Raw genomic sequence first — 144,179 nt, 5'->3', positions numbered from 1 at the left:
AGAGCTGAGAAACAGAGGAGAGGAGATTATCAAATAAATCACAGAAGCTGATTTCCCAGAAATGCACAGGCATGTTAATTTTAAATTTCAAGTGTGAATAAAATCCTAAGCGGTTTAAATAAAAGATGAAGATCCATATTTAAAGACTTTTTTTTTTTTCAGATTTCGGAATACTAAGGCTAAAGAGAAATTAAACCTTCCCAAAGGATTGGGGAGGGAGAAAATAAAGTAGGTCATTGATAAAACAACAAGAATCACACTGTCAATCATCCTTCTCATCAGCCACACTGATGCTAGAAGGCAGCTGCTGCTGCTGCTGCTGCTAAGTCGCTTCAGTCGTGTCCGACTCTGCGCAATCCCATAGATGGAAGCCAACCAGGATCCCCCATCCCTGGGATTCTCCAGGCAAGAGACTGGAGTGGGTTGCCATTTCCTTCTCCAACTAGCAATACTTAAATTACATGTTTAGCTTTGCTTTCACACCAAACCTGGGAGGCAACTACTGGGAGACCCTTCCTCCCACTTTCATTTGACGTTTTCTTCATGTGGAGACAACTCCATGTGGATCACACTCCCACATTCTCTCTACCCCATCTCAGGAAGAGAGTGACCTAATCTGACTTGCGGATTTGGAAAAGAAATCGGACAGGATAATCCAGCATGTTGTTCTGTACCCTCTTTCTTGGGATCAAGCTTCCCACAGGAAGCATCATTTTGTCCTGCCTCTGCAGACTGTAAAGCAGCCAGTCTTGTCCTCACAGGAAGGCCGCGTGGTTCTCTGGTTCAACATTTGGAAGCATTTGGGAAGCTCACTTGCTTTCAGACACACAGTATTTCATCTCATGGATGACACCGTCTGCTGGAAAGCCATATTTTATGTACCACAAAGAGAGAAAAACACTGACAATTAAGCAATGCAATCTTTTCTACCACTATCAATTTTTAATATTTATTAAATAAGATTGTTTCTTTTAGACACATGTATTTATGACATGTTGCTCTTTTGTATGCAAGGAAAAGAAACTGGTTATCCTATCTCTAAAAATTTACATTCAGAGTCTGACTGTTTTGACTCAGAGCTATCTACATGCTTGATTTACAATACAACATTTTCCTCTTTGCCAATGAGATCTAGCATTGGCCTCATACTGCTCCAGGATTTTCTTCCAAGCTACAGACATCTATTCTACAGATTTAATGCCCGCATTTTACCTCTTAGAAGGTGTCAGTGGAAGATTGTTAGACAACAACCAGGACTTAGTCCTTTCTTAAATGGCCCTTAATAGTTTATTGACAGAAACATCAAGAGGGGCAGTGGCTCATTCTTGCCACCAAGAATAAGCCAAGATCACATGTGCGTGGGCACTGACAGCTAGGTCATGATTACACCTTGCCAGCCCACAGTGGTAAGATGCTCTTGATGATGAGATGCCACCTCAGATCAAAGATGTTAAATGTAAACAGAAAGTACATCTTAGGATCAATAAAATTCAGCAGCCATGTTCTTTAGTACCAGCGTAATTGCTAAGAAAAGGCACGTTCCATTTTTCACGTGCTTTATCATTGTATCATGTTTTCCATGTTTTGGTCAAAACTTGGGTTAGAAAGAGGGCCACCATTTATGAGCCTTCTTTGAATTCTAATGTTTACTGTTTTTATCCTCATCTTGCAAGCTAAAAAATGAGGTTCAGCAAAGTTAAATAACTCCCTGCACAGCTCAGGGACAGAACCGGGCTGAATTTTAGTCTGCTAGGCAATAGCCCTAATCACCAAGCATACTACTCTTTGTAAGGTACCCGATGAAGAGAGTGTAAAAGCTGGAGAGGGTCTGACATGTGAGGAGGACGCTCCGGAATGAAGAGGCTTGAAGATGTGAGAGAGTGTGGTCCTTTCAGGAACCTCTAAGGAGTCCTCAGGGCTGGAGGGCAGGAGGGGAGGGGTGGGGAGGGGAGGGGACAGAGAGGCCGATTGAAATAGAAGAGGAAGCATTACCCTGTGCAAGGATGATGGGCAATTTTGTGAAACAGTTCCTTTTTTTTAATTTTCCAGGTGAAACAGTGCTTCCTTGGGCAGACTTCCCCGCTCTCGTAGTCTAGATGAAGGATCCTGCCATCTGCTCCCACGGTTACTTCTACCTTAAAACTTCTCACCCTTTGCTATAATTACTGATTTAACTATTTTTACCACCTACTATAAATAAGCTTTGTGAGCAGAAGATTGAGTCTCTCTAGGCCACTGTTTTATTGCCGAAGCTCAGCCTTGGGCCTGCCACAAAGAAGGTGCCCCAGACTGGCTGGTGTATGAAAATACAACTCACTTAGCGGTAGGCAGGGGCTGGCCAGCAAGCATGGATGTTATGCAAATATAAAAAGGGAAGCCTTGGAGAAACTGAAGGACTGTGCCGTATTTTAAAGAGCTATCTCTGGCCGCTGGGTCAAGAATGGACTGAGCGGAACAGACTAAAGGCAGGGAGACAGTTAGGGGGCTGCCTCGGTGGCCCAGACTTGCAGTCCTACAGCAAGGAGGTGGAAATGATGAGATAACCATTAGCAGTTAAGTAACACGTCGCTGAATTCATGAGAGATTTGCATAAGAAGACCAAGGCAGAGCCTGGGAACACATCAGCATTTACGAGATGCTGGGAAAGAAGAGTCCACAAAGGGGACCAAAAGGAGAAGATTTCAGAGAAAAAGGAAGGACAGGTGAGCGGGGTGTCAGAACCGCTAAAGGAGAAAAGAATTGCAGGAGAAGGATGTGGTCAACAAGATCCCACTCAGGCAAGAACTGAAGTTAAGATTCCCTTGAGAGTGGGAGTAAGGGGTCACATGTGACACCGAGAGACAGTCTGCCCGCAGAGGAAGCAGAGGCCGATGGCAGCGGGCTGAGCCAGAGCTGGGGACTAGGAGTGCAGGAGACAATGTCTGAAGAAATCCGTTTTCTAGGAGCTTCAGTGCAAAGAAAGGGAGAGGCTCGGTGACAAGGAAGTGAAGTGAAAGTTGCTCAGCCGTGTCCGACTCTTTCGACCCCATGGACTATATAGGCCAGGGAATTCTGCAGGCCAGAATACTGGAGTCAGCAGCCTTTCCTTTCTCCAGGGGATCTTCCCAACCCAGGGATCGAACCCAGGTCTCCCACATTGCAGGCCGATTCTTTACCAGCTGAGCCCCCAGGGAAGCCCAGGTGACAAAGAAGGGAATGCGCAATCCAGGGGGCTTGTTGACTCTGCTGTTTTGTGACTAAATACAATTGAGCCTGTAAATAACGTGGGGATGAGGTGCCAACATCAAGGGAGAGAGCAAATATCTTGGGAAGGAAGACATATTAATATTTGATGCAGTGAGGTCTCCGAGGAACTGGAAGTCTAAGCAGGGCAGTTGGAGACTGTAAGTATCAATGAAAAGGGACGGTGGAGGCTTTGGGTGCTGACCTTGTGGGAATGAAGACGAAGGGAATGTCTCTTCTAGGGGGAAGCCAGGATATATGGAAAGAGAGAAAGGGAATGAGAGGAGGGGAGGGGGGAGAGGAAGACAGAGGAAAGGGAAGACAAGTGAATTTCTCTCTTGTCAATCACAGAAATCCTTCTTCCAAAAGGAGGTGCAAATGAAGGGCTGATGGAAGCATCAGAAATCTTCCGCCATATGGCTTTCCCTGGGATATGCAGAAGAAATCCCCTCCCCACTCCTGAAATAGGAAGCAAATACCCTCAGGGCAGTTCTCCAGCCCTCAACCTAGTTAAGGCCACCGGAGGAGGCTAACGGAGAAGTCTGGTACAGGTCACTTTCCAAGATTGAGTCAGAGCTTCACAGAAGAGGGTGGTGGCTCCTGGAGGGAGGTTCTGCTCCATTCACTTGAACAGACATGGAGAGACTATGCCCATTGCTGAATGTGTGGCCCTTAGAGCAAGCCCACTGAACCCTATCAAGACCCAAAGATCCATACTCATAATCTACCCGCAAGCTATGCATGAGACCTGATCGCCGAATAACTTCCCATCCCAAACACATAAAACGGTTATGATTCTCAGCACATTTTTGCAAACCATTCGATTTCACTTGGAACAGACTGCTGTCAGGAGGAACATTTTCCAGGTGGAGAGCTCCCCTTTTGTCTCACCCTTGGCAGCCCTTCATGATGCTCTCCGCACAGCTGCCTCCTTATGCTGTGAACCTTTTGTCCCTCTAACCTCTTTCCTGGGCTAATGGAGCCCCTTGCTGCAGCAAATCATTCCGTGAGCCCATGTTATGTCTCCTCTTCTCAGGATTTGCTCCACGGGTATAATTGGCTGCCTTGAGCTCCCTTCTGTCCATAACGCCATAGATCTTGCAGGCAGAGATGGATCCCCGGTGAACCAGAAGAGGCGGATGCTTTCAGGAAGGCATTAAGATATGCGTATTTTATTTTAACACCCTGTGGGTATATAGGGCCGCCAAAGTTCCTGTCTTCCTAAACAGTCTTCTTAGCCAAATAGTCAAAACTTAAATAATGCCTTGCATAGGTTACATCTAAAAAAAAAAAAAAAAAAAATCAAAGGCCACTTAGAAGCAAACAGGTCAAAATCTCCCCTCCCTCTTACCCCCTTCTTTGAGTGATGGATGAAGTCCATGCTTCTGTTGCAGAACACAAACTCAATTAAAATACTTCCTATACATTGCTGCTGGAATCACTCTTGAATGTTCCCATCCTATAAACATATCATATTATAATATTAATGTGGAACCTGCTCAGTTTATTGCCTCACTCCCTTCACAGCTCATTGACTAACCAGATGCCAAGCATCCATCCCCTTGACTGTGTGTGTGTGTGTGTGTGTGTGTGTGTGTGTGTGTGTATTTCATCATGAAGGATGCATAATCCATCCCATCCAACATTCCTCGTTGCGGTTTTTCCTATCAATTGTTTCCTTATGGTTCACAGCATATGGACAGTTGATTCTGTCATCAATCCTCAGTGGGCCATTTGTGTCCTTGATAATAATAACAGCATTAATGGATGTGTTCCCATTTCAGGATACATCATTATCTTGAGCTAATTTAATTAAACTGCGCTACAGCCTTGTATCCTGGCTTCCTCTTTTCCATCATGCTGTTCTCCCACACCCCCAAAGAATGTGCTCCTGAGCCAAGGAGGCTCATTTTTTTTACCCCTGAGAAGCCTGGAGGGTCCTTGGGTGAGAGTTCAAGGAGAGCAGGATTGGTTAATGGGAGGGGGTTCCTAGGGGAAGACAGGAAAAGACTGTGGACTAAAGATGGCTTTTGTCAAGAGTTCCATGGTCTCGTAAAATGAGCACAGAGATTGAAACCACGGCACTGCCACCTACAAGCTTTCTGAACTTGGAAAATTTTGCTTCTTTTGCTTTTAATGTCCTCATCTATAAAAGGGGCACACGGAGTAGGCTTCTTTTACGACTCTTCCGGAGAATTAATAAAACAATAGACATGTCCCTAGCACATGGGTTGGTACTCCATTAATATTAGTTCCTTCAATTTCTTCTTGTTTTTCAACTCGAGTTTCTGCAGTGGCTGCTGTTAATATATATCGCAGGTGTGTGCTGCTCTAACAAAAGGCGTGCTTCTAAATAAAGGGTGTAAATTAGGTTGGAGACACGAGTCATAGTTTAAATGTGGTGCAGAGTACACTTTTTAAAGTTCTCTTGTACTGCATTCTTTTGTAAAGCAAAATCTACCCCCACCCCCGCCCTTAATGAGTGTGCATTAAGAAATAGATTGCCATTCAAGGGCTTCTCTATACCTAAGCTACAGGCTTCCTCTGCTATGTGGTCACTGAAATAATAAAAATGTCACTGAGTAACATTGTCTACTGAGAGTTTACCATTTATCTTGTGCTAGTGATCCTCACATCCTCTGTAAAACAGAGGCCATATTATCACCTGTTACAGAGGTGGAAATTGAGACGTAAAAAGGTTATACAACATGCTCAAGTTCACATAGTGAGCGGCAAGCACAGATTTAGATACAGATGGTCTGAATTTCCTGAGTCAGAGGAAGGGGTTCACTCTAATGGGAACCGAACTGAAAGCCTTGAAAAATCTACCCTCCCCTAACCAAGACTGCTTAAGAACCCACGCGGTACTCTCCGTACTTCCTTTGATTGTCGGTACAGTTAAGACGGGACTGTGGCTGAAGTCCGCCATCTGACTCCTCACCCTGTCAGAGGTACGAGATGGATGGAATTCTAGATCTCATTCGAAAACAGCTTAATTCCTTGAGGTCTTCCTCAAGACCCACAGAGAACAGCACCTGGCAGCAGCTGACCCTGGAGTGTGGAGCTTCTTCAAAGGGAAAGAGGTGCCAGCCACACGGGAAGCATGACCCCAGCTGCTATGGTCTTCAGAACAAGCAGATGACTCCTCCTTACCCTAAGCCTTTTGGATAAAATAAAAGACCCCAGATTCTTGGCAAGGAATCAAACAATTTTTTTAAAAGAATCATCAAAAGGAGGAGAGCAGAAGGGGTAGGAAGGATCTTCAAGGTTTGAAGAATGGCTCAAGCTTGAGTTACGCTTTGCCAACTATGTCTTCAAATCCTGCTTCTGCCACTGGTCTTTTCCCAGGAAAACAGACAGATAAAGGTGGGACTATGAGGGGAAGTCTTCCCTCCGGGGCCCAAATAGAGGGAAAGCTCTATGATACCCACACCCCCTAGGAATTTCAGCTTTCCCATTAGTCGTTTATTTACTCAGGTAGGTGGTTTAACTTCACTGATGACCAAGAATTTGAAAGTTGATTGAGGACTAGACTCTGTATCCTCTCCTGGGGTCCCTTAAGTCACTAAAGTGGGTTCTCCAGACATTTATAATGCTGTGCAACCTAGTAACTCTTTGCAACTCCCTTGGTTCCATAATGCCCTGGGGTCTGCTCTTCTTTAAAAATGATGGTCATGTCGTTTGAAGCAGAGAGTAGGGATGTGTCACTTTGAGTGACAAGAAAAATAAAGAGACCTCTGCTCTTTGGATGGATCCTAGTGTAAATGACTTTATAAAGACAAAACCCATCTACTCTTTTTTTTTGGTGGGGGGTTAAATTTGTGGTAACAGGGATATACTTAAAAAGATGAATTTCTAAGAACCATGCTGACTAGCTAGGTGAATTTGGATGTGTTCTAGTTTCTGTTTCCAGATGGGATGCAAGTATGTTGATCTGACCTATCAAGGTGTCCATGGTAGTTAAGAGAAATGAAAACCAAGACTGGCGCTTGTACAACACTGGAGGTGAGAGCGTTTTAAAATTCTGCACCCAGACATTCTCTCCTGTCCAGTCCTACTGAAAGTATCCAGCGTGACATTCGGTGCAGAATAAGCAAAAATCAGACTCCTGACTTCTGCCCCAGAGCCCAGCTGCTCTTACTGCCGTCACGGCCGCAGGGCATTGAGAAGCCCTTTAGGCAGCAGTGATTGCCTGCAGTCTCCAGGCAGGGCCCTACTGGCAACACCATCAGGAAGTGCGAGAAACTACCCACCTCATGGAGCGAGTTTTGACCACTACGAAGCACGTGAGAGAGACACGTGAATTTCCAAGGCCTTTCAGAAAGGCTGCCAGAGACCCAGCCATGATGGCACTTGTTACAAAGCTGAGACCAGTTCAGCAGCGCCTCCCTGCACGCTTGCCCTTCCTCCTTCACTGTCTCAGTTCCTTTGTCTCCACTACCCTTCAAATGCACCCCTTAACAAAGAGCTCTTAAGTGCCTTAGCAGCCCCCAGTATTCAGGGGACCCAGGCTAAAACAGATGACAAAAATTATATACAGTGTTCATCACCAACCCCGTTCCGGTCTATTCTAGTGCTGGGATGGAATCGATATTCCATGAAACAAACATAGGCTGTGTTCATGGAGTTTCTTCTTCCAAGTACATAACTACAAACTGAGATGAGTGCAGATGACACCACCCTTATGGCAGAAAGTGAAGAGGAGCTAAAAAGCCTCTTGATGAAAGGGAAAGAGGAGAGTGAAAAAGTTGGCTTAAAGCTCAACATTCGGAAAACGAAGATCATGGCATCTGGTCCCATCACTTTATGGCAAATAGATGGGGAAACAGTGGAAACAGTGTCAGACTTTATTTTTGGGGGGCTCCAAAATCGCTGCAGATGGTGATTGCAGCCATGAAATTAAAAGATGCTTACTCCTTGGAAGAAAAGTTATGACCAACCTAGATAGCATATTCAAAAGCAGAGACGTTACTTTGCCGACTAAGGTTCGTCTAGTCAAGGCTATGGTTTTTCCAGTAGTCATGTATGGATGTGAGAGTTGGCCTATAAAGAAAGCTGAGTGCCAGAGAATTGATGCTTTTGAAATGTGGTGTTGGAGAAGACTCTTGAGAGTCCCTTGGACTGCAAGGAGGTCCAACCAGTCTATTCTGAAGGAGATCAGCCCTGGGATTTCTTTGGAGAGAATGATGCTAAAGCTGAAACTCCAGTACTCTGGCCACCTCATGCGAAGAGTTGACTCATTGGAAAAGACTCTGACGCCGGGAGGGATTAGGGGCAGGAGGAGAAGGGGACGACCGAGGATGAGATGGCTGGATGGCATCATTGATTCCATGGATGTGAGTCTGAGTGAACTCCGGGAGTTGGTGATGGACAGGGAGGCCTGGCGTGCTGTGATTCATGGGGTTGCAGAGTCAGACACGACTGAGCGACTGAACTGAACTGAGATGAGTGCTCTGAAAAGCAACCCAGCTCTGGAGATTGCACAATAAAAGAGCTTGGTGTAGAATAAGGTCAGGGAAGGTGAGAGCTATCGATGAGCAAGAGTTAAGCAGGTGCAGTTTGATAGGGAGGAAAGGAAGGGAAAGTGTGTGCACATGTGTGTATGCACATGTGTCTGTGTGTGTCTGTGTGTGGAATGGAACAGTGATGTGACTGGCGTGTTTACAAAGGCTCTGTGGATGAACGCTCAGTGGCTGCCACCCAGAAAGCCATTTTAAAAGGATAAATGACCAGACCCCACCGTTGACCTGCTAAATCAGTGTCTTGACTAGCGCAGAGAGAGGCTTCTTCCTCTTGAACCTTGGCTGGGTTTGGAAAGCGCTCAATGAGACATGTGGGGCCTGCCCTGAATAAGGGAAGTTTTGCTCTCAGTGTGTCCTCTTCCTGCTTCCTGAGGCCACCACCTTTCTTGTGCTCATGCTCTATTGCCCTTCCCTTCAACAGCCCCTGTGCAGCCTGCATGCACGTGCACACACACACGCGCGTGCACACACACCCTCTGCTCATTTCTTTGCTTGTCGAGTTAGCCCCCCAGCCATGTTTCCTTCTGGCCCACTCTCTATAGCTGTGTCCCATGCGGAGGGCCTTTCTTGATCTCTTTCCCAGCAAAACTGACCTGACCCATTTGTAATCTTGCAGGCTCCTGCTAGCTGCTAATTAAGAAAGTTTTCTATAGCTACATACTGATTGCTGAACACACTTCCAAAGAATGGTAGTAACTTGCATGTTAGAATAGGGCCCTGTCTGGTGCCATAGTTTAGAAAGATATTTTCAATGTTATGTTTCATTTAGTATCTCCAGCAGAACTAACCATGCAGTATTACAAACACCAAAGAGATCACACATCATCCCTGACCAATGTTAGGTAGCAAACTTGCCACTCTCTCCCCAGGGAATATGTTTCTATCTCAATGGAAAGTTGAGCTTTGAGTTACATCTCATAAAGTGGGTGTGAAGATTAAATGAGCTAATGCCTTGAAAGCACTTGACATAGGGCCTACCACACAAGCCCACTCCAATATAACTACTACTGCTGCTGCTGCTGCTGCTGCTGCTGCTAAGTCGCTTCAGTCGTGTCTGACTCTGTGCGGCCCCATAGGCGGCAGCCTACCAGGCTCCGCCGTCCCTGGGATTCTCCAGGCAAGAACACTGGAGTGTGTTGCCATTTCCTTCTCCAATGCATGAAAGTGAAAAGTCAAAGTGAAGTTGCTCAGTCATGTCTGGCTCTTAGCAACCCCATGGACTGTAGCCTACCAGGCTCCTCTGTCCATGGGATTTTCCAGGCAAGAGTACTGGAGTGTTATTATTGGGCTTTTCTGTTGACTCAGATGGTAAAGAATCTGCCTGCAATGCAGGACTCCTAGCTTCCATCCCTGGGCCAGGAAGATCCCCTGGAGAAGGGAATGGCAACCCACTCCAGTGTTCTTGCCTGAGAAGCAAGTAAAATTTCACTTTCATTATTATTAGTATACCACATGGGCAACAAGCCTTAGAGACGGCCACTGGCAAATGCAGATTGAAATGTTTCTGTTGGAGGGAGTGGAGGGATGAGGAGGAAGAAATGGGAGCAAAGGGGCGCAGACTGAAAAGGTCTGGGCTCGCCCACGTGGCCTTCTTCAGAGTCCACAGGCCCAGCCAGGCCATTTTCCAGCCCCGCCAGAAGGAGTGAAAATTGAACTGTGATCTGGAGAGCTATCCGTTCTGACCATTAGTCAAACACCGGGAGCCAGTTAGATCTAATTGTCTTTGAAACATCCAAAGACCAGACACATTTTTGGAGGTCAGGCTGCGCTGCTGAAAAGAATACAGAAATACCTGGGATGAAAATAAAGGCATAATAGGTTCATACAGTTGGTCTGAAATTAGCTTTCGGGGTCTCCTTATGGTAGTTTCTTACTAATGTGAAATGTGATAAAGGCTTTGGCCACAATAAAGATGAATTACTTCTTTTTCCTAGAAAAATAAGGAAATTTTAGTAAACATCCCAGGTTTATCACTTAACTTTTCCCCAGCTTGTGGTAGGGGGAGGGGAGTGAAAGGGAGAGACAAGGAAGGAAAAGAGAGGCATACCCCCAGCCCAGCCCCCATTTTTAATATTCTAAGCTATTAGATTTCAATAGCCCACACTCGCCAGCAACGTGTGTCTCATTTCCCTGGATAGACCAAATAGGCAATAACAGCCTCTCGGTTAGAACACTAATGTTGTAATTTAGAACTTCCGTCAAGATGAAAGATCTTTGCTGGGATCCTCAGAGGACCCACAGCAACACTTCAACCCAGGCTCGGATAATGAAGTTTTCATTATTAAATAAAGATATTTTAGGAATGTCATAAACCATAAATCCACTCTCCTCTAGTGCCCAGCCACCTTGTTGTGTTTATTTCTAATGAAAGCCTATCATCTTTCCAAGGGCCCTAATGCCTCCAAACTTGGCATTTCTTGCCTCTCAACCCCCTAATCCCACTGGGATGCTCTGAAGTTGCCATGGTGACAGAAGAGCGTCCTCTCCCACTGTAGACCCATAGTGGCCGGGATGGAGGAGGTGAGTCCCTGTTCCCTCTCCTTGTTTGCTCCTTCCTCCCCACCTGGTCCTGCTGACCAGCTTGAGAGACTGACTCCAGGCAGTTTTATCTCACCTCAAGGAAATGCTAACATGCGCCATCAAGTCTGGCTGTTCTTGAAAATGATGGAGCAATCAATTTTTAATGTGAATTTAGTGTGGATGGAAGCATTAGATTGCCAGTCCCAGGGAAATGACTCATCTCTTTAGCCATTTGCCAAACATTGGGGTGCATTTCCTCCAACCTACCTGCCTTAACCTGTCTCTCGTGCCCACCTCAAGAGTCTCATGCCCATATTAGGAACCTGCCACCCCTGTTGATCATCTTCACAAAAGAGAAGCCTCTGTTTCCCAAACCCAAATGGCACTGAGAAGGCTCAGAAGGCAAAGGGATCTCGGACACATCATATCTCAGTGGATTGTACAAGTAAACGGAATCCAATTTCTGAAATTAGGAACTCATGTAGTTGACCCCTGGCCGCTATTGAACCACACCTGATGAGCCAGCTGTCTTAAAAATTTAGGAGAAATTTTCTAGTCTGTCACAGTAAAGAAGCTCTCCTTTACACATAACCAAATGTCTCTTAGCTGTAACTTAAGCCCGTATTCATAGGACATAAATGTCTTCTTATAATATGTCAGATTTTGCCCATAGAAGGGGAGTATTAATACCTAGACAGGGTATTAATTTCTATCCATATTGTTGTTTATACCCACAGTCCAAACTGAAGCAATAAGTACTATCAGATTAATCAAAGAAGAATCTGTAGATGTATTCAAAGACAAAGATCATGACCCCATGGCTCCCAAACATATCTCTGGAGCTTCTTCCATCACAGTGTGATTTGAACTTGGACAGAGTTAGCTCTAAGATATTCAAAAACAAGCAAGCAAAAATCTTGTTTTCATCTCCATCACTGAATGGGCTCTAGGAATAAAAACCAGTCCTTCTTGAAAACATCTGAGAATCCAATTAATGGATTCTGTATTTTCTTTTTAGGTCCATGTAGGAGTACACATCAGTTTGAGATATTTCCTGGGGAAGAGGGCACAACAGACCATCGCACCCCATCGGCACTTGAATTAATTGAAAATAAATTTCCCCTCCCTGCACTAAACAAATGAGGAGCTTTTTGTGTGATAACACTTACACCCATCTGTAATAGGTTGCTAAGATTCCACTAATTAAAAAAAAAATCTCATTTGAAGATAGTTAATGGTGTCTGCATTTCTACAAAGCGCTAGTCAGACTACATTTCCTTGAACTTCAGGGTCTGTGCTGATTACTACTCAATTAGTTTTGATTCAATTCACTGAAGAAAAATGTCCATTTCATTAGTGTGGAGAAATAACCATGGGATGCAAAATATAGTTCCCCGCGTTGCTATGGCAACCAGGATGACACAGCTGAGCTCGGAATGTTAATGCCTTCTCTGAGACTGTGTTTTTAAGTCAGCATGCAGCCATTAAGACTTGCTGGGTGGGGGTGGCCGCCTGGTGCCACATGGCTCCTAGCATTGGCAGCGGAAGTGTCCAAGGGACTCCCAAGAAGGCTGCTTTCTGCCACTCATCTCCCCGGCCCCTCCCCTGCGGGCAGGGCATGTGGGCAGCAGGATCCATCGATTGCTGCGTGGCATGTCTCCAGGGCCCTTTTGATGTGACATGCAAGCATCCAGCCGGAAAGCGAAAAATGCAGCCCGTCATCCGGACTTGTTTGTCTGTGTGTTGCCTGTTCTGTGAGTGCCTGTGACTCCTGAGGTGAGGGACTGACATCTGAGCTCTTCATTAACACGTTCCAGCCCGCCCAGGTTGGCCCATGCTGAGAGTAAGGTGAGGAGCTGGGAGGTTATCCACACGCAATGCAATAAATCTGGCCGCCGACCAAGGGGAGCTTGATTCCTACTCACACTCCCCAGGCCTGCATAAGCAAAGAACAGAGAAAAAGATTCTAGATTGCCGAAGCAAAAGAAATGGGTCTGTTTGTATGGGATAGGAGGCAAAAACCCCAGTGTCAGTTTTCAAGAATGATAGATGTGACCTTCAGTTCAGTTCAGTCGCTCAGCTGTATCTGACTCTTCATGACCCCGTGGACTGCAGCACGTCAGGCCTCCCTGTCCATCACCAACTCCCAGAGCTTGCTCAGACTCAGGTCCATCGAGCCGGTGATGCCATCCAAGCATCTCATCCCCTGTCATCCCCTTCTCCTCCTGCCTTCAATCACTGTGACCATTAGTAAGTGTGAATTAGGGCAAATGGGCTTCCTGGGTGGCTCAGACAGTAAAGAATCTGCCCACAATGCCAGAGACCTGGGTTTAATCCCTGGGTTGGGAAGATCCCCTGGAGGAGGGCACGGCTACTCACTCCAGTATTCTTGCCTGGAGAATCCCCATGGAGAGAAGAGCCTTGTGGGCTACAGTCCATGGGGTTGCAAAGAGACAGCCACGACTGAGCAGCTAAGTACAGTACAGGGCAGATAACCCAAATTACACGAGCACAAAAATTTTATTTGGGAGGCTGAATTTTCCAGGTTAAATGGATAATTACTTATATCTTCCGTTAGGCTCTGTCAACATAATCTTAGACTATCAATTAATAATGAATATCTGTGTCCTATGTTCAGGGTTGCTTATCTTAGGATACCCAGATTAAAGACAAGGGGCCAGACTCTCAAGGAACAGTTTAGTTGGTAGACAACACACAGACTCCTCATGCAAGCTACCATCTCCTGAGTGCCTGGCAGTGTACTGCATGCTGTATACGCTTTATTTTATTCAGTCCTCACAAAGGTGCTATGAGGAGGGTGTCAGCCCCCTTTCAGAACCAAGGGCACCAAGGTTCAGAAAAGTACCTGACTGGTCAGCTAGTAATTAAAGGAACTGGTTTCAAACACAAGTCCGTCTGGCTCCGCAATCAGTTTCAGCCCCCGTGCACACTGCCCCTGGTGTACACATGAATAGCCAAGTGGGAAGCCTTAGTGCCCAATGAGTGCCTGATTTGTCAAGAAAGCAGCAAAGTCTTGTGCATTTAATGAATTTAGCTTCGCTTTTTAAAAATTCAGCTTCAAATGAATGGGCAAAATCAGAGGGTCCCATCTCCTCCATTAACCAGATGTTCTAAACCCACTTCTGTAGACCACAGGGTGTGGCAGGAAGGCTACTGGGAGAGCTGCAAAGGCAAGGACCAGGCTCTTGTAACACAAAAGCAAGCACACCATTATCTCATCGTCAGAGTCCCAGTCTCCCCGCCCCCACACTAGCCCCTTGGGATCCTGTGTATCTGAGCTTCTTTATTTTGAGTCATCATCATGTCACCACTGGAAGCATTTATTAAGCTTCCACATGCCTAGAGTTCTGGTCACCCCATTTATTCTTGCTCCCTTGGCATGTTTGCCATTTTCACTGTCTGTTTGCAGCTGCTTGACATGATTTTATGTCATCTTTATACATCTTCAGATGTGGCATTCAAGACACTCAGAACTCAGAGTGGATCCCCAGCCTTCTCTCTGCTTGCTTGTAGCAACACCTCTGGGTCTCGGTGACAGCAGAGCTTGGTTCAGGAACGGACAGAACGGTTGCCTCTTCTGGACTGTACGACAGTCCAGAGCAGAATGCAGTGGCGCATGGGGTGGTTTCTAGTCTAAAATCATACTACAGATAAAACACGCAGTCTATAGGTTGGCTTTGTTGCTGGAGCAGCCTTCGCCAATTTCAAGGAAATCTGGTTCCCTCAGGATGTTAAACTCTGTTACTAGACAAAAGGAGAGAGGCAGTTTCTATGGTCAGTTCTGTTTTGGAGATGCTGGGTTAAACAAAGTTAATCAGGTTTCTTCACTGCAAGGATTCAGAGTTGTTAATAGGCTAATGTGCTGTAGAACCCTCCGTCCGAAAAGAGAGAGTAGGAGGAAGCATTATCTACAGAGTTTGGAGGGACTAGAGTTGTGACCACTCTGGAAACCCCCTGGAGGGGTCAATCTGCATACCTGCCTGAGGAAGTCTGGAGAACCGAACAGTCCACTGGGATTTTTTGCCTGAAGACTCCTAAGCTTCACGGGAGAAATGTTTAAGACTTTGGGACTGACATTTGAACCCAGGAAAAGGAAACTAAGGATACCAAAAAAGTAGTGGAAAAGATCGGCTTTCAAATTCCAGGAGGAGGGGCCCAGATGGGCTGGAAACTAGTCATCCTGAAGTAGGAGAGAGCTAAGTGGCTCCGACCCAGCCTAGTGCAATGCCTTTTGTTTCTAGAGAAACCTCTGTATAGAATTCGTACAGATATTTTGGAATACAAATGATAGAAAATTCTAATTAAACAGTTTTGAACAATATGCACATTAATCATCTCATAGAATAGGAAGCCCTGGCTCAAATCTTTAGAATCTTCGTGATTCTCTTAGCTCACACATCCAGTTTCCTGCACCCCACATTATCTGCACTGATTTTTCCCTCTCCATGGGAGTAGATCACTTAAGAAGGATAGGTGAGAGGTAGATTTGCTAAGTTCTTGAATGTCCCAATATACCATGTTTTACCCTCACAGTTGACTAATAGTTGGCTGCATCTAAGTTGGAAATCTAGATTGAAAAATGTTTTTCCTTAAAATATTGAAGTTATTTCTTTCTTGCCTGTTGATATACTGTGATGCTGTATAACCCAAAGCCAGTCTAATTTTTCCTTTCTGTATAATCTTTTTTTTCTTGCATTGGTTAATCTTTTCAAAAAAATTTATATATATAAATATATTATACAATAGTTATTATATATAATATATAATAGTTATATTATATTTATATATATCTAATATAAATATATATAAATCTGATATAATATCTTATATTTATATATAATATATGATATAATATAAAATTTATAATATAACATATCAGTTTCAGGTATACAGCATCATTATTCAATATTTGTGTATATTGTAAGATTATCACCTCAGTGAAATTAGTTAACACCCATCAGGACACAAAGGAATTTTTGTTCCTCGTGATGAGAACTTTTAAGATCTCCTTTCTCAGTGTCTTTCCGATATCTGAAATTTCAAATATTTAAAATATGAACTATAGTCACCATGCTGATGTGGTGCATCGCATTCCCCAGGACTTATTCCGTAACTACACGTCTGTACCTTCTGACCCCTTCACTCATCTGCCCTCCCTTTTCTCCCCACCTCTGGCATCAACCAGTCTGTGCTCTGTATATACGCATTTGGTTCTTCGTTTTCAATATCAGTGAGACCATATGGTATTTCTATTTCTCTGTCTGACTTACCTCACTTGGCATAATGCCCTCAAGTTCCATCCACATTATCCGCGTTGTCACAAAGTGTAGCTTTTCTATCTTTTCATGGCTGAAAAATATCCATTATATACACACATATAACATCCCATTGGGTATATATGTATTCCAGTATAACTGTGGTCAGTTGCTTCAGTCCAGCTCTTTGCAGTTGTATGGACTGTGGCCCACCAGGCTCCTCTGTCCATGGGATTCTCCAGGCAGAAATCTCAGAGTGGGTCGCCGTGCCCTCCTCACTCCAGTATTGTTCAGTCGCTCAGTCGTGTCTGACTCTTTGCGACCCCATGGACTGCAGCAGGCCAGGCTGCCCTATCCTTCACCATCTCCCAGAGATTCCTCAAACTCATGCCCATTGAGTCGACGATGCCATTCCAGTTATACACCCCAGTATAACTACATGTATATAATATTCCATGTATATATAACATTTTCTTTATTCATTCACCTATTTATAGGCACTTAGGTTGCTTCCATGTCTTGGCTACTGTGAATGAACATAGGGGTGCAATGAACATAGGGGTGCCTGTATTTCTTTGAAAGTTATTTCCTTCAGATAATTACCCAGAAGTGGAATTGATGGATCATATGGAAATTCTATTTCTAATTGTTTGAGGAATCTCCATAGTGTTTTCCACAGTGGCTGCCCCAATTCACATTCCTACCAGGAGTGTATCAGTGTTATTCTTGCCAGCAGTGGTTATTTTTGTCCTTTTGATAATAGTCATTCTAATAGATGTGAGGGAATCTTTAAGCTTAATCTTCTAAAATTTTGCGAATATGTATCTAAATTTGGGCTTCTTCAGGCCTCACTGATCCCTTTCAATCTGAAAAAAAATTCAATCTCTAGCTCTGTAAACTTTATTTTCTAGTGCATCTTTGATAATTTTCTCTCCTTGGTTTTCTATATTATCTCCTCCTGAAATTCTTTTTAATGCCTAGAACTCCTGGATCAATTCCTTATGTCACCTGTATTTTCTTACATTTTTCTCTTTCCCGCCCTAATTGCTCTGAATTCTGGGAGATGTCTTCAGCGTACCTTCCCACTGTCCTACTGATATTTTTCCTTTTACTCAATCTTGTCAGTTGCATTTCTGAGGGCAGCACTGTCCGCTGCTCTAATAAATAAACCCCAGTGTCTTGTAAAGCATGGGAAATACAGTCACTGAAGCTGTATTAACCTTGTGTGGTGACAGATGATAATTGGATCTATGTTGGTGATCATTTCATAGGCATGTAAATGTCAAATCACTATTCAGTGCTCCTTAAACTAATATAACATTGTACATCAATTGTACTTCTACTGAAATAAGTAAACAGCCACCAAACGTCAGGGGCTTACCACAATAAACATTTTCTTCATTCATGTCCCTTTTTAAACACAGGCGCTCCCTGTTCATCAGGCAGTTCCTCCACATAGGAAGATTTGAGGATCTTGATCCCTTCCTTAGTCAGGCTCACGCATTGTATACAGCAAAGAAGAAGGGGCAAAAGCAAGGGCAGCTGATTCTCTACAGGTTTGACGTGCAAGCGTCACACTGCACTTCTTATATTCCATTGGTGAAATAGTCAGCTGCTGTCACCTAGGTGCAATTTGAAGAAAACCACAAAATGTAGTTCCTAGTTCAACAGCGGCTTCCCTCAATAAGTGCCTGTTTTGGAAGGAGCAGTTTTGCACTTAGCTGATGACCATTAGGAATCTTTTTTGCAACAATCATATTTTTTTATTTCCATGAGATCAATCGTACCTCCTAATTGTTCCTTTCATAGAACACAGCTTTGCCTTCTGTTCACTGTTTTTCCTGTGGGATCTGCTATTCTTTATTATTTTGGCTGTTCTCACTTATTTTCTTGTTTCCTTCTTGCTCTGGCAATCACTGTTGAGTTTTTACATTAAAGGATTGAGTAGAAGGCTGATTACCATCTAAATAGATGGATTTCACTTACTGCAAGTCTGCAGGCATTGTTCTTTCAGCATGCCTCTTTCTTGACAGGCTGACCTTTGTTCATGGGTCAACTTTTCCACCAGCGGGCCCACTTTGGGCTCTGTGGAGTTAGGATGGAAGAGTCAGCAGACACAGAGGACAGACTTGTGGTTGCCAAGGGGGCGGGTGGAGAGGGGTAGACTGGGAGTTTGGAACTGTCAGATGCAAACTATTAAATAGAGGATGGATAAACAACAAAGTCCTACTGAATAGCACAGGAAACGATATACAGTATCCTGAGATAAACCATCCTGGAAAAGACAGTCTCTACACTGGGCCACCCCTCCCAATTTTCTTGGCTGCCCCAGAAAGTTCATCTTTAGAGAAGAAAATCTAGATATTTCCCTAGGGAGTAATATCAGTTTGCCTGTCACTCTGTGAATAGGAAAGAGGATCAACAAGGACCTACTGCAAAGCACAAGGAACTCTGTTCAGTACTCTGTAATAACCAGTGTGGGGAAAGAATCTGAGAAAGAACAGATACATGTATGAAAGTGAAAGTCACTCAGTCGTGTCCGACTCTTTGCTACCCCATGGACTATAGAGTCCATGGTATTCTCTAGGCCAGAATACTGGAGTGGGTAGCCTTTCCCTTCTCCAGGAGAGCTTCCCAACCCAGGGATCAGACCCAGGTCTCCCACATTGCAGGTGGATTCTTTACCAGCTGAGCCACAAGGGAACCCCAAGAACACTTGAGTGGGTAACCTATTGCTTCTCCAGTGGATCTTCCTGACCCAGGAATTGAACCGGGGTCTCCTACATTACAGGCAGATTCCTTACCAACTGAGCTATCAGGGAAGCCTAGATATACGTATGTGAAGTGAAAGTCACTCAGTTATGTCTGACTCTTCGTGACCCGATGGACTGTAGCCCGCCAGGCTCCTCTGTCCATGGAATTCTCCAGGCAAGAAGACTAGAGTGGGTTGCCATTCCCTTCTCCAAGATACATGTGTGAAGTTAAAGTGAAAGTGAAGTCGCTCAGTCATGTCCGACTCTTAGCGATCCCATGGACTGCCGCCTACCAGGCTCCTCGTCCATGGAGGTTTCCAGGCAGGAGTAGCGGAGTGGATCACCAGTGCCTTCTCCGTGTAAAGCAACTAGACCCCAATAAATTAAAACAAACAACAAAAAAAGAGCTGACCTTTATTTTAGTAGGGTTGTTGGATCCTTCAGAATTTATAAATGGGAAAAATTAAAATAGTCTTCCATACAATACACCTCAATTAGTGGGAACAATATCTCTTTTTGCATCTACTCCAATTTTCCAGGTTCCCTTTTAATTATGATCTCCTCTGTTTAAGTTGTCAGCCTACACTTGCGCACGCGAGTTCAGTCACTCAGTCGTGCTCAACTCTGTGACACATGGGCTGTAGCCCATCAGGCTTCTCTCTCCATGGCATTTTCAAGGCAAGAATTCTAGAGTGGGTTGCCATTTCCTCCTCCAGGAGAGCTTCCTGATCCAGGGATCGAACCTGCATTTCCTGAGCTCCTGCATTGGCAGGCAGATTCTTTATCAATGAGCCATCTGGGAAGTCCATCAGTCACCACTACATATTATATACATGCAGACTTTTTGAGTCGTGACTTGGAAGGATTCAGAAAGCCACAAGACAAATGAGGAAGTATTATAAAAGGGAAGTCGTGAATGGAGGTAATTTAGTAACTGTAATTATTTCCTTGGTAGCTCAGACAATAAAGAATTTGCCTGCAATGGAGGAGACCCACGTCCAATCCCTGGGTCAGTAAGATCCCCTAGAGAAGGGAATGGTTACCCACTCTAGTATTCTTGTCTGGAGAATTCCATGTACAGAGGAGCCTGGCAGGCTACAGTCCATGGAGTCTCAAAAGAGTCAGACACAACTGAGCAATGAATGTTTTCCAGTAACTGTAATTAAGCACATATTAGGTTCAGCATTAGGATAATCTGTTCACTATTTCTTCAGACACTGAACCAAGATCTTGGCTTCCACTGGAAAAAGAGAAATTCAAATTAGTGTGGAAAGCAATATCAAATTTTAAATTTTCATTATTATTTTTATTATTATAAATGTGACCTTCTCCTAAACAAGGTGGTAGAAGAGAAGGGATTATTGCCACCAGTAATCTTGGATTGTAATCCATACTCCTGGGTCTTGTGTTTGAAGCTTTCCCAGTTTTCTGAAGACTTCAGAAATTTGAGCAAAATCCCTTGCCTACAGTGTTTGCATAACAAACTGATTTACAATACTTCATTTAAAAAGATCACTTGGAGACCTCCAAGTGTCTCAGAGTAAAAAGTATTTATAAGTCTGTTTAGAAGGATATTGTTTTTCCCCCCTCCATCAAATTATGATTTGAATGGTTTTCTACTTCAGCTCTTATAAATAAATACCAGGTTTTCATTTCAGATTATTGCTCTGTTGCAAGCATCGTATAAATGAAACAAATTATTTAAATAATTTTTTTAATTTTCACAGTCTTTGTTTCAAGTGGTTAGTACCCCCACTTCCTACTCAGTCCTATATATTCTGTGACGCTGATTTATTACTTCTATTGAAGTTCATTTTTTTTTACAGTAATCTAACTTCTAAATGTTTGCACTGGTATTAAGAAGTCCTCACATTCGTTTCTCATCACTGATGCAAATCCTAGGATCACTAATGCTCTGAAAGCCAAAAATCAACTCAGTAAGCAACACTCAACATAGAACTTGAAAACCATAATCACAAGAGAGATAAACTCTTCGATATGGGATTCAAGTTTTAGCTATGAAGAATTTGAAACTTTATGAAATGATGAACGTCAAGATTTGAAATGTTGAGACTTCGGTGGTGGTCCAGTACTTGGGTATTCACCTGCCAATGCAGGGTACACGGGTTCTGTCCCTATCTGGGAGGATCCCAGATGCCACAGAGCAGCTAAGCTAAGCCCATGTGCCGCAGCTACTGAGCCTGCAGGCTGCAGCTACTGAAGTCCGCACACGTATAGCCCGTGCTCCACAGCAAGAGAAGCCACTGCAATGAGAAGACCAAGCACCACACCTGGAGAGGAGACCCTGCTCCCCACTAGAGAAAGCCCTTGTGCAGCAATGAATGCCCAGGGCAGTCAAAAACAAATAATCTTAAAAAAACAAAAGATTGGAAATGTTTTTCTAGTCTTAAACATAACAGTTGTTGTTCAGTTGCTCGGTTGGGTCCGACCCTTCGCGACCTCATGGACTGCAGCACACCAGGCTTCCCTGTCCTTCACCATCTCCCAGTTTTCTCAAATTCATGTCCCTTGAGTTGGTGATGCCATCCAACCATCTCATCCTCTGTTGTCCCCTTCTCCTCCCGCCTTCAATCTTTCCCAGCATCGCAGTCTTTTCCAATGAGCTGACTCTTCATGTCAGGTGGCCAAAGTATTGGAACTTCAGCTTCAGCATCATCCTTCCAGTGAAAATTCAGGCTTGATTTCCTTTAGGATTGACTCGTTTGATCTCCTTGCTGTTCAATAACTAAATCACTTTGCTATCCACCTGAAACTAACACAACATTGTTACTCAACTCTACTTTGATGTAAGATAAATATGTATTTGAAAGTACAAAAAAAAGTAGGTAAGAAATACAGAAATTTTTAAAAGCTCTTGCCTATATTTAGCCAAGACAAATATAGGTAGATATGAAATTATAAAATCTTCAAAATAGCAAGAAGAAAAAAGGAAAAGAGAGGATGAAGGAGCCTGGCATAGAATCCTGCAAATAAATCTTGGATTAACCTTTGTTTCAGCAATTACTCTCCGCATGGCCCTCCTTGCTTACCAACACAGAGCTGCAAACATGTCCAGGTTCTGACTGGCAGGCCAAGCTCACCTGCGCTGCAGCCTCGTCCAACAGATGATCAAGTGTGAACAGCTTCCCCCACTGGCTCAGCAGTTAACGTGCTTCCACCCATTCCGTGTGCTGGGCTGAAGTCTCTCAGCTGGTGAAGCAAGCAGCTAGCACCACCTTACTTTTGCTATTCACTGTTTTTATACTTCCAAGCTGTAATTTTGATGAGATCTTATGAGGGGAAAGGTCTCAGTTTGCCATCATAAGCAAGATGAGAAAAAAACTCATAAATGTCCCTTGGACCAAGTTTATGGGAAAGGAGGGCTATAAAAAAAAAAAAATTTTAAAGCAGCGGCTGACAGGACTTTAAAAGAACTTTGGTCAGCTTTTGGCAAAAATTGTCTCTCCATTTTCATGGCCTGGTCGATATGTTTATGTATTCTTTCACTATTTTCATACGTTGAGAGTTTATTCTCTACCACAGGCTGTGCCAGGTAGCAGGACAAGACCATAAACAACATGGCCTTCCCGCACGTCTCTTTAAAAACCTTAGAACTTGTGGGCGGAACTAGTATTTGAAACTTAAAATTTGGATTTATTTTTCACTATTAGAAGAAGTCCAGGGCATTATGGAAGCACTTGAACAAGGCACTGCTGAGAGATGAGGCTGAATTGGCCAGGTCAGTGCACGAGGTAGGTGGCAGGATGTCCCAAATGAGAGCAACAGTGTGTCAGAAGTGGCCCCCGCCTGCACTTATGAATAGCGTCACGTGTGACTGTTGTCTGTGCATGGGATGTCCTCCCGCCCACCACCCCCAGTTCACCAAGTGTGACAAAACCTCCAGTTTAAGCATTCCTCCGCTCTTGAAAGGGCTCATGGAAAGTTCCCCACAGACCCAGGCATCTTCCTCCATTGTCCGTTACAGCTTGTATGGTCCACGCTTGCAACAATGGACGCGCTCTGGAACATGTCTGGCTCTCTCCCTGTGTCCGCCAGTCTAACCACTCTGCCAGTCGAAACTCCTTGAAGCCGGGAGCTGTGTCTTATTCACTTTACCTGCCCGTGTGACCCGCAAGTGCTAGGTCCTCAGTTGAGACATGCTGAATGAAGCGGCAGTATTGTGCCCTCAGCTGTACACAACCTTGATGTGACTTTTTCAGAGGTTGACGCTTGAATGACAAATGTACATATTCGCTTCTATCAGAACTTGGTCGAGGCACTTATGAAAGACAGGTCTATGGACAACTTTCCCTAAACGGCTGCTACCTATAGTAACACAGGTATAAGAAATTCTGAGACCATGAATTAGCAGGCATCAGACAACTGTTTATTAGGATAACTATGATCCTATCAGATTTACCTCACCTGTTTACCTTACCCCTGCAGGTTTACTGGACATCTGAGAAAGAATAAACTCTCTCCAGATGTATATAAGTCCTGTGCCAATGATGTAAATTTCCTTTAGATGGGACCAAGGAAGCCGGAGAATGAGAACTGAGATTGCTTCAATCACAGAAGACAAAATTACAGGTTCTTCTCCCTCTATGTCAGTGAGTTCATAAAATATCATTTTGTTCATAAAAATTGCTTTTGCTACAATGAGTATACGTGATGTTATGATGATCCATGTCAGATGGAGGCTTGGAATAAGTGAAGCAAGATGTAAGATCCGCTGCAGGGAATAATGGGTAAGAGCCCTCTCACACATCACTCAAGCACTAAAGAAAGATTGCATATTTACAGGGAAGTGTGAGAACATCGCCTCCTGAGTATTAAAGAGAGCACAAGTACAGCCAAGGCAGAAAACAGCCGAGCGCAAAAAGCAACACAGAACCAAAGGGCAACCAAGCAAATGGGGCTGTAACTTGAAATGACTTCATAGACACCGGGAGACCCTGCTCTCCTGTGGCAATGCTTGCTTCATAATCACTGCTCACTTGTTTGATATTCAGACCTGTATCTTAAACACACAGAGAAAACGGAGAGCCACCAGAAATTCCACTATACTTAGTTTAATATTTGCTCTTTTCTGCTAATTTTTAATTTGGGTAGATTATGCACACATGCATGCTAAGTCGCTTCAGTCGTGTCCGACTCTGTGTGACCCACCAGGCTCCTCTGTCCACAGGACTCTTAGGCAAGAATACTGGAGTGCGTTGCCATTTCCTTCTCTGTAGGTAGATTATGTGCATCTGTAAAATTCTGAACCCTTCATTTAATCACCAAGACTGAATAATCATTAAAATTCCGCAGCTGAAAATAATCCCTATTATTAAGGTGACTTTGCACCCTGGTTTGCTTGGGACACTCCCAAATTTTATCTAATGTCCCAGATCCTGCACAATTTAACATGCATCCTAGATTTCTCTTTTTTTTAATTAACAAAGCAGTAAGATAAACTAAGACAAGTTTGGCAATTTCCGCTTTGTACCTCTAGCTTCTGCCAGGGTCTTATCAAACACAGAGTTGGTTCATAGTAGTTAGTATAGTATGTATGCAGTTCTGTAGGTAGTGAGTATATAGCATGTAGGGCTTCGATTGACATATGGTTAAATCCGAAAGATGACAGGTGATAACCAAACCGACTTTTCCTTTCAAAACATATAACGGACACCTTTCTTTCGAGAACAGCATGTACTCCCTGATAAAACAAAACACTGGAGTGGGTTGCCATTTCCTTCTCCAGTGCATGAAAGTGAAAAGTGAAAGTGAAGTCGCTCAGTCGTGTCCGACTCTTAGCAACCCCATGGACTGCAGCCCACCAAGCTCCTCCATCCATGGGATTTTCCAGGCAAGAGTACTGGAGTGGGGTGCCATTGCCTTCTCTGATTAAGTGGCTGCTGCTGCTGCTGCTGCTGCTGCTGAATCACTTCAGTCGTGTCCGACTCTGTGAGACCCCATAGACGGCAGCCCACCAGACTCCCCGTCCCTGGGATTCTCCAGGCAAGAACACTGGAGTGGGTTGCCATTGCCTTCTCCAATGCAGGGACAGCTAACCCTCTGGTCTGCCTGTGCTGGGAAAGTGTTCGGTGTTGCTGTCCTGCTGGCCGGAGTGCATATCCGCAGCCAGCTGCGCTGCGATCAGGACCATGGCCAGTACCGCAGCCTCCACAATGCAGGATGCTACCAGGCCACCGGTCAGTAGGAATCGTCAGGGATGATCGGTTTGGAACAGATGAAATATGTGCAGGGAATACAGACTTGACTGCCCTACCAGAGATCACAGAAAGAATAGCCTGAATATGTTTGCAGTGGAACTCATTATTTATTGTATGGTATAAACCTACAATTATGTATTTACTTTATTGTTTAGTAAGGTTTGGTTTTATTTTGTCTCTTCCAAGGCAATGATCTCAAACAAGTAAATGTCTAATGAAATATTTAATGCTGAATTTCCATTTCTTAAGAAACTTGGTGATGAAATGTCAGTTGCACAAAATTTTGGTTTACATTTATCATCTACCTGACATTGCCAGACGGCACACATACTTTGAAGCTGGAAAAGTTAGGAATTATTTTAAAGAGACTATTTCCAAAAGGGTCAATATAACAAGTACAGCTGCAGAAGGTTCATTTACAACACTGGGAAGTATGACTTATCATTGGGATCAAATGAGTATTTTTCTAAATTAATTTCACTCTTTATTCCAAGTTTCTCCTGTATATGTGAGAAAGTGAAATTATAGCTATTAAAACTATTGGCTCCATTAGCTAGAGAACTTCACTAAGAGTTAGACGGCATCAGTTCTGCATTAGTTTCATGAGATTCTTCAAATAGAAATTCATTTAAATCCAGTAATGTCTTTTAAATTCAACACATGAAATCAAGCTAAAACATTTAGAAGTTCATTTTGTCTTGATAAAACATTTTAACGTTCTCATAAATGCTATTAAGATATGGATAAAAAGCTCAACCTTGAAGATAAAGTTACTTGTATTTGCAGTGATAGTATGATACAAATCTTGGTAGAGCCCAATATTGTGGTAAAAACCATGTTCCAACTAAATCAAGAAACTTGTGTTGCAGGTTTGGAATAGGAATTCTGATTGGAATAGGTTGTAGTGCACGTATTATTCATGAATGTGCCCAAACAAGCTTTGATAATCTACTTGTCAAAATAGAGGCTGCATTTAAAGTCAGCCAAATTCTTAACTTTTGTGACAAAATTCATGCTGCATTTATTTAAAACTGTTTCAGTTGTGGCAGTGCATGCTTTTTCTCTTCACTGTCTGTCACCACCAGATTTTAGAAATGTTTTAATTTTAAAGAACTACTTTGTAGCTCCATCTAAGTATCTGACAATGATACCGAACCTTATTGTAAAGCAGTCCTCTAAATTTAGGTTGCCTTTTGTTTGAAAGAAGTTGTAAATCTTTAATCAGATATCCAACTGATGGAACACCAAACAACTTCAGCTTTTGAAATGTGCAGCAAATGATAATTATTGAAAGAAAATCTTGAAACCAGAAAGATGAGTTGTAACTTCATAAAAGCCAAGGAAGAAATGGATAAGCTAAATGATAAGAGACGAAAAGCATAAAATATTAAACTTTGAAGCTCTGTAATTGTACTTTGGAATATCTCCACCTCTAGGGAAAACCTTCTAATGGAGATCCCTTGGATTCTTTTTTAATGAAATATTCTATACTGAGTGGGACTATATTGAGATAGCCTTCAAACGCTGCAGATAATGTCTTGATAAGTTATACCTTGCAAACCTATCTTTTGAAGCAATGGAGGAAAAAGACAGAGCATGCAAAAATATTTGGCATAAAATATTTATACATTTACATATTTAAAAAGAGAATTAAGAATATCTTTCATCCAGCAGAATTCACTCCAAGCTTACCAGATAGATACATGAATATCTAAGGTACTTTTGTGACTAAAAATTGCATGATCTACAAAAGGAAGTCAATGGAAGTTATGAACAATTTTAAATTTGTCAGTCGTAAAATGTAGCTTTGAAGGATACTGCAATCAGTTTTATCTAAAAAATTATTAATAAGCCATATCCAAAATTATATTCTTCAGAAAAATACCTATGTCATAATATTAGAGACTGATACAACCAAAAAGTTAAATATGTAGAGATATACCAAGAATAATTATTTATTTATGCTGTTTCTAATATTTATATAGTCAATATAAAGAAGTTGCATTTTACTTTAATGTACATGATACACATAAATCTTATTTTTTAGAAATACTTCTATTTTTGAAAGTAATGATTGAGTAGAATTCATATCCATCCATATAATAAACCCATTTATATTGCAATAAATAGACATTTCAAAATGTTATATAATCTTAACTATTTTGGTACTTCCTTTTATCCTTTTGATTATATACTTACCTGAGGGAAAAGTCAAAGCTATGGTTCTTCCACTAGTCATGTATGGATGTGAGAGTTGGACTATAAAAAAAGCTGAACACCGAAGAATTGATGCTTTTGAACTGTGGTGTTGGAAAAGACTCTTAAGAGTCCCTTGGACTGCAAGGAAATCCAACCAGTCTATGCTAAAGGAAATCAGTCCTGAGTACTCATTGGAAGTACTGATGCTGAAGCTGAAACTCCAGTACTTTGGTCACCTGATGCGAAGAATCGACACATTGGAAAAGACCCTGATGCTGGGAAAGATTGAAGGCAGGAGGAGAAGGGGACGACAGAGGATGAGACAGTTGGATGGCATCACCGACGTGATGGACATGAGTTTGAGGAAGCTCCAGGAGTTGGTGATGGACAGGGAACCTGGCGTGCTGCAGTCCATGGGGTCGCAAAGAGTCGGACACCACTGAGTGACTGAACTGAACTGAGGGAAAAGTCTTATTTTCTAGGGACCAATTAGTAGAAAGCTCAGAAAATAAAACAGAGACACTAGCTGCAGCCTCTTCCTAGATTTTAGACCATAAATTCACAGAAGCATATACATTTCAAGTTAGAAAGGCACTAAAAAGATAATGCAACTCAGACTCAATAAGCATCTCCCATTATTGGATCTACATTGTATTCTTGGATCTACATTTTATCTATAATAATTCTCAACTCCCTCTAAACAGGAGATGTTAGAAACTAGAGGAAAGCCGCTTTCTCAGTCAAGAAGCCACGGTAACACATGTAAACTCACAGAGACTCTAGGTCTTTGCTCCAGGAGTAAGTACCTACTTCATAAAATGGACATTCGGTAGTCACACAGATTTTCCATAAAAACAAATTTTTTAAAATACAGTCATTTATAGACTACACAAATATTTTAATGTATTTCTAAATATGGTCTTTGAATGAAATATGTTGATTATAAAATTTGGAGTCTATGGGCATGCTAAACTTTCATGAAAACCTTCCTCTGTAGATGGACAAGGAAAGAGGTAAGATGGCAGGTAAGGGCTTGGCTCAAGTGAGAAGAAAATCTTGATTGGAAACTTAAAAATGATACCAATAGGACACATTTAAATTTTTATTAAATTCAGAAATAATAGCTTTTAAAACATGTTTATAAAATTTAGCAGTGAATATAAAAATAAGGGAGTTAATATTTTCAGTTCCCTTTATGTGGTATCTTAAAAAAAGTGAGATTATTTTGTTAAACAGAACTCTTTTCTCCCTTTTTTAAAATACTCTTTTCCATTATGGTTTATCATAAGATATTGCATATAATTCCCTAGGCTAGCAGGACCTTGTTGTTGATCCATTCTATACATAAAAGTTTATGTCTGCTAAACCCAAGCACTCCGCTTATCCTTCCTCCAACCAACCTCCTCCCCCTTCACAACCGCCAGTCTGTTCTCTGCCTATGATTCTGTAAACAGAACTTTTTTTTTAAACATACTGTTTTGAGGTTTTCCTTTTCATTAGAGCATATTTTTACCTGTTCATTTTTCAGACGACTACTTTATCTGCAAACATGTAGGTCTGGCTGTGTGCTAATAAACCACCAGAGAAGATACACACTTCCAAGAGCTATCAGAAGGTCTGAAAGGAGATTCTCCTCATTTTGAACAAAGTTGAGCTAGTTGACTATCTTCTCCAACATATTATGGAATCAGGGGAAGCAGCATGTCGATAGCAAAGCTCTGAGCCCTTTGGAAAACAACTGTCTTCTCCAAGCTATAACTCTCATCTACAAGGAAATCTCTTGGTAAGGAAAAAAAAAAAAAAATACTGAGTCATTTGCAGCAACTGAATGGACCTAGAGATGGTCATACTGAGTAAAGGAAGTCAGACAGGGAAGGAGAAATGTAGTATGACATCCCTTGTATGTGGAATCTGAAAAGAACTGATACAAATTAACTTACAAAACAGAAAAAGATTCGCAGACTTCCAGAATGAACTTACTGTTGCTGGCAGGGCAGGGGTGGGGGTGGGGGCGGAATAGGGGAAGGTGTAGCTATGGTTTTTCCAGTTGTCATGTATGGATGCGAGAGTTGGACTGTGAAGAAGGCTGAGCGCGGAAGAATTGATGCTTTTGAACTGCGGTGTTGGAGAAGACTCTTGGGAGTCCCTTGGACTGCAAGGAGGTCCAACCAGTCCATTCTGAAGGAGATCAGCCCTGGGATTTTTTTGGAAGGAATGATGCTAAAGCTGAAACTCCAGTACTTTGACCACCTCATGCGAAGAGTTGACTCATTGGAAAAGACTCTGACGCTGGGAGGGATTGGGGGCAGGAGGAGAAGGGGACAACAGAGGATGAGATGGCTGGATGGCATCACTGACTCGATGGACGTGAGTCTGAGTGAACTCTGGGAGTTGGTGATGGACAGGGAGGCCTGGCGTGCTGCGATTCATGGGGTCGCAAAGAGTCGGACACGACTGAGCGACTGAACTGAACTGAACTGAACTGAACTGATAGTTAAGGGAGTTTGAGATGGACACATACACACTGCTATATTTAAAATGCATGACCAACAAGGATCTACTGTAGGAACATGGAACTCTGCTCAATGTTATGTGGCAGCTTGGATGGGGGAGGAGTCTGGGGGGGAATGGTTACATGTATATGTAAGGCTGAGTCCCTTTCCTGTTCACTTGACACTATCACAACATTGTTAATAGGCTATACTCCAACAAAAAGTAAAAAATTTTAAAAAAAGAGTCTACTATGCACCAAATAATTTGCATGCCTGATTTCACTAATGTCTATTCCCCGTCATTCAAATCTCAGGTGGAATGAGAGCGGGGTGCGGTGGAAGAGGAGGAAGGGGCCCACACACTTCACAGCCTTTGTGAGATGCAACTGCCCACATTCACTAGGTGGCAAGTTCAGGGTGAGACCGTGTCTGCATTAGCCACCTCTCTATACCAAGCATCTCATTCTATACACACGGCGTATAGAGGCCAAGGATATTTAGAAGGAATCAATAACGGGTCAAATTTTAGTGAACAGAATGGAAAGACTGAAGCTGGGTATTTTGACCCTATTAGCTAGAAAATAAACTAATGTTTCTGCTGCTTTTCACACCTATTCATATTGAATTCATCCGTTCAGTCAATATACAGTTTGCTGAGTTCTGGGCATTATGGTTGTAACATTGAGCAAAGTTCCTGTCCTCATGAAGACATTCTGGTAATCAAAGAATTTCACCACTAGTTTTGAATCCTCAGAGCTGCCTTGTGAAATGGATGAGGTGGGTGTTTATTTGTAACCTGCTGGCTCGCTAAAATATTGCAAAAATTTCTAATCCATGAAATTTCATTCAACGAAGTACATCAATGACAAAAATAATATAACCATCTGAACATGTTTTTTAATTCCAGATTCCCTTCTGTTCTCAACATAATGTGATAATTTAGTATTCTTTTATTCATCAATTTTCCTACCAAACACACACACACCCCCTACCATTCTAATCCAACCCCTTCCACGCCCCCACAGCAGTGCTCAATGAAGAATTATCCCTACAACGTCTGTTACGAGCTTGTCATGCGCTGGACACCTGGGCCTTATTTTATATTATTTCTGATCTTTCCTATAACCTCAAAAAGTAATTATTTCTACCCTAGATTTACAGATGAGAAAACTGTGATTCAGGAGACAATTTCACCCAGAATCCCAGGACTAGTTAGTAGCTTCGTTCAAGTCCAGCTATATACCTGTCTTGGGTCTGTCAGTGTTTCTGACTCAGAGTAGAGTTTCCCTAACTCCCTCTTCTTTCTTTAACCCATTCTCTACAATTCACCAAAGTTACAGTTTGAAACACAGGTTTGATCATATAGCTACTCTTACAAAGAATGATTGCCTCGACTTTTAAGGTAAAAATGTGCAAACCTCAACACAGAATACAGGGTCCTTCTTGGCTGTGCCCAGTCTTTGCTTGACTCTCCCGGGCTGTCATTTTCCATGAAGCACTTATTTCCAGCACACAGCAGGCTTTCTTTGTGACTGTTCATTCACGCATTTCATCTCCACCCTATTCTTTTTCTCTCTCTAGTAAAACCCTACTCTTCCTTTCATACCTACTTCAAAGAGTTCCTTGTTTGGGAACCTTCCCTAGCTTCTCCAGAGTTATCTCCTCCTCCAGGGATCCCCAGCATGCATGCATGATAAGTCGCTTCAGTTTTGTCTGATTCGTTGCGATCCCATGGACTGCAGCCTGCCAGACTCCTCTGTCCGTTGGATTCTCCAGGCAAGAATACTGGAGTGGGTTGCCATGCCCTTCTCCAGGGGATCTTTCCAACCTGGGGATCAAACTTGCATCTCTTAAGTCTCTTGCGTTGGTAGGCGGGTTCTTTACCACTAGTGCCACGTGGGAAACCTGGATCCCAGGGCCATCATGTTAACCGGTGTTAATCACAGAGTCACTTGTGATGGCTCAGACAGTAAAGAAACCGTCTGCAATGTGAGATACCCATGTTCAATCCGTGGGTGGGGAAGATTTCCCAGAGAAGGGAATGGCTACCCACTCAAGTATTCTTGCCTGGAGAATTCCATGGACAGAGGAGGGTGGTGGGCTAGAGTTCATGGGGTCGCAAAGAGTCTGCCAAGAACACACTCGTCACATGGGTTCCTTTACTTGGTATCGCCTTTGTTTAATTGTCTTCCTTCCCTTCCCTGCCCCCCTCCCCCCATGCTATGGGCTCCTTGAAAGCAGAGTCAAATTCTTATTCACCTGTCTCCCTGGAGCATAGCACTGGGCTTGTCACGTAGTAGGGCTGGAAAAGTTCTAAATGAATAATAAATGACTGCCCTCTCCTGCCTTGCCCTTCTTTCATGACCTCAAATCCAACAGAGCTAGAGGAGAAACGCAGCTGAAGCATGACGAGGAGGGCTCCCTGCAAGGAAGCACTCCAGGGCAGCAGAGTGGCTCCGGCGACGTCCCCAGCAAGATGTAATTTACAGGTTGTCTTGATGTGACTCGATAATGCAATAATTGACGAACTGATCACATAATGTAAAACCGTCTGGCTCTGAATAGACCGCTCTCAGAGATGAAACAAAAATGAGAGCGTGTCTGCATAATCGGTGTGTAAACGCAGGCAGGGTATTAAGCATTCCTCTTTATTCTTAAAGAGCTGAAATGAGACAAGCTCCCCCCGCCCCAAAGCAATCTCTGTCTTTCTCTCTCTCTCTTTTCTCTGCTAATAAGCTCTAAGCAATTTGGAGGCAAGGTGTGATATTGCTCTCACAGATAAATAATAACAAACAAAAAAAAATCATAATGTTGATGTGATTATACCTCACTGACTAAAGGGAATTAAAGGTAGATTCTTTATTTGTTTGCTGATCCTGGGCATCCGACTCCTCATAACTGCTCAATATATCACACTAGTTAATCATTCTTGCCATTATCTTTAATGTCTTATTAGAGGGCTTCATTCATCTGGTTTTTATCTGTTTCATTGGAAGCAGTTTTAATCTCATTTCCGCAGCGCTGATAAGCCTGTTAGTTTGCACAAATTGGTTTTGGTGACAACGTGTAGATAGCAATAACGTGATTTCCAAACGGAGAGGAGAAATCTATTCAGGTCCAAAAAGCCAGGTGGCTTGAGCAAAGGAGTTGTGGAGAGGTGGAGACAGTGGTCTTGGCTTCCTACAGGAAAAAAATGAAGAAGGTAGAAAACAGGATGAGAAGAAGGGGGAACAGGAAGCTCAGATAAATTGTTACAAGACCCCCGCACCGGCACCCACAACCCGCACGGGTCCAGCCGCGCGTCAGAGAGCCAGCAGTGATGGCCGCGTCTGACCACTAGATGGCCGCATTGAGTCAACAGTCCCATCGCAGCGGTGGAAGAGGACGCACGTTTAGTGGTAGCGCTTTGCCCCCCAGACTGGAGCACCCAACTCTCAGACCCCAACTCTCAGACCCCACCCTGAGGGTGCTCCCAGCGCAGCCAGAGGTCTTTCCTGAGAGACCTTTTCAGAGTTTCCTTCCTTCTCTGGGGTGCTTAATATCAGGCTGTCTTGTGCCATCTATCCAGCTAATGAAGCCACGTTCCTCACTTCCACCTCGCTTTAGAATGGCCTGGCTCTAGGTTTCTTAGAATAAAGGAGGCAATAAGCCTATCAGGTTCAGTAGCTCAAAAATGCATTTATTGTAGATGCTAAATACAGTTGCCGCAGGTTTCCAGGTTGGGAGTCATCTTTTGCAGGCGAGGGGTGGGGGGAGAAGGGAGGGAATCAATAGCCTGTCAATATGCTTGGCAAATTTCTGAATGTCTGTCAGGTTTAAGAAGGCAGCCTCTTGAATCTCCTGACTCCTGCTGCTCGGGTCCTGGTACTGAAGCCAGAAAATGAGGCTTGTCTATTACAGTGCTGGCCCCTTTCTTGGGAGTGTTGATCTGGATGCGGGTGTCTGGAAAGATTTAAATCCAAAATCACTCTCCAAATGCACTAAACTCTATCAGATTTATACTTCACACACACATGAAACACCAAAATAATAATAATAGGGAAAGGAAGCATTTCAGACAAAAAAAAAAAAAAAATAGGGTCTCATAATAGGCTTCCAAATCACTTGTTGCCGAGGCAAACAGATACCAGCCAGATGCAGACAGTCAATTGTCTGGTGGTGTCTGGGGTGGGAGGGCACTAATAATATTCCAAAATTCTCAACTGCCAAAACTTTGCAGATCCATTTCCAGACCCTCTGCTTTCCAAGGAACATTCGGTTCATGTTGGTCTGATTCATTCTCACAACTCAAATGTTGATATAAAGTCTGCTTATGAAATTCTGAGACCTCTTGTTTTTAGAAACTCAGGAGGCCACACTTCCCTCAGACCTAGGGGAAGTGTGAACGCCTCTCTATTTTAGAATCTGAAACTCGGTTGACATTTCAGACCGTCTCAGCTAAGTTCTCGCAATCCCTCTTTATCCCATGTTCTGATTTGCCTGATTTAAAAGCATATCCATCTTGCAACTACTCTGTGGAGCAAAGAATTGAGGATGATGTTTAATGCGTCGCTTCTGATCTGAGCCTCCAAGGTGGAAATAGAATCCCAAGACTACAGGGTAAAGAGACTGGTTTCCTGTAGCTGCCTTTAGCTGAGCTTTCGCTCTCGAATTAGGTGCCGTGGGGCAATCATGGCAAGTAATAATGTCTAGAACCCATGAAACCAGCTAGGTTTACATTTCTTTCCAATGTGGTGCTGTTCCTTCATATGGAAATGATAGTACAGAGCAACGGGGTGCCTGCCTGGGGGCCATGTGAGTGCAGTCGCCATCAATATCCCAGTGGGGACATACTGGCCGTGCACGTGGTCTGATGAGAACATGGCCTTTTGAAACCCGGTTTGTCCGGGTAGCCACGGCGCCTACTATCGGGGCTGTCTGTTCCGGAATTCCCGTCAAGATTTGACTTATACATGTGTGTCTTTATTCTTCCTCTAAAACATGCCATTAATTCTTTGGAACAAAATGCACTGAGGTCTACCTACCAGCCAGTATGCACCAACTGTAGGTGGATTTGCTGCCTGGCAGCTTTGGAGATGAGCTCAAGGCCTTTCAGGGACCACCCTCTCTCCCCCTGACCAGTTCCCACCAGGACATCCAGCTCCTAAAGGTCAGGGTATGGATCTCTGATGGGTGCCTGACTCCTTAAACTCCCACAGAATGCACTGCTCCGTGGCCACATAGCATTAAGAGCCTCAGACGAATCGTGCCAGCCGCTCTGACGCAGAGCAAGGCCTACTTGAGAGGGGCAGAAGGACCCCACATGGGGCTACAGACGAAGCAACTCATCCCTCTACTTTTTCACATCCTTACGCTGAGAACCAGAAAACCACATGTGTGAGGACACACTTTATCTACGTATAAAGTGCCGAGTGCATACGAGTCAGATCTGTTAACAGCCTCATCCAAGTGAGCAAGGGCTGTCGGAAAACAGAAGCCAGGAAAAGCAGACATGTGGCAAATGGTCCATCTGCCCGGGCCCAGAATCTGAATATTACAGACCTGATGTCGGGAATGCAGATGTAACTGCCAACGGGGGTTCCTGCCAAACTTCTTCAAAACTTTCCGTGGTGCAGCTGACACCTATTTGAAAGTTTCTCCCTCCTTCTGCCCGCTGAGATAATGTCAGGTTTCTCTGACCTGAATGCAGAGGGAGAATAAAAATCAAAGTAAGCTGTGCTTCTCGGACTCCATAGTCTGTCTTAGAACAGCATCTCTGCGTCCCTGTCCCCACGTGATCGCCCACATCCCTTGGATTCCAGGTAGTATCCGCTGACTCTCTCCGCACCTCTGCTGATACCTACTGCTGAGACCACAGACGCCTAGACCGAGGTGCAGATCCTAGGGTGTCTCTTGGATCTGGGGCATCCAGGGAAGCCGATGCTTCTGTTATGCTCCTCTATTTCTTTTTTTTAAACAATATTTATTTATTTGGCTGCATCGGGTGTCAGCTGTGGCACACAGGGTCTTTCTTCATTGCATCATGGGGGATCTTTTGCTGAGGCCCACGGGCTCTTCAGTTGTGGCGGGTGGGGTCCAGAGCTCGGGGGCTCAGTAGTTTGGCTGCGCGGGCTTAGCTGCTCCACAGCATGTGAGATCTTAGTTCCCCAACCAGGGATCGAACCTGCGTGCCCTGCGTTGCAAGGCAGATTCTTCACCGCTGGACCAGCAGGGAAGTTCTGTTGTGCTCCCGTTTTACAAGAATTTGGGTTTACCGTGGGGTCTGGGTTAAAGATAGATGTCAGAGTTTCCTCTTTTCCTCCCTCTGGTGCATGGTCGTGGACCACGCGCACACCCTTTGGCCTTCTTTGTTGAGGACATACTCTTTCTCAGCATGTCTTTGGCGCCTCCTACAAGTAGGTGCCAGGGGCCAGTGAAGAGGGCTTCCCAGATGGAGCCCATCTTCGGTATCAAACAGCTTTGGCTCAATCTGGGACCTCCCGCAGCCCCTGAATACACACACACAGAGTCCACGCCTGCACATCCCAGGGCTTAGGACACTGAGAAGCATTGCTTCTGTTTCCATTTGAGAGCGTCTGTTGAGTCCTATTCAATATTTGGGAAGATGTACGTAACCCAGATAAAATGGGTCCCAAGTTACAGCCCCATCTATGAATTAAGTCATATTCAAAGAAACCCCATCTTTCTAGCTTTTTTAGAGAATTTTAATATTGAACAGGATCTCTTGAGAAAAAAAAAAAATGTCAAAGGAGCCCAGTTCATAGCTCCTAGTAAAAACTTCTTAAAAATTACCTTTCCTCCTTCCTCTGATTCTCAGGATAATTCGCCTGCCCCAGGGGATCTGAATCCTTTCCCCAAGGAGTCCTGTGGGTACCCGTGTGACTTCTTAGCTTTCCCCTGTCTCTCTGTTTCTTCCGTTTCTACTCTTTCATTTTCCCCATGAGTAAAGCGCAATCCTTTCATATGCAGCCCCTCCTCCCAAACATCTTACCTCTTTTCTGCCTCCCACCACAAGTCACCGGAATTCTGCATCATCAAAGTCCAAGCATTGAACCTCAGAGAGATTCAGCCATCTGTCTCTCAAGATAAAATTATTTATAGAGAGTGGGAGATATAGACACTGAGGATGCCAGACTGCATCCCCTAAGTGCTCAGGGTGATGGCGGGTGGTGGCGGAGTGGACAGTGACTCTCGCATTTACATCTCCAAAACACAAAGACAGAGGCTGAGTTGTAAACACACACCTCTCCCTATGGTCTGAACCAGTTGAGAGACAGGCACTACAGCCACAGGGGGACCCAGATAGAAATTTATCTGCTGGCGAACCTGGACTGCAGAACCTTAGACATGCGATCAAAATCAGGCTCCTCCCTGCTTTCCATCACACTTAGTTCCTAGGTCTCTGACAAGGGAGACGGAGACAGAGCCGACCTCATCCTGCCCATCAGCCACCACCTGGAGGAGCCTTGTCTGTTACTCGCCTTCTGGTACTCAGAGGGCCCAAGAGCCAAGAGGCAGATGAACATCTAGACTGTCCTGCCGAGGTGCGGGGTCAGAAGGAAGGGTGCTCACCTGAAGGGAGAAGACCTCGGAGGGTCTGAGCCATGCCTGCCCCTGCTCTTCCTCTAATCAAATGAGTCACCCTACTCTCATCACCCAATGCAAACTGCTCTCCTGGAAGTAGTGTCTTACTTACAACCCCATGGACTACAGCCCGCCAGGCTCCTCTGTCCAAGGGATTCTCCAGGCAAGAATACTGGAGTGGGTTGCCATGCCCTTCTCCAGGGGATCTTCCCAACCCAGGAATCCAAGCTGGGTCTCCTGCACTGCAGGCAGATCCTTTACAAACTGAGCTGTAAGGTGAGGTTACAGATCCTCTCCTAGGACTTTTAAAAGGTCAGCAAAAGCCCACTCCATGCTAATCCAAGGCATAAAGATATAAATGGGAGCAAATAATCTGCTACAATTAATAAGCCTGAGTTTCTGCATACAAAAAATTTCTTCTAGATGTTGATCATTTAACAGATTTTGTTGTCTTTCCTTATTGAAAAGATTTTGGGTGTCTTTTCACATGAAGTAGCAGGAAGAAAAATAGAATAAGAAGAGTCAGAAAACAGGCTTCTACTTCAGATTCTTACTCAGGCTCTTAAGTTGGAATTTGTCCCCAGCATTCTGTCTCTCGGTTCCTGGCAGACCACTGGCTAGGCAGCCTCTTTATTCATGCGCCCGAGGGTCCTCCTTGGTTCAGCAGTCCAAGCTCTAACCTGTGTGGAAGAGAGGACACCTCCTTCACAGCAGTTTTTTTTTTCAAAGAGCTATAATCTGAGATCCTAGAGGCTGGATAGTCCAGAGAAGCTAGGAATAGTCCCCAGAACACTAACTGCCTCTGTTGAAATAGTGGCTCTACCACGATTTAGCTGAGTGACCTCTGGCAAGTTATTTAACCTTTCAATTTCCTCACCTATAAAATAAGAGATATTAACAGTGCAAGCCTATTAGGGAATTAAGTGTCTTAGGGTATGTAAACAATTGGAGCAGTCGCTGGCACAGAGGAAGAGGCATGCGATGGCCGGCGTCGTTGCTGGTCGGTCACTAAGTCACGTCTGACTCTGCACCCCTGTGGGCTGCAGCATGCCAGGCTTCCCTGTCCTTCACCATCTCCCAGAGTTTGCTCAAACTCATGATTATTGAGTCGATGATACCATCCAACCATCTTATCCTCTGTCGTCCCCTTCTCCTCCTGCCCCCACTCCCTCCCAGCATCAGGGTCTTTTCCAATGAACTGGCTCTTCACATCAGGTGGCCAAAGTATTGGAATTTCAGCCTCAGCATCAGCCTTTCCAGTGAATATTCGGGACTGATTTTCTTTAGGATGGACTGGTCGGATCTCCTTGCTGTCCAAGCGACTCTCAAGAGTCTTCTCCAGCACTGTAGTTCGAAAGCATCAGTTCTTTGGTGCTCAACATTTTTACGGTCCAATTCTCACATCCGTACGTGACTACTGGAAAAACCATGGCTTCGACTAGACGGACTTTTGTCAGCAGCATTATGGTTTAGTAAATTTCAGTGCAGAAACCAACAGAATACTATAACCTCATCACAATCACTTTATGAACCTTCTAATAACATGGAAATGCTCAGGCTTAATTGCTAAATTTGAAAGCCAGAATTAAAATGTTTATATACCGTTTTGAACCATGTTTAAAAACAACAGCAACTAGAATGAATTCTAACAAAATGTTAATTGGTTATCTTTGGTCATCAGATTACAAAAAAAAAAAATATTTTATTTTTTCTTTCTGCTTTCCCACATGAATGTTCTACAACAGAATGTAGTCATTTAAAAAATGTTAATTTTGATTATTTAAATAATTCTGGCATCAGGGCAGATATAGCAGGCAAGCCATGTCTAACAAAATGTTGCTCTTCTGTCTGGATAAACCACACATTAGAGTGACAATAAATTCTATTTTCGATGGAAACAAGACATTCCTTTGTCAGTAGTAAGTCAGTCTGTTGCTACCCCACCCCACCAGCGTTATAAATGCCTCTCTCCTTGGTAGGTGTTTCTCCTGGGGGCTGCATTCCACAACCCCAAGGCAGGTATCAAGTTCTGCCATTCCGTTGAGGATCCATCCATCCTGAAGACAGTTGTTGCTTGAAGCAAGAAGCCTTGACAGCCCCACCTGTCCCATCACCCCACCCCTCACTCATATTTACCAACGTATTAAGTATTTGATGACGGAATGTGCTCAAGGCCAAAAATGACAGCCAGGCCCACTCTTCTATTGCTGCTCCATTACCCTCCCGCCTAGACGGTAGAAAAATGCTATTGAATAATACAACTCGAATTATTCCAGCCCCAAGTTGAAGCCTCAGCCTCCAGGTCTCTGACTTTCTAGACCATTCCTTGGATGGAAACTTCTACCTGGACTCTCATCCTTGAGGTACATTGCCAGTTTCAGGGGGCTGCAAATTTTTTTCTCCAGTATTTATGAGTTTAGATTGCTGCAAACCAGGAGAGGTTATCTGCTAAGAGCATCACAGGACAATCTGTCAGCTTCAGCATTTAACCTGGGGGAAAAGGAGCTATCTGGCCAAGCCCTCGGTGATGGCACCATCGTGAACTCACACATACCGTGACGCAAAGCTCAGTGTCAGCAAAGAGGGACTCAGCTCCAGGCCACCCACATGCCTTGTCTTGCCTTTCTTTTCCCCTATTTTTTGCTTTTTAATACTCCCCTGGACTCATCAAAGTTACAAAATATTGTAGCTACAAAGGAACTGAGCTCTGCTCAACGCCACAGAGCTAGTCAGAAATAATAATAATAATAGCAGTGATAGTGGCAGAGGCAAATTCAGACAAGCCTTCGCTACAGGCCAGGTACTCTGCTGAGATTTTCAGTAAAGTAACTTATGTGATCGGCACCACAACCTCGTAAAGTAAAAACAAACTTTTTGGCCAACCCAGTATTAGTATCCATGTGTCATGGAGGAGGATACTAAGGCCCAGGGTATTAAGTGACTTTTCCAAGCCAGGACCCTTGGTCTCTTGATTTATCACTTGTTCTTTCCAAGATACCAGGCTGTTGCATGGAACTCAGAAGCCAGTACCCTCAGAATCTTCCTCCTGACTGCTGGACCAGACACAAACAAAACAAAATAATCACAGAGTTGCAAAAAAGAGTCCCTTCAACTTTCTCTCAGAAAACATTCTCTGACCACCCGCCCTGGTGCTGGGTGCTGTGGGAAGTCAGAGATGAAATAAACAAGTGAGGATGCTGCTTTTATGCAACTTAAGATGTAATAGGGACAGAGGTCAACACAATATTGCAAAACAATTATCCTCCAATTAAAAAAAATGTAATAGAGGAAGACAGAAGAATGAAATAAGTGTTGAACATTGATAGCATTTACGGAAAATCCTTTTTCCAAGGACTGAACACAACGCAAACAAACCATAGTGAGAAAGAATCTTGACTCTCCCACCTAGCTCTCCTTCACCAGCTCCAACCTTCACGGTCAAGACCCTCCAGTGAGGCTATAATTAGCCAAAGGAAGGGGAAGGGGATGCATCTTGGTTGATAATCTCACTGCTTACAAGGAGGCTGGGGGAAGCTCATCCCATTTTAGAGATCAAATAGCCAAGGCTAAGGGTGATTCAGTCATTTGCCTCTGACATCATAAAACTACTCTGCTGCACACACAGGACTTGAAACCCTCTGTGGCCCCAAAGCAAACACGCTCCCACTGCAGAGCACTCCCTCCCCACTCCCTCCATTCCCTAGACTCATCTCCCAGCAAAGCCTTTACCTGTGGGTCCCATTTGGTGAGTGATGGATGAAAATTTCTGAGCAGTGCCAGCCCCTCCTCCAAGCCTGGCCTGGCGGCTGCGCCATTCCAGAACAAACACACGTTTGATCTATGAGGCTACTTTCTTGCCATGAAAGGATGTGTCTCCCAAGTGACCTCTTCCTTGGTAGTTGGAGAGAAAATGTGATAAAAAGCAAGAGCCGTGTCCTTTGAAGATAATTCATACATTGGCCAATAGATGCGATAAAATAGCTAGAAATCCAGCATGGGCTACAAACAACTCCACATTAAAGGCATCTGTGTTTAATAAAACTAATAAATCAAATGCTCTTAGGCGGCGCCTCCTGGCTATGTTTTAGGGCTATAATTGGTGCACATGGATAATACAAGAATAAAAAGGCATTGAGTCAGCAGAGAGACCACTAACCCCTGACGTGCCCCTCAAGTATTTCTGGGATTCTTTTGGTGTTTTGTTTGGGGAAGTTTATCAAAAGCAAAGTCCCTTTCTTAGAAAAGTGCCAGGCTACCAACCTCTGCTCTTAAACAGGGAGTACGCGCTCTCTCTGGGAATCTATAAACACAACGGAAAAGCCAGAGAAGAAGGTGAGCCCTGATATGGACTTATTTACAAAACAGACTCAGAGAAGGAACCTATGGTTGTTGTGGGAAAGGGTAGGGGAAAGGGATAGTCAGGGAGTTTGGGAAGGACAGAGGCATGCTGCTATATTTAAAATGGACAGCCTAACCAACAAGGACCTGCTGAATCGCACAGGGAACTCTGCTCAGTTTTATGTGGCAGCCTGGATAGGAGAGAGTTTGGGGGAGAATGGATACCTGTATGCGTATGGCTGAGTCCCTTCGCTGTCCACCTGAATCTATCACAACATTGTCAATCAGCTATTCAGTTCAGTTCATCTCAGTCGCTCAGTCGTGTCCAACTCTTCTGCAGCACGCCAGGCCTCCCTGTCCATCACCAACTCCCGGAGTTTACTCAAACTCACGTCCATTGCATCAGTGATGCCATCCAACCATCTCATCCTCTGTCGTCCCCTTCTCCTCCCGCCTTCAATCTTTCCCAGCATCAGGGTCCTTGCTGTACTCCAATACAAAATAACAAACTTAATTTTTTTAAGTAAAAAATAAAAAATGGAACAAAAAAGAGGGAACATTAAACATGCTAATTTATTGTGCCTCTCAGATATGCACTTCGGATGTATTTTCTGATTTAATCTTCACAAGCACCCCTCAGATGTGCGACCCTACTGCCTTATTACAGGTGAGAACACACACCAGTGAAGTGAACGTCCCGAGGCAAAGCTGATAGACTTCCAAGCCAGTGAAAGAAGACGCTGAAGAAGCCTGGAGTACTCAACCTTGAGAAGATGGACTACAAGAGCAGCTGCTATAAACTCTAGGCCCAGCTGAGACTAGTCCTTGAAGAACAGAAGCCCCTTTGCATTAAACCAAAAGAGAACAAAAGATGTAGGTTTAGAGACAGGAGGAGCTCATTGGTAGCAGTCCTCTCCAAGGACTGTTGGACCTAAAAGGAAGTGGTGGAAATTCCTGTCCTGGGGAAAACCTAAATTCACAGCGATGTTGTAGGCAGGACATTTGACCAGGTCCGTGTTCAGGCATTGGCGCATACAAACAAGTAATCCCCTCTCTCGCCTTCCCTGTGCTTTGTGAAATGGAGACAGTAATAACTAATTTGGAGGGTTTGGGGGAAAGCAGTAAACGAAATGATGTATATAAAATCCTTGGTAAACCCTAAGGTACTATCAAGCACGAGGATTGTTATGATTCCATCTTTCTGGAACTTTTAACATATAACCCAGCCTGGAGACAGAGGGATGGACTCAGTGACTTCCTACGACTCGTTTTTATCACCAGAAGTAGACAATTCAAAGCTTGGGAGGGAAGGCAAGCGGTTTCTGGGGATCATTAGCTTTACAAGCTTTCAGAAAACTTCAGCCTAAAATAGAGATGGCACATCCCTCCCCTCTCCCATGAAACCGTTTCAATGACATAGTCAACTCCATCTCGGCTGCAGAGTGTGAGAGCTATAGAGCTGGTCAAGGTCAGCCCGGCTTCTGCCAGGAAGGAGGGTAGTTTGGATGACAAGTTACCAGGTCATGATACTGAAGCAAATTCATAATTTGGGGCTAGAAGAAATTGGCCTTTGCCTCAGAGGCTATTTAATGCCATAAGACTCCAAGCCCCATTTCAGAGGCCAACTTTTTTTAAAAAAGATAGTGACCTTAATTATTATAGCATATTGATTAGTTAGGGACAGATGGCTTGAAGTCTATTCCCTACCTTTACAATAACTTACCAGATACACACTAATTCATCTCTTACTCAATATTGTGAATAGTTATCTCCCTTCATTAAATGAGAGAGCATCAATCTTTTATGAACTATAATATACATTGTTGGGTCTCCCAGGTGGGGCAGTGGTAAAGAATCTGCCTGCTGATGCTGGAGACCAGGAGATGCAGTTTCAATTCCTAGGTCAGGAAGATCCTCTGGAGGAAGAAATGGCAACCCACTCCAGTGTCATTGCCAGGATAATCCCATGGACAGAGAAGCCTGGCGAGCTACAGTCCACGGGGTCTCAAAAAGTCAGACACGTCTGTGCAGCCACACAGCAGGCATTCTTCATATGATATCTTTCTAGTACTGTGCATGCTGGTGGGGAGGCTTCAGCTAAAAACCTTTAAGAGCTATACAGATGCAGAAGAATATAGAAATAGAAATTGATATAGATGTACTTAGCATGAAGAATTATCATGACAAAGCAGCCTGAGATCTTATCTGTCATTTGTTTGAACAGCGAGAAGCTCCAAGCACTTCATAACTACACCCTTATGCTCTCAAAACTCACATCAAAGAGCCTTCTGATTTTTCAATAATATAATAGCATAAAGAAAGCATTTGGGTATACGTTTGATAAACTTCCCCACACAAGTCACCAAAGATCCTTCATAAAACTAATTAAATCACTAGACGTGACTGCATTTATCAAGGCCCTTGTAGATTACAAGTTAAGTCAGTGAGCCTAGTACAGGAATGATGTTTCTGGACGGAAGACTTCAGCTCCCATTATACAGAACACTACCGTAAGATCTTCTTCTTATATTTACAACTCTAGAGTGTTTTGTAGAGCCTGAAAAGTCGGAAGTGGCAGACTAACTCAGCCAGCCTCTTGCTACTGATAATTATTATCCAGGGTACACTAGTGCAAAGCACTGTGCTTGGTGAAAGTGAAGTGAAAGTGAACATCACTCAGTCGTGTTGTATTCTTTGCGAACCCATGAACTATACAGTCCATGGAATTCTCTAGGCCAGAACACTGGAATGAGCAGATGTTCCCTTCTCCAGGGGATCTTCCCAACCCAGGGATCGAACCCAGGTCTCCCACATTGCGGGTGGATTCTTTACCAGCTGAGCCACAGGAAAGACCAAGAATACTGGAGTGGGTAGCCTATACCTTCTCCAGGGAATCTTCCCAACCCAGGAGTCGAACTGGGGTCTCCTGCATTGCAGGCAGATTCTTTACCAACTGAGCTATCAGGGAAGCCCGAGTATGAAGTTGCAAATACGTACTTTCCTCTATTCTTTCCCTCATTTACTTACCACCAAGGTGAGAAAGCATAGCTATGTTTCAAGTCATAAAGGGCAGCCCAAGCTTGCCTCATTCAATGGCACATGAGTATGATAGATTTTTGATGGTTATAAAAATTCAGAAGAGGGAAAAATCTCTGACATGGGGGTGATTAAGGAAGTTCTGAAAATTCTTTGAGAATTCTTTGAGCCTCTGGTACCTGCTCAGTATTTTGTGAGCCTAAGGCAAATGGGCTGCTTGCAGAATATTATTATAAAGCCAATTATGCTCTCAGTGTTCTAAGCAATTTCCCAGCTGCCTCTTGGACATCTGACCCCAGTTTCAGCAACAGGAAATTTCAGTGCCTACAAAAGTCTATTGTTTGGTACAGCGCTGGATCTTAAACTTGAACTCAACTGCCCAAATGTAATATTGCCATCCCTTGCATTGGGAAGTTATTTCTACTTTTTAAAGTGTGTTTCCATTCGGGGAGGCATTTTGTCTTAATAGGATTTCTGAGCTCAAATAGAAATTATTAACCTCAATTTACATCTCAAGTAACCGAGGCCCAGAAAAGTTGTTCGATACCAGACAAAAATCTGGCGAAGCAGGCCTAGGACCCAGGACCTCCCAGTTCCTCATCCAGGTGGGGAGACAAGTGCGCCAGCCAACAGTTACTTGACATCAAGGCAGTGGGATGTGATTAATGGTTGTTTGCCAAATGCCTGCAGATCCTTGGAGAAACAGGCATTGCAAAAGTGCAACATATTAAGCTAATTATTTTCAGGCAAACTCCTTGGAGACATATTTTCATCAGAAGCTGTCTCTAGAGGCTCCCCAAATAGTAGGTAGTTCTGTAAAGCCAGCTTTTCCTGTGATGCAGAAATCATAACCACTGTTTGGCCATGCATCTCTTCTTCAGAACAGAGCTCTGAACACAATGAGAAATGACTTCCAAGTCACAGGGAGTCAGGTTATGGACAGAATCCTTACCTCAGACCTGTTCCATCACAAACAAAGCCAAGCCTTAACTCCAGCTGGAATGCGCTGTTCTGGGGAGAGAAGATGATACAGCAGAATCAGTGTAGACTTCCAGGAGCGAAGGGGCCAAGGGGACAAGCAATGTTTACTGAGTGTCTACACTGTGCCAGGCCATTTTGCACAGACCTTAATGCTTAATACTCACCACATCCTGTGAGTGATGTAAGCACAGTTAGACCTTTCTAACAGCTGAGGAGCCCTTCTAGCGGTTAGCATATATGTTCCCGGTCACCTGGGCATGAAGAGGTGGGCTCCACACCAGCACTCCAGTATATCTGACCAAAAGTCCATGCTGTTTGCGTTCCCAATTCTAAGCTAAGCCATCTGCTGAAGGAGGCTAAGAGAGAATGGAGTTCAGGTTTAGAAAAATGTCTACCTCTGACCATACTTCTCCATTGGAGAACTGGCCATTTTATGCAGGGAGCTGAATGCAAGTGAAAATACAGGAGTCCTTGTTTAGAAATTATTCAGAATTTTAAGACAGCAGCAGCAGAGGATTAAACCAAATGCAGGAAGCTTCTGAGTACTGGGCCCTGTTTAACTGCATGGGTGGTATGGGTAAGTCCATGAAGTGGCCCTGCTCAAGAGTCCAGGACATAACAAAGGTGAGAAGGCAAGAGTCCTGGAGTTGGGGGTAAATCTGGAAATTCAGTCCCAGGGGAGGAAAAAATGGACCATGTGGTCCCCAGGAGCCTCCCCTCCCACCATGGGCTGCTCATCACACACACTCACACACACACGCACACACACACACACACACACACACTGCCTGGGGGAACTCGCTGATCAAGACTGATAAAAATTACATGGCAAGGCCCTGGGGGCAATTGTAATCCTTTTTCTAATCTCAGGAAGATTCGAAATAGCATCCCAGTGACACAAGGAATGAGCGCACGTCACCCCTATCGCAGCTGTCACTTGTATCTGCAATCAGGTGAATTATAGAGATTAGCCACGTCCCAGAATCCTTGCACTTTTTGCATGCTTCTGTGCATAGCCCGTCTTAAGGTGGAATTGCTCAGGTTTGCGTTTAGACTCTGGAGAAAGCTTGGGAAGTTCCGTGCTGCCCCCCAGTGTTCAGAGAGCAAGTCCAGGAGAAGCCACTGAAGGCTGCGCACACGTCGCAGGCTCTGTAGGCACGGCAGCCATCCTGAAGCTACAGAAAAGGGTGCTGCAGAGCTTCTGCAGGCCCCAGGTAAGCTTATCTAGAGGTCACACCCTGCATCACACCAAAGGTACTAAAATGTACCTACAGCACATACTAGAAATTGATGTGTAACCATCTAAGACTTGAGTAATTTTTGAGTTTGGTGCACATGTTTTGTTTTGCGGAGATTTAGTTAAACATTTATTCTGATTTTGTAATTTTCTTTTTTGGGATATGGGTTCAGTGGGGTGGCCCTGGGGGAGAAGGAAGAGCTCTTAGACATTACCCTAAGACAGAAGTATTGGGAAAATCTCCCTGGTCTTTGTGCCTTTAGTACCTGCTACAGCGCGAGCAGGAAAACCACGGAAGAAGAGAAAACATGAGGAATATTGGATCCGGTCACCTCTGAACATACGCTTCAAGTACAAGCGTTTCCCATTATACTTGTGTAAAGTAGCGGCCTCGGTCTGTTGAATGCATAGAAGAACCATAGACAAACCATGTCCATAGATCTTATGTGTTTTATTTATTTATTTTTAATTGAAAGATAATTGTTTTACATGTTGGTTTCTGCCATACACCAACATGAACCAGCCATAGGTATACATGTGTGCCCTCCCTCTTGAACCTGTCTCCCACCTCCCACCCCATCCCACCTCTCTAGGTTATCACAGAGCCCTGGCTTGAGTTCCCTGAGTCATACAGCAAATTCCCACTGACTGTCTATTTCACATGTGGTGGTTATACATTTCCACACTACTCTCTCAATTCATCCCACCCTCTCCTTTCCCACCGCCCCCCCCAACATCCACAAGTCTGTTTCCTGTGTCTGAGTCTCCATCGCTGCCCTGAGGATAGGTTCATCAGCACCATCTTACTAGACTTTAGTGCTAAGATTTCATGATTAAAATAACAACAACAACAAAACCCCTTGGTCAGGTCTGCTGTCTACTGCAATTTTTCCAAAAGGCCCCCTCCCCTCTCACGCCAACAGGCAAGCTGCCAGCATGGAGTTTTCACACTCCCCGAGGACCCAGATCCCTCCTGAGTTGTGACTTTTAACTACACGAAAGAAAGTCCCTCGAGATTTTCCAGCAGCAGAGAAACAACATCCAAATCGAATTCCCTGCTCCTCCCACATGGCCTTGCTCATGACTGACGAGTGGAAATGCAGGGGTGAGACTGGGGAGGCACAAATGACCGGCTTTGTGTAAAGGAGGGCAAATTGGACCAGGAAGAGAAGTGATACATTCAAAATGAGAGATGCTGGAGGCAGCATTCAATCTGTCCCTCCGCTCTCTAGCAGAACTGAAGTGAATCTGTTTTGACTACCGTATGTACTAAATCTCGTAATCCCCCACAATTGTGGATTTAAGATTTCTGTGGATTTGGGACACAGGGGTTTTTATTTCGTGAAATCATCTGTCTTTTTTACCCACTTCCATGACTGATTCTGTTTTGTTTTGTTTTTCTTTTTTGGCTGCTTCAGGATCTTAGTTCCTCGACCAAGGATTGAACCCGGCCCCCTGCATTGGGAGAGCTAAGTCTTAACCACTGGACCGCCAGTGGTTGGAAGTCCCCATTACTTTCTTCTGTAAGCTCTTGAATTTTATCTTCGATCACACTAGTTTAGACCCTGTTCCCCCCATTATTATCCATGGCTGCATTTTACTACAAGCCCCTCAGACTCGGCCTCTAGAGAATGATCATGGGGTCACGTGATTCAGAGGTGGCCGAGTCTTTGTCAATAGCACTGAGCTCCATCTGGAGAGGAAGTCATCTTTACAGCGCTCCCCATCAGTGCCTTTTCAGACTCTCCCTCAATAATTACCTATCTAGAAAGGAAGCTACCACTTTGTGAAGCCGTCTGCTTCCTATTAGTGAAGTACACGGGTAGACAGTTCTTCCTTCTGCTCTCCCTTTAAGACTTGAAGGGAGAGCCAGTGAGAGCCAAGGTGAGCCAGTGATGTTGAGTCTGGAGGTAGGCATCTGGCACTTCTCCACTGAAGGTCACCAGTGGGAGCCCTATGTGGCCTTTGGGGACGCCATATGGAAAAGGCTAAAGAGAAAACACCAGCAACCGGCTCCACTCCTTCCCCTGAAACTGCCTGTAAGGAGTCCAGGCTTTTGTCAAAGAGGTCAGTCTATGGCCTCAGGGACAGTTGAGCATAGCAGCTGGCTGTGAGCAGACCCCTTTCCTGCACTTGCGCCGGGCTCGGGCCTGTTCTGAGAACCTGGACTCTTCTTTGTAGAGTTCATCCAAGTAGCGTCCGCAGAACGTCTGAAACTGAGGCCCTCCGGAGTCCTACGTGTTTCCCTCCACACACGCCAAGGGTCAAAGGACTGCTCCAGGACTGGGGTTGCTGTTTGTGGTTTTGAGTGTGGGTGGGTGTGTGTCCAAATGCTGAAAGCTCAGTCCTGGGCTTCTGAAACCCAGAAGGAAAGACCACCCGAATGTGAGCGACAAGCCGCACTTGGCTTTAAATTCTACACCATCCACATAAAAAAAGAAGAAGTAAGGGACAGGGAGGAGAGGGAGGGAAGGGGGAGGATGAGAAGGACAAGAAACTCAGGCTTGAGTTCCTGCATCAGCTGGAAGACGGGCTTCAAAGGGTAGACAGTAGGTTTTGAAATCTCATCCACGTATTTTTCCATTCAAGAGCAAGTGATCGTGGGCTGACTCGCAGCTGAGCATGGGACTAATGCTAGGGATACAGAGATGAATAAAATAAACACAGATCCCCCACATTTCAGTTTAAAGGGAAAGTGAACGATTAAACACCTAAAAATATTTAGGGGTATGATTCTTACGAGATTCTCTCAGTCTCCCCATATTTATTCACTTCCCCAAATTTAACTCAGAAGGATTGTCCCTCAGCCAAAAGGTCTTCCACATCGGTTCCTACTGACCCTCCACCCAGCAGGGCCCAAGAGTGGGAGTGGTTTTACAGATTATATTAGTTTCCTATTGCTGCTATAATGAATTACCACCCAATTAGTGGCTTCAAACAATACAAAATTTTTCTCTGACAGTTCTGGTGGTTGAAAGTCTCACTGGGCTAAAACTAAAGTATCAGCAGGGTTTTTGTAGAAGCTTTAAGGGAGAATTTTTCCCTTGCTTTTTCCAGCTTCTAGAAGTCTCCTATGTCCCTTGGCTCTTGGCCTCTTCCTCCAGCTTCAAAATCAGCCACAAAGCATTTTCAAATCTTTATGACTCTGGCCTTCCTGCCTCCCTCTTATAAGCACCTTAGTGATTACACTGGCCCACCAGATACACCAGGCTAATCTGTCTCACGATCGTTAAATTAATTACATATACAGTCTCCTTGGCCATATAACTTCACATATTCACAGGGTTTAGAAATTAGGTCGTGGACATTTTAAGGAGAGGGGCCCTTATTCTGCCTATCACGTGTGTCATTTCTTGTGTTTTAACACAAATAATCCATGTTCATTATAGAAAAGTTAGAAAACTTGGAAAAATTTTAAATTAGAAAACAAAATATAAACACTTAAAAAAATACTTCCATTTTTTGTCCTTTAAAAAAAAGCAAACAAAACTTGACTAAATATTCTCTAATACTCTTCTTCATCTTACCATATATTGCAATCATCTTCCTTTATCAACAGATATAACTCAATATACCAGCATTTTATTGACTTCATGGTGTCCTATTATGTTATTGACATTGTACTATAACTTTTGAGCATGTAGGTTGCTTCTAGATTTCTGTACATACCCGTAATGATGTTATAACATTCTTGCCCATGCATATTTGTATATTTGCCTGATATTTTCTGAGGATGAGTTCTCAGCAAAATGCAATCACTAGGCCAATGGCTGCGGCTGCTTTTAAGGCTTGAAATACATGTGGTCAAAGGACCCTATAGGAAATTAAAGCCAATTCAGAGACTTCCCTGCAGAGCAGACTGTTACCCCACATGCTCAGAACCCTGGCTGGGTTCTGACTTTTAATCTTTTACCAAACTGATGGGCAGATTGCAATCCCATATAGTTGTTTTAATTCCTTTGAAAACCCATAATGTTGAGCATTTTTCATATATTAATATTTATTTTCTACTTACCTTTCTTTTGCTACTTGCCATCTTATGTTCTTTCTTTCTATATTAACGTGCTTGTAATTTTCTTAATGTATGTTCATAAATCTGTATGTTAACCCTCTGGCATATTTACCACAAATAATCTTCTCAGTTTGGTGTCTTTTTTTATTGAGTTTTTATTGCAAAATGGCTCCAGAAGTTTCTGTGGTTAAATCTATCCGTTTTTTGTTTGCTTGTTTTCTTTTAATAGTATCTGCCTTTAGGCTTCCCAGCCAGCTCAGTGGTAAAGAATCTACCTGCCAATGCAGGAGACATGAGAGGTATGGGTTTGATCCCTGAGTGGAAAGGGCAACCTAATCCAGTATTCTTGCCTGCAAAATCCCATGCACAGAGGAGCCTGGTGGGCTACAGTCCATGGGGTCTCAAAGAGTCGGACTGGACTGAGCAACTGATTGACTGATGACGCCTTTGGTTTCATGCTTCGGATCATGGTATGGTAGTATGGTCCTCACCCACCCAATATTACACAAACATTCTGTGTTCGGGTTATTAGTCCATCTTGACTGTTTTGCCTAAAATATATGTTAGTGCCATTTGCTAAAAGGATTCTGTTCAGGCAGCCACTTGAAATGCTAAAATGCAGCTCCCTATGGGGCTGACATCAGGCTCTAAATAATGGGTATGTTGTGAGGCTGCGTCCAAAGGCTTGACAGCCGTGTCTCTAATTGGGGTTACACTTGAGGTCCTAATTCATTGTGATTTTTAAGCCAAGTGAAGAGCCTTTAGAGAGAGAGGACCTACCACCTCGTTCTATTCAGTTGAGATGAATGACTCAGCTCTTGCTTTTTATGGTGAAGCAATTTAACTTCATTTTCCTTGGATCACTGAGGTGTGGGAAAAGATTCGGTGAAACGGGGTCTAAGCCCGTGGAGTTCTTGGCTCTGGTTTTAAGCTCCAACCAAAGATAATCAGGAAATGAAGGGCTTCAGAAAGAAGAACTTGAAGAAGTTACTGCCACAGACCCCTGGACCACTGCCCACTGCCTGGGGGTGGAATGGGGGACATTTTGTTCTTACCTCACCTGGAGGGGTAGCTGTGGATTGATTCAGCAAGTGTTCTGGGCTGAGTGTGGTGCCAGATAGACGCAGAAAACCCAAGCTGACGTGGAGAGAACTCCACTTATCAGATGGGTTTAACTGTACTTTAGGCAAGCCTAAAGATTTAGGTGGAAGTACTTCTGTTTTTCTGAAAATCTGAGTCCCAGAACTTTCCAGTGAATAGAGAAACTATATGCTGAATTTCCTCCCCTCTCTCTAGGTCTGCAAAAGTACATGGGAGCAGAGACTCTGCTGAGGACATTCCAAAGGAGTCAGACACAACTTAGAGACTAAAACAGCAGCAATTTATAGAATATTGCACATTAACTATCCTTCAGTGAAAGTTCTTTTTCTTAAGAGATTTTGCCATGTAAGCAGGCATTTCCCCACACCGGTCTGCTCCTCCTCTTCCCATCTAGATTTGAGTTTGGTCACGTCTGGCGCCTGGTCCCATGAAAGGAGCTCAATTTCCTCAAGCACACCCTTTAGCAAGACCTTCCCTTGGACTTGACAATCATCTGCTGCTGCCAAATCTCACTCCACTTCCAGGAGGAGAAAACATATGGCCTGTTAATTTTTGCCAAAACTGATCAGAAAACAGAACTCAGTCCTCATAAAAACCGCACAGTACCTGCCTCCCTTTCCTTGCTGACGATAAAAATGAAGCTCGAGTTTGGGGAGCTATCTTTCTTGAAGGTATGATTTTTCATCCAGATCCAACTCCTAGTTCCGTCATTTCTCACCTGCTCAAACACCCTGATCACCAGGGCAGAGGACTATAAATAACTGAAATTAAAACTTTGTTAAGAATTGTGTTTTATGCGCAATAATATCCAGATCTTTCCATAGAACTCCATTGATAATTTTTGAACTTTCCTTAAAAAGGTGGAAAAGAAATCACAGTATTTTTTTTTGTATTTTAATTACTCACTGAATAAAACCTGAAAGTATTTAATTATTAGATTTATGCCTCAAGATAAGTTCAATGGTAATTACAGGATGTCTTTTTTTTAATTCTAATTCCAAATAACAAAATCCCAAACACATTGGATCATTATGATTATAATTAGAATAAAGGTGTCTTACTGTTGAAACCAAAGTTTGGCTTTTTTGTTTAACCTTTTTGCACCTCATCAAAGGGGAATGCTTTGGGAAGAAATCTGTTTCAATCTCTCTAATGCTGGTTTAAAACAAAATAAAAAACATAATTGTCTGCAGGAATGCTTTTTCATTGCAATATTGGCAGAGAGAAGGCAAGCCCGGAGCTTTCAGCTTACTTGAGGTTTCAGGGCATGCTGACTTTTCTCTGGCCATTTGTCACCCTCGGACACGAGGAGAACTCAGACAACCAGGCAAAAAGATGAAATAGATGCAGCCACAATATCAAGGCAATTGAAAGAGAGGACCTGTGAAATAATCCATCTTTCCCACCCCCAATTTTTCAACCAGTTTGGGGGTAACTTTTTCTGAGCTCTGCTTCAATTAAAGATGAATGAATGAGGATGGGCTGGGATTGGGTAGACCTCAGAAGGAGCTACACGGAGACTGGAATAGCTAAAGCAGAAATCCATAAATAGACCTCTAACTAAGGCTCAGAAGGTATTTAGTGCTTGGGGGCTGACAGCAATCACTTATTGAGAGAAAATGAGCTTATTCTTTCCCTGTGTTGACGAGGCTGTAGAGAAACCCTTGCTGATGGCCGCAACAGCATCTGAATCAAGCTCACCAACCTGAAGACTTGTTCGCGCTCTGTTTGGGGATTTGGGAAGTGGTAAGGGCGGCGGCTTGTGGTTTCAAGGGAGAGTTGCAGGATAGGGAGTTACAGGAAGGAGAGGAGACACACATCTTAACGAAGTAAATAAACAGCCCCAGATGGCTTGCCCTGGCTGCAGGCAGAAAGGCAAGTGCTTGCTTACTGGAAAGTGCTTGAAGACTAGAGGGATGAGAGGACAGGAGGAGGGAAGCAAAAGAAGAAAGGAAAGCTGTGCGGAGAAGCCCAGAGAGCAGTCATAATACTCAGAAAAATGTCATATTAAACCTCCAGCTGCCGGCGGTTGAGCAGAGAGAGTTCCAGACAATAGCTAAGAAAACAAGTTGAATCTTGCGTTCATTCCTGTGGTTAAAACAAGTCTGTACGACCACGAGGAAAATTCCATTCTCCCCAGACCTTAACTCCCTGCTTACCTGAGCTACAGACACTTACTGTTGAAAGGCTCCTTAATGGAATCCATTATCAAAAAAAAACAAAAAAAGGTACAAATGAACTTGTTTACAAAACAGAAACTTAAAGTCACAGATGTAGAAAACAAATTTATGGTTACTAGGAAGGGGGGTGGGGGCGAGCGGGGAGGAGGGATAAATCAGGAGATTAAGATTGACATATACACACACTCCTGCACGTAAAACAGATAACTAATAAGAACCTATTTTATAACACAAGGAACTCTGTGTTCTGTGATGGTCTATATGGGAATAGAATCTAAGAAGGAGTGGACCTACATATATGCATAACTGATTCACTTTGTAACACAACATTGTAAATCAACCAAAAAAATCAACTTTTTAAAAAGTCCATTCTTAAAGACAAAACAGAGAAAAATCTCTTAAAGTTAGAGCTGGGGATGCACAAACACCCAGCCTCCCTCTTGCCTCAACCTTTCTCTTCTGTTTGGGTCCTCACATCTTGGAAAGTACCCCTTTCCTCCTAGGGGCGCAGTTAGTATGTTGACTAACTGCTACTGCTAAGTCGCTTCAGTTGTGTCCGACTCTGTGCGACCCCGTAGACAGCAGCCCACCAGGCTCCCCAGTCCCTGGGATTCTCCAGGCAAGAACACTGGAGTGGGTTGCCATTTCCTTCTCCAATGCATGAAAGTGAAAAGTGAAAGTGAAGTTGCTCAGTCGTGTCCGACTCTTCACAGCCCCATGGACTGCAGCCCACCAGGCTCCTCCGTCCATGGGATTTTCCAGGCAAGAGAGTTGGAGTTGCCACTCTCCTGTACTCCACCCTCAACCACAGCCATATTCATGTTCTGACCCTTGAGACCCATGGATGTCAAATAAAATTAATTGCTAGCTTAATAAATGTTTATTGAATGTCTACTATGTCTCAGACTCCAGAGAAGTCATCTAGGAAGAATAACAAAGATCAAGCTGTTGTGAAAAACTTCCAAGTCAGGAGGCACATTGCTGCTAATTGTATGACATATACAGCAGACACTGTATACTGTGGACACTGACCTTGGCCTTTTCCTTTCCTTCTTTGGGGTTTTCAGTGCAGGTGACATGCGCTGCCTCTGGCCTCAGTGCAGCCATGTATCCCTCTTCTTCACCAAGAACCCCAGCATCTGCTTCTTTTCCTCCCTCCCAGACAAGCGTCTGATCAGCTTGCTCAGGTAGCTCTCCTGTTGGAAGAGAGAGTTTATAAACAATTGTATTGGGTCCAGGGGAAGCTATAAAACAAGTATCTTTTCTTAAGCCCTGTGATTCTTAATCCGGGGCTGGAGGCTGGTTAGCACACCCAGGAGAGGGAGACCGTCCTTAGAGGGACATGGGTGCTGGAATCAAGTGTGTCTCCCCACTGAGAAAATATAACATCAATAATGCAATTCTGTGGGAAAGAGGGAACGTTGGTAGACTGTGGTGCTCAAAGGAGATGATACTTATTTATAGTCAAACTGGGAAGGATTTGCGACTTGACATGTCTTCTATGCTCATCTTTTAAAAGCTTTCAGTAAACGCTAATATGTGTTTAGTTAGCTATAAAGAGAGCTATAGGAATTGATTAGTGCCCTCAGGGAGTTTATGGAAGTAGTGTGCTTACAAATTTTAACAACCAGTTCTCCAGCAGGGGGAAAAATGCCCTGTTTTCTAGCTTTTGCTTGTTTCCATGGGGTAAATACTCCCTCAGTGGTTGATTTTAAGCTCCAGCATGAGGAATGGGGAAGAGATAGGCACCATCAGCTCTTGTTAGCTAATATGAACTGGCTTAGAACGCCCGTGGCGTATGGTTTAACACACTAACCCGAGATAAACAGAAGCTCCTGGTCAATCGACTGATCGACATCAAATGGAAAATCTTTAACCAAGACCGAGAGGGGAGCATGTTTTAGGGGTAGCTGGAAAAATGCGCAGTATCTATATCCCCCCTTCGGCTTCCTTGGAAACACAGAGATTTATGAAAAGTCAGAGTCTGCAAAGACTGTAGATAACCAAGACCCACTCCCTATTCCTCTCCTTACAGAAGGGGACCTGGGGCAGCAAGCAGGAATGATGTCTTATATACAGCCTCTGCTCCAAACGTACCACTTTTTTGGGTGGGTGTAATTTCCTTACCATTAGGTTGGGGGTATTGAGCAGTAACCTTGACAAATGAACTACATTGTTTTCAGAAAGAAAATAGAGCAGAGCTTATTGGGGTCCTCCAAGCACCCATGGGAGAACACGTCTGTACAGTTGACGGAGGGTGAGCAAAGGTGTCATCAGTGTGAAGGCACCAACTGTGTCTGAATTTGTTATTCAATGACTTGCCCTGAACACAAGCTTGCTTGCAGAACAGAAACAAACCCACAAGTCTGCCAGGCTCTGGCTGCCCTAGCCTTTGAATCACTGGTGAGAAATAAGCTCTGTCTAGGAAGGAAAGAAAATACGTTCCCGTGTGAAGAACCCTAGCAGTAATTTTCTGGGCGGGAGAGCTACTGCTGTGTCTCTTGGGCAAATGTAATGGGATTGCAAAGTCTTTGGTGCTGAGAAAGCTCCAGCTTCTTCCTGCCTGTGATTCATGATCCCTGAGACAACGATGAGCAATGAGAAGTCAAAGGAACATCAAGTAAAGCTAGATTTAGGAAAATAACACATTACATTTAAATATCCATATATATTTAATCTGTGTTTAATAATGCAAGGAATACATTAGTCAAGGCTTAGGCAGATTCCACATTGATGTTAGTTACAGAACAGCCTGGCTCTCTAAAGTTTCCCAGCCTTGGCGCCACAGGAGTGAAAACTTCTGGAGGAGTGGAGCGTGTCGTTGCAAACCTGGGGCACTGCAGACATGCAAATGGGAGGTTTGTGGAGGTCACCACAAAGGCGAACCTGCTGCAGAGACGAGAACTTGGGGTAAGCAAGAGAAACGTAAAGCTCCAGTCTCTGAACTGACTTAGTCTTTGGCCACCCCTCTGCAGGGCAGGGCAGGGAATGGGAGGTAACACGGTAGAGAAGCAAAGGAACCAGGGTCTCTATTCCAGCTATTGTTTTCTCTCCGATCTCCTCTCTCATCCTTAGGCTTTAATTCTAGACCACCAGATAGGGAATGGCTGTGTGGGCCCCAGGAGAAAGTCAGAATAAGTTCCCAGGGTGCAATGCCAGACCTCCAAGACTTCTTGCTGCCATCTGGAGGGGGAGGCAGGTGAGTGTCCTGGAGGATGAAGGAGGAATCACGAGCTTGCCTTGCCTTTAGTGCCATCGCGCTCCTCCAGAGCTGGAAAGGGAACCAGTGGAAAGACAGCAGAGCATATGCCAAGGGGCATCTGGGACCTGGAGAGAAATAAGGGGCTGGATTCCCAAAAAGTCCAAGGAATCCTTTTGCCTTGATTTGACCATCACCCAATATAACAATGATAAAGCCTCAATTATTCTGAGCTTGTCATGACTTCCTTATTCATTTGAGGAGGACTCTTAAGTCCTTGACAACTTCACCTAAGGCAGTCTGAAAAGCAAAGTTACAACAGGAAAGGATCTCAGATAATAACCCAATCTCCCAATTTTACAAATAAGAAGACTTAGGCTGGCAGAGGCCATGCAGCCCCTCCAGGTTTGCCCAGTTAGTAAGTGGACAACCAGGATGAAAACCCAAGTCTCTGACTCCAGGTATCTGTCCATGCACTCCCCTGACCCTCCTGTGAAACCCTGCTATGGAACGAAGTCGCTAAGTCATACCCGACTCTTTGTGACCCCATGGACTATAGCCCACCAGGCTCCTCTGACCTTCGGATTTTTCAGGCAAGAATACTGGAGTGGATTGCCATTTCCTCCTCTATGGGACCTTCCTGACCCGGGGATCAAACCCACGTCTCCTGCATTCTCTGTGGTGGCAGGTGGATTCTTTACCGCTGAGCCACCTGGGCAGCCCATGGGTTTGGGTAGTCTATAGAAAGGGAAGGCCAACGTGCCTTACATGCCAGGCACTGTGCCAAGGGCTTGAGTGTATATCATCTCCAAAAGATTAAATACTAACCTACTGCAACAGAAGTTTACAGCCGAAAAGAAAGCTTGGCTCTGATTCTGGCTCTGCCCCCTTCCACTGTGTGGCGATGGGTTGGTCACTGTACTTTTCCAGGTGCTGTTCTCCCCGTCACCTGTAGAACCTCCATAGGCCACTCACAGACTCACAGAGTGAGGACTAGTCTAGTCCAAAGCAGAAAGGAAGGGACGAGGAGGAGGAAACCTAGACTGGGGACGTGAACAGATGTGACTCTCACAAAAGCCTGGCGGAAGCAGAATTGTGATGAAGGTCCAGCTAGGAGCCCAGATGTGTCCTTGAGGAAGCTGTGAAACACCTCCAAGTCTGCACTTGGGAGCATCCTCACTCCATTCCCTGTGAGAGTCTTCCCATGAATCGAAACAGTCCAAGCTGTTCCCAGAAAAGAATTGCGGGAGACGTAGGGAGCTAGGTACTTTCAACCTTCCTTCTAAGAACTGAGACCCTAAAGATTCAAGCCATCTGAAACTTCCTCATCCCCCAGAGGGCTCCTCCCTTGGAGGGAAAGCAAATTACCTCTTTATGTCATTTAGGTTAAGTACCACTTTGAGAAGCATGCTCATTCTAGCAGTTGGCACTTGGGAAAAAAAAGGAGAGAGAGCTGTGACTCACTAGTAATTTTGAGCCAAGTATTTTGAATTGGCTCAGGGCAGGAAAATGGCCAGGGGGGTGGATAGGGAGGGGTGCGGAGGACCCACGTAGATGATGACCGAGATCTACCCAACTCAGGTCCAAAGAGGCAAGTACAGGGGAGACTCTCAGAACATATGCTCCTGTTCTTGTTGTGTTGCTGCCAGGAGCCTCCTAAATCATTGTGAAATGGCTGCTTTCTGCTTGCCTCTATCATGTATTATGGGGCATTAATAAATAATGGGAGGTTGTAGGACCAAAAGGCGGGAAAACCCAAAGGGAAGGTGATGGAGAAGCATAATTTAACAAGTAAATGAAAGAAGCTATTAAATCATAGTTAAATTATATTGGCACTGGCAAATTAAAAAGAAAAAAAAAAACATTTCCTGCTGCAAAATGCTTTCAATAAAAGATTGAAGTTTCTCTCCTGGCTGACAAGAGGCATCTTCCGATCATAAGGATAGGAGTTTGAGGCCTGTAGATTCTTTAGATACAGAGAACTTGGGCAAGGGCTCTGAGGATGGAGAGTTTCAAGGAGTTTCTCAGTATATACTTGTTCTAGCATGAGTTTGAGTTCAATATTTGATGCCCCGTCTATGACCCAACTCTTGCTAGTGGCCTCAGAAACCAGTTTGCTAGTCGACGCCTATTTTTCCATTATTTTAGATTTCCCACCCTAGAGGAGGGGAAATTGAGGTTACCAAAGTTGTGACTTAAAAACAACTCTTTGTGTGTATAGCATTCTACCTTCTCAATTACCATTATATCCATTAACACTTTGAGATTTACCATAATGCTGCTGGGTAGGGGGTAAACTCAGCAGGGAAGCTATATCCGGTTTATCTCTGTGTGCCCAGAGTTCAGAAAACTGCACATTTTATAAAACTGAGTCAGAGGAATAGAGAGATGTATCATACCTGGAGACGTGGGGGAATTAATGAATTCTCATCTTATAGCTGAGTGGCTTGGACAGTCTAAGTGGCTTGCCCAAGACTGAACTGTACAGCGTGGGAGTTGTAACCAAGCAGCCACACTTTCAAAAACTCAACCCTGGGCTCTTTCAACACAACACGTTGTCTCTCTTCAAGGTCACACAGTAAACTAGATCAGAGCCTGGACTCACACAAGCAGAAAAAGGACACATTTTTCTCTGTTGGGGCTGTCTTTCTGATGGTGGCATAGACTGCTGTTGAGTATTTGAAGGACCTTGAGGGTCTCTCTATCTGAAGGAAGCTTCCAGAATCCTTTGGCAGAAGAGCCACACAGAAGCCAGGCCACTACACAGTAAGGCTCTCCCTTTCCTTGTTTCCAGGGATGTTTGCTCGAGTGTTGGCAGGAAAACTTGCTGCCATTCAATTTCTCAGACATGCTCAGGCCCCGAGCCCCAGTGGGAGAAGTGTGTGTATCAACACGCCAGGGGAATAAAGTCATGGCAGAGTAGATTTGTTTGGACAGGCAGGCTTAGCAGTCTAACAGGGTGTGCAAGACAGCTCTGCTACCCTGCATTTTAAAAAGGAGCTACTTGGCAAACATATCAGGCAGCCAGGGGATAAGTCTATCCAGGGTTCCTGAATGGTCGAGGGTACGGGGGTGGTGGGAGCATCTTTCATGAAGGGGCCTCTGAAACTCTCTCCAGACAACAGCAGCTGCATCAAACTATGCTTGCTCGGAAGAATCTTTCCACCAGGAAAAAAGATAGGAAGATTACCCAGAGGCCCACACTCACTAACGAGAAGCTCTGCAGTGGGCTTCAGCATGGGAGAGAACCAGGCTCCAGCACTTACAACTTGCTACTTAAGTAATTTTGAACAAGTTATCTAACCTCTTTGAGCCTCGATTTCTTCTTCTTTTAAATGAGAATATTTGAACCTACTGAATCCATTAGTGTCAGATTCAGATACAGGTGACAGAAACTTGAAAACCCCAAGGGACTTAAGATGTTAAAGAGAATAAAAATAACCTGGATGCAAGTCGTTTCAGATGAGTAGGATGGCTCCACAAGTCATCAGGGCTCAAGACTGCTTTGATCCGACTGTCCCACCATCCTGCCACGCTGTCCCACTTATACCACATGGTTCGAGATGGCTTTGCCAGCTCCAGGCACTCTGTCCAAAGTCCAGTCATCAGGCAGAAAGAGAAAGCACCATCCTCGCTTTAAGGGTATTTCTCAGAAGTTCCCCATAGCCCTTCCTCTTAGAGTCCACTGGCCAGAACTTAGTCACACAAGCCATATCTCCATGCAAGACAGGCTGGGGGATTTAATTTTTATTTCTAGTGTCCATGTACCCAGCCAAAGCTCAGAGGTTTCATTTCTTATTAAAAGCAGGAGTTCAGCATCAGGGCAACAATCAATAAAGTCTCTTGTGTCTAATTTACAGGACAAAATGAGACGATGGCTGTAAATCATCTGCTTCAGAGCCTTGCATGTAGGTAGGGCTTGGTAAATGCTGATGTCTGCTATGGTTAAGCTTGATGTACATTCATTCAGGAATAGATTTCTGTGGGAGATTCTTGGCAATGCCCAATACTTGACTTCATCCCAGGGACACTGTGTCATTCCATCAAATATATCATTCTGATCAAAGCGAAGGTCCCAGTTAAGTCAAAGAGTAAACTTGGAGAGGGCTCAGGGGAGAGAAATGCAGATGGGTAAAAGCAGTGATCCACAGCACTTATGAGAGACAGATGAAGGAGGCCATGGAGATTTCAGCCAGAAGGCAGGGGTCTTCAGAGTTGCAATATCTATTTTATCAACGATGGCAGCCAAATTCCACTTTCCTCCACTGATGGGGAAAGCAAAGGAAAACTATGAAACAAGGTGAGAACTGGATATCTGGGGTTCTCATGTATACAAATTTTCATGCGGGGAAAAAGATGGAGGAGGGGAAGGAAGTTATTGTCATTGCAAAGAAGAACTGCTTTATTGGCGTCTCGTGGTTGGCTATCCAATAGGTGATTTCTTGAATATAAGAAAAAACCGTAATCTTGCTGGAAGAATGTGAGTATGAAGGCTGTATTGGTCAAGGTTCTTCTCCAGAAAGAGAAGGAGACCCAGAGAGATGGATTGATTTTAAATAATTGGCTCATAAAATTGTGTAGGCTAGTAAGTCCCAATCTGCAGAGCCGGCCTGCAGGCTGGAGACCCAGGAAGGAGCTGACGTTGTAGCTTGAGTCCAAAAGTAGTCTGCCACAGCCTGGGGAATTCTCTCTTCCTCGGAAGAGGACAGCATTTTTCTTAAAGTGTTCAACTGATTGGATGAGGGCCACCCACATGACAAAGGGTAATCTACTCAAAGTCTCTGGTGCTTAAATGTTCAGTTCAGTTCAGTCACTCAGTTGTGTCCAACTCTTTGCAACCCCACGAATCGCAGCACGCCAGGCCTCCCTGTCCATCACCAACTCCCAGAGTTCACTCAGATTCATGTCCATCAAGTCCGTGATGCCATCCAGCCATCTCATCCTCAGTCATCCCCTTCTCCTCCTGCCCCCAATCCCTCCCAGCATCAGAGTCTTTTCAAATGAGTCAACTCTTCACATGAGGTGGCCAAAGTACTGGAGTTTCAGCTTTAGCATCATTCCCTCCAAAGAAATCCCATGGCTGATCTCCTTCAGAATGGACTGGTTGGATCTCCTTGCAGTCCAAGGGACTCTCAAGAGTCTTCTCCAACACCACAGTTCAAAAGCATCAATTCTTCGGCTCTCAGCCTCTTCACAGTCCAACTCTCACATCCATACATCACCACTGGAAAAACCATAGCCTTGACTAGACGGACCTTTGTTGGCAAAGTAATATCTTTGCTTTTCAATATACTATCTAGGTTGGCCATAACTTTTCTTCCAAGGAGTAAGCGTCTTTTAATTTCATGGCTGCAGTAAGCTCATCTAAAAAACACCTCCATAGCAGCATTCAGGTGAGCTTGGTCAAATATCCAGGTACCACGGCCTAGCCACTTTGATACAAAAAAATCAACCATCACAGAGACCACTGGAGTCTGATCCAGCAACAGTCATATTCATTTGGGTAACTCTTTTTGCGCTTAGGTTCTTTTTGCTTGAAAAGTCTTTAGGAGACAAACAAATAAGTGGAAATATTTTAAAATACAAAAGACGTACATCAACGAAAGAGTCAGTCTTAAGAAACCACTCATAGGTTTTCATGTCAGAATTGAAAAACAATTAAAAACAAAAAGGCAGTGGGTGGGAGGTTAGGTCTTCAGCCTGGACAGCATGGAACAGAACGAAATGACAGGAAATGATCACAGACAGGAAGTGGCTGGCTGATGAGAAGTCTATGACTAACTAAAGCGGTAGATGGATATTTCAGAGAAATTTTGGTTGACTTTTTGTCCTCACTGCTTCCAGTGGAACCAAGGTAGCTAGGGGAGGAGATATAGTGAGTGAGTGAACATGCTGAGTATGTGAGTGTGTATGTGTTTAGGTTTGAAATGCATTTAAACAAAAGAAAGAGGGGTAGACAGGAGAAACATAATATCAATATTTTTAAATTTATTTTTATCAAAGTAGAGTTGATTTACAATGTTGTATTAATTTCTCTTGTATAATGAAGTGACTCAACTATGCACAAATACACATTCTTCCTCTTGTGATTTATCCAAGGATATTGTTTATAATTCCCTGTACTATACATTCAGTTCAGTTCAGTTTAGTCGCTCAGTCATGTCCGACTCTTTGTGACCCCATGAATTGCAGCACGCCAGGCCTCCCTGTCCATCACCAACTCCCAGAGTTCACTCAGACTCACGTCCATCAAGTCAGTGATACCATCCAGCCATCTCATCCTCTGTCGTCCCCTTCTCAGCGCCAAAGAATTGATGCTTTTGAACTGTGGTGTTGGAGAAGACTCTTGAGAGTCCCTTGGACTGCAAGGAGAGCCAACCAGTCTATTCTGAAGGAGATCAGCCCTGGGATTTCTTTGGAAGGAATGATGCTAAAGCTAAAACTCCAGTACTTTGGCCACCTCATGCAAAGAGTACTATACATTAGGACCTTGTTAATTCATTCTATATGTAATAGTTTGTACCTACTAACCCTAAACCCCTAGGCCACCCCTCCCCCCTCCTCCTCCCCCTTGGCAACCATGACTCTGTTCTCTGTGTCTGTGAGTCTCTTTCTGTTTTGTAGGTAAGTCTATTTGTGCCTTATGTTATATTCCACATATAAGTGAAATCACGTGGTATTTGTCTTCCTCTTTCTGACCTATTTCACTTAGTTTGATAATCTCTAGTTGCATCCATGTTGCTGCAAATAGCGTTATTTTGTTCTTATTTTACGACTGAGTAATATTCCATTGTGTATATACACCATGTCTTCCTTATCCGTTTATCTGTTCCTGGGATATTTAGGTTGCATCCACGTTTTGACTATTGCAAATAGTATGCTATGAACATAGGGGGTGCTTGTATCTTTGAATTATAGTGTTGTCCAGCTTTATGCCCAGAAATGGGATTACTGTATCATATGGTAATTCTATTTTTAATATTCTGAGGAAGAAAATATCAATATTTGAGAGATTTGCTTTCTTGACCTGAAAAATAACGTGTGAAACTGAGGAGATCTCAGTGTCCCCCTGGACTTTCCCTGACCAGAGAAAGAAAAGAGAAACTATGGGAGGTTTGCGAGGTGCTGTGAAGACAACTGTCATCTTCCCTCTCTGCTGGTCTTTCTCCTTGGAAGACATGCTGTGGGTCATCCCTGGGGGTGGAGCACTGACGGGGTGGGCACGTGGAACAGAGACTAGCCTGGCATGAAGAGCTGCAGGCCATCAAGGCCAGGAAGGATTCCTTCAGCACAAATCCAAGTCCTGAGCAGAGGCCAGGACGACCCGTCCCACAGCCCAGCCACGATCATGCCTTGCAGAGCTCGGAAGACTCGAGAGGCTCCCGTGGCCAAACGGCTCTCTTTGCCTTTCCCAGCATGGCCCTAGCTTCCTGTTCAGGCCTTCCCTTCTGCTCTGCACCTGCTCGGGATCGGCATGCCAGCCCAGCCTTCCCAGTTCTGGCTCCCTGAAACTTCTCCATGCTTTCCTGCCTCGTGGACTTTCCTGGTGCCGTGTCTTGGGGCTGGAATCCTTCTTCCTGTCCCTCAGCCCACCCACGGAGCTTTCCGCACCCAGTGCCGTGCTGCCTTCATCACCTAGCCCTTTCTTTTTCGTTTTAATACAAAAAGAATGAATCCACCATAAACTACTCATTCTTCAGGAGAGTATAAAGGAAAAGGTTTCTCCACGCTGCCCCTCCCACCGCCACCACCAACAACCTGGCATGTCCCTGGTGCCAGGGATGAGGGTTTGGTTGGCATCTAAAGCCCTGTGGTCCCCTCACTTAGGTCAGGTCTCTCCTGACCTCTGAAGTGCATTGGCACTTAGTACCCTTGTTACGATCTTTTATCTTGTTCTGCGTGGAGTTACAGTTGTGCTGTGCTTAGGCGCTCAGTCCTGTCTGACTCTTTGTGACCCCATGGACCGTAGCCCACCAGGCTCCTCTGTCCATGGGAATCTGCAGGCAAGAGTACTAGAGTGGGTTGCCACGCCTTCCTGTTAGTGCAGTACAGTATTGCAGTTATATACAGACTCACCTTGATTAACCTCTGCACTCACTCAGATGTAACTTATTTGAGGATCCTCTGTGTTTCACCTTTGCAGAGCATAGGACTCCATATTTGGTTTAGCACATCAAACCTCTGTGAGCTCCTGCCCTAGGTCCTATTCAGCTAAGAACCAAAGAGAAAAAAGAAAACACAACCCAATCTTCTACCAGAGAACCAACAAGAATGTCTGTGGAACGTTTAGATACCAACCATAGTGGAATGGGCTTCCCTGGTGGGTCAGTAGTAAAGAGTCTACCTGCCAATGCAGGAGACCCTGCCTTCAATCCCTGGTCCAGGAAGACGCCCTGGAGGTGGAAATGGCAACCCACTCCAGTATTCTTGCCTGGGAAATCCTACGGATAGAGGACCCTGGTGGGCTCCCATTCGTGGGATGGCTAAAGAGTCCGACACGATTTAATAACTAAACAACAATACAAAAGCAATAGGCCTGTGGAGACAGTACTCCTTTGAGGAAAAAAAAAATGCTAACCCCAAATAGTAGGAGCACTTGAAAAGCAATCAGCAAATACGAACACTTGACAGTGAGTTAAAAATGGGGGGTGGGGTGGAGAGCAGGGAATAAGAAGGAATGTGAGTGGAGGGGGTGGTTCAGACAGAAATTCTCTAGAGGAGAATGGCTGAGGGGTTGGTTGGAGCACCTGGGATGTTATTTATGATGCACTGAACGCTGTCAACAGCATTCTTCTGGAGAATTCTGCCTACAAGGGGAAATCATTTAAAAAGGATGCCTACCACACTAGACTACACGAAGCCTTCTAGCTTCTAGTTGAATCCTTCTAACCCTGGAGATAAATTTCTTTTTCTGTTGATCTTTCCTGGTCTTTGGTCACAGCTATTATCTCTATTTTGGGTAAGTGTAACATATATTTAGTAAACAGGCTTTGATGTCAGAAAGACCAGGGTTTGGATGTCGACTCTGAGTTCACTGGGCACCAGAGCAACTGAGAGCCTGAACTTTCCCATCTGTAAAATGGAAATAAAAGCATCTAACACATAGGGCTGTTGTGAGATGAAATCTGACTGCATTTGGGAAATGATTTAGCCCAGTATGTGGCACAAAGCACGTGGTCAATGAACAGGAGCTATTTTTATCATTAGGCGCTTTACCTCTTAGTTCAGTTCAGTTCAGTCACTCAGTCGTGTCCGACTCTTTGCGACCCCATGAATCGCAGCATGCCAGGCCTCCCTGTCCATCACCAACTCCCGGAGTTCACTCAGACTCGCGTCCATCGAGTCCGTGATGCCATCCAGCCATCTCATCCTCGGTCGTCCCCTTCTCCTCCTTTACCTCTAACTGAAGCATAATCATTTCCGAGAGAGAGGGCTCTGAGCTTCTAGACACAAGCCAGATTCCCACAGGCTAAGAGCACTCATGAACTACCACTGAGGTTCCTGCTTGAAGAAGACTCCTCCCAAAGGAGATGGAAATACACAAGTTCCTATGGCAGCTCCTCATGGATGGAGCCAAGAACTGAGATGGGTGGACAACACTCTCCCACAGGGTTTTAGAAGATGGTTGAAGAGCCATAAAAGGGATGGAAAGAGAGTAGGAGTGTGAATGGCCCAACAGAAGGAATGGTGACCGAAGGCACCGAAGTACCTTCATTAGGCTGGAGGCACCTGAACTGCACTGTCTCAAACTCATCTTCTCTCGTTTTCTCAAGACAGGGTTAAATATCTTCCATGGAAAGAAGATATTTCTGTAAAATATGACATTTGTGTAAGAAGCCAGACCATTGCTTGTGTGAAACTATGACTGTAAGACAATGATCTGAAATCTTGAGAGAAGTGAACTCAAATCTTTGTCCTGATCCAAAGGAAAAATACTATTCACACAAAGAAGAGTTGAAAATAGATGATTTGTTCCAACTTCCTTGGGCCTTACAAATGCATATTTTCATACCAAATCTCACTCTATGTACTATATACAAGATCAAGCTTAGGGGAGACGAAATCAATATTGAAACCTCTGCCTGAGAGCTCATTTCTTTAATACTTTTCTCATATCCTTTAGTGGTAGAAATAGAGCTAATCTCTGTCTTTCAAAAAGTTGTTTTGCATTTTTTGATCGGGGAGAATTAAATTGAATTAGATGGCTCTGGAGTGGTTATTAGAACCATTAGATTTGGCATAATGGATATACCTTAGAGGAAACATTTACATAAGGAAATCAAAGCTGGACTCATATTTTTTCCAGTACTCTGACCTCTATTGAATTCTGACAAGCAGAATTTAGCTGAATATTTCTTAAGATGGTGCATGTAACAAAATGCATTCCCTAAGATATTTATATAATTCAATATTTCCTTTTGCTCAATAGAAAAACTGCTGAGAGAGAGAAAGAGAGTGGTGTGGGGGGTGGATGGAGAGAGAGAGCGCGAGATCTTTTCAAATATTTATAGACATATTTTTCATCTGGATCCTTATTTGAATTTTACTCTCATTTAGAATACAGTTCTGACAACTCCATCATTAATACCAATTCTGGCGATATTCCATGAAAAGACACCAGTGTAACACAAAAATCTAGATGTGAAGACGATTATGATGTCATATTTAAAAAAGAAAAAGAGAATTAAAAGAAGAGAGCTATCTGAAACCATCAGAAATAAAATTCTCTTTGAGATAAAATGGTCTCTTCCAGAAATGCAGCCATTTAAAATAAGATTAAAGTGGTATTTTATAAGAACTAAAGCAGAATATAAATGATCTCTCCCTGAATGAACTCAAATTTGCATACAATGGAAGGTAAAAGAGAAAGAGGGCATTTTTAGGCTATCAGACTGAAAAAACTTCTCCACTATGTCCAACAATTTCTCAAAGTACCTTCCTACATCAATAACATCACGGGGTCCGTGTTAATGAAGAAAATTCTAGGGCTCCAGGACCTCAGAATCAGAATGTGTTTGGGGGAGAGGGAGACATTCTGCATTTTAAACAAGCCTCCACTGATGGTGAAAACCTCTGGTTTGAAGGGTCTCTGGGGGATACAGGTAGACGCGGACAGAATTAAGAGTAGGGTGCTTGCCCCAAGAATCACCATCTTTACCCAGTAGTCCTGAGTTCAAGCCCTTCCTGTCTCTACCAAAGTGACCTTAAACTTAATCACCTAATTAAGTCCCAAGTCAATCTCCCAGTTTTCTCATTTATAAAATGGGATCATTTGTTTCACAGCTTTGAGAACTTCTCTAAAAGTTCTTCCTTGTTACCACTAGTGTTGTTATGTGGCCAAATGTGTGATAATCAACCGTCCTGTTGTTTAACTATCAACATGGCGCTGTAAAGAGAAGAAATGTAGAGATCACAAACTAAATACTGTAGCCAGAAGATAACTAGCCGGTAAAATTCTATATGGTCATCAAATGCGTGTCAAGAGTAAAGATGAATCAGTCTGTTGGCACACACTGAGATGAAAAGAACAGTGATGGGAAAGACAGGGCAGAATTAATTTGGGACAAGCCATGATGATGCATGAATAATCAGACCAGGGCGGTTGCCAGGAAGTATGCGGTTTTGTTTCGCAGAGGCATCTGGATGATGAGGATTGGTGAGAGGGGGACATGGACAGGTGAGATCTGGGAACTGAAATCAGAGAGGAACAGAGAAATCTCCAAAGACTGATGTCTGAGATGAAGGGCATCAGATGGAGGAAGGTGAGGCAGACGTGGCAACTGGAAACCACAGCAAAGGAACAGTGAAGAACCCTAAGCTAAGTTTGCTTCTAACTCTGAAGCGAATCATCAGCATGCCAGGAGAGATGAAATTTTAAAATATTTCCTGATCACAGGTGAGGCAAGCTTGTTGAAAACCACAGCCTTGCTCCCCTTTCAGGTTTCCAACAACTGTGGGAGGGGGTGGGGGCGGAAAAGAGGGGAGGAGGCCGTCCTGCTTCTTCTGGAATGGGAACCAGAAACATCAGGACCAAACGTCATTTCATTCCAAAAGGAGCTCTGGTTTCCTTCATGTTGAGCTTTTGGAATTTAAACTTAAACTGAAGGTTCCTGCCCTTGAATCCCAGATACTTCACTGTTCTTCCTGGGAAGTTCTGTTCCATGCCTAGCTTTTAGTCATTGTGCTCTCTTGTCTGAGAAGGCCCTTCTTCACCCCTGTCTCTGACTTTCGAAGTCCTAATTATCCCTAAGGACCAGCTCTAGGTGTCAATGCATCCACTGCCCTCCTCTTCACTACATCCATCACTCCATTCTCTCTGACCTGTGTTCACGTTAGGCATCTGCATGAGTCTAGGTGAAGAAGATTCCTGGAAGTCAAGGACTACATCTGATCCACTATGTGTCTCTTTAGATGCTTTTCTCCCATATAGAAGGAATGCTCAAAACACGTTTATAATGATACCCCTCTCATCCTATGTCTTTACTGGGCCTCGGGGTATTCTTTGACCTGAATGATAGAACATCATTAAACAGACCCAACAAAGAAATAAACAGCCATGGGGTTCTCTGAACCTTACAGCAGGATCTAAAGAAGGCTGCTTCTGTGCCAGCAAACCAGAGGATCACAGTAAAGGGCTGCCTTAACCAGAGACCTTTGTTCAGTTCAATTCACTTCAGTCACTTAGTCATGTCCAACCCTTTGCGACCCCATAAATTGCAGCACGCCAGGCCTCCCTGTCCATCACCAACTCTCAGAGTTCACCCAAACTCTTGACATCAAGTCGGTGATGCCATCCATCCATCTCATCCTCCGTTGCCCCCTTCTCCTCCTGCCCCCAATCCCTCCCAGCAACAGAGTCTTTTCAAATGAGTCAACTCTTCGCATGAGGTGGCCAAAGTACTGGAGTTTCAGCTTTAGCATCAGTCCTTCCAAAGAATACCCAGGACTGATCTCTTTAGAATGGACTGGTTGGATCTCCTTGCAGTCCAGGGGACTCTCAAGAGTCTTCTCCAACACCACAGTTCAAAAGCATCAATTCTTCAGTGCTCAGCTTTCTTAACAGAAAGAAAGTGTGCAACTTTCACATCCATACATGACCACTGGAAAAACCATAGCCTTGACTAGACGGACCTTTGTTGGCAAAGTAACGTCTCTGCTTTTTGACTTTCACATACAGAAATGTGTCCAACTCTCACATCCATATATGACCACTGGAAAAATCACAGCCTTAACTATACAGATCTTTGTTGACAAAGTAATGTCTCTGCTTTTTAATATGCTATCTAGGTTGATCATAACTTTCCTTCCAAGGAGTGTCTTTTAATTTCATGGCTGCAATCACCATCTGCAGCGATTTTGGAGCCAAAAAAAATAAAGTCTGACACTGTTTCCCCATCTATTTCCCATGAAGTGATGGGACCAGATGCCATGATCTTCGTTTTCTGAATGTTGAGCTTTAAGCCAACTTTCTCACTCTCCTCTTTCACTTTCATCAAGAGGCTTTTTAGTTCCTCTTCACTTTCTGCCATAAGGATGGTGTCATATCTGAGGTTATTGATATTTCTCCCGGCAATCTTGATTCCAGCTTGTGCTTCTTCCAGCCCAGCATTTCTCATGATGTGCTATGCATATAAGTTAAATAAGTAGGGTGGCAATATACAGCCTTGACGTACTCCTTTTCCTATTTGGAACCAGTCTGTTGTTCCAGTTCTAACTGTTGCTTCCTGACCTGAATATAGGTTTCTCAAGAGGCAGGTCAGGTGGTCTGGTATTCCCATCTCTTTCAGAATTTCCACAGTTTATTGTGATCCACACAGTCAAAGGCTTTGGCATAGTCAATAAAGCAGAAATAGATGTTTTTCTGGAACTCTCTTGCTTTTTCCATGATCCAGCAGATGTTGGCAATTTGATCTCTGGTTTCTCTGCCTTTTCTAAAACCAGCTTGAACATCTTGAAGTTCACGGTTCACATATTGTTGAAGCCTGGCTTGGAGAATTTTGAGCCTTTCTTTACTAGTGTGTGAGATGAGTGAAACTGTGCGGTAGTTTGAGCATTCTCTGGCATTGCCTTTCTTTGGGATTGGAATGAAAACTGACCTTTTCCAGTCCTGTGGCCACTGCTGAGTTTTCCAAATTTGCTGGCATATTGAGTGCAGCACTTTCACAGCATCATCTTTCAGGATTTAAAATAGCTCAACTGGAATTCCATCACCTCCACTAGCTTTGTTCGTAGTGATGCTTTCTAAGGCCCACTTGACTTCACATTCCAGGTTGTCTGGCCCTAGGTGAGTAATCACACCATCGTGATTATCTGGGTCGTGAAGATCTTTTTTGTACAGTTCTTCTGTGTATTCTTGCCTCCTCTTCTTAATATCTTCTGCTTCTGTTAGGTCCGTACCATTTCTGTCCTTTATCGAGCCCATCTTTGCATGAAATGTTCCCTTAAATTTTCTTGAAGAGATCTCTAGTCTTTCCCATTCTGTTGTTTACCTCTATTTCTTTACATTGATCACTGAGGAAGGCTTTCTTATCTCTTCTTGCTATTGTTGTTTGGAACTCTGTATTCAGATGCTTATATCTTTCCTTTTCTCCTCTGCTTTTTGCTTCTCTTCTTTTCGCAGCTATTTATAAGGCATCCCCAGACAGCCATTTTGCTTTTTTGCATTTCTTTTCCATGGGGATGGTCTTGATCCCTGTCTCCTGTACAATGTCACGAACCTCTGTCCATAGTTTATCAGGCACTCTATCAGATCTAGTCCCTTAAATCTATTTCTCACTTCCACTGTATAGTCATAAGGAATTTGATTTAGGTCATACCTGAATGGTCTAGTGGTTTTCCCTGCTTTCTTCAATTTCAGTCTGAATTTTGCAATGAGGAGTTCATGATCTGAGCCACAATCAGCTCCCAGTCTTGTTTTTGCTGACTGTTTAGAGCTTCTCCATCTTTGGCTGCAAAGAATATAATCAATCTGATTTCAGTGTTGGCCATCTGGTGATGTCCATGTGTAGAGTCTTCTCTTGTGTTGTTGGAAGAGGGTGTTTGCTATGACCAGTGCATTCTCTTGGCAAAACTCTATTAGCCTTTGCCCTGCTTCATACTTTGTTAGGCAGGATCATCTATTATTGAAGAGCGAAACCCTAGGACTCCTGTCTGGCCTTTCTCTGCTATCAGACTGGCCCTTTCTCATGCAGTTGCATGTGGTCAAGGTAGATGCCTCTGTTCAGTGTACACTGGCAGGTCTGGCCTGTACTTGGAATTCTCTCTACGGGTTGTCTATTGTAGGAGCTCCCTACAGGACTAAAGTCATAACACAGATCAAATCAAGGAGAGTAAAATATGTCAAGTGTCTGAATATGGCTCCTCTAGACTCTAGAAGGAACTGGTCAGGTGCAACTCCAGTTCATACGCTTGTTTCCACCTAGGGCTTGGCTATGAACATTCTAGTGAGTATGTCCATATTAACTGGGATTCTCAAACAGGAAAATTTGATCTCAGTTTCTGTTTTTAGGGGGCTCAAAGATTGTCTGCGCTGGAGGGGAATATCAGATCACTCAATCCAACACCTTATTTCAGAAAGAGACAGAAATCAGAGAGGGGAAGGGACTTCCCTCAAAGGATAGAATCTGTCAGTGGCAAAGTGGGACCACAGCACTCAAGCTTTGCAGCTTCTCCATCAAGTCTTCCACTTCTAAGGAAAGCAAGTTCATTTCCCCATATAAAGGATCCCAGCAGACACTTTCACATCCATTCCTGGCAGAGTCCAACTTCCCACTTGGTTTAACAACCAGTCAAGAAAACCGCCTCCATTAGAATGTAGTGCGTGCAAGGAGAACTCACTTGAACAAGCAAACGTGTCCCTGCTGGATCACCACTGTTTCTCCAGCAGCCAACCCTCTTCCCTGTCTGCCAGCCAACCCCCCACCCCCCTGCCTCCAGGCAAGGCTGTCTTCACCCATCACCTTTTCAGAGGGTGCTTCCCTGTGCCCCACATACACACACCTGCTAATTATATCCTATCTCCATGATTTTTCAATCTCCATGGTGATTTTTGTGAATTGAGATTACGGGCTTTATTTCGCTTTCTGTGTTCTCTTACCAGAGTGCAAGCCCCACAAGGTCAGGGACCTTCTCTGTAGTGTCTCCCACACCTAGGAGACTGTTGGGTGCAGAGCTGGTACCTGGTTATTGTCTGTTGTATAAAGGAGTGAAAGAATGAACTGAAAAGGAATAGAAATCTGGGCTGTCGCTTACAGATAGACACAATCTGCACACAGAGGGAGGGGAGAAATCATCTTTCTTTATGGACCCTAGACTTGCAGAGAAGTCTAGAATGTTAACACAATGGCCATACTCTCTCTGTTAACTACAGATCAAGGGCGGAAGGCAATAATGTTGGGCCAAACATTGCAACCGCCTTGTCCAATTTATTCAAAGATCTGGTATAGAATTTTAGTCCAGTAAGGACACACCACTGTTGGCACTACACATAGGCACACAGAGAGTGTGCACACACACATATACACTCACTCATACCCTCCTATTTCCTCCCACCTATGGATACTCTAACAGTTCTCAAGCTAAAACTGACATGATGTTGCTAAGTATCTCAGAGGAGCCACATGTCCACGGAACTCAAGAGAGCAGAGAGGCTGGGCTATTGGGAAAAAATTATATTTGTCATTTTTCACAGGAAAAATATTTGTTTAGTCCAAGAACTAGCAAAGAAACGTTGAAAATTTCTTTTGCAGGGACTTTTTGACATCATTCATTTTTTTTTCCCCTACAATTCTATCCCCTCTGCCTTAGAGATATGTTCAGCACTAAGATGTAAAAATTCCAAATTTTTTTAAAAAGAAATTATTTTTTAAATAAAGAAATGTCTACAATGTCACAATTATGCATAAGAATGCACTATAATGCATTCCCACTAAGCCACTGTACATGTCCAAATATGGTGGAAAATTCAGAGGGAAACAAATTCAAACTCCAGTTTAATTTCTGTTTTCCTGTTTAGTTCCAAGCTCAGTGTGTGCTCTTATAAGTTGACAAGGAGTAACATTGCACCTATTAGCACTCGTCAACAGAAAGTAGATTGTTCGGGTTTCAATAAATGTTTTTTGAATTGGATTCAGGTTGGTGAGAAAATAAATTAAGTCGGAAATTCTTTGAGGCAAATTACATATTGAAATGAACAGTTTGATGCACAACCCCTCCATCACCCCCCGGAGCTGGGGGAAAAAAAGAAAGAAAGGGAAAAAAGCAGAAGTCTTGCTTTTCTGAGCTGCGAGAATTTCTTCTGCTCTTGCATCTGTGAACACTTTACAAGGCGATGTCTACAGTTGGATTTTTACAGCCTATATTTGAATGGGAGCTTGCGTGACATCTGGGACTATATTTTTGGAGAAATTTCAAAGCTAGTGATTTCCAGTTTTTAATCACCAGAGTGTTTATTTTCTCCCAAAGCATAATTATCCATGGCTCCACAGTTAGTTTCTATGGAAGCAGAGCAAAATGAGAATCAGGCTGAATTAGTAACTTGATCTTGCATCTGTCAAAGCTCGATGGTTCTTACCTGCTCCAGAGGTTAAAAGCCAGTGTGCGGACCTCACCTCACCGTGTTGGAAAAATTGAACACATGGCCATTGTCAAGGACAAGACACTCTTGGTCATAAGAACAAAGGGAACAGCAAAGGCTAATGAGGGAAGAGACCACACAACCCAGACAAGTACAGAGCATCCTGCCCCCTCTGCTCAGACCCGGGTCATGTTTGTGGCTACAGGTGCCATGGAGAGAGGTAGGCTGTGCAGACGTTATTTTCCACGTTCTCTCCTGAGAAAGGAAAACCTCACACGGCAGCAGCCTGCTCCCCTGTCAGGGAATGAACAAGAGCTTGCTTTTCACTGAGGTTTAATCCAACAACCTGGTGTGCATGAAACTAAGAACAAGAACAGAGGCTGTTCACCCACCAACTCACCAGGGCTTCCCCTGCCCAGCAGTAGGGGTTTTGGGATTCAGTGGTTTGGTTGTGATTGTTGATTTTTTTCTCTATGCTTTGGAGGAAGCTATTGAAACTCTCAAGAGATAGCAGCCACTAGGCTTGTATCTAAGAAGGTAAGTTATTTGCCCCAGTCACACCAATTGTTCGTGAAAGAGCTTTACATTACTCCTTAGGTAATAAACCAAGGCAGGTAAGGCAGGGGAAACCAAAAAAAGAGAAGAAAGTGAGGACCTTAAATTCGTAAGAGCTGCGTGACACGGAGGGGCTTTGAGACAAATTGATGGATGGTGTTTTCAGTAGCCCCCACCACCACCCCTCTCTCTGGCTTTACTTCTCACCAAGCCCTCCTTTATTCTGAGTTCCGTCTGGGCAAGTCCTGAGCTCCTGGAATGTGTCGCTGCCTTCCTTATCTGGGAGCTAATCACTAAATAGCAGGTGGCGAAGATTCTATTTTTCATCTCTCTTGCTCTTTCCCCTCCTCTCTTTTACTCATTTCCTCAGGGCTATGAATCTCTGAATCTTAAGCAGGAAACCTCCCTGATGTGTTCACACCTGGAATACCTCCCTTTCTTTGTTTGGTGAGGAAGGAACCAACCGAGAGAATCCAGAGAAGAAGCCCCGTTGTCTTGAGAAAGAAGAAAGACATCAGCATTTAAATATTAATACACACCCTGCATGTAGCAGGGACACATTCCCATCTTTTAAATCAATCATTCTTTCTTTTAATTCCATACTCATCTCTACTCCCAGCCAATGTCTTACAGGACAACGAGCATTTACTGTGTGTCATTTCAGTGATCAGCACTCCGCACAAATAGGTTGACAGAGGAAAGAGGCAAGGTACCTTTGCAAGCCTGTTTGGGATTGAAATCACAACTACACAGCCTAGAGGTTCCCAGAGATTAGCTTACTTTTTGTTCCTACAAATATTAGAAACTACCTCTTGAAGGCAGCTGTCATTAACCTCCTGGTTTGCATGGGTGTTGGGAAGTCCCAGCCTTGTTTAAGCTCTGCATTCTGTCCTTTTCCTGTGGCCTTTGGAATGTCAACTGCTCCCACTTTTAGTTATCATGTGTCTCTAAACCCACAGACCAATAGTTGTGGCCGACTGAACACTAAGCTCCCTCAGGGGAAAATGGAGAACATACTGGACCCAAGGATAGAAATTTAGATCCATGATTTCCGATCTGGGAGCCCTAGGGCCCCATGGAGACACTATCTTTGTGTGAATCGGTACCTATAGTTGTACATGAATCATACTATTAGTCAAACTATCCTGATATTACTAATGTATTCATTTATTCATTCTACAGATATGCATAACGTGCATACTCTGTGTCAGGAACTGTGCTCGGTGTATACAGCAGGTAGTGAACAAGGGGCAATCAGCTATGGCCTCTGGCATGTTCAGGCCAGCGGTGAAGACGGAGAGCTGCAGAAACACAGAGAGAAAGCAAGAACTCAGATTTGGGATCATGCAGAGATGGCGCTAGCATTAAAGACCCTGCCTGCCAGCGCAGGAGACCTAAGAAAAGTGGGTTCAGTCCCTGGGTCAAGAAGATCCCCTGGGGGAGGGCATGGCAACCCACTCCAGTATTCTTGCCTGAAAAATCCCATGGACAGAGGAGCCTGGCAGCTTACAGTTCATAGGGTCACAAGGAGTTGGACATGAGGGAAGTGACTTAGCATGCATGCACATAGATAAGGCCGTGATTAATAGCATTCAAACTCCCTTAAAGGTGATAGGTTCTGTTATTAAGTATTTGTTCTACCGACGTGTTCTTAAAGTGTATCTTTATCTGCAGTTCTATAGATCTTTTGAGATTAAAATATGCTCTCCATACTAAAAAAGGTTGGAACCACTGACCTAAATCAGCCCCCAAGAGATGTCTTTCCTGTCCCAGATGAATGAATGAAATAGCAAGAAGTGATATTTCACCAATATTCCAGCAACTCTCGGGAGGATAATTCTACCCTAAATCTAAGTTTGCAATGCTTCATTGAAAGCTAATCTCAGAGCTCTCTGTACCCCATCATACAGGAATGCTACCTCTCCGGGGAAACCTGCAGAAATCAAGAAAGAACATTACCCACTTGGTCATAGATTCCTCCTCCCCAGGGGGCAGAGAGCAGCCCCACCTCCACCCTTGACTTGGGCGAGGTCGGAGGGAAAGTCTTGTGGTTGAGATTGGTATGCTAGGGAATTGCAGGCCTGGAGCCGCGGGACGTGACTTGTTGCTCTATTAGACACGCTAGATAATCTCCTGAAACAAAGAAATAAAGCGAAGATTAAATGGGAGGATTTTCTTGTCAAGAACTATGAATACAAAAATAACCCAGAAAATATAGCTGGATTTGAACAGGGCCCAGGCAAGATAATGGACAGGAAGACATGTTACACATGAGGTCCCATTTAAATCAAAAGGTACCATCAAATCTCAGTTCCCAGTGGGGCCTCTGTATGTGCATTCAAGGGTAAAAATGTTCTAGGGACATTATTACTGTATAAGACCATGTGGTGGGCCCTGAACCTACAGATAAACCATGGTCCTTAAAGTGGCTTTTATTTTTTAGCAAAGAAAAGGTAAACAGCAGTGCTCATTTGAAAGATAATTAAACAGTATTTCAGGCTTTGTGACAATGGGCAGAAGACCAGCATGGGGGCAGCATCAAGTTTAGAGTCAAGAGTCTAGACTTTTCCTGGGTCTATGTCAGAGTTGAGTCTTACCTTGAGCAAGTCACTTCCTAATCCTCAATTCAGTTTCCTGACCTGTGAAAGGGCAAAGGGTATTTCCAGCTCCTCCACCTCTGATTCCAGGCCCCATACAAGAAAGGACTTCTAGGAAAAGCCCCTGAAAGTATCTGGTCACAGTTACCTTCCTAGAGCATTCATCACAGCAGGACAGAAAATCCAGCTATTTGCAATAGACCTGGGCTGTAGGATATTTCCCAACAGAGGCAGGAGTACCTACAGATCTTCTCAAGTGGTCCCATGAGAAGACCTATGAAAGGAAAGAGAGCAGAAAGCCAGACCGTGATGGCGATTTGGGGGGCTGCCTGTATTCAGTAAGTGGAAACATAGACACGTGTATCATACCTGTCCCCAGCCCCCGGCCCCCACCCCACTCCCACCAGGCCACCAACAAAAGAAAGAACCCAGCAAAACTGCTGGCACAGTTAGACCACACCCATCTTCAGCCCCGGCCTCTCACTGAGGTAATATCTTCACTGCTGCCAACTAGACATGTTGGTGTGTGTACTTGCTGCTTCACTCTGACTCACCACAGCGTGCTTTGCGGCAGTGAACCCCGCAGCCATTGTTCCCCGGTAAACTCTGGCCTACTTCTTCCAAAATGCCGTGGGGCAGTCATGGAGCACGGTGGGGGTGGATCGCCTTTCCCTCAGTTAGTCAACTGGCCTCTTTGGCCTGGCTCCCTCTCCCGCTTGATCCCCTGTAAGCCTTCCTGAGAAGTTACAAGGTAGAAATTCTAGTAAAAGCCTCCTATCTTCTGTTAATTCCATAAGGGCCTTTTAAAGTGTGAAAACTGTGTGTCCCAGGCCCCATAAAGTGGCACACATACCACACCCTCCAAAATCAGCTCTTTGAGGAAATCAAGCTCAGTGAGAAGAGTATTTGCATTTTGAAGTCAGATCAACCCTCGCCAGACCAACTCTAGGGCAACACCAAACTGCTTGTAGTTCCACGTACCTTGCTGTTTCTTAATTCCATGTCTTGATTGTGCTGCCTCCTCTTTCTGAAATGCCTCAACCTTCAACCTTTTTTTCTAACTTCTGCTTATCCATAACTCTCAGCTCAAATGTCACCTCCCCCAGGAAGTCTTCCCTGATCCTCCCAAGCTGCATTAGATGCCCCCTTGGGGCTTAGCCCAATGCCCTGTTATAGCTTGAGCATTGTACCTACCATATTGCTGTGTAATTGCTGTTTTCCTCTTCTAGACTGTCAATGTCTTATCAACTAGAACCCACTCAATTTATTCTTTTTTTATCTCTCCGTAGATTAATGCATAATCTAGTTTGTCTGCTGAGTGAATAAATTATCTGACTCATCCACTTATTAGTAGTATGTTCTGGACAAGTTAATTTACTTCTCCAGGCCTCTCATTTTTCATTTGTATATTGCAGATAACAATCCATTGCTCATGAGATGTTGTTCAGATTTGGAAGTAAGCTGTGTAAAGGCCTACCACAATGGTGCCACATAGGCATGGAGAATTAAAGCACATAGGCCATGGGTCTCCTTAGGGAGTGATGAAAAGGAAAGAAAAAGCAGGAATGAAGAGTTCCACGGCCAGTCCGCAGCCCCTGTCTCCGTGGACATATGGTCCCACCCATTTGCTCCCTCCCTACAAGGAAGATTTTTCTTTCTTTCTTTCTTTTTTTTTTTTTTTTTGCTTTTTCTTAAATGAAAAAATAGTTTCATTTCTAAAAGTCTCCTGGGATTCCAGCATCTCCAGTTGGATTGATTGACTAGCCTAGATACTTTCATCATCTCTTCCATTGACACAGAGACCTATAAGCCTAGGAAACCTCCCCATCCCCTGACAAACCCTCAACTCTATCATAAATAGGTCAGTGGCGAGGTCAGGCTTACCCAGAGTTTCTGGTGATTTATCCGCAATACTTTAGGGATGAAAAGAGGAAACAACAGTGGTCTGGGCCTCCTGGAAACTTGGCAAGTAGCCTGACACTTGGAGGGCTTGTTCAAACTGTCCAGAAGTTTCCGTATAATGGAGAAAAGCAAGTAGGGACAGTTTAGTAGAAGCCGGTGATCACCATGGCAGCAAGTATTGTTGGCCTGGCCCACAATACTATGCAGTGAGGACCATCCCCATGTGCCCTTACTCCCCCCAAAGTGCACACGGACATGAACACACACACATACACTACCTCCCTTTCAGAACTTGAAGCCCTCTCCACTGGTCAAATCCCCCCAAATCCTCTGATGAATCAGGCAGAATCAGATCCTGGGAGTCATCTAGAGCCCACGCAAGCCAGGGTTAATCTGTTCAACAGTCATTTATTGAGCAAGTGCCAGTACCAGGCTCCATGCTAGGCACTGGAGACCAATGCCTTCTAGAACATTCTTGAGGGCCTTTTCCCCAAAACCACCCACAGGGGAGAAACCACTTCATTCAGAAAGGTGATGAGGCCAGGACTTAGTATGGAGGTATTGCCAATGAAGAGACCTCAACTGACCTGGACGTGAATCATTTCACCCAGCTCACCCTGCAAGGACACACAAGAGGGTGACAAACCACTTCCAGGGACCCACACAAAGGACACCCAAGCTGAACCTGAGGGCGAGGGCAAGCTAGCAGAGGAGGGAAAGACTCGGAAAGAGCAGAAGGAAGGAGGGTTTCCCACAGAATTGCTGCCATTTTGAAATTCAGCCATGTTCAGAGAACCAAGAAGCACTTGAGTCACTTCCCTATGGTAACCTCCAAAGTGTCCTAGGATCCCAGAGGTGAAGAGGAGGGAGCTTCTTCTAGGGAAAATGACAGAGGGATTCAGTTCAGTTCAGTTCAGTTCAGTCACTCAGTTGTGTCCGACTCCTTGCAACCCCATGAATCGCAGCACACCAGGCCTCTCTGTTCATCACCAACTCTCGGAGTTCACCCAAACTCTTGTCCATCGAGTCGGTGATGCCATCCAGCCATCTCATCCTCTGTCGTCCCCTTCTCCTCCTGCCCCCAATCCCTCCCAGCATCAGAGTCTTTTCAAATGAGTCAACTCTTCACATGAAGTGGCCAAAGTACTGGCGTTTCAGCTTAAGCATCAGTCCTTCCAAATAACACCCAGGACTGAACTCCTTCAGAATGGACTGGTTGGATCTCCTTGCAGTCCAAGGGACTCTCAAGAGTCTTCTCCAACACCACAGTTCAGAAGCATCAATTCTTCGGCGCTCAGCTTTCTTCACAGTCCAACTCTCACATCCATACATGACCACTGGAAAAACTATAGCCTTGACTAGATGGACCTTTGTTGGCAAAGTAATGCCTCTGCTTTTTAATATGCTGTCTAGGCTGGTCATAACTTTTCTTCCAAGGAGTAAGCGTCTTTTAATTTCATGGCTGCGATCACCATCTGCAGCAATCTTGGAGCCCAGAAAAATAAAGTCAGCCACTGTTTCCACTGTTTCCCCATCTATTTGCCATGAAGCAATGGGACCGGATGCCATGATGGTGGGGTCTATTGAATTTCGCAATATAGGCTACTGTGGAGGTTTCAAAGCCAGTCTGAAAATACAGTCTTCCCTGGGAGAAATAGGTTGATAGCCTCCCCACCTGAATCTGCGTAGGCTTCTGACTTGCTGGAAGTCAATTGAATGCAGCAGAAATGATGCTCTGGGACTTCCGCAGCTAGGTGGGAAAGGCCTTATACCTTCCACCTTGCTTGCTGGAATACTTGCACTCTGAGCTCTGAACCCTGAGCCACTGTGTAAGGCTGCCCTGGGGCTGCCATGTTGTGAGGAAGCTCAAGAATGTGGAGTGGCCGTGTGTGTGTGTGTGTGTGTGTGTGTGCACGTGTGTGTGTGTGTGTGTCCAGTCTGACAGCCACTCTGAGGTCCCAGCCCACCACCAGTACCCCATGCCAGTCTCATGAATGGATGAACCTCCTAACCATCACATCTCAAAGCCCTTGAATCGCCCCCAGCCTTTGAGTCTTCCCCGCTGAGGCTCCAGACATTCTGGAGCAGAGATAAGTCATCCCTGGCCTGCCCTGGGTGAACCCCTGGCCCACAGAATCCACAAGCCGAATGAAATGGTGTTTTTATGCCAGTAAGTCTGGGCAATCTGTAGTGAACAGCAAGGCCACAGTGACCCAGTGATCCTAGAGGTGAGAATGAAGAGTATTAGAAAAAAAGACAGAGGAGGGAGCAAACACAGGAAATGACACTCTGCGAAAAGGACAGTGACCTGAATGATGCTGCTTGCACTGTTTTATTTTTAAGGTAAAAGGAAGTGAAGGTAATCACACTTCACAAGTGATCCCTGGGCTTAGCTTTGGGTGGTCCAGCCTTGCAGTGGCCCTGGGGCCCTCACACCTGGTGGTCCCCAGCCTCCCATCACATGGCCCCTCTCTTATTGCCTCTCAGGTAAGAGCGGAGCTTCCAGCATTTGAGAGGCCACCCACGGTGGGAAGACAAATGACTTCACAGTGGGGCGTCAGTGCTGCAGTGAACCCAATGCGGAAGCTTCAAGTCAGAATCAGTTCTTCACTGCAAGAGAGAGATCACTTCCTGGTGATGCAGGTCTGGGTGGGGGCTTCTGCAGCTTCTTTCCCTTCCCACCTCCCAGGGGTGCTTTAGGAGGAGATGACAAGGACTGGGTCTGCCCAAAGGCATCCCAGAAGTTGCCCAGTTATCCCTGAGATAGTTGATAGTCTTCATCCTAAAAGAGACCCTAACCAGCACTGAGAGTGTCCATTTCATCCCAGCTGGGAGTTACCCGTGGCAAAGAGCTCTTCACACTTTGAGTTTCCTCTAGTTCCACTGCTCGGACAAAGGAACACCTCACCACTATCCCTCTTACCAGACTGCTAGGAATATTTATCCTTGTTTAAACAGCCCCTTAGTAGAGCTCGTGTGCATTTTAAGAAACCCCTGTGACACCCATGCTCTAGGAGGAAAGAGAAGCAGCCACTGAATGGACCCAAGCCGGAGTCTGGGAGCTCACCCAGCGGTCAGACCTCAGGCTGGGAAGCACCCAGTGGTCCGGCCCCAGGTTGGGAAGCACCCTAGACCTCTGGAGCCCTTGAGGACAGGCTGGTCAGAACTCGCTAGAGTCCATGCAGATGAGAGTTCCCAGATCTGAAGGACTCACCTCTGCTTTGGTTTTCTGAACAGCTCCACTTTCCAGAGGTCCATGCATATTGTCAGAAGGCCTTTCCATCTGTCTTGGTTTGCTCTGATTTCAATCTCCTCCTTCAACTTAGTGGCTCAATTAGACCTGAAGTCATAGACTCTTTGAGCTAGAAGGGACCTTAGAAACCACTTAGGTCAACCCCCAGGAAGGGAAAGGAACTTTCTAGGATCACACAGCAAGGGTTCTTCAGTATCAGAGTTAGAGCTAGAACCGGGGCCCCTGGCTCCCAAGCCAGGGCTGTCTGTACAGTGCTCTTCTTGCGGTCAGACTACCCAGATGGCTTGCTCCCTGGAGAGCATGGATTCAGAGAATCTGCTTGAGCCCCACCAACCGCAAGAATTGAGCCTGTCTGCAAGAACCAGTCTTCCCCCCTCTCCTCCCTGCCCCAATCCCAGCCTCCCAAACCTCTAGAATATTTTGGAGGCAAGCAAAAGTAATCAGCCAAGGCAGTACAGTTTAGGCATCCTTAGAATGAAAGCTCCTGGTTACTTTCAAAATTAAGACTTTCCTACCCACCACTCTCTCCCTTTCCATCCTCCTCCCACCTTTCCTTCTGATTTGATGTCTGCTTTTCGCTCTCCTTAGCTACATGAGGCATTTCACGCAGCCAAGCTTCCATATGGGCCATTTCCTGTAAATGCAGACACTCTCCTGGACAAACTTCATTTTGATCAATGTGCTGATTGGGGATTTTTCAACACATCGTATCCCTTGAACATATTTTTGAACAAAGTGAAATACCAAGAAAAGAACAACATGGTTATTTGCAGACAATGGAGGAACCACTTAGGCATAAATGTTATAATAAGGGGACAGGCTGTCCTATACTATAACTGTTTGGGTAAGCGTCTGTTTTCCCCACTGGAACTAACTCCCGAAGAGTTTCTATCATTGTCTCTTTTCAAATCTACATCTCTCATAACCTCAAACTGCTTTTCACATACAAGGGCCTCTATAAATGTTTTTAATTTAGTGAGAAGTTACTATGTAATAGGCAGAGGGCTAGATATTTTCACAGCTTTTGAAAAATTGATTTTCGTGACCATCCATCAGTGATTTCTTGCCACAGACATGGTGTTTTACAAACCATTCTAACAATTCTGACTCCTGTTTCAGTGTGCAGAGGGATTTCCCAAACCAACCAAGCAATTCGGCAACACCAGCTGGCGGTCCTACAATTCAGCTCACTGCTGTCACTCTGTACCTGGAGACAGTATCAGATCCACAGATTGAGGGCTCAGCCCCACACGACTGTCCCCACGTCAATCACAAGCCCAGGTTGTTACCTGGGCTTCTGACTGCCTGGCTATAAATCAGAGGTTCCCACAGTCCCCTACTTGGGTTCAATGAATTTGCTAGAGCTGCTCAAAGAACTCAGAGAAACATTTTACCTACTAGATCACCGGTTTATTATAAAAGGATATAACTCAAGCACAGTCAGATGGAAGAGATGCCAAGGGCAAGGTGTGAGGAAAGGGCACAGTGCTTCCATGCCTTCTCTAGGTACGCCACTCTCCCCACATATCTAAGTGTTCACCAGCCGGAAGTTTGCTGAACCCAGTCCTTTTGGGTTTTTATGGAGGCTTCATTACATAGGCATGATTGATTAAACAATGGCCTTTGGTCAGGACTGATTCAACCTACAGCCCTTCATTCCTCCCCAGAGGTCAGTGGGGTGGGACTGAAAGTTCCAACCCTCTAAACACGTGCCTGGTTTTACTGTCAACCAGCTCCCATCCTTCGGTGTTTCCCAAAGGTCACTTCATTAACATAACAAAAGACTCCCCTGGAGCTGTCCATACTTGAGAAATTTCAAGGGTTTCAGGATCTCTGTCCCTGGTGGCTCAATGATAAAGAATCTACCTCCCAGGCAGGAGACTTAGGTTCAGTCACTGGATCAGGAAGATTCCCTGGTGAAAGGCATGGCAACCCACCCCAGTATTCTTGCCTGGAGAATCCTATGGACAGAGGAACCTGGTGGGCTACAATCCTATGAACAGAGGAACCTGGTGGGCTATAGCCCTATGGACAGAGGAGCCTGGTGGGCTACAGTCCTATGGACAGAGGAGCCTGGTGGGCTACAGTCCTATGGACAGAGGAGCCTGGTGGGCTACAGTCCTATGGACAGAGGAGCCTGGTGGGCTACAGTCCTATGGACAGAGGAGCCTGGTGGGCTACAATCCTATGGACAGAGGAGCCTGGTAGGCTATAGCCCTATGGGTAGAGGAGCCTGGTGGGCTACAATCCTATGGACAGAGGAGCCTGGTGGGCTACGGTCCACAGGGTCGCAAAGAGTCAGACAGACTGAAGCGCCTTAGCCCACGCGCACATCATACACCCTAAAGCTCAATAGCCTCACATAGGCCGCTTCTGCTGTATCTCGTTGGTCTCCAGGGTAGCTCACCAGTTTTGCTGATCCAGGCTGTGTTGGGTCAGACTTGGTGAAGCATGTTGATGGAAGCTTGCCAGCTGGAGGGCAGCTGGGGAGGCTGATCTAAGACGGCTTCAGTTAGGGTGGCAAGGATGATTGGGACCTCTCCCCACATGACTCTTCGTTTTCTAGCAAGCCAGCCCAATCTTATCCTCAGAGTGGAGACAGCAGAGTTCCAGAAGAGCAGGCAGAAGCATGCAAGGTTCTTTGAGGTTTCAGCTTAGAACAATTGCACCTTCACGGTGACCACACTTTATTGGTGAAAGTAAGTCACAAGACCAGCCCCAGATTCAAGGGCTGGGGAAATCAATCCCATCTCTCAATAGAAGGAGCAACAAAGTCATGTTGCAATGGATGGAAGGATTAGGATTGTGGTCATTGTTGTAATCAATCCACCACATGAGTTCAATTTTATTAATAAGATGAAGGGGAAAATGGAGAGAGGTTAAAGATTTACAAAACATGTCATTAAGCTGCATTGTGGCAGTGGTTGCACAAGTCTATGCATTTAATAAAACTCACTGAACCGCACACTTACAATGGCTGACTTTCGTGGTATGTAAATTATTCCTCAGGAAAACTGTCTTAAAAAACTGAGAAAAAATTAAAAATCTATTGATGATCTCATAAATAAATAGTTGTCCAAATCTGCATTTAAACTCAAGTATTAGCCCACAAAACAGTAATCTTTTCAATATACTGTATGTATCATATCTAAAGCATTAGATTCTCAGAATCGGAGCATCTAAGAGCTAGAAAGATCTCCTCCTGATTATTTGCCCATCCCTCTTTCTTCAAGCAGCTGAACATGTAAGCCTTCTGGTGCAGGTGCAAGAATCCTCTTGTTAGGATGAAAAGCAGAAACAGTGCTTCAGAAAATCTGAACCAGATGAAAAGTACACCTCCTCTTCTCATACCCTTTTGGGATCCAGTGTGATTAGTGCTAGAAAGAACTTGACCCACTGTTCTTTCTAGAACCAGAAGCTGCAGACGATTCTTTTGATTATGGCTCTTCTCATTTTAGGCTGACTGTATCCTAATTAGTCAGCATACCTAATGTCCTTAGACTCTGGAAGTAACAGATGACATTTTTCTCCTATTTTAGTACTCTCAGTGTCCAAACCTAAGTTCGTTTCTGGGCTGAGAGTCATATTCAAATTAAAGGTTGCCCAAAGAATCTTCTTTGTGGGTAAAAATCTCAGATATGAGGACTATGGGAATAACAGCAAGTAAAGAAAAAATAAAAAGGTGGATTATGCAATGTGTTCCATCTCTTGCGAGCATTAAGGCTTCTGTGAGGAGGATGATCACATGGGAAGTAGCATGGGTTCCTCCGATCCTTTGGCCTTGTTTCTGGAAAGCGAAAGAGTGACATCCCTAGGAGATGCATCCAGGCTTTCCATAAACAGAGCTTTGAAGAGCAAATTGAGCAGCTTTCATCAATCTCACACAGACCACATCAAAAGCTGCCTGAGGAGAATCACTCACCCGATGTCAGGCAGGGTCAGGCAAGCGTTATCAAACGCTCTTTCAAGATGTTATGAATCAGAATCAGAGAGAGAGGGAGAAAGGTAAAGAGGAGCATCAAAAATGAGAGCCTGAAAGGAAAGGAGGCAAAGAAAGTGGAGAATGCGGTGCAGTGGCCAAGAGGATGAGGAGGGAAGACAGAGGGAGAGGGAGCGAAGCAGGAGGCTAGCGGGGTGGACGGCAGGAGACAGAGCCAAGACGGAGCCCAAGGAGAGCGTGACCGACCGAGCCGGGAAACGCAACAGCTGGGGCGGCAGAGAAAGCAAAGCTCAGGAGCCCAGTGGAGAGAGGGAGCCCAGGGGAGAGAGGGAGCCCAGGGGAGAGAGGGAGCCCAGTGGAGGGAAACAGCCTCTCCACCCAGGCCAGGCTGGGGGCCATCTGCCCCGAGGGCGCGTAGGCTACGCAGACAGCTGTGAAAATACGCCTCTTTTCCCCCCACCTAGAGGAGCAGCATCCAGTCCCCCTGAAAGCAGGTGGAATGGAAAACAAAGGAAAAAGGAAACCCTCCAACCTTCTTCCTCTCCGGCTCCTCAAATTATCTGTTATCTACTATGAAGGGCTCTTTGATCATCCCAGCCAGCTTCACTCGGGCACTGAAAATCAGAGGGAACCGTCATTAGAAACCCAGCCTGGTGTCCACCCAAGCCCCCACTGGAGCGATTTCATCTTTCATTACAACAAAGCAAGGGCAGTCATGTATCAGCTCACGTTGTAAACCTGTCTTCTTCAGAGATCAAGTTCGATTTTCCAACTAATTGGAGAGAAACAAATCCATTCCTGGGTCAAACCAAGCAAATTTCCCCTGCTCTGTAAAAGATCTGATTCTGTCTTAATCAAGAAGACCCTGGAGACTGGGTGTTCCCGTAAGGAGCTTTGGGGAGCCCAGGGTCAGTGAGAGGGGACTAGGTGTGCAAAAAGGCAGCCTTTGCAACAAGGGGGCAGAGATGATAAATGGGAGATGGAAGGGCTCTTTCCAAAGCAAACTCTGCTCATTGTTCATTTTCACCCCATTGAGCAAAACTGCAATAAGAAGCAGTGTCCTAGTAGGGTGGGGAGCAGGGATAGTTAGGGAGCTTGGAATTAACATGTACATACTGCTATATTTAAAATAGATAACCAACAAGGATCTACTATACAGCACAGGGAATTCTGCTTAATACTCTGTAACAACATAACTGGGAAAAGAATTCGAAAAAGAATAGATACATGCATATGTATAACTGAGTCACTTTGTTGTACACTTTAATTAACACAACATTGTTAATCAACTATACTCCAATAAAAAGTTAAAAAAGAAACAGGGCCCTAGAGACAGCTTTGCTCCTGGTACTCTGTGCACATTTGTTGAAATAAGGCAGGATATCAAAGGGCTCCCAATCCTTAACTGCACATTTAGATAGGAGCTGAGAGAATAACAGTGCCCAAATTTATGGAGCCAATCATTTTACATGCATCATTTCATTTAATCCTCACAACAAATCTATAAGGTAGACACTCTTATTATGATCCCCATTCTACTGATGAGGAAAGAGAGGCTCAGAGAGGTTAAATGACTGATCCGAAGTTCCAGAGTAAGAATGAAGAGGGGCAGAAATCTGAGCCGCAGCTAAAGCCAGAGCTGGTCTTACATGGCCAAGATCGCTCAAGAGCAGATGGAGACAATGAAGACCACTATGCCCTTGCCCCCTTGGAGCAGCACGCAGCATGGAGAAGCAAGGGACCCCCAACAGCCTCAGCCTGGTTGGGAGGATCAGGCTTTTGAATAAGACGGCATCTAACAGCCCATGTTGCAAGATAGAGGCCAGTCTATGACATGAACATACTTGGAGCTTGCAGTAAATGGTGCAGCCACACGCCAAGCAGAAGGTAGCTTTACTGTGGGCTGTAACAGGTTTGGGGAGCTCTCAGAATTCTTTTAGGTCCCTTTATAAAAGCAGAAGACCAGAAAATTATCCATAATTGGAGAGTCATTGGCACTGAGTTGCAACATGCCTTACATGGACCAACAGGATCAATGACTCCACAGCATCAGGGGTCCTAAGGTCCTTCTCCTGGGGCCAGCTCCACACTGGCATAAGCAGCCCACCCCACACAGCAGCAGAGTCCAGACCACCGGCTGTGTAGTCAGACAGACATGCGTTCAGGTCTTGTCTCTACCACTTTCTACCTGAGTGACTTTAAACACTTTGTTCTATGTCTCTGAGCCACAGTTTCCTCATCTGTAAAATGGGGGCTATAAATACCTTAGACCCAAGTAATGTTAGGATAAAATTAAAAAAAAAAACAAATCCATAACATCTAGAACAATACCTACCGCATAATATGCACTCTTTTTTTAAAAAGAAAAGCTATGATTATTATATTTTCCACCCCTTCATCTTTCTTACTTGAAGCTAAGAGAAGAAGAGGCCGACCAAGTGAAACTGCTTATATAAAAGTCAGATCGAGTCTGGCTATTTCACCGGAGGCAATAATTATAAAGCTGCTTCAGAGCACAGAGAGTTCCAAGAACGAAATACACATTTGGAAGAAGTTCATTAAAAAAAAAAAATGCTTACTCATAAAAGCTGCTATGGTTATAGCCTGACAAATGGAACACACAGCACCGATAAATAAGATGCCAGCGGTAAACAAGCCAGCCATGCCATGAAGTCGCTTGATTTCTCTCTTCCCACCCTCCAACAGTTTCTTAACCTTTTATGGGATTATAATGACAAGATCAGGTTGGTTTTATAGGGTTGTTTACCAGGGTCTCCCCAAACTCCAAACAGAGGGAAGAAACCCTGGTCTTCTCTGCCAAATTTCCAGGACTGAAAGGAGGCTGCCATGGAGCCCAGGCAGCCTGCTCTCACTTCTTTGCCAGGAGAGTCAGCTCCAAGATTTTCCACCTCTTCATCCTGTCTAGAGACACCCAAACCCTCAGCGTCTCAGCTCCAGTGCTGCCTCATCACACCCCATCGGTCCATTTCAAGAAGAACTATCTCCTGGCCAGTCTGTACCCTGTTGCCCTGCCCAGCCCAAGTAGGTCAGCTTCCTGGTAGTGGAATGAACACTAGATGGGAAGTCAAGAGATTGGGATGAAAAGGCAGTACAAGCCACTCAGTAGCTGATCCCTGTCATTGAACTTCTCTGAGCCTCAGTGTTGCTGTCTATAAAATGGGGTTACTATCACCTCCCTCATAGTGTTTCTGTAAACCTTCAACACGTTTGTGGTCATGAACTTCCCCTATAGAGGGTCTGGTACCTGTGGGAACTGTTACAGCCAGTCAGTGACAATGACTAAGCTCCCTGATATCAGAAATCTGTGCTATGAACTTGGGGTGGGATGACAGGTGAGATGACAATGGAAAATGGGGGGAGAGCCCCCACCTACCTGCCCTTGGAACACAAGAGAAATCACTGAGACTTCAAATTGCTTTCAAAGAGCTTCTAGGTGCAGAGAAGACCTGAGGAAGCAGAGCAAAGAGAGCTAGGTGCTGCCAACACCACCCCGCCCCCACCCCAACTCCACTCACCCTATTCTTGCCCGGCTCCAGCCCCTAGAGACTCAGCTAGGCCTTATTCCCTTGCCAAAGAAAAGCCAGTAACATCAAACAGGAAGCAGGTCAGTGCTTTCACAGGGCCTAGGGCAAAACAAACTTTTGCCAGCATTTACCAGAAACCATGACAAACCTCCTAAATCCTTAGGTAATGAAAGCCAGCAATCTCCATCTACTCCTTTCTCACCCAAATCTCACTTAGTTGACTACTGTTTTTCCGGAGATTTAAACAAAACCTGTGCATCACTAAGTTACACAAATAGCAGTTGATTTAGGCTTTGAAAATTTCATTCCTTTTGTTTTAAAAAAAAGGGACTAAATACTAAATAATACCTCTTGAGAACCAAATCCTTCAGAAGCAAAATTTCTGGGAGAATTGCCTTTCTGTGTGAAGGTGGTTGAAGACAGCAAATGGCTGGCTTAAATTTGAATATGCAAATACTAGGCTTTTAGGCTTCCACTCAATTATTCTAAAAATCTAGAAATCAGTCTAGAAACTGAATGCTCCCTATGCAAGCATTGTTCTCAGTGCCGAGACCAAGACAGTTGACTCATGATTACTTCCTTTTCATCAGAAACACCTGGGTGTGCGTGCTAAGTCCTTTCAGTGGTGTCTGACTTTTTGTGACCCTATGGACTGTAGCCCACCAGGCTCCTCTGTCTATGGGATTCTCCAGGCAAGAATACTGAAAGTGGGTTGCCATTTCCTCCTACAGGGCATCTTCCCGACCCAAGGATCGAACCTGCGTCTCTTGCATTGGCAGGCAGGTTCTTTATCACTAGCACCACCTGGGGAGCCCCAGAAATACCTGGGGAGTTTTTAAATAATGTTGGTATCTGGGTCTCACCACTAGATAGTCTAATTCAGTTGAAATAGACTGCCTTTTTATTTCCTACCCACAAGTGAATTTCATGTGCAGTCAAGGTGAATAAACAGAAGCTAAAAGGAACCATGCTTGTAGAAGAGAGACAGGAATCCATGCTGAAAAGGACCAAGGACCGGTCGTGGCAAGCGGGACTCACTCACTCTACAAAGAGCTACATGCTAAGCACTGTGTTTGGTGCTGAGGATACGAGGGAGACAAAGAGCTGGCTGCTATCATCAGGGACTGGACAGAAGAGTGTGAAGGGGGCAGGTCTTCTGTGTATGGCTTCTGTGATGAACCTGAGCCCAGAGGTAGCTCCTGAACCACTCTGGTGAGTTACAGATGCCTTCTCAGAGGAGGTGACACCTGAACCCAGAGGAGATGACACCTGAACCATACCCTGACAGATGCGAAGAGCTAAGCAAACACAGGGACAGATGTAGAGAACATGGCTAGCTGAGGAAACCACCCCTGCAGAAGTCCCGAGGCAAGAGAGAGCTCATTGAAACATGGGGATTGCAAGGGGGGTGCAGAACAGGGCTGGAGGCAGGGAAGGGGCTGGATGGGCAGTGAGGAGGATGAAATGCTCACGTTTCAGACCCTTTGGTCACTGCTCCCTTGTCACTGTTCCCCACCTCCTAGCACAGGACGTGACACCTGATAAGCTTGTAACAACCACTGGTTGGATAAAGAAGAACAAGCAGAAGGCTGAGGACAGAGCTCTGGAGAAACACAGACGCTTAAAGGCCAACAAAGAGGACATAGTCGGAGAGAGAGAGAGGAGAAAGCAAGATGAGTGGTCCAGAAACCAAGGAGGGACAATTGTCTATCCAGCCTGTTTCTGACAAGGCTGGATCGGGAAGGGGCAGGCAGGGAATGGTATCCGGGGCTAAGAGAAGGTTCCGGTTTTTTCTAGTTTCACATGAGTTAGACTTGAAGACTTTTTTTTTAACATGTTCAACTGAAAGATCCTCTAGAAAATGTTAGCCAGGTGGGACAGTGTGCTGGGATGAAAAGAGCAGACTCGCCACGTGCTTTGTGACTCTGGCAACATTAGGTAACCTCTCTGAGCCTCCTTTCTCAGCTATAAAATAAGGACAACCACGCTTGACTTGAACAGTTGTTGTAATAAGTGAATAAAAAGTGTCTAGCGATTGGCTTCGGTAAGTTTTCGAGTTCTTTTTTTTTTTTAATCTTTAATTGAAAGAGGAGGTTCACTTAAAAGTTGTTGGGACAGAATGACCTGTGTCCCCCTTCTATCTCTCAGGAGTTTCATGGCCTCTGGTTAGTCCCTAAACACCACAACATCACTTAGGTTTCCTCGATCAGATGGAGACTTGGGTCCCTGCCTTGAGAAGCAGGGACTTTTTGATTACTGAGAAGAGAACAGCAGAAGACACTTGCAGAATGTCCAAGTGCCATTGACATAATCTGATCACTATCCAGGCAGTAAAGCAGGGGAACCATGAGACGGGCAACTGGAGAAGGCGATGCCCAGTACTCTTGCCTGGAAAATCCCATGGGTGGAGGAGCCTAGTAGGCTGCAGTCCATGGGGTCGCTAAGAGTCAGACACGACTGAGCGACTTCACTTTCACTTTTCACTTTCATGCATTGGAGAAGGAAATGGCAACCCACTTCAGTGTTCTTGCCTGGAGAATCCCAGGGATGGGGGAGCCTGATGGGCTGCCGTCTCACAGAGTCAGACACGACCGGAGTGACTTAGCAGTGAGACGGGCGACAGATATTTCCTAAGGGTCAGGCTGACTCATGGATTCATTCTTTAAACCCATAAGACTTTAGGGAAGCTGAACACAGAGATTCTATATCTTGATCTTCAAAAGAATTAAAATGTTTTTTTAAGCATATGAAGTTCTCTGAGTGTAGTAAATGTCAATAAATGTTACTTTCTTGTCTCTTGATCTGGAATTTCTAAAAACATCATCGTCTTCCATCTCCATGGGGTAGTCTTGGTGGAATTTAACTTGGTTACAAAGGAAAGACAAGAAAATTCAAATTCAAGTTTATGCAATGATCACTAGAAGGCTCAAAAAAGAGAGGCAAGCTTCCTCTAAATTAAGCTGCTGCTAGGGACCCTCCATGGTGATCTTTTTAGCCTTAACAACTAAAATCTTCATTCTACCAACCCTATCCCTTGATCAGAACATAACAGTCTCTCTGATTTGACTGCAGTTTCCTTCAGTCCTTAGTCAGGTTTAGTCACCCTTTTTCTCTCCAGCTTTGGGCTCAGTACGTGCTCCACCTTTCAGAGTCGCTCTGCAGCCGTGCTGTGTAGACCTGGGCGCCGGTCCCCGTGGTATTTCAAGCAGTTGCTGTCGACAGAGTGATTCAGTCTCAACAGTAAGCCGTGTTTCCTTCATCGATAAAATGGAGACACTCGTGACTTGCGAAGGCAGAAGGGAAGGACAGAGTGAGTGTCTCTAAGGAGCTGACCCTGTGACGAGTCACATCGTAGGAGAACATCACGGGAGCTCATATTATTATAAGAATAGAAGCCCCCATGCACACGACCACATGTCAAATAGATAGCCAGTGGGAAGCTGCTGTGTATGGCCCAGGGAGCTTAGCTCAGTACTCTGGGATGACTTAAAGGGGTGGGATGGGGAAGTGGGAGGGAGATTCAAGAGGGAGGGGATGTATGTATACATATAGCTGTTCACTTTGTCGTACAGCAGAAACTAACACAACATTGTAAAGCAATTATATTAAAAAAAAAAAAAAAGAAGCCCCCAGGCAAGGGAGCCTGGAATATCAGAGTGCACACCAGGGTGATAGCCTATGAATGGTCAGATTTTACAGCCCAAAAGGAAAAAAGGCTCAAGTGAATGTTCTCCCCATTTTTTCAGTAAAATAATATGCTCCAAGCCTGAGACCTTTTTCCTCCTGTCTACTGCCCAAAACTCATTTCTCCAACAGAGATCTGAGCCACCATAAATCCCATCAGGGGTCAAGATGGCTGACACAATTTTAACTATAAGAGAGCACAGCATAAATGCATCATTATTATCCCCAAGGGCTGCTCTCTGCCTTTTCCAGGGGACAAAAGAAAAAGTCATATTTTTTAACCTGGAAATATATAGTATTCACACATTTTTGAGGGACAGACCCGAGAACTCAGAAGCACAAAGGCTATTAAAGCAAAGTATGACCAGACTTAAAGGGAACAATCTTTCTGTCTTTTAAAAAAACCTCTTTATTGCCATCCTACCAAAAAATCTAGAGACACTGTTTCTAAATAAAGCCAGTTCTGTCTCCAGTTGCCTCTGACTATTTAGTCCTTTCTATGCCTCTATGTTCTATAACCACATCCCTTTTAGACATGGGGCACTCAGCCTCTCCGAGTCTGTTGCAGGAAAGGGGACCTCTTTCAGAGCCTGAAACTGGGCTTTTGTCTAACACTCAGAATGAATTGTCTGAGGAGACGCATGTGCTGCCAAAGCAAGAGATTTTATTGGAAAGGGTGCCCGGGAGAGAGCAGGAGGGTGAGGGAACCCAGGAGAACTGCTCCACCACGTGGCTCACAGCCTAGGATTTTACGGTGATGGGATTAGTTTCCCGGTTGTCTTTAGCCCATCATTCTGACTCCGAGTCCTTCCTGGTGGTGCACGCCTTGTCAGCCAAGATGGATGCCAGCGAGGAGGATTCTGGGAGGGGGTCAGACATGTGGTGTCTCCTTTTGACGTTTCCCGAACTCTTCCGGTGGGTGGTGGCTTCTTAGCTCCGTGTTCCTCACCAGGACCTGCTGTCATAAAACAGCTCGTGCCAATGGTGACCGTGGTGCCTGGCCAGGGTGTGCGGTTTCAGCCAGTGTGCCTCCCCGGCAAGTCTACACACTTCCTCCCAGGGAGGTGTGATATCGCAGTGCAATTCTGATACCCACTACCCAGAGTTAGCTCAGACTTCATGAGCTGAGGGCACAGTCTCCAACAAGGCTGCCCTCAATTCAGACAACAGCCGTAAGTTCAGGGGTCCCCAGGCTGCCTGCGTTTCTGACCAACTGGGTTCCCACTGCCAATGGTTCCCATAGCTCCCTCGGGTTCAATTATTCAGAATAACCCATAGAATTCAGGAAAGTGCTTTACTAACAATTCAAGTTTTATCACAAAGAATACAACTCCGCAGGCCAGATGAACATAAAATGCCTAGGCCTCGGAGGGTTCTGAAAGTGAAGTTTTTTTGTCCTCCTTGATGGAAGCAGGATGTACCATCCTGGTGGACAGGGTGAAGCCCCTGACCTGAGCCCTCAAGTCACCCTGGCAGAGATCTCAGGACCAATCAGGAACACACAAGAGTAAGACTAACCCCAGTACCCAACCACCAGGAAATGAATCTAAGTGAATTTCTAATCCCCATGTTCCTCCAGTTTGTCCAGGGATCACAGAATCTGAGTAGGCAGAGCCTCAGTTGGCTTACACACCCACTATCCAAAGCAAGAATCCTCTTCATATGGTCCCTGCTGCTGCTGTTGCTAAGTCGCTTCAGTCGTGTCCGACTCTGTGCGACTCCATAGACAGCACCCTACCAGGCTCCCCCATCCCTGGGATTTTCCAGGCAAGAACACTGGAGTGGGTTGCCATTTTTTCTCCAATGCATGAAAGTGAAAAGTGAAAGTGAAGTCGCTCAGTTGTGTCCGACTCTTTGCGACCCCATGGACTACAGCCTACCAGGCTCTTCCGTCCATGGGATTTTCCAGGCAAGAGTACTGGAGTGGGCTGCCATTGCCTTCTCCCTATGGTCCCTGACAACACTGCGTGTTGCTACCATGTGGGCAGCACAAGGCCCTGACAAACAGGGGACGGAGAAACACACAGGGAAGATGCCCAAATGTGCCAGCTCTAACTCAAAATTCCTCCAGAGCGTGGGTCAAAAACCAGGACAAAGTAACAAACACTCTTCTGCATCTTCTTCCCTCCCCCACAAGGACTCCTGTCCCCTTCCCAATGAAACTCTTAGCAACACATTTCTTCAGCCAAGCAGAAGAAACTTGACCACTCCATGATTAAAGGAGCATTTTCAAGTAGATTGTGTTCTGGGTTCTAAAGACTTCCACTTGTAAATTTCAGGCTCACAGCTTATTGGTATGAAGCCTGACTATTAAACCAGGTTTGAGAAAATGTATTAGTTTCAGTTTGTTTTGTTCAAGGATCCTATCAATCGAGGTAGTGCGGCTTACACCTTCTGCCAGTAAAGACGGATTCACAAAGCCTCCCTTCCCTTTATAAGCTGTAAAACCTCTTTCCCTGATGGTTGCTCATCTTACAAAGAGCTGCATGCCCATCCCTTTCTGGATTCCACCCAGCGCCCTTCTGAGATGGCTTGGGAGATGTCAGGACTCCATGACCACAACATCTCATAAGCTTCACTGCAGACTTTGGCCCCTAACTTCAGGCTTATTGGAGTATTCCCTGGTGGCTCAGACAGTAAAGAATCTGTCTGCAATGCAGGAGACCCAGGCTCAATCCCTGGGTAGGGAAAGATCCCCTGGAGAAGGGAATGGCTACCCACTCTGGTGTTCTTGCCTGGAGAATTCCATGGACAGAGGAGCCTGGCAGGCTACAGTCCATAATGTCGCAAAGAGTCGGACATAACTGGGTGACGAACACTTCACTTCTCAAGAATCAGCGTGGAGAAAATGGCCATACCACCCTGAACATGTGCCATCTCATCTGATCTCAGAAGCTATGCAGGGTCAGGCCTGGTTAGTACTTGGATGGGAGAATGCCTTGCCCTACAACATTGTAATGCATCCTTAAACTCTCTCTATGCCTTACTTTCCTCTCCCCAGGCCTTGCTATAGAATCTTAAACAAACTCAGATTGATCTGTGATCTCGGTACAGCTTTCCATTCAGATTTCCGATGGTAGATTTTCATCCTCTTTACCTTTTTGCTCTTCTCTCCTTATCCAAAAAGAGCAATAAAAGGAATCAAAGAAGAACTCACAGTTTCTCACCTTGTCTTGCCTCAGTCTAAACAAGAAACTGTCTTATTAAAAAAAGGGGGGGTGGGAGTGGGCTGGTGGGGAGAGAAAGGTGATATTTAATTTTATTGGGGAGAATGGATCATTGCTGGAGAATGCCCGCGGCTAAATGAGACCATCAAACCAAGAGCAGAGCGGCGAGCCGTGCGCACAAATATGAAGTAATATCTTTCTACTCCGGGGGAAACTGACACTCAATTTCAGAAGCTTCAGGCAGGCAGCTCAGAGTTGGGTGAAATCACAGACGCCTTCTTGGAATCATTTACAAGGCTTCTACTCTCTGCAGTGAAAGCTTAAAAATGCAAATGAAATGGGGCCATTTAAAGAAAAATATCCCTGCTAACTGTGCTCTGGGAAAGGAAAAAAAAAAAAAAGCCTATAGCTCAGAGGGCAATCTTAAAGTCAATGAAACTCAGCAGGGCTGGATGACGCTTCATTCTGATGGATAATGTGTGCTATGCTTCTCCCTCATGAGTTTAGAAGTATTTAAAGAAAAGGCGGAAAATCACCCTGTTTAGGAGATTAATTTCTTTTCTGAAAGAAATGTCTGTTTTTGCTGTCACTTTGGGTTTGATGAAGAGTAAAACCAGAGCTTATTTTAAATGTTTGCTGCTGAAAATTACCGAGGTGGGAGGCTAGGAGAGGGGGGGCCCTGAAGAGGTTAAGTCCTGCCCCATCTCCCCAGGCAAATTCATGTTTAAATTATCCAAGAAACCATTACAGAAGTATTTCATCAGGAATACAGATTCTAATAATATGTGCAACACTGCTGAGCACTGAGTGCCAGTGATGGAGCTTAGCACTTTGATATGAACTATCTCATCTCCTCAACCCCCTCCCCACACACACACATGCAGGAGGTCGTATTACTCTAGCCGTTGTACAGGCAAGGCAACTGAGGTTAGGGAGATCAGATAACTTGCTTGGAGTTTCATAGCTACAAAGTGGCTGGGCAGGATAGAATTGAAGCTCAGACCAAAGCCCAAGCCTACACAACGCTTTGTAGCCCACAATACTCTCTCAAGGCCAATTCATTTCAAAACACTTTAGTAAGTCTCATCAAACAGTGACATTGCTACAATTTAGTAAATTATGTCTTGCTTTGAAATTTCTTTCTTTGAAGACTGAGTTTGGAATATAAAGTCATCAGTACTGGATGAGCAGGCACTATAAACCCAGGGCTGAGGAATCAAGCAGCAATGGCCAGCTGATTTTGGCCTTTCCTGCCCTTTGTGTGCTGAGGATGTAATTGGAAGCCCATCTCTCTTAAACCATTGAACTCAAAAGAAGAACTTACACTCATTCGGAACCAAAATTCTTCTTGGTGCAACTCTGTACATTTTCCCACGTGATGAGGAGATATTAGAGCCAAGCTGTCTGTCTTATCACCTCTGTTATTCTTGGGTAAAGACTGTGGTCTATGAAAAGATGCTTAAATCACTAATTATTAGAGAAGTGCCAATCAAAACCACTTCACACCAGTCAGAATGGCCATCATCAAAAAGTCTATAAACAACAAACACTGGAGAGGGTGCGGAAAAAAGGGGTACCCTCCTACACTGTTGGTGGGAATGGAAAACAGCATGGAGATGCCTTTAAAAACTAAAAACAAAAAAAAATAAATAAAATAAAATAAAAACTAAAAACAGAGTTGCTCTGTGATCCAGCAGTTCCAATCCTGGGCATATATCCAGACAAAACTATAATTAAAAAAGATACATGCATTCCCATGTTTCTAGCAGCACTATTCACAGTAGTCAAGACATGGAAACACCCTAAATGTTCATCTACCGATGAATGGATAAGGAAGAGGAGGTACCATGGAATATTTCTCAGCCATAAACAGGATGAAACAATGCCATTTGCAGCAACATGGATGGACAAAGATGATCACATTAAGTGAGTGAAGTCAGAGAAAACCAAACATCATATGATATCACTTATACATGGAACTAAAAAAAAAATGATACAAATGAGCTTATTTACAAAGCAGAAATAGACTCATAGACATGGAAAACAAACTTATGGGTACCAAAAGGCAAAGGGGGAGGGATATATTTGGAATTTTGGGTTAATAGACACACACGACTATATATAAAATAAACAAAGAGCAAGGACCTACTGTATAGTCCAGGGGATGATATTCATTAATTCATTGTCTTGTAATAATCTATAGTGGAAAAGAATTTAGAAAAGAACATATATCACTATTTTACATATCTATATATATATATCACTTTGCTATATACTTGAAACACTGTAAATCAACTACACTTCAATAAAATAAAAATGAAAAAAAAAAGACTGAAGTCTGAATCAGACATGTACATGAAAATATGAGAGCTGGTACACTGCTGGTGGTCATGTAGATTAATGCAATCATTAGAAAGGCATTATCTTGAGCATTTGGGGATGTATGTAGCCTGCAACCCAGAATTTTTATTCCCAAGTACGTTCCCTAGACAGCTTCTAGTACGCAAGTATAGGAAGCCACACACGACTGTTCCTAGCAGCAATGTCTGCAAAATCTAAAAGCTAGAAACAGCCCAAATGTCCATTAACAGCAGAAACGATAAATAAATGGTGGCATATACACACAAGGGAACAGTCTGACGTATTGAAAGTGAATTAATTATAGCTGCATGCCTGTATCAACATGTGAATCTTATTGGCATAATAAGCTAAAGAAAAAAGTAATAAATAAAAACATGACATGCATACCATTCAAAACAGACAAAATTAAACTATGTTATTTAGGAAAGCAAAATAGGTAATCATAGGGCTTCCCTGGTGGCTCAGACAGTAAAGAATCTGCCTGCAGTGCAGGAGACCCAGGTTCAATCCCTGGGTCGAGAAGATCCCCTGGAGAAGGAAATGGCAACCCACTCCAGTATTCTTGCCTGGAGAATCCCCCGGACAGAGGAGCCTGGCGGGCTACAGTCCATGGGGTCACAGAGTTGGACAGGACTGAGCAGCTAACACTTTCACTTCACTTTTCAATAGGTAATAAAGATATTTTTAGAAAGGTAAGGAATAAGTCATCACAAAAATCTGGAGAGTCATCTTAGGGAGGACAGAAGGGATGTGATTGGGAAAGGGTACCTGGCACATAAGATCTTGGCAATGTTCCAGTGCTGAAACCGGATGTGGGCTAAACGGGTATTCATTTTTAAAACATTCACTCAACAGTATATATTGAAAAGGATATTTGTTATAAAACATGGTCTTATGTTTGTATGATGTATTACATGTGAGTACTCATGCGTGTCCTTCAGTATTAAGACGGTATGCAATCTGACTCGATCTGTGTCATGGAGAGTTACAGAAGCTCTGAAATCATTGGCATTGATCCCCTAGAACCATGAAATTCCCTCTAGAACATGCGACATGAAATTGTCTAGCCCCCTGCTTGGCTACCTAGAGTTATGGGAAGCTCTGTACCTCTTACGAGAGCCCTTTCATTCTTTGTTCTTTTAGGGTTGCTTCTGCAGGCAATGGAGCTCTTAATTTGTTTTTGTTTTTGTTTTTTTAACCATGGTAACTGCAGCCATGAAATTAAAAGATGCTTACTCCTTGAAAGAAAAGTTATGATCAACCTAGATAGCATATTCAAAAGGAAAGATATTACTTTGCCGACTAAGGTCCGTCTAGTCAAGGCTATGGTTTTTCCAGTAGTCATGTATGGATGTGAGAGTTGGACTGTGAAGAAGGCTGAGTGCCAAAGAATTGATGCTTTGGAACTGTGGTGTTGGAGAAGACTCTTGAGAGTCCCTTGGACTGCAAGGAGATCCAACCAGTCCATTCTGAAGGAGATCAGCCCTGGGGTTTCTTTGGAAGGAATGATGCTAAAGCTGAAGCTCCAGTACTTTGGCCACCTCATGCGCAGAGTTGACTCATTGGAAAAGACTCTGATGCTGGGAAGAATTGGGGGCAGGAAGAGAAGGGAACAACCGAGGATGAGATGGCTGGATGGCATCACGGACTCGATGGACGTGAGTCTGAGTGAACTCCGGGAGATGGTGATGGACAGAGAGGCCTGGCGTGCTCCAATTCATGGGGTCGCAAAGAGTTGGACACGACTGAGCGACTGAACTGAACTGAACTGAAGATATACAAAACATAACATTCACACTTAACTGTTTTTAAGTGCACAGTCCTCTGGCACTAAGCACATTCACATTGTTTTGTACCCGTCACCACTACCCATCTCTAGAAATTTTCCGCCTTCCCAAACTGAAATTCTATTAATATTATACCCACTAAACAACTCCCAATCCTCCCTTCTCTCGGCTCCTGTCAACCACCATTCTACTTTCTGTTTCTATGAATTTGACTACTCTATATACCTCATAAAAGCAAAATCTTACTCTATTTGCCTGTTTGTGTCTGGCTTATTTCACTTTGCATGATGTCTTCAAGGTTTATCCATGCTTTAGTGTGCATCAGGATTTCCTTCTTTTTAAAGACTGAATAATATTTCATCGGGTGTGCATACTCCATTTGTTTATCTATTCAACCATCAATGGACAATTCAGTTGCTTCTACTCTTTGAATTTGTAAATACTGCTGCTATGAACATGGGTTGGAAGCCCATTTCTTCTCAACTACCAGTAAGGGTTTCCTTAAACTCAAGTTAAACAGTTTTCTTGTAACTTTTGCCCATCAGTTTACATTTTAGTCAGGGACTTCCCTGGTGGCTCAGATGGTAAAGCCTCTCCCTGCAATATGGGAGACCCAGGTTCAATCCCTGGGTCAGGAAGATCTCCTGGAGAAGGAAATGGCAACCCACTCCAGTATTCCTGCCTGGAGAATCCCAGGGACGGAGGAGCCTGGTGGGCTACAGTCCGTGGGGTCGCAAAGAGTCAGACACGACTGAACGACTTCGCTTCACTTCACTTACATTCTAGTTAAGTTCTTATAAGGTGAACCCTCTCCCCTTTACCCACAAGGAAACCTTAAATATTGAAAGACAACCTTGACATTTTGGTCACCTCTTCTTTAACCCAATTATTACCCAAAAAAAAAAAATAAAGTTTTAGTCGTTATTCAGTCATGTCTGACTCTTTGTGATCTCATGGACTGTACCCTCCAGGCTCCTCGGTCCATGAAATTCTCTAGGCGAGAAAACTGGAGTGGATTGCCATCCCCTTCTCCAGGGGGATCTTCCTGACCCAGGGATTGAACTCAGCTCTCCTGCATTGCAGATAGAGCCTTTGCCATCTGAGTCACCAGGGAAGTCCAATTATTATTAGGGCTTTTGTCATTTCAATCATCCCTTCACAAGATACATTCTCCAAGGCTCTCATCAAATTAATGTGCTTGTCTGGAGTATCTCAGATAACAATAATTTTTATGGAAACCACATCCCACTGATGTTTTATCTCCTGTTTCTTGTCCAATAAAAAGCCCTTCACCTAGAAAGCCCTCTTCCTTTTGATGTTAAAATCTACAAAAACAATCCCTTAATTCTGAGGCTATGTAGTTGATTTTTTGTTTCAATACAACAGATCAACATTTGTATTTGGTAAATCTCATCTTCTCAAATTTGGTTCGGACTCCCAGGCTACTGGGGTCACTTTAATGTTACCCCATATTGGAAATCATACTTATTACTGTGTTCCTTCAAAGTGTTGATATATGTATCGAATATGACATGGTTAAGGCAAAGGTAAATCGCTGACTTTCCTTCCATATTATTATTTGTTAACATTCTTTAAATGTTAATACACAAACTGAACCAACTAGAAATTCACTTAACTCCAATACTTCTTAATAAACCTACGGTAGTCTTATCCACCAGGATAGCATGGAAGACTCTGTCAAATGTTGTAGAAATCCAGATGTCCTATGTTTATGGAACTTCACAGGTTTGTCAAAGTAGTTGCCCAAACTGGCTCAGTTTGCGGTGCCGTGCTTAGTGGCTCAGCCATGTCTGGCTCTTTGTGGACAGGCTTCTCTGTCCATGGGGTTTCTTCAGGCAAAAATGCTGGAGTGGGTTGCCATGCCCTCCTCCAGGGGATCTTCCCAACCTGGGAATAGAACACAGGTCTCCCGCATTGCAGGCAGATTCTTTACTATCTGAGCCACAGGGAAGCCCCATTTTATGGTAGTAGTATCCATATTCGCTGCCAGAAATCACCTCATTTTCTTCTAAGCATGCATAAAGTATGAGTTTAATGTACTGTTGAAGAGTTTTATTAGATGTAATGTCAAGTTTCGTTGGAATTAGGTTCTAAAACTACTTTTCCTCTCTTTTTGAAAATTAGAAGAATATTTTTCTATTTCTAGTATTTTCTATTTCTAGTATTCTGAGGACTCTCCCATTCTTTATGATTGCTAAAATTTGAGACTTCATCTGCAAATGTCTTTAATACATGAGGGTGAAACCACCTGGACTTGGAACCTGTGATACGGTTTTGAGTGACTGCGTGTTACTATTTCCCCACCCACTCTGAACTCATATTTTAACATCTCTTCTTTGACTTTCCTATTCTTGATGAAGACGGTACTTAAACTCCCACTGGGCTTCCATCGCATCTCATTCATCTACTAACATTACAGTTTTCTCAAGTTCAATCCATTTCTCAATAGCTCATCCATTCTTAGAAACTAATTTTCATCGTTTTTGCACTTTTAAGCCCATTTGTTGGTTAGGAAAATAAGGTTTGTAGGCCCCAGTGGATAGGAGAGGAAAAATTAGGTATCCAAATACTAAAACTTAAACCAGGCTTTGATTGGTTCTCTTATTATATAATGGAGACGATCTCTTCACTTTAGTGGTACAACTATTGTTCAAGCTGGCAGCAGGAAATAAAGGGAACTGGATCAAATCCAAGCTAGATCTGTAAATCAGCCCTGTTCATTGTCATTTTATTGACTTGGAGGATATCAGACCTTAGTAACATTATGACTTAAATCATGAGCTGGACTCAGTGTTTTAAGCAGAAGCACTCCTGCCATTTTGAACAAGGAAATTCTCAACTCTGTGGAACGTCACACCATATAGCAGGTAAGCACATGGAATGCTTAGCATCCGTAATTTCAGAACACTAAATTTAATTATGTGCCACAGTCATAGCCGTTGTGACATTCCAAAGCAACCAAATACATTTCCAAGTGCCCTGGTTGAGACTCACTGAAAGATATCTTTAAAGCCTCTTTCAGCTGTGAATTTCTGAGTCTATAATTCTTTGCAGACAGAGACACTGGAGTTTCAAATCATCAGTAACTTTATGTTAAGCTTTAGTCAATAACACATTACACCATTGGAAGTTGTTTTCAAGATGAAATAGAAACAGTCTGTTCAATTTCAGCAGACACGTAATATTTATCCAATTTTTTTTAATTACCAGGAGTAACTAATTACAAATCTGGACATTCAGAAAAACTAGTACACAATGAATCACTTTAAGTCAATTGGAGGAACAGCCTAGATGAACAGAAATGATGACAAATTCTTACCAGAGTATCACAATAGAGCTAAGAAAGCTGCTAAATCTATATGTCATTTTCCTTTGTTTTAAGGGAGTGAAAGCCTAAAAAGCTTTTTACTCTCTACTGTACCTGAAAATTCTCCTGCAGATCAAAAGAATTTCTCCCAATCCCAGAGAATTACCTCCCTGCTCAGAACTTGTCTCAGAGCAAATAATTTCGCCTATCAACATTGCGCCTTCCAAGAAGGCTTACTTTTTATCCTTCCCCTTTACTATGCCTTCCTGTACCCACCCTCGCCCCCAACACACACCAGCCCCATCCTGCACTCCCCGTCATCACCACCACTGGCACAGTCAGCCTCACCACCCAAGGAGGGCCAGAGCCTTGGCCAGCTGGCTTCCCTTCAGCAGAATTGACACAACTACTCCAGTGCAATGAGGGGTCTCTGCGGCCAATATGTGCAGAGTTTTCCTCTCCAAACAGAAGGCCACATTCCTACAGAAATATCTGGCCCCTGCAAGGCTTCTAAGCTAGTCCAGACAGAGAGAGATGGTTATGAAACTGAAGACACCTTTTTTTTCTTTTTCCCTTGGTAGTGGGTAAAAAAATCGGGACGGTCAAACAATGCATTACGTCAAGGCTTCCTTTCCCTTCCCCACGGTTCTAGGATCTAGCATCAGCAAAACATGTCAGATCACGTTCTGGTGTGGAAACAAAGAGAGAAGAATATTCACTTCACAAGGGTGGGGCTTTGAGACTCTCGGCTTCTCTTACTGTATTGCTATCTCCTTTCTTCCCAGATTTGGGGAAAAGGAAAAGACTGCGAAGGATTGGGGAACCTGCCCAGAAAAGAATGGAGGGACAGAGTGTGTGAACAGCTGAGACACACATGGCTACCGTAAAGACATCGGAAGTTGAGCCCAAACCTCAAATTCAGTTTTGTTTTTCTGCTAATAGAAAGCCAGCCCTGGAGCAGCTCTCCTCCCAGCAAATGGATTCAGGTCTCCAGCCTGGATTGGAACCAGGCTTTGGACAAAGGCTGTGTAATCCCCATAGCTGCTTCGGCCTCGTACAAAAGAAATGGGATGAGTTATTCTCCCTTAAGGGCAGAGCCAGTGAAAACAGGTTCATACTGTGGCGGATGGGATCCAGCTTAGATAAGGAAGTTACTGGCGATGAGTCTTGCAGCAGAGGAATGTTATGGAACGTCTCATCTGAGGTCTTAATATTTGAAGAGTCCCTCATCTCCCTCTTGTGTTTAGCCTGGCTTTTTCAGGAGACAGTAGTTGGTAATAGCTCATGTGTCTTTCCTTCTGTTCTCTGATTCGTGATTTAGCCAACATTTCCTCCACATCTATTATGCCAGTCTCTGTGCTTGGAACTGGGTGGGGGCAGGGGGGTGGGGGGAAACTTCTTTTGATTCCAATCCGGGTGATTCACACTTGTGGTCTGCATCAGTGTGGTAACAATGAGAATGGACAAAGATGGTTGGATTTAAGACCTATTAAGGTCATGGAATTGACAGGTTCTGATGACCTAAAGAGTAAGGGGGAAGAGAAGAATCAGGGGTGACTCCTAAATTTCTTACATGAGCAACTGGGTGAAAGGTGATGCTGTTTATAGAGAAAAGGAACACAGGAGTGTTTGAGGGAACAAGTTTGGAGGGGGTGGAATACGATGAATTCAATTTTGACATATTGACTTTAAATTGCAGATGCTCAAGAGAAAGTTGGGCAAACAGGTCTTATGTTTAGGACAAAGATCTGGGCTAAAGACACAAAATAAGGGAGGCATGCCTTAAAGCAGTTTGTGAAGTGGGGAAAAAGGAAAGGATGGAGAAGATATGTGTATCTTCCCAGCCTCTAAAGAGAAGATTCAAATAGAAATATCATGAGGCTTTGGGAATTGATCACTAGCCTAGATTTCAAAGAAAGATGCTGAACTAGTGGAAAATCCCATAAGTCACTGAAGGCAGCCTTGGTTGGCCAAGAGACTCAAGCATCTTTCCACAACAGGCAAACTGATCCTTGATTCTTGGGCAGATACAGCTGGACAAAACCTCCCTTTCTACTCTGCCAGGCCCAGCCAATGATGGCATGACCTTTCAAATGACATAAGATCCAGGTAAAGAAGACTGGACAAGCAAAGCCCCCTGGGCTCAGCTGAATAGCACCACCAAACCCAGCTTCCCAAGAATGGATTCACAGGGTGGGAATTTACCAGCCCATTCAATGGTTTTTGAAAATATTTTTCAGGGGAAGTTAACTTGGTTTTATCTCAAGAGCTTTGAGATCTTCCCAATCTGTCCTGGATTCGTCTCCATCCTTGTGATGGCACCACAATAAGCAGAGTTTCTCCCCAAACCTAGCTCCGAGGTCCCCAAGGGAGCATTTTAAAGGCATAGAACCTCTGGAGGTGCCTTGAAAAGAAGGCCATTAGTAGGTGGGGTGGGGTGGGGTGACATGGCAGGGGCCAAGCTGAGCATGGAGAAGGGAGAGGGAGGGGCACCTCAGTGCCCGACAGGAGCCAGGGCAGGGCACAGGCTGCCTGCCAAGTTAGGAGCCTCCCTCCATTCCATGCTTAAATGTCAAACCAAGCCCACCCCTTTGGGGCTAAAGTCTGTTTATTCTTGGCTGAGGAAGATTTTAGATTTTCAAAAAAGAGTGAGGAAATGAGAAATCAGAAGAAAATCCTAAAGGTCTTATTAAATGACATTCAAATTCTTCTGTCAACATGGAAAGCACCAGAAACACACAGATTTCTTGAAATATCCCCCCAACAGCACAAACACGTTTTTAAATTACCAGAAAGAGTTTGTTTTTGTTTGTTTATTTTTACAGAAGTGGCCTTTAAAACATTAACTGATAAAAGAAAAAAAAAAAAAGCAAGTTCATTTTCAAGGTTGACTCAAGATACATCTCATCCCAATTTTCTCACCAAATCAAGAAAACACACCAGGAAGGGGCTCTTGGCCTTTTCTAAGGACAAGAGAGGTTTTAAGAGAGTAAGACCTGTTTTTTTTCTCTTTTTTCTTTTATTTTTGGATTTTTAATAAACTTTTAATTTTTTCATTTTAGAATAGTTTCAGATTTATTTTCCTCCTTCTAATATCCCACATTACTATTTAAAAGAAAATCCAGTATTGCTTTATCAACTCTGATGAAGGATATCTAAGAACCACCAACAGGGCTAACTATGAGGAAACCTGGATTTCAAGGAAAAGCTTAGTCTGACACAAGATACCAGCTGCAAGATTCAAATGGATGTTTGTGGCTTCTGAGTCAGTTGAAGCTAAACTCTGGGTGTCTTTATAGCTCAGAATTGATACAAAAATATTCCTGAGCTTTCAGCACTTTATGATTGACCAGAACTTCAGTTTCAGCTCACAGTTCTGCTGGGTTACCGAGCTGTGTTACGGATAGGCCCAGAGAGGCAGAGAAACCCAAGTAACACTAGAAAAGGCCAGAGCTAGGACAAAAATATAGGTTTTCTAGGTCCAAGCCCAGCTGTCATACCCCCAGGTGCTGAAGGGGTCAGGAGACCTGCATGACGGGGCAAGAAAAGAAACAAAATGGAAAGCACATGGTCTAGCAGAGTCATTCTCCTAAGCCATCAGCAGTGAGCACGTCCACACTAGAAACACAAATCCCTCTTTGAGATGCTGTGTCTCCAGCATTTCCGAACATGGATCCTGCAGGACCAACTGGTATCCCTTCTAGGTCCGCCTCCCTAAGCCAAGGACAAGCCTCACTGTTTCACATAGCTGGTTCCCCACCCAGGGGACCACTAATGCACTGAAACATAGGAGCCTCAAGACAGAGATGTGACCCACACTTTCAACCCACTGACCAGGCCCACGTAAGACGATGAAAGACACGATACCCCCTTGGTGCTTGTGACCCCCTAGCTGTGTGTACAGACCAGTGCTTCTCAAATCTGGGGGTCTTGAGAATCTGAGGATGTGAGTTCTGATTCAGTAGGTCTTGAAGAAGACTTGAAACACTGCCTTCCTAACAAGCTCCCAGGTGCTATTGCCAGCCCAAGAGCTACGCTGTGAGGGGCAAGATGGTCACACCTAGAAGGACCGTTGAGAGCATCCTTCTCAGTGCTCTTCAAACTGGGTTCCTGGGAAGTTCTGATGATGTATTTTGGGGGGATGATTTGAAAGACCAGAAGGAAACAAAGAACCCCTCTGCACCCCAGGGTCAATCAGAATGACTCTGCTTCTCTGTTATAGAAAGTGAAATTCTTCGCAAGATTTCATGTGATAAAAGTGCTGCTTTGTTTTATAAATTCGAAATCTACTGCCTTACTCTGCCTACCTCACTTTACAGAACAGGAGTTTGAGAATAAGAGAGGATAAGTGACTCATACAAGATGACACAGCAAATCGCTGGCCCAAGCCAAATCGGAGCCCTGGTCCCTTCTTCCCCACCCTACTCTGGCTCCCTTCGGAAGAAAACTTTTTTTTAAAAAGCCATGACTCAGTGGTTTCTTTTCTTTCTCCTGGGTTTACCAAAGTAAACCCAGCAGAATCCCACAGTGTTCTGGCTCTCAAAGCAAAGAGTCCCATCTCTCCCCACCAAGGGCTGGCTCTTTGGAGTTGCCCTGCCATCCATACCTGACAAGTCAGGGCAGCCAGCTGAGGAGGGAAGCAGCTTACTGGAGCAAGGTAAAAGTAAGGAGTGTTCCCAGAGGCAAGATGGGGGTTGGCTGCGGAATCGTTCCACAGATGGGCAGGCAAGTGCCTGCAAGACCTCAGAATTCCTTGTCTCCAAGGAGGGGCCCAGTTGACTCACCAGGGCACTTACAGACAGCTTACTTCAAGCTGATTTGCAGCAGGCATGCTAGGGCAGCAGCAGGCCACAGCTGAAAAGGAAAGTTTGTCATGGGCAGGAGCAAAGCGGGAGCCGGGGGAAGTGCGTGGAGGCAGGGGGGATAGTCTCCTACAGAAATCTGTGACACTCTGAGGCCCGCGAGCTTGGGTCAGGGGGTGATTCAAGAAGACATGGTCCCTGGCTCCAAGAACCCTGCAATCTGGAGAGCTTGTGAGGAGGTAAAAGAACATCGTGAAACACCCAGACAACAATACAAAGCAACATGGAATTAAAAGCCGGATGGAAGGGTGCAGAATGTAACGGCCACAGCAGGTTGCCACCGAAGAGATCACCATGGGTTGGAGCAGCTGGAGGGAAAAAAAAAAATACCATGATGAAGGCCACTCAGCAGCATATAGGAAGGGTAGAATAAGACAGGGGGAGAGAAATTAGTCAGGGATGCTGGTTCATGGGGTCAGAAGAACCGTGGGTGCTATATGCAGCATCTATAGGGCCGCAGCATGAATACCTCTTTAAGAAAGCAAGGGAGGGCATGGCTGGCTTGGAATCAGAGTCTCAGCAAAACCATGACCGATCCAGTCTAGTCGAGACCAAGTCAAATCTGCCTCTCCTTTTCCACAGGGTTTTCCTAATTTCTCAAGTTGTTGGGTAAATCCAAGAGTTCTGTAGGATACAGGCAACAGAAGAAATGCCGAGCTCCAGTTCTAGTGGTCCTGAGCCAAGTTCAAGGTCACATGTCAAAAGAAAGGTCAATATCCAGTACTGTCTCTGGCTCTGGCTCAAGCCGCCCACCTCGAAGACTTGGATATGCTCAAGGAACAGAATCGGATTAGCCCGAAGAAGGACATCAAGCCCAGAGATTCAGCATGACTAAATGGTGTGCTGGAAACCACTCAGTTATGAAAGAGAAATCCATCACCTCCTTCCTCCTTACTCCTGTCTTTGGTCTGACCCCAACTAAAGAGCGAGTCTTGTTAAAATCTCATCCCTGACTCACACACAGTCTTCCCGTATCTACATTTCTGAGGTAGGTAAGTTTGAGTGAAACCCAAAGACGCACTGCTCGATCTCTAAACCGAAGGATGGAATTGCAAAGCCTTCTATTTGCTACCTCGCCACCTCACCACCCACCTCCAGGGCACCATCTTCGGACCCCGACACTGTGTTCCACCAAAACAACTCAGCAGCCTGGCACTCTTCAAGCTCATTGGGATTCCTAAGGATTGTAAATAAAAAATAATGGAATCTGATCCCTTAACCTTTGGCTCTAGTGCGTTCTAGGGTCATAACCTTCCTCCTGTCCCTCAGAAACCTGATTTGGATTCTTTCCAAAGTCTATCTTCAACCTTTTGAACAGTTAAGTTATACATTAATAGTCATCTAAGACTGTTGCCGCTGAAGGGAACCCTAACAGTTTGTCTTTCTACCTCCATCACTTGACATATGAGAAAACTAAGATCCACAGATGCGAAGTGATTTGTCCAGGGCCACACAGATCCTTGAGAGCAAATGTGGGGCTGGAATCCTGGTCTTCTAACTCCCAGACCTCAGGGAGTTTGAATCACTTTATGAGAAGGTGGCATTATTGCCCAAGACCCTACCTGGCCTCCACTTAACTATATCTCTGGGGCCATTTGCAAGTGAAGACACGTGTCTGATGGCCACATGTCCCAGGGATCTTGGTGGTGAGAAGGAGAAGAGCCTGGGTCAGCTATTTGATATCATTTTTACTTCACTTTAAGACACAGCCAGAGATGGTAAGTTAAGGTGCTGACCTAGACGACACACCTTTGTTGCATAGTCACCTCAGAAAGGAAGGTAAGGCAACCTGCATCATTAAAGAGTGAACTGGCAGAGCTTTAATCGTGTGATTAATTCAGATCCACTCCCTGATGCGTCTTTTCAGACACTCAAACCACGCATTGTCTGCAACCGTTTTCTCAAGCCCCGAGCAACAGAAATCCCACGCTCACTCCATCCTCGATTCTGCTGGAAAGAATCTGTGTGGGTCTGGCAGGCTGTCGCCAGTGAAATGAGCCCTCGGCTAAGAGCCCAGGACACCTGAGTTTACTTGTTATTCGCTGAGTAACCTTGAGCAAGTGGGTTTGCCTCTCTCTGCCTTTCACCTGCATGGGAGAGTTAAGGCAGAGGCAGAGAAGAAAATAAGACAGACTTCCCAGATGCCTTTCAGTGCAAGGAAGTCTGTGACATTGGCTGACAGCAATAGCCTTCTCTGTTTCCATTTAGGGCAGAATGAGAGCATGGAAAACTAATATTTACTGGCCATTCACCATGTGCCAAGGATCACGCTAGAGCTCACACCTGTGACATGGCATCAGGTAAGTCCCAGATGTGGAAGCAGTGATGAGAAATGTAAAGTTGTTCACCCAAAGTAGCACAGTTAATAAACAAGGGAGGTGGGGTTTTAATAAGTGTCTCCAACTCGAAAGACCTTATTTTTGGCATTACATCACACTGCCTTCAATAAAAGATGATTTCATGTCACTGAGAGATGGAGGGGTGGGGTGGATGCAAATTGAGAGAGGGACCTCAGAGACCCAAGGATACAAATCATTCAAAAGCCATCAGTCAAGAAGGTTAAATGAGTGATGTGGACTGGAGGGTGAGTGGTAATCTCATTGCCTTCTTGAAAGGACCTGAGATTCAGTTCAGTTCAGTTGCTCAGTCGTGTCTGACTCTTTGTGACCCCATGAATCGCAGCACACCAGGCCTCCCTGTCCATCACCAACTCCCGGAGTTCACTCAGACTCATGTCCATCGAGTCAGTGATGTCATGCAGACATCTCATCCTCTGTCATCCCCTTTCTCTTCCTGTCCTCAATCAAAGTATAGTAAACAAGGGCTTCCAGCCCAAATTTGACAGATTTTTTTTTTTTTTCAGGAGAAGCTGAAATGTGGAATTTTATGTGAAACCACCTTATTTATATCTGTAGCCCTAACCCATTCCCAGGTTCAACCCACAGACCCCAGTTTATAAATTCTGGACGTTGAGATTAAACTCTTCACCACAGGAGTGAGAAAGACCAAATCATTTCACTTTGGGACCTTATAAAGGCCTCATCTCTGATTTCCTTTTCAGAGAAAGTGAATCTTCTGGAATGTTCAGAGCTAGGATACAAGGGCACTGTGATTCAATCAACCCCACTAAGTCGCTGGGCTCATACCAGCAACTGCTTTTTCCCTTGCGGAGTCGAGGGGAGCCATATATGCCACTAAAACCAGTACGAGTCCCCTTTTTTTCTAATAAGCAACAAATTATTTGAGGAGGACTTGGTTGAAAACTAGTTCTACCCCTATAGTTAAATCCAATTATACCATAATTACAGGGAGTCTGCACACATCAGAGCTTAGCTGGAAAAGAATAGGAACACTGCAGGTCTTCAAAACACTGGCCGGAGGTAAGCCTGTAATTTCACCTGCCGTCGGCCTGGCAGAACCTTCATGGGAAAGACACACCAGCTCTTGACTCTCCATCAGAGGAAACCCAGCGGGTGCCCTCGGCCCCTGGGCGGCCTTGGCTCTCATACTTCAGAAAAGGCAGGAGCAGGGAAGCGTCTCTATTTCCTTTCAAACTGGCTGAGGAATAAGAGTAAGACACGTGTCTTCAGGCCCAAACAGAAAGAAGCACTAGGCCTATGCAGAAATAGAAAAAAATCTCATTGTTAAATCATGACCATTCCCTACTTTTATTATGTTTTTTCCTTGCGGTGGAGATGAAGGGAACCCTTAAATACACAAAGAAATTAATGAAAAATAAATAAATACGTCTACAAGGAAAACCTTTGGAAGCACCTCTTCTTTACTGCAAAAAGTCCATTTCCTTGTTCACTTTCATTCCCACATGGACCCCCCTGTCCTCACATTTAAGGGAAATGTTAACCTGCTGTCCTGGCTACAACACGATCAAGAGGCAGAAGACCTTTACTGTAGCTTAGACGGTCTGACACGGGCTCTGTAACAACAGCACATTTTGTTAATAACATTGTTCCGCTGCAAGTCCACAGCTGCGTGTCTCTGTGGAAACCCTTTCTGCGGTCTTCACACACACTCCAGGCTTCACTCTGAAGGGAACTTCTAGCTGAGTACCCACGGGGCGGGGGCTGGGGTGGAGATGCTCAGGACTTTGCTGAGGACAAGGTTGACTCTGTAGAAGTAATACCATGCCATAATTCCTCCCTAATCCCCACCTCATTTTCATCACAAAAGACGTGACTGAGAGGAAGGAACGTTTCAGTCAATTCATCACGCGGACGTTAAACCCTGACACTGTGCAGGGCATCGAGCTGGGTTCTGTGGGGAAGAGGAAAATGACATCGGAAATGTTCCCTATGAAAATGTGCTGGGAAGAGTAACGGCAAAGCACTGGCCCCACATCAGGAAAAATCTCTTCTCAAATCTCAATCCTCACACTTCCCAGTTAGGTTACCTCACATGGCCTGCTGAACCTCAGTTTCCATGTCTGCACGATGTCTGCGCCGTGTGGACTCTAGGCAGGCCTGGCATAGTTATCATAAGAGACTTATTCATGGAGGGAAGAGTGTGATCAAAAGCACAGAGTTAAACAAACAGACATATGGACGGCCTCCCCTGGAAACAGGAAGCAGCCCAGGGGAACCAGAGCTTGGGTCTCAGGATCACAGCTGGGCCCCCTTCAGGGCCCTCCCATCCCTGCGCCAACGTGCTGAGCGTTTCTGAGGAGAAACTAGGCCGGGAAGCCGGCCTTGGGGAAGTAACACGGAGAGCCACTGAAGAGGGGAAGGTGGGGTCAGGGATGGGCTGGGAAAGGCTTGACCACCAGCGCCCAGGAGGACCCTGATTTGTAGCGTGGTGTCAGTCCTCCCACTGCGGCTGATTTCAAGCGACCAACACACCCAGATGGGAAACTACTTCCTGAAATGCTAACAACTGGCTCTTACAGCTGCGGTATATCTCTAGGTCGAGTTGAAAACTGGGGAATTCCCCCTGGGTCCTCCTCGTCTAACACGGAACCAGAAACAGGGTCCACCTGGCAATTTCCTGAGTCCATACCACTCTGCCTTTCAACGCTTGGGGACCTCAGGTGTGATAAACACTCTTAATGATTCTGAAGTCCTTCGTGGTTTCAGGGAAATATTCCCAGGCCTTATCCAGGCGTCACTCTCACGTCCTTTTTACAGGTCAGGAAACAAGAGTGACCTGTGATTTGGGTAAATTGCACAGTTAGGAATGAATGGAGTCTGACCCCTCTGCCCACCGCAGAGGACCTGAGACCTGGTTCAGCCCACTTCAGTAAGAATGGGTCCTTCTCCAGCTCCTCCCCATCCTGCGCTTCAAATGAGGCTGAATAGACTTAGGTCATCCGTTCTCCTAGCCTTTGAAAAGTGAATCCTCGCGTTCCCAGTGGAGTTTGGGCTCTCTGCTTCCTCATCTCCCCCTCATCCGCCACCCCCCCCCCCAACCCAGTGTCATAAACCCTGAGCTGCCCACATGCTTCTCTCCACCGGGAAGGCACTGCAATCTCATCACCTCCACCCAATTTGCTTCAGTCCTGCCTCATGTTCCTGCTTATTAAATTGTAGGATTATCCCCCTCCGCTGCAGCGACAGGGCTCCCGGACTGGTTTATTGCTCTATTGCTCAAAACTGCTGAACTCAGCAGCGGCGTGGGCTTCTCCAGCACTCGGCATGATAGATGAGCTGGCACCCGCCAGCTTCGGGTGAGAGCTGAGGCCTGTGCTCTGAGCCCCCAAACGACTCCCCAACCTGAAAGGTTGGTCTCTTAATTGTTTCATCTAAGAATTGCAGGTATGAGAAGAGAGACCCAAACTTGGCTCACCGCACCCTCGAACAACCCAGCGAAGGTTGGAACCTTCCACAGAAAAGTTTCGCAGCTGTCCAATCCTCCCCCTCTCTTTCTACCTCCATCATTTTGCCCTCCTAATCGCCTTTCTGTGACTAGTACGTAAGCCAGGCTAAAATGCCGTGATGCTATTAATTGGCTGCAGGCACCTATGTGCACACACACACTTATGCACACACTAACCCTTCCCAGTGCTGAGCTAAGCATTCTAGAGGCCTCAGGTCTCCCTGTCTCCATTTACCAGCTCACCAGTCAGTTTCCTTCCACTAAAATTTACCCCTCTCCTGCCAATCTTCCCTCTTTATTTAGCAGATTCTTACTGGCATCTCATGAAACATACAGAAACACGCACTGAGGCAGCCAGCGGAGATTGCCAAATTTGATTACCTGCGTCGATCCATCTCGCGGAGGTGCTGATGAAGTTCAGCTTAGATTTTTTTTCCTCCTCTACAGGGTGGGCTCTTTCAATCCCCTCCCACTCTTCACTCCAGACCCCCCAGGTTGTAAACCTACTGTCTGGGCAGTGACCCAGGGTACAGCTTGCACTTTTTCATCTTTTACTTTAGGAAGAAGGCAACCTGCCCACGCCTGCTCAGCTCTGCCGCCCCGAGGAGTCCCCACACCAAATCCTCTCTTTTCTCCAGTTGGCACGTGTCCTCTTGCATTTCTGAGCTCACTGGGGTGGCACCTCTCTGTGACGTCCTCCTGATCTACTAGGCAGGGGCAGAGGCTCCTCTCTCTTGGTTGCTACTGGCTAATGCAGGGGCTCCGTCCTTGCCTCTCCCTCCTGTAGCCCAGATCACCATGCTGGCTCCCTCACTGCACTGGAAAGCCTCTGTGTCCCAGGGCTGAATCTGAGTCATCCATCAGTCTCCAGCATCTGATGGAGTATCTGGCACATAGTAGGTGCACAATAAAGGTTGAGTGAAGATCTCAATTAACAAATGACACCTGTCTCTCCTCTGGTCTTCAAACCCTCTAATTCTCCAAATGGTGAGGGTCAGGAATCAAGGATAGAGGAAGATGCGAGCTCTCTCTAGCTCACTGTTTTTGGATTCCCCTCTTGGTGTCAAGGGGCTTCTCAGGTGGTGCAGTGGTCAAGAATCCGCTTGCCAACACAGGAGATGCAAGAGACTCAGGTTCAATCCCTGGGAGGAGAAGATCCCCTGGAGAAGGAAACGACAACCCACTCCAGTACTCTTGCCTGGAGAATTCCACGGAGGGAGGAGGCTGGAAGGCTACAGTTCATGGGGTCGCACAGAGTCGGATGTGACTGAGCACGCACCGCACTTGGTGTTGAATAACCTGAACCTCTTTAGCTTATCCAAGCCTGTTCTATTAAGAATTCTCCCCCACCCCTCTGCTTTCCTAAAGTAATATTCAGATGTTGACAGAGTAAAATAAAATCTCCAACAAGCATTCTCCAGGGAAATGGAATTTCCCCCAACCCACAAAACCTCCAGGCAAGTTGGAGAGATGTTTAGGGGAACAGATAACTGCAGGAAACGTCCAGAGTGGCTGCTGTGCTGTGCTATGCTTAGTCACTCAATCATGTCTGACTCTTTGCGACCCCACGGACTGTAGCCCTCCACGCTTCTCTGTCCATGGGATTCTCCAGGCAAGAATCCTGGAGTGGGTTGCCATGCCCTCCTCCAGGGGATCTTCCCAACCCAGGGATCAAACCCAGCTCTCCTGCATTGCAGGCAGATTCTTTACTGTCTGAGCCACCAGGGAGACAACAACTTGGCTCTCACCTGCTATAATGTCCCCTGGGCCCCCTCTTCTGCCCAGTAGGGGTACAGGGGCAGGCCTCGAAGTCAAGTCTCTCACCTGAAGGACTAGATTAGGCCCTGGGAGGGAGGGGTCTGGGAGAGGAGACCCACAAAAGACAGGCTTCACCCCCTCTCCAATCTCTGGAGAACACACCCACCTCCAGAATGAGGGCCCTCCAGCCCAGAAATGGAAGAGTAGCAGCAAGCTTTCAGAGCCCCCAGAGCAGGAAAAGAGCTGGTCCTGAAACTCTGGGACCATACTGAAGTGAAATCCAATACGGTTCTGATCCATACTGGAGCGAAATGGGGGCAGGCGGGTGGGGGAGGGGTGTTAGCTCGGGACCCCAAGTCTCCCGTTCAGAGCTCTCCCCTTCTTTCACTCGATCAACAAATATTTACTGAGCACTTACCACGAGCCAGGAACTTCTACCCGCTGGCTTCCCTTTCTTTTAAGAGGTTCCTGATCTCAAGAGAGAGAAAGGCAAGAAATCAATACCCATAAGGTGACGTGTTACAGAGGCGTGCACCAGGTCACAAGATCGTGTGTGCAGAGTGGGGATGTGGCCTTAGGAAACAGCCAACATACAAAGGGCTGGCTAGTGAACAGCAACCCCAAACTACACTCCTGGGGACACACCACTGGCACCAGGCAAGTCAACTACGGAGATACAGTGAAGTGGGAGGGAAAGGTATTCATGAGGGCAGAAAGAGGCCTCAACGTGATTTACGGACTTGGGTTTAGCCCTTTGGCTCCGCCTGTTCAGACGGGTGTTCTGTACCTCCTAGCGGCGTATGCAGAGCGCACGCCTCGTCCTTCCACTTTGGGGTGAGACTTTACCCTCTTCCGGGGGCTACACTGACTCCAGAACCACTGAGTTTCCTTGCTGCCCGCCTGTGCCCTCTGTGGTCTGTTTCTAAGAAGGTACTTCTGTGAGGGACTGCTGATAGGAAAAAAACGCTACCCCTCATTCCATCCCATGAGACCGCTAGGAACAAACATAAACCCCTTTTACGTGGCGTTGTCTTCAGGTATTTGAAAACAGCAATCATATCCCTCCCTCCACTCCCCAGCCATCACTCTCCCAGGCTAAACAGCCCCAGTCTCTTAATCCTTTCCCAGAGTGAAGTGACCTATTTTCAAGTCCACTCACCATTCTGATCACGTTTTTCTCACTTTCAGACTTGTACTGACCCCTCTTAATATGTGAAACCATAATCAAACCTAATAAACCAAGTATAATCTGAGCACTACTGAGCAGAGTGGAAATATCACCTCCCTCATTTCCACCTCGTATTTCTAATAATACAACCAAAGATAGAGCTTGCTCTTTAGGCAGCCACATCACAACGTTGTGTCCCACAAAGTGAAAGTGTTAGTTGCTCAGTTGTGTCCGACTCTTTGCAATCCCATGGACCGAAGTCCACTAGGCTCCTCTGCCCATGGGATTTTTCAGGCAAGAATACTGGAGTGGGCTGCCATTCCCTTCTCCAGGGGATCTTCTGGAACCAGGGATTGAACCCGGTCTCCTGTGTTGCAGGCAGATTCTTTACCATCTGGGCCACTAGGGAAGCCCCAGCTTACCATAAACTCAAATCCTAAGTTTTGTTTTCTATCTACGTTGCTGCTAAGTCATATCTTCTCCACCCTACATTTGTGCAGTTACTTTCTGGGCCAAAGTACAGAACCAGGCAGAAGCAGGTGAGTTAGCATGTTTCCCTCTGGACTTTGGGCCCTGAGAAACCTCTCAGGGAGCCTTCCTCCTGGTTCCTCATAACGTGGGGCAGAGCCGGAGCCCCAGAAGCAGTGGAAAGCTGGTAACGAAGGCTCCAGTCTGCAGGCAGCCCAAGGGGCACTCAGACACAGGGCTGGAGGTCAGAGCAGAGGGAAAGGTGCTGAGTTTCCAGGACCCCGAGAGGCATGTGGGGATCAAGGTCCTCCGCAGCAGACCAGCCTTGGCTCAGTGTGGGGACGGGAGACAGAGCCAGGATCGATCCCACCAAACCGTGCGGCTCAGCTGGAGAAGGTGAGCAAACACTGTTAGAACAGCCAGCCCCCGAGTTCAGACGAGAGCCCTGTGCTCTGCACTCAACAACTCTGCCATCCCATTCCCTTCCCAATCTACCCACCAAGACTCCTGGGCGGGCAGGCAGGCAGCCCTTGAAAGGGTCTGCAGAAAGCCTCTTAGAGACACAGAACTAGACATGTGGGGGAGAGCAGATGCCTGGGGCTTTTGCCTCTCAAGATGACTCTGGAGGAAAGAGCTAGACCCAGGAGGAGGGGACAGGAGGCTTCCCACAAAGCCACCCTGAGCTGCTTCCCACCGCCTTGTTGCCCACCACACAAACCAGTGTCCACAGAGCATCCTCTATACCCTCACGAATCAAGCTGAGGGGAAGGCAGACGCTACTACTACGGCTGTGGGTCCGACTCTGCGACCCCATGGACAGTCCATGGACTCTCCAGGCCAGAGCACTGGAGGGGGGAGCCTTTCCCTTCTCCAGAGGATCTTCCCAACCCAGGGTTCAAACCCAGGTCTCCCGCACTGCAGGTGGATTCTTTACCAGCTGAACCACATGGGAAACCCAAGAATACTGGAGTGGGTAGCCTATCCCTTCTCCAGCAGATCTTCCCGACCCAGGAATCGAACCGGGCCTGCACTACAGGAGGATCCTTTACCAACTGAGCTGTGAGGGAAGCCCCACTGATAAAGGGCAGGGAGATTTTCTGGCCGTGTCAGCTAGGTTATCGTTTGTTTCCATTTTTCTGAACAAATTTTGAGGTCAAAATGCCACTGTGGGGGAAAGAATCTGACCAGCAGAATTTATACATATTTTCTGCCCTCCGTACCCATCCTTCCCTTCCCAACACCCCACATTTGGGGACCAGCAGCCAGCCACCTGCCTCTAGTCCTACCCGGAACCAGGGCGAGCTTCTTAACCAGAGAAAGAAGGCTCCTTCTTCATTGCTTTCATTCAAGCCAGGTCCTTACCGATCCCCTGTCTCCACCTCATCTTTTCAGAGTCAGCTCAGATGGCACCTTCTCTCTGGGACCTTCCCTGAATCTCACAGACAAAAGTTGGCAGTTTCCTTTTGGGGGTTATTCATAGTATTTTTCTCAGCCTGTATTTTTCTGTCTGTCCGTGTGTGTGTCGCTAAGTTGGGAGTTCCTCAAGGGTAAGCACAGTCCCTCGCTCAGCTGGTGCAGAGTTCATGCTGTTGTGGAGGGAGGAAGGGAGGGAGAGAGTGAATGAATGAAATACAGGGAGGGAGGGGTGGACAGGGCACAGGGCTGTGTCAGCTTGGTCATCTCTGCCTCTCTCTCTACATCACTAGTTGGGAAAGGGAGAGTTGAGGCTGTGATAAGGCGAACAGGGTCCAGCTGGCGGGGAGTTCAGGGGCCCTGATCGTCAAGGGGCGGAGCTCATAGACTTAAGAAAACACTCACCTGGAAAATCTGCTTTCCCCATCCCAGCAGAGCCTTCTCTTCTTCCAGAAAGAGTGTGGAATGCTCCAGACAAATGCAAGACCCTCCAGAAACGGGGAAGACAATCACGGAGTGTCTGTTCTAAAGAGTCCTTTAATGGAGGCTGGGGGATCCAAGTAGATTTGAATCTTAACCCTACATGTGAGACAGAAATTCTCCCCTCAGAGCCTGTTTCCCCATCTGTTTGGAAAGAGGCTTGAATTGACTGATTGTCTAAGGAGATTCTGAGCTGAGAGTATTCGGGTTCTAAGAAGGGCTGTGAGACAGTGCGGCCTGCAATATCCTATCAATCGGGCTCTTTAATTCCCCTTCCTTCCGTCTGCACCCAGAGACCTGCCTTGTGAACAAGCGGAAGTCAGGCCAGGAGGCTCCGCAAAATACACCACCTCTGCTGCTGCTGGTGCTGCTGCTAAGTCGCATCCGACTCTGTGCGACCCCACAGACAGCAACCCACCAGGCTCCTCCGTCCATGGGATTTTCCAGGCAAGAGTACTGGAGTGGGTTGCCATTGCCTTCTCCGACACCACCTCGGAGGAGACTTCAACTCTCCTAACCTTCCCAGTGTGGCAAGGGGGAGAAGAGGGGAGAGCGGAGCAGAGACCAGGGAGGGGAGCTGAGAACAATCAGGAGCTGATAGACCAGCCGCCTTCATGTTTCCCAGCGAGCTGGCTGGCTCTCCCTGCAGTTCCTCTTCCCAGCTTCGCCTGACAAGCCTGTCTCTTCCCCACCGTCTGAAATGAAAGAGAAACAGATTGCAAAGCCTCTTGGATTATAAAGCCACTTACTCCTCTCAAGGAGCAGAGCAAACTCACTCTGTACTAAATGCCAGGGGAACACACTGGGTGGGACTCTCCTCAGACTCAAGGGTCCCTGGATGGGCTGACGGACCTCTGCTGGATTCCGGGAGCGCCCTGCATAGAGCTAGGACTCAGGGCACAGCTAAAAGCTCTAAAAGTTCCAGAGGCCAAGCAGTCCCACAACCTGTGCTTGTCCTGGAGTGCGCATGAGTGCACGCGCGCGTACACACACACACACACACACACAGAGTCTCTCCTAGCCAGGTCTTTGGGAGCCCAGGGCCTTCACAAACAGCGCTCCGATCACCATTCTCTGCAACCCAGAGACCTCCCCTCCCTCTTCCGGTGTTTACAGAACAATAAGAAAGCCAGGGTAGGTGCAGAAAGGCCGTGCCAGTCCAGGCCTCTGAGGGTGTGGGTGCCGAGAGGAGGAGCCGGCAGCCCAGACCTCTCCCCATTGGGCAGGCTCCACAGGTAACACGAAGCTCAGCCAAGCGGTGCATAAATAAAGTGGGGGACTAGCACCACCTCCTTGAAAGGGGCCGAGTCCTACCTCTTCACCCTCGCCTTAGGAAAACCGGCTCCTCTCTTTTGTATTGTCTGTGCTGAAAATCCAACTGAGCCCCGCCATAACTCCAAAATTTTTCTTTCCGGTTGATTTTGCTCCCTGGCATGCCATCTCCCCTTTCCTCTGCTATTTTATGCTTAGAGTGACTCCTCAGGACTGAGCCCCACCTGCCCTCAGGACCCATTTCTGTTCTGCACGGGGCCTGCTCAGCTGGACACTTTATACAGTAAGTGCTTCTCATTTCTTATTCTCTGTCCTCAAAGCTTAGGAGTCAATGAGCATTGCAAGACTCAGATTCCTCTTCTTCCTTTCATGCGTGTGAGTCTCTGGGCCTATACGGTAGTCGTTCAGTCATGTCCAACTCTTCACGACCCCATTAACTAACCATCCAGGCTCCTCTGTCCACGAATTCTCCAGGCAAGAATCCTGGAGCCTCTAGCCATTTCTTTGTTTGGAATTATCTTACCAAAAATATCTATGCATTATTTTGAATCAAGCTCAAAAGGAGGCCCTGCTACCTGAAGGTACAGACACTCAGACGTTCAGGTGAGTCTGAATTCTCTGTATCTGGGGGGGACTTTGGAAAATTAAAGCCAAGAGGCTCCATCAGGAGAATCATTGGGCAAAAGAGAAGAAAGTGAGCTGTGGAAAATGCCACAGTCACTAGAAGTTGATCATCCACTTCCTCCAGGGCTAAAGGGACTGAACCTGCGGCATTTCTACCAGATCCCCAACCAGTTCAGGGTTTTCTTGATCCCTGATTTCCAGGGATCTCAGTAAGTCTCCCTGATAATGGGAATAGGTGTGCTGAGTTGGGTGCTAATCAGTTAAGTTCCATGATTGCAGTTCTGTCTGGTTTCATGGAAATTTACCCAATTAAAGGAACAGGGGGCTGGTTGGCTTTTCAGTCCTGGGCTGGAGGGTACAGTGCTAACAGGAGATTCTTCAGTTCTTGGGTCCAAGTCGGTTTCATTAGGAAGTTATTTAAGGCACAGTCCTGAAGGCAGTTAGACAGCACAGGAGGGGAGTCAATGGATGAACATACTCTGTAGCCAAATACATGTGTGGTTTGCTCCTCTGAGCAACCCCCACACTGCAAATGACCAAGGCAGAGGTCACCGGGACATCAAGTTGGTGAAGCAGTACTGGGCAGAAGAATCTTGGCTGAGGGATGGGACCCAGAGTGGGTCAAGGCTCTGGATACAGATTCTAGCTCATCTTTTCCCATCTCTATTTTGTAGCTAGAGGTCTGTAGGGCAAGGAGAGGGTGATAAGGGAAGGGCCTGCCTTTTCTGGGCTCTCTGATATCAGTGCTACCTCCTATTTGCACAGCCTTTCACAGTTAAAGTGCTTATACAGACTCTGTCGTCGATGGAGTAGCCACCACGGAGGTTAAGGAGCCCGTATGAGGGTGATGCTGTTTGCACACTCCGATTGAGGACTGAAGATCTGGTGGACCGTGCATGTTAGGAGGGGTAAGAGTGGGGTAAGGAGGGTCTGGAGGGAGTGGAATCATCCCTTGTGCTCTCTGGGTTGGGCTGAAATCCAGAGAGAAAGCAAAGAATCCTTCCATCCCAGAACTATTTCCTCCCGTCTTCTGCCATCATTTAGCAGGGCCAAATAGGTCAGTCCCTTTTCTCCTTTGACTAGAAAATGGTTCAAAGGCAGTGCAGAGGGACTACATTGACTAGATCACTCACAAGCAGGGCGTGCTTCTCTCTCATCACTGAGAACCCTGAGTGTTAACAAAGAAGGTGGCTGGGAGAGGATGGGTCAGCCTCCCTCCTCCCAGTACTCAGATCTGCACTCCCAGCCCACCCCAGGGTCCCCCTGACCAAGGAAAGTCTGGCCCTGCCTCAGCGGTAGCTGGAAGCCCGGGCCCTGGTTGAAGAGCCTCTTTGAGATGCCCAGTGCCCAGGGGCTTGGATGGAGGGGGAGGGGAGCCACAGTCTAAGCCGCTACCTCCCTGCTTCGGGTCAGAACAAGCCCCAGGAAGAAAGTATTTCAAACAACAGGGTGGATCTGCCCTAACTCACCCAGTCTGCAAGTCAGTGCTGAGAACAGCCTTTTACGGGCTTACACGGAGCCCAGGGCATGTCTGGACGCAGCGAGGAAAGGGGTGGGGCAGGAACTACAAGGCAACGGGCGGATGGCATTTCTTCAGGAGGACGCGGAGCTCCCAGGGTTGCCATCCCCTCGGTTTAGTTCAGTCCCTGAGAGCAGGTGACGGCTTTTGTTCCCACATCCCTGTATCCTCGAACCCCCAAAAGATGTTAGAGGTGCCATTTCCAGGCAGGTTTGGGAAAGGATGTGAGGTCACCCAAAAGTGGCCAACCTAGCTGAGTCTGTAGGAGCGAGACCAAGGACACTCGCCCTCCTGTGCCCATCCCAGCCCCCATGAGTGTGCCTAGCCGCAGCTGGCTGCTCTTCTCCCTGTTTCACGCCCACAAATGGGCCTGCAATGGGCTGTTCATGCTCTTTGGACAGTGCATTCTGGAGAGGAACACCTCCACCCCTGCTTCCACCACCTGGGTAAGCAAGAGCACAATAGATGGATTTTCTGAAGCAGGTTCAGAACACCCACCTTCTGCAGCCAGGACCAAGCTCGGCTATGGCACACGCAGCGGGACACAGACATGGGGAGGCCAGCCTGCATCCCAGCCAGGTAGACGCAGAGACGTGTCCACAGGGACTTGAGTGGAATGGCTGCTTCAAGGGAGACCAACAGCAAGGGCCGGAGCACCATCCCCACCCCTCAGCACCCTCGGTGCCGCAGGCCTGGTGGGGACGGTTCTTGGTGAGCTGGTTCTCTTGGCTCCTGGAGGAAGTGATCCTGGAGAGGGTGTGAGTACTCGGGTCTCCCACACCTCCCAAGTCTGTGATTCAAAGATCCTGAAGGCTTCTGGCCAAGCAACAGCCCTGTGGGCAGAGGCTGGGGCTGCCACGTGGCCCACCCTCTGAGATCAAGACCTCAGATAGTCCATGTGTTTCTCTTGTCCTTCATTCCACCGGAGTCTGTCTCGTACCCACCCAGATTTCAGTGGAGTGAAGCTCAGGAGGCGTGGAACTGACACCGGAGCTGCCCGCAGGAGTAGGTCTGACTTGGAAAAGGAAAGGCTCAGTGAGAGGTGCAGACACCTTGTATGTGTGCCCGGCTGCACAGGGGACTGGGCCAGCGGTGGACAGGGGAAAGCACCGCAGATGGGATCTGCCAGTTACTTCTGAAATGGACATGGGTGTTTTCTGTAACTCACAAAAATTAAAAGCTGCCTGTTTCTGCGACTCATGATGCTATTGCATGCAGATCCCCTGGCCTCCTAAGTCACTCCCTCTTTGGGCTAAAGCAGAGTTGTCGGCTTGAACAACTAACACAACTCCTCCCTCCAACCTCCTTGGGTTCTCCAGACAGGTGGCTAGCACTCTATTTGCAGTCAGCAAGGAACCCTACTGCCCTCAGCCTCCCTGCAGGGCCAGCAGGACCTGCAGAATGGGGTAAAAAAAAAAACTCTCAAGATTTTTAAAACCCATTTATATTGTAATAAAATAAATGTAAATAAGATTTAAGTGAAGACAGATTGAAGATATTTGAGACACTATACAAGATATATCTCATAGAGTACAGATGTAAATTCTGTAAAGGTTAATGTACTTTCAACACATTTGACACATAAAAATGTCAGGACCAACATTAATCATTTACCAATTGTAATTGCCTTTATATGGGTCTCTTCTCCCCAAGACACATGATTAAAACACCAGGCTTGGTGGAAATCTGGGAGGGAGGAAAAACAAATAATACTTCTCAGCTGTCAGGGTCTATGATTTGCTTTGATAGATTTAGCATTGATTTCATCGGTTTTACCATCCTGTGTAAATTTCTTTTCTCTCGCTCCTTTAAGGAAAGAGAAGGTTTATGGGGAGGAGGGTGGGCCCCTTAGTTCAAAGGAAGCCCCACCCAGTTACTGAGGAGATGCCCACGGCTTTCTGTGACTCGCCCCTTCCTCAGCTAAATGGGGGCTTCCCAGGTGGCGCTGCTGCTGCTGCTGCTAAGTTGCTTCAGTCGTGTCCGACTCCGTGCGACCCCATAGACGACAGCCCACCAGGCTTTGTGGCGGTAGTTGTAAACAACTCGCCTGCCAATGCAGGAGGCATAAGAGACGCAGGTTCGATCCCTGGGTCAGGAAGATCCCCTGGAGGATGGCAAGGCAACCCACTCCAGTATTTTTGCCTGGAGAATCCCACAGACAGAGGAGCCTGGCGGGCTACAGTCCATGGGGTCACAAAGAGTTGGACATACCAAAGTGACTTAGCATTCACACACAGGGGCTTCTCCAGGCAGCCAACCTGCTAAAGCAACAAAGTCTGAACAAAGCCTGGTTCTGACAAGACTTCAGAAAAACCGGTTTTTACCTCCAGAATGTGCTCCAGATAGTAAAAGTCAATAGATGCCCCCTGGCCTGGCTGAGTGGTGTTTTCTCAGGAGGCTGCTATCAAGGAGGCTCTGACTTTGCAGATGGGTGCTTGTCACTTGGGTATCCGAGCCCCCTCCCCCAGTCAGTGACCTCTGAGGGGAGTCCCTCTGAGGGACTCTTCACCTACCTCATCGCTCCCTGGGATTCTGCTCCTCAGGAATAATGAGCTCCCAGACTGGGGGCAGGAACCAAGAGGAATAAGCATTTCTTCAAAACATTTTCCTGCTTCAAATTCAAACAGATTCAAAACCTCTTCCCTGTCATCCTCATCCCTTCATTCTGAGGTCCACAGACAAAAAAAGGGCCAGGAGGCTAAGCCACAGGCAGTTTTTGAAAACGTGTTTACCCGTAAAATTACACAGTGACCGGGGGTGGGGATGGGGTCAGAGGACTCAAGGCTAATGAACCAGCAAATATCTTCCATTCAAGGCTCTGAAAGAAAAAGAGCACAAAGCCAGAGTGATGAGGCATTTTCATTTGCAGCTTAGTTTGAGCCCTACCACCTGGAATGCCTTTTAAAGGAAGAAAGATGGCGGGGGGGGGGGGGGGGGGGTTGGGTGTGTGCACACACGTGCATAGGGTCAACTGTAAATGGTGTATGTGTGTGTGCGAGTGCACATGCATGCCCAGAGGGTCAACTGTCAACCACCAGCCAGGGCTCAGTGCTGTAGCTCTGTGTAATGCACTGCTGGCTTCCTACAACCCAAGCCCCACTCCAACACCATCTTTGTTGCAGCCACGCAGGGTCTGAACTGCCCCCACCGCCGCCCTCCCCCCTCCCCCCATCGTGCAGCACCAGCTAGATACCGGATTCCCCTTCAGGAGGCTGAGCCAGCCCGGAGCAGCCTGCCAGGGAAGCTAGTGTGTGCTGTGAGCCTGCATGAACCACCCCATCCATCTTCCTCATCCACCCCCCCACTATTTTATGTCCTGTATCTTCACTGCAAAGCATGGCTCGCCACGATACAGCACAGAGAAAATGATTCAATCAAAATTCCCTTGCAACAACAACAAATAATATTGCCCTGCTTGCTTTATTCATGATCTTTTATTGAGGTGAAAGGCAAATATCATTGAGCCAAACAGGAACAGACAAATATATACAACATGGGTAATTTCCTATTCCGTGCTAATGGTATACACTGTAGATACAACCTGAGAGGAGTAAATTACAAGCCTATCAATAATACATCGCACCCGGGCTCCAGTTTCCCAGTTCACGAGAAAATGCGTATTGGCAGAGGACTCTCCAAATAGTAATAGCCATGCATATAGTGAGACGGAAGCTACACGCTCCCCTAGGATGGTAGTCTGGTCTTTATCAAGGTCCTTTATGGAAGAAATTCCCCACGTTGAAATATCCTAAAGCCAGGGCCAGATGAGTTGTCCGGGTGAAGCTTCAATCTCAGAATAAGCTACAATCTGGGCCTCTGTTTGCCAGATGGCTCAGAGACCTGCATCCATTTGGATGCCTTGGGTCTATGGTAAATGTCCAGGGTCTGTGGGGGTGACCTACGACAATGGCTAGAGGTCTCCAGATGACCCCAGTGCAGGCGGCAGTGTCAGAGAGAGAAGTCACCTGGCTTCAGAGCTCTCACGCTGACCCTAACCCTGACCTTGTGTGTGGTCCCCCAAAAGAAAGGAAGAAGGAAGGGAGGAGGAAGACAGCGGGCAAGGAGCCAACCACCTGCAAAAGATACGAGATTTATTCTGCAATCTTAAATGTCCCCAGTTCCTAAAAATCAGTGAATCCAAATTCCCTTCTTCCTCCCTGTTTGCTACCACCCGTGGAAGCAAATGACAATTTTATTTGAAAGCAAGGAGGAACTTTCTGTCAAAGTAATACTACTATTATGGACAAATTAGATTACTGTTTACAAGAGGGCTAGTCCGTGCTGCAGTCACACACTAATTCCCATCTTTGACCTCCCCTGATTAAGGAAACAGTGAGGGATCAGACCAGATGGGCCAATCAGGTCCGTACCTCCTTTATCTCTCTCTCTTTCTAAAATCAAACCCTGAAGGAAAGAGCCCACAAAGGGATGAGAGCCTGTCAGTGACTCAGGCAAGACGAAAGCAGTGCAGCCAGCAGCCTCAAACTCAAGCTCAGAAATGGGAAGGGCTGGACAGACACCAGTTCATTAGTGGAAATAAAAGCTACCTAAACTGCAGGGAACTGACAAGGCTTTCTGGAGAGAGACACTTAGGCATCAAAGAAAAACAATACAAAAGATTCCCTTTGTCTGGAGGCAAGGAGCAGTTTCTAGAAGACCTGTCACAGTCTCCCCCCTCCTCCCCGCAACGCCTCTGTGGTCAGTCACTCAGTCGCGTCCGACTCCTTGAGACCCCATGGACTGTAGCCCTCCAGGCTCCTCTCTCTGTCCACGGAATTTTCCAGGCAAGAATACTGGAGTGGGCTGCCATGTCCTCCTCCAGCGGATCTTCCCGACCCAGGGATCGAACCCGTGATTCCTGAGCCTTTTGCACTGGAAGGTGGATCCTCCTCCACTGTATCACCTGGGAAGCCCTCCATCCCTCTTCAATTCCTTTTCCCATCCAGAGGGGTGAAGCAGGCCATTTCTCCTTCATGCATTTCAGATAGCAGGGCTGGGTGGGACACCTGGTGGAGAACAGGAGAATTACACCCAGCCTGGCTCTCAAGCATTACTAGGTCTGGGGAGACTTGTGCACCCTCTGAGATCATGGGAAATAACAAGGCAAGCAGCTCCCCAGGGTATGCGGTACTGAAGTGGACTTTAAATATAGTAGCAGTGGGGTAGAAACCCACCTACATTTCTGCTATGTTCAACTGTATCAGGGAAGAATTTGGCTAGGAATAAATATAAGTACCTGGAATCTATAAACAAACATACACTATAATGTGCAATACAACTCCGTCATTATTTAAACTTCATTATTTAAAAAGTCATGTTTAAAGAAGATATCATCCCAGAGGCCTCATCGTGCTGAACAGCTGGGAGAAGTTCCCCAAAAGATAATCAATGGATGAGAAACTCTCACCAAAGATAATCGAACATTGATTGCTCAAGCTAAGACTATTTCTTATTTGCACCCTAGTGCATTGCCTGACCAGAGAAGGCAATGGCACCCCACTCCAGTACTCTTGCCTGGAAAATCCCATGGACGGAGGAGCCTGGTGGGCTGCAGTCCATGGGTTTGCTAAGAGTTGGACACGACTGAGCGACTTCACTTTCCCTTTTCACGTTCATGCATTGGAGAAGGAAATGGCAACCCACTCCAATGTTCTTGCCTGGAGAATGCCAGGGACAGGGGAGCCTGGTGGGCTGCCGTCTATGGGGTCGCACAGAGCCAGACACGACTGAAGTGACTTAGCAGCAGCAGCAGCATTGCCTGGCAGCAGGCAGCAGTTTGCCAGTGTGTGAAGTAGTAAAGAGGGGTCAGATTAGATCCAGTGCCAATTTGATCTGGCCAGGGGACTTCAAGCCAGTCCCTTAACCTCTCTAAGACCCAATTTCCCTATCTGTCAAGTGGAAATAATAGTAATAATGGCAAGTACTTACTAAGGGCCAGGCACTGCATGCTTGGTGTGTATTAAATCATTTAACATTTCTAAGCATAAGTTATGATTGATATTTTAGTTTTTATCATCATAAAACTGAAACAGAGAGAAGGTAAGGGACTTGCCCAAGGCTACCAGTTGGTGAGCAGCAGAGATGAGCTCCAAGCCGGGCTCCCTGGCCCTGAAGCCCACATACAGGATTCTGTTTCTCTCTCCCATATCTTAGAGCTGGAGTGAAGATGAGATAGGATAACACATGCAAAGCCTTTAGCAAGTGCCCAGTAGAACCTAAAGAATCAAAAACAGTGTTCATTATTGTCATAACAAGACAATAACGATATCAAGACAAGTACCTTTGAGACGCTTACCCAGTGTTCACCAACGAGGAATAAGTAACTAGCGCATCTTTAGCTGCCAGCAATCCAGTGTTGAGTTTCCTATGCAATTTAGTCTCAACTACAATCCACCTCAGCTTCTAGAACATTTCTCTCTTCCTCCTATCACCTTCATTTTTGGGGAGTTTTCCCTTTTTAGCTTCATATTCAGTGCACGTGTCATACCATAGGGACCTTGAAGTTTTTCTCTTTTGCAAAATAGGCGTGGCATAAATCAGAAGTAAGTAGCCATTTTTCCAGGTTAAGCGCCATTTCAAATGTTCGCTCTATTTTCCCAAGGGCAAGTGCAAGGTACAAGGGAGGAAGAAACTGGTGAAGAGCTAATAAAGAAACGGTTTTAACTCCCAAGAAAGTGGAGCATTCAAGAGATGAATCCAGAAAGAAATCAGGAAAGAGCAAACAGATCATCAGCGAGGGGACTGCAATGGCTCTGAGCTCAGTACCCTGAAGCCAGAGGCTGAGGTTTAAGGAGCGGCTTCGAGCAGAAGCCAGGCCGTGGAGATGGCAGAAAAGAGACTGCAGCTCTAACAGAAAGTGTGCCATGTCCGCCCCCACCTCCCCACCCCGCCAGGCAGCTGGGCTCCTTCCCCAAGGGTTTTCAGAGATGAAGTGGGGCTGTTTCGCCATTCAGACCGGACCTGTCAGGTGCTATGCTCTCAGATCACCCCACCCTTCTAGGTTGCCATGTCCTTCTCCAGGGGATCTTCCCCACCCAGAGGCTGAACCTGCATCTCCCGGGTCTCCTGCATTGTAGGCAGATTCTTTACCCACTGAAGCACCTGAGAAGCCTCCCAGAGGGCCCAGCTGACCTCAGAGGATGAGGGTCCTGGCTGGAGACTGCCTACCTGGTAGGTGCCAGCAGTGGGAAGGGTCTCACCTGCAGCTAGACAAAGGACAGGCTAAAAGAGAAAAGGAAGTGTTTACCGAAGGAGTTCCTCTTGTCTCCTTACCTTCCCCCAGATCATTTGCTTTCTAAGAAAGAGAGCCAGGAACAAAGAAAACGTCCCTTTTTATAGCATGACCATATCAATTACATTTCATTGCTACACCATTATGGCACATTGTGTTATAATCCAGCGGTTAATGGCCTCACCTCAAAAGCCTCCTGCACTCCCCTTTGCCCTCCTGACAACCTGGCTTTCAGCTAAGTCAGTTTATCTATATGCAATTTGGTCCACAGTCCTTCCTTCTTCAGTCAAGCCCATGCCAATAATGGCAGCAACTTTCCTGCCCCCCCCCCCCAAAGGGCTCTATTAAACAAGTCCTGCGTCTTGGCAGTTAATTTTCAATGTTTCCGTGGATTAATAAACCAGCAGTGCTTCTTTAACTTGAGTGTGTACACAAGTCACTGGGAATCTTGTTAAAATGATCCAGCAGATGCAGGGTAGGGTCTGAGAGTCTGCACTTTTAACAAGCTCCCGGGATGCTGCTGCAGCACGAGGACTACACTTTGAGTAGCAAAGAACCAGCGGGCTTGAGAGGCAAAGCCAGTTCCCTCCACAACATGCCTGCCCTCGGTGCAGCAGAGGGCTAGGACCTCTGGTCTTTCTGGTCACTGGCACCTTAGCCACTCTGGGGAAATGTGAGAGGCACGGAGGGCAAGACGGTGGTTCGGGCTTATCACGTCACCCCAGGGTCTGACATGTGATGAGGAAGTCGGTGTCTTTTCTGGGTATAAGAATGGCCCACGTGATCCCAATTTGAAGAACTCACCGCAGTTCAGAATAGCAATCACACCTCCAATGTCTAATATAGGGGCTTTCCAGGTGGCGCTAGTGGTAAAGAATCTGCCTGCCAATGGAGGAGGACATGGGTGGGGAAGATTCCTTGGAGGAGGGCATGGCAGCCCACTCCAGTATTGTTGCCTGGAGAATCCCATGGACAGAGGAGCCTGGTGGGCTTCAGTCCATAGGGTCGCAAAGAGTCAGACATGACTGGAGCGACTTAGCATGCAATGCCTAATATATAAGGTACATTGTTAGAAATAAAATTGTTGTGACTCAGGAACCACAAGGAAGCGATTTCGAGGATCTTGGCCGGCAACCACTGACCTGGAACCATGGAACCTGGAACCATACTTTGGCTGCCAGAAAACTCAGAGCTAAACTTAGTGAGCAGTTTTGAAGATGGAAGAAGAGAGAATTCAGGTAACTTACCAAAGATCAAGACTCTTGGCCAGGCCTTGAATTGACCTAATCATCCTGCCTCGTAGACTAGTATTACTTTCATCAAGCTACTCTACTGCTGTGTTAAGAACCATTGCTGACTTACCATGTAGACATATCAACAACCTGAACCTCAATGTCTCAATACAGTTTTTTTTTGCAATATGGAGACCACAGAGCTGATAAAATTCAAAAATGAAATATTTAATATCATATATATTTATAAATGTATACCTATAATATTGAGCTATGTTCTCACTGTTTACTGGAGAAAATAATACCACAGATAAATGACCATTCTGAGCAGTACTATGTTGGCTCATGAAGTTAACGACTGGGCGGAAAGAACTCAAGCTGAAGCAGGACAGATATGGGTTCAAATCCAGAGTCTGGGCTTCCCTGGTGGCTCAGATGGTAAAGAATCCACCTGCAATGCAGGAGACCCGGGTTCAATCCCTGGGTCAGGAAGATCCCCTGGAGAAGGGAATGGCTACCCCACTCCAACATTCTTGCCTGGAGAATCCCATGGACAGAGGAGCCTGGTGGGCTACAGTCAATGGGGTTGCAAAGAGCTGGACACAACTCAGCAACAAAGACTTTCACACCAGCGTCTGTGACCTTAATAAAATAGTAAACCTATTTGTGCTTTAACGGACAAAAAACAATTACAAAGTAAATCATGTTCTTTATCCCTCAAGGTACAAAAAACACTCAGTGAATGATAAATAAGAATAAGAGTATTTTTTTTTAATCCCACTGGTTGTAAGTCACAGAGAGAGGGAAAGACAGCAGGACCAGGAGAGCTGAGGAGAGGCAGCAAGGCCATAGCCAGAGGAAATTAAAGACAGAAAAAGTAGGAGCCTGAAACCCAACGGGCAGAGAGGTAAGTGTGGATTCCCGAGGGCAAGTCGGATCCAGATGGATGGTGGAGGAGGATCTCGGCAGAGGGAAGACACACTGGGACCAATCATGAGAACAAAGTTGTGGTCCAGCAGACCAGGCACACACAACGTAGGGGTTCAGGAGCCAAAGTGAGACAGTGAGTCAGAAAGCCAGACAAGTTGGTGGGAAACAGACACACCCACCCCTAGAAACACGCACAGGCGGCTGGGGTTGACCTTGCTGGAGGCAAGTGTCTGGTCCAGTCAAGAGCCCCTCAGTGCTTTCCGTGAGGGCATAGACAGCTCCAAGCCTTCAGATAAGGGCAATGAAGTAGCGGAAGTCACCACATCTGGCTGGGCTGCAAGGAGAATATTGGGGCAGCCACTGACAGCGGGTTCTGACACAGAACCACTAACATACTCCTGACCCACATTCATTTTGTCCAAAGATGCCCTTCCAAATTGAGCCTTTTGTTGAGAAGACATGCTCCCAGATCTGATTTGAGTAGGGAACATAGCTGCCTGCAAACTAAGAGGCTAGAGAGGACCTGTTTTACACCTTCACTCTGCACTGAGAAGCAAAGCATCCTACTTTGTATTCACATTCAGCGTTTCGGATAAACTGTCAGGTACCTCTGCCAGATTTTTATGGATAATTAGAAGGTTGCAAGAAGCAGATGTTATGAAACTATCTATGACTAGTCCTTAATGGTGGATGACAAGAACTCAGCACCCTTTCTTAATTGCATAAGACATAGTGAGGCGCATAGGGAAAAATAGAGGGAGAAGTTGTCAAAGCCTGACAAGGTATCAAATGGTTAATCACCCACATTGAACCTGAACACTTCTTTACTATGTAATTCAGAACACAGATCCCCCCACCCTTTAGCTGAATAATTCTATAAGGTGTGCATTCTCCTATGTGTTAATGACTAAAATGCCATTTCAGGTTTTAATAACTAAAATATGAACTCCTGCATAAAATAGGTGAATTTTCTGCTTAAAACTTCCCTGACAAGAACATTTGCATTTTATTAAATAGAGATACAGTTTTGCTGCATCAGATCACATTCAGTGGGATAAAAAGACACAGGGCCTAGAAAAGCAGGCGCTTGTCCCATGAGGATGATGGCTACAGCGAAAACGTTTTTGAGCTCTCGCTCTGTAGTGGGCATAGAATAAGCTTATGGCCAGGCAGCCTCCCAGCTCTCAGTCGCCATTGCTCATTGTTCAGTCACGAAGTCATGTCTCACTCTTTGCGACCCCATAGACTGCAGCACGCTAGGCTTCTCTTGCTCAAACTCATGTCCATTGTGTTGAAGATGTCATCCAACCACCTCAACCCTCAGTAGGTGGGCATTTTGTTAGCTCCGTTGTTTAGAAAAGGAAACTAGTAATAATAATAACAATGATAACCACACCAGCTACAACTGTTGGCAGTTATCAGGTATGTATAATGTCTTCACGTTACACGCATTGTCTTATTTAATAGGGCTAGTGCCATAGTGATTTTTTTCTTCCACTTAATAGAGAAAGAAACTAGGACTCCAAGAGATTGAAGGACATACCCAAGTGATTGTAAGTGTAAAGTCAGAATTTCAACCTTAATCTTCCTGACTCTTAAATGTATATTTAATCTCTGGGCTAGGCTGCTTCCATCTGGCAGGGTGACTGTTATGGGCTGAATAATATTCCCCAAATTCATATTTTGAAGTCTTAACCCTTAGTTTCTCAGCGTGTGACTGTATTTGGAAAGAGAACCCTTAAAGAGCCAATGAAGGTAAAATCAGGTCATATGGAAGGGGCCCTAATCCATTATTACTACAAGAAGAGGGGATCAGGGCAGAGACAGGTCCAGCGGGAAAGTCATGTGAAGACTCAGGGAAGTGAGGGAGGGATGGATTGGGAGTTTGGGATTCAGTTCAGTTCAATTCAGTCACTCAGAGTCTTTTCCAATAAGTCAGTTCTTCGCATCAGGTGGCCAAAGTATTGGAGTTTCAGCTTCAGCATCAGTCCTTCCAATGAATATTCAGGACTGATTTCTCTTAGGATGGATGGGTTGGATCTCCTTGCAGTCCAAGGAACTCTCAAGAGTCTTCTCCAGCACCACATTTCAAAAGCATCAATTCTTCGGTGCTCAGCTTTCTTTACAGTCCAACTCTCACATCTATACATGACCACTGGAAAAACCATAGCTTTGACTAGACAGACCTTTGTTGGCAAAGTAATGTCTCTGCTTTTTAATATGCTGTCTAGGTTGGTCATAACTTTCCTTCCAAGGAGTAAGCATCTTTTAATTTCATGGCTGCAGTCACCATCTGCAGTAATTTTGGAGCCCAAATAAAGTCTGTTACTGTTTCCACTGTTTCCCCATCTGTTTGCCATGAAGTGATGGGACCAGATGCCATGATCTTAGTTTTTTGAATGCTGGGTTTTAAGCCAACTTTTTCACTCTCCTCTTTCACTTTCACCAAGAGACTTTTTAGTTCTTCTTTGCTTTCTGCCATAAGGGTAGTGTCAGAGGGGGAGAGGGTGGTAGGACTCTTCTAATTTGCAGTCAGCTGGGCACACATATGGTTCACCTGGGCACACCATCTATGGCTCAGCTGAAGTGGGGGCATTCTTTTGGGACTGAGCCCTTGACCAGTGGGTCTGCACTAACACGCAGTGCAGATACTGTCTTCCCGTATCCCTGCCCAGAAAGGGCCTACTAGCTGGGAAGACAGTATCTCCTGCTGCCTCCCCAGCCCCTCAGGGCTTGGCACCAGGACGGAGGGTAACAGAGGGGCCTGTGCCCTCTGTCTCCCCCCAGAACCCCTCCCCCTGTCACCAGGAGCACCCACCCAGGCCGAGTCTGGGGCCTCTCACTCCTCTGTCGGGAACAGATCTCTGCCCACAGGTCAGCTCTCCCTTCTTTCCAAGTGATACCGATTTTCTGCCTCCAGCTGTGACCTCATCTGGAACTGGATCTCTTAAGTGTCTGACTGGCCTTCCAACTCCTCCCTGAGCACAAATTCCCAACCAGATATACCCTCTTCCTCCAGAGAAATTCCCTCTCCCAACTTGCTGAATTCTTTATGTGTGTTCATTAAGTGCATATTGAATTCTCAATATGTGCAAAGCATAGCCCTAGATGTTGGAGGTACAATAAAAGAATAGGACCCAGTCCCTGCAAAGAGCTTATAATCTAGTTGAAAATGTGTGTGGCTGAGCTCAATGAAGGAGTTGACAATGAAAGCAGTGGTCTTGGTGTCCTGCGCTATCCATCTACAAGGTCCACTGCACATAGTATGAGGGAAACGCTCCGGGAAGGGAACAAAATGCAAAATCAAATGAAGGGTTGCAAAGCCTACTGAGGCGAAGGGGGCAGGGCACAACCTTTAAAAGAATGACAGCCTCTGAAGACACGACAGAAGCCGATCAGAACCAACTTGGCCCAGGACGGCGGACAGTTGACCTCCACTAGAACTTGCCTCTCCGTATATGCTCCTTGTACTCCACTAGCATGCTAAGTGACACGCCCGCAGGTGCCGAGACAGTTCTGAGGCCTACCGTCAAAGGTCAAAAAGTGGGTGGCATTCTGATTCCTGGAAATCCCCAGCCCTTCCCCAAAATAGCTGGAAGAATCCTCCCACTCATTAGTCTATGAAATTATTACCCACTGTATAAAATCTAGTCGTGAAAGTAAAAAAGCAATCTTGCATAGGAATCTGGAATGTTAGATTCATGAGTCAAGGTAGATTGGAAGTTGTCAAGCAGGAGGCTTCCCAGGTGGTGCAAGCGGTAAAGAACCCACCTACAGTTACAGGAGACATGAGACCAGGGCTCAATCCCTGGGCCAGGAAGATCCCCTGAGGAAGGACATGGCAACCCACTCCAATATTCTTGCCTGGAGAACCCCACAGACAGAGGAACTTGGTGGGCTACAGTCCACGGGGGTTGCAAAGAGTTGGACAGGACTGAAGCAACTTAGCACAAGCAGGAGATGGCAAGAATAAGCATCTATGTCTTAGGAATCAGTGAGCTGAAATGGACGGGAATGGGCGATTTTGATTCAGATGACCATCATATCTACTACTGTGGGCAAGAATCCCTTAGAAGAATTGGAAGAGCCCTCATAGTCAACAAAAGAGTCTGAAAAGCAGTACTTAGAAGCAATCTCAAAAATGACAGAAGAAGCTGCAGCTGACTGGTTCTATGAAGACCTGCAACACATTCTAAAACAAACACACACAAAAAATGTCCTTTTCATCATGGAGGTGGGGGGCACAATAAAGGACAGAATCAGTAAGGACCTGACAAAGGCAGAAGCAATTAAGAAGAGGTGGCAAGAATACACAAAACTGTACCAAAAAAGTCTTAATGACCCATATAATCAAGACGGTGTGATCACTCACCTAAATCCAGACATCCTGGAGTGTGAACTCAAGCGGGCCTTAGGAAGCATTACTATGAACAAAGCTAGTGGAGGTGGTGGAATTCCAGCTGAGCTATTTAAAATCCTAAAAGATGATCTGTTAAAGCACTGAACTCAATATGCCAGCAAAGTTGGAAAACTCAGCAGTGGCCATGAGCCTGGAAAAGGGCAGTTTTCATTCCAATCCCAAAGAAGGGCAGTGCCAAAGGATGTTCAAACTGCTGTACAACTGTGCTCATTTCACAAAGCTATGTTCAGTCTTTCAAGCTAGGCTTTAGCAGTACATGAACTAAGAACTTCAATATGTACAAGCTGGCTTTAAGAAAGGCAGAGGAACAAGAGACCAAATTGCCAATGTTTGTTGGCTCATACAGGAAGCAAGGGAATGTAGGAAAAAAAGCCACTTCTGCTTCATTGATTACACTAAAGCCTTTGACTATGTGGATCTCAAAAAACTTGAAAATTCTTAAAGAGTTGGGAATACCAGACTACCTTACCTGTCTCATGAGCAACCTATATGCAGGTCAAGAATCACTAGTTAAAATTGGACATGGGACAACTGACTGGTTCCAAATTGGGAAAGGAGTATGACAAGGCTGTATATTGTCATCCTGCTAATTTAACTTCAATGCAAAGTATATCATGAGAAACGCCAGGCTGGATGAATCACAAGCTGGAATCAAGATTTCTGGGAGAAATATCAATAACCTTAGATATGCAGATGATACCACTCTAATGACAGAAAATGAAGAGGAACTAAAGAGCCTTTTGATGAGGTGAAAGAGGAGAGTGAAAAAGCTGGCTTGAAACTGAACATTTAAAATGCTAAGATCATGGCATCCAGTTCCATCACTTCATGGCAAATAGAAGAGGAAATAGTGACAGATTTTATTTTCTGGGGCTCCAAAATTACTACAGATGGTGACTGGAGCCATGAAATTAAAAGGCATTTGTTCCTTGGAAGGAAAGCTGTGACAAACCTAGATAGAATATTAAAAAGCAGAGACATTACTTTGCCAACAAAGATCTGCATAGCTGAAAACTATGGTTTTTCCAGTGGTCATGTATGGATGTGAGAGTTGGACCATAAAGAAGGCTGTGCACCAAAGAATTGATGTTTTTGAACTGCGGTGTTGGAGAAGACTCGAGAGCCCCTTGGACTGCAAGGAGATCAAACCAGTCCATCCTAAAGGACATCAGTCCTGAATATTCATTGGAAGGACTGATGCTGAAGCTGAAGTCCTTTGGCCACCTGATGCAAACAACCAACTCATTGAAAAAGACCCTGGCACCGGAAAAGATTCAGGGGAAGAGGAGGAGGGGACGACAGGATGAGGTGGTTAGATGGCATCACCAACTCAATGGACATAAATCTGGGCATACTCTGCGAGACAGTGAAGGACAGGGGAGCCTGGCATGCTACAGTCCATGGGGTCGCAAAGAGGCAGCCACAGTTTAGCGAATGAACGATGGCAACAATGGAAATTGGTGACTTAGTACCCTGGAGCTTCTCACTTTCTGAGACGGCCCTCACTGGAGTGTGGATCTCCCTGAATAAACCTTTCACTTTGCCATGGTTTATTCTTGAATTCTTCCTTGTGAGAAGCCACGAACCGGTGCCCTGTCCTAGGGACTGGCCTGAGACCTGGGGTGTGAACGTCCTCTTGCACCACCCCCACCTCTCTCTCTGTGGATGCCTCTTTGCAATTTCAGGTGTGGGCTTGGGGATTTCCTGCAAATACCGTTCCCTTCCTCTGGGTGACTCAAAGGTAATAACTGACTTTTCCTTTTTCCAGTTACAGCACTCTGCTCATAACATCACGATCAAGCTTTTAGAGACAGAACAGCTAAAAACTACTCCCAGTAAATGGACACTGATGAGTCAGAAACCCTTAAAAGCTGTGATCAGAGGCCAGTGTGAGGCATCGAGTTGGGCAAGCAGGAGTCACCTACAGGAAAGGATAACGATTATTCCCATCAGCATGAATGTCGGTTCACTCCCCCCTCCCACCCACACTCCCCACACAGCACCTGGCTTCCCGTTAATTTACCTGTGACATGTTGCTACACTTAATTGCATTTGACAATTAGTAACATTTCAACACCTCTTTTAATGGAACAATTAAGAGAGTGCTTGTCGTGGTTGCAAGAAAATATATGAGCTGATTTTTCAGAGGGAAAGGAAAGAAAATACTAAACATAAACCCCGAGCAGTGATTCGGTTATAGACAGCTTTGAAGTAGGCCCTTTCCCTTTTTGTGCATTTTGCAAGAATTATGGGCCAGCACGCCTTTTCGTGTTTGTTTGTGTGTTGCTTGGTTTCCCTGAATGAGCATTTCTCCACCAGACAGCTCCGGGCTGTTCTCGCAGCCACGTGATGTTAATTACAAGGAAGAATGGATGCTAAGCGGTTGCTGTTCCTCATTTCTCACTCTGTTGTTGCATCGATTGCTTGGGAAAGCAGATACCCTGAAGGCAGAACCTCTCACAGTCAGGGTGGGTGTGGGCCCCAGGGAGGGCTGAGAAGATCTCTGAGCCTTTGTCTCGGTTTCCAGGTCTCTCCAAATAACAGAGTCCTGGGGAAGTGTAGCCCCATGAAGTCCCTGGAAAAACCTAAAAACTACTATTTTTTATTATCTAGCACCTCCCCCCTCCACCACACACACACTTGCATTATTAACACAGAAAAATTATGCTGCTCTGTGATTACAAAACTTACCTTACAGCAGTAGTTTACAAATCTTTGGACTCACCAATAATGCAATACTGTCACTGTAAACAAGCCCACAAGGAGTGTAATGCTCGAAACCTCATCTAATAAGAGCTGAGGAGGGCACAGTATTAAATGTCACTTGCAAGGGTTCACGCATTTCATTTTCCAAACAACCCTTTAGCCGAGCAGATGGAATGGATCACTGACATGGTTTCTGTTAGAAAAAGTCCCAAGAATATGATGGACACGCTGGCTGAGGCTTCCGTTGTTGCCCAGTGCTAACCAAACTCAAGAGCAGATCCTGCCTTTAAAGTTCACCACCATCCTGGTTCTAGACAAATCAGATGCCCGCTACCCATGACGTGACCACAACTCTCCTGCAACCATGTGGCCGCCTTCCGTTCCCTCCTGCCTGCAATGCTCTCCTCTGCTTGCCCCAAACCCACCCTTCCTCAAGACAGAGCACACATACCATGTTCTTCACGAAGGTTTCCCTGGTCCTCACCCCTTTTTTCTCAGACCCCTCACTGCCTGGCTGCGTCCTGTATCACTCATTCTTGCTTTGTCTTAGCAGCATCAGGACCATCTGCTCATGGCTGAATAGACTGCAAACTCTGGGGCCAGGAATTCTATATGATTCTTTTTTAAATAATCTATACACTCCAGTACAGTAGATGCTTATTTATATTCAGTTCAGTTCAGTCGCTCAGTTGTGTCCAACTCTTTGCGACCCCATGGACTGCAGCACGTCAGGCTTTCCTTGTCCTGAAAGGGAAACTGTCAGGACACCAGCTCCTGGACCTTGCTCAAACTAATGTCCATCACGTTGGTGATGTCATCCAACCATCTCATCCTCTGTCATCCCCTTCTCCTGCCTTCAGTCTTTCCCAGTATCAGGGTCTTTTCCAGTGAGTCAGGTGGCCAAGGTATTGGAGTTTCAGTTCAGCATAAGTCCTTCCAATGAATATTCAGGACTGTTATAATAATGTAATTATTATAATAATGTAATTATTTGCATTATGTAAATAATAATATAATAATGTGACTGTTTACATTATTAATGATAATTATGATAATTAGATATTCTTCAACAAGCATTTGTTGAATTAAATTGTATTGAATTGTCAGAAATGGAGTCTCACTTTTACAAAAAACTGGTTTGTCAGTTGCCTTTTTTACCCTACCCATCGCCCAAAAGCGCCTGTACAGGTGAAAGGCTGGGAAAACAAAGAAGACCATTTCTTCTCCTCTGGGTTCGATTTTAACACCCCTCCATCAGCTTAGGTTGGTGCATCACCCAGACTGGAGTGGCTGGGTGTTTGTAACCCGAGCACAGCCACAATGTCCCCAGAGGCAGAGATGCAATCAGAAGAGCAATAATGACTGTCTGTGAGCTGGAATGAACAACTTCATCTCTCAGGTCACAGGGGCAGCCGTCTTCTGAGATCCAGCACAGGTTTATCACCATTCTTTCTGTTCCTTTCCACCCTGATATTCCCTTTTCTCTTGCCCTTCACACTGCAGTTTGTAGCCAAGGGCCCCCGACTGGACTGTCTGAGCATCTATATAGAACTTTGACAGGCCCCATCCCTCTCCTGGATCAAGAAAGAAGGGGGTCACTGGTTCAAAAGATGGGCTTAGTTTCTTCTTGCCCTGAAATCCTCATCACTCGTGTCTTCCCAAAACACACACCCACACACAGCTAACTGCACATGTTAATGCCACATCTTGCTAATTGTGTTTCCCTTGCTGGTTATGATTAAGGTCTTGCTTTCAGGACATAGAGAGAAGCAACCACGTAATGATCAAGGAGACAAATGGAGCGTATCACTGCAGCCACCATGCAGCGATAATGAGTTACATAAATCAAAAGTTCGGTAATTTACCTATCAGATGGAACAGTGAATAGGGATTTTCAGTTATTGTGATTGTTTTGTGATAGATTTTTTTAATAACTCTTGTACATAGATGTTCTGGAAACGGGAAATGTGTTTCCCTAAGGGAGGCAAGCAGAACACTGTGCAAAGAACATGGTGGCTCGATGAGTCCAGAGACTCGAGCTAATTTTAGGTCTGCCACTTTGCGGAGAGAAGCCAGATCCTTTCTCTGGCTTTCAAATTCTTCCATCGAATACTGTAGAGGGCCTTTGATCTCCTGAGGGTCTCTTTCTCACTGAGATTCTAGGTACCACACTCCCCAGACAAAATGCAATACGGCATCTCCTGCCTTCCACTTTCCAGAGAGCTGCAGATTTAGCGAAAGCTGACCAGTCCTTCGTTAACTAACGAAACATGAGTTTCCCCTTACTGTGTGTGCATTCCTTTCCTCTGTAGACCCTACACCAAACCAAGGGGTGGTATAAGGCTCTTCCTCTTTTTACACTTGGTGAAATGGTTTGTCCACATGTGTAACTGGATGAAGTCATCTACGATGATTTGCCCTGGTCTAGAGCACAAATTGTTTGCATGATAAACTATTTTGTTTTGTTGTTATTTGAGGGTTAATACTTAGAAACTTTGAGGAACTGAGGATCTTTTGGACCCAGGGGATTAATAACTCATTTTGTTCCAATTTCCCAATGGAATAAACTTCAGGGAATAGGGTATCTCCTGAGTCACACCCAGACTAAGGCAACAAAAGCCCCAGCGAGATTGCTAGATTCAGAAAGGGGTCTAAGAACAAGGTTCCTTTTGAGGGGTGGGGGCCAGGAGCACATGTATGTACATG

General features: G+C 45.3%; 2 long non-coding RNA genes across 8 annotated transcripts; one reads left to right on the top strand and one right to left on the bottom strand.

Moving 5' to 3' along the window:
* On the bottom strand, positions 32,037-118,967 carry LOC102169208. Of its 6 annotated transcripts, none has more exons than XR_001919335.1 (7): positions 118,429-118,967; positions 100,238-100,285; positions 55,704-55,867; positions 46,113-46,171; positions 38,341-38,466; positions 35,744-35,881; positions 32,037-33,382 (listed from the first exon to the last, which is right to left on the bottom strand). It is a non-coding gene; the product is annotated as an uncharacterized LOC102169208 (long non-coding RNA). The 6 variants fall into 6 exon arrangements; XR_001919336.1 differs by lacking the exon at positions 100,238-100,285 and adding an exon at positions 57,833-57,998; XR_001919333.1 differs by lacking the exon at positions 100,238-100,285.
* On the top strand, positions 122,848-126,150 carry LOC102168845. 2 transcript variants are annotated; one of them, XR_001296677.2, is made up of 3 exons: positions 122,848-123,094; positions 123,366-123,414; positions 124,201-126,150. It is a non-coding gene; the product is annotated as an uncharacterized LOC102168845 (long non-coding RNA). The 2 variants fall into 2 exon arrangements; XR_310616.3 differs by having other exon boundaries at positions 123,366-126,150.

This window comes from Capra hircus, chromosome 16, assembly GCF_001704415.2.
Source record: "Capra hircus breed San Clemente chromosome 16, ASM170441v1, whole genome shotgun sequence".
NCBI classification, from domain to species: Eukaryota; Metazoa; Chordata; class Mammalia; order Artiodactyla; family Bovidae; genus Capra; species Capra hircus.
The sequence above is the reverse complement of the archived record's forward strand: the minus strand, read 5'-3'. Positions and strand labels throughout refer to the sequence as shown.